The 121,458-nt window shown below is 38.9% G+C and overlaps 3 protein-coding genes and 4 long non-coding RNA genes across 9 annotated transcripts; 4 read left to right on the top strand and 3 right to left on the bottom strand.

Moving 5' to 3' along the window:
* Nucleotides 1-210: 210 nt before the first annotated feature.
* LOC5565019 (ATP-binding cassette sub-family A member 1) lies at nt 211-60,996 on the bottom strand. Of its 2 annotated transcripts, none has more exons than XM_021853017.1 (7): nt 60,313-60,996; nt 31,532-31,652; nt 29,417-31,463; nt 17,632-18,344; nt 10,630-11,565; nt 708-1,387; nt 211-644 (listed from the first exon to the last, which is right to left on the bottom strand). In XM_021853017.1, the coding sequence occupies exons 1-7, from the start codon at nt 60,517-60,519 to the stop codon at nt 441-443; spliced, it is 4,908 nt and encodes a 1,635-aa protein (XP_021708709.1). In that variant the 5' UTR covers nt 60,520-60,996; the 3' UTR covers nt 211-440. The 2 variants fall into 2 exon arrangements, with proteins under 2 accessions (XP_021708709.1, XP_021708710.1); XM_021853018.1 differs by lacking the exon at nt 60,313-60,996 and adding an exon at nt 41,313-41,342.
* Nucleotides 21,803-22,933, bottom strand: LOC110679075. The gene is made up of 2 exons (XR_002502192.1): nt 22,568-22,933; nt 21,803-22,512 (listed from the first exon to the last, which is right to left on the bottom strand). It is a non-coding gene; the product is annotated as an uncharacterized LOC110679075 (long non-coding RNA).
* LOC110679074 lies at nt 34,450-35,644 on the top strand. The gene is made up of 4 exons (XR_002502191.1): nt 34,450-34,968; nt 35,037-35,114; nt 35,173-35,245; nt 35,307-35,644. It is a non-coding gene; the product is annotated as an uncharacterized LOC110679074 (long non-coding RNA).
* Nucleotides 60,997-65,910: 4,914 nt separating the features above from the next.
* LOC110678965 lies at nt 65,911-66,314 on the top strand. Its single transcript, XR_002502095.1, has 3 exons — nt 65,911-66,065; nt 66,136-66,210; nt 66,277-66,314. It is a non-coding gene; the product is annotated as an uncharacterized LOC110678965 (long non-coding RNA).
* A 14,663-nt stretch (nt 66,315-80,977) lies between these two features.
* LOC5564558 lies at nt 80,978-82,566 on the top strand. The gene is made up of 2 exons (XM_001648859.2): nt 80,978-81,637; nt 81,964-82,566. The coding sequence occupies exons 1-2, from the start codon at nt 81,188-81,190 to the stop codon at nt 82,558-82,560; spliced, it is 1,047 nt and encodes a 348-aa protein (XP_001648909.1). The 5' UTR covers nt 80,978-81,187; the 3' UTR covers nt 82,561-82,566.
* An 8,343-nt stretch (nt 82,567-90,909) lies between these two features.
* On the top strand, nt 90,910-91,536 carry LOC110679145. The gene is made up of 2 exons (XR_002502252.1): nt 90,910-91,302; nt 91,364-91,536. It is a non-coding gene; the product is annotated as an uncharacterized LOC110679145 (long non-coding RNA).
* Nucleotides 91,537-102,098: 10,562 nt separating this feature from the next.
* LOC5564560 lies at nt 102,099-103,996 on the bottom strand. Of its 2 annotated transcripts, none has more exons than XM_001648857.2 (2): nt 103,534-103,996; nt 102,099-103,459 (listed from the first exon to the last, which is right to left on the bottom strand). In XM_001648857.2, exons 1-2 carry the CDS (start codon nt 103,586-103,588, stop codon nt 102,279-102,281), a joined length of 1,236 nt encoding a protein of 411 aa, XP_001648907.1. In that variant the 5' UTR covers nt 103,589-103,996; the 3' UTR covers nt 102,099-102,278. The 2 variants fall into 2 exon arrangements, with proteins under 2 accessions (XP_001648907.1, XP_001648906.1); XM_001648856.2 differs by having other exon boundaries at nt 102,099-103,462; nt 103,534-103,993.
* Nucleotides 103,997-121,458: the final 17,462 nt, after the last annotated feature.

Here is a 121,458-nt window from a genome sequence, read left to right as displayed (position 1 = left end):
TCTCACGTCACTCGCCGTGAGAGCGACTCGTTTCGACTCACACGCCGCGCAGAATAAGCACGATTGAAATGATATCGACACTGTTATGAATGGCGCCAGAACCTTCGAAATTAACGAGATAAATAAAACAAACGTGAAACATGGACCTTCCAGTGGCGGATTTACGAGCTTTTATGCAGGGTTTTTGGGATATGAAAATTGATACGGCACTTATTGTTTTTTGCGATACATTTACAACTTAAAAAATATACATACGTATCTGAAGCACTTAAGTTAGTTACAATCATCGTTTTTTATACTTTATCGATAAAACCGTTATAGAAAAATGAGATTCATTTACACATGTGCGGGTGCGCGTAGGAATGCTGCCAATTACACAAAACAAAACATTTGGTGCTGATGAAGGGCAACTATATCACACTTTGCGAACGAAAAATGCTTCACACTGTAACCACTCCATTGGACTGGCGACAGAGGGCGGAAGATGACAAAGCGGGCCTAAAGTTGAGGAATATATCCTCCAGTGATGTTTCGTTGATGGAAAAGCTGTTGATCAGCCCGTTAAACTCGACCTTGAGCGCATTCATCTGACCGAAAAGCTGAGAAAGTGGGACCTGCTCCGGCACAAGGAATTTCAGCATGCCCTGGAATGGGAGGATTAGTTTGAACTTCTGGAACTTTGAATCGATTAAGTTTCCAACACTTACATCATGCTCTTCCTTCAAATCGCACCCGAAGCGTTGTCTCACTTCCGCTACCAGTTCGCATCCTCGTTCGGTCTGGCCGTCGTTCAATTTGAGCAACAGGTTGAACCCTTTACCGTACTTCTCCTTCAGCCGCTGGATGAACCCTATGCACCTCAAACGACCATCCACCATTATCGATAGCCGATTGCACAGCTCTTCGCACTCGTCCATACTGTGCGAGGTCAGTATGATGGTTTGATCCGCCCGTTGCAACGCCTTTATCCGGCTCCACACGAAGTGGCGTGACTTGGGATCGACACCGGTTGTGGGTTCGTCCAGGAACACGATCGACGGGTTGCCCAGCATGGCCAGAATGGTGTTCACCTTCCGTTTGGTACCTCCGGAGCACTCGTTGATCCGGCTGTGGGCAAACGGCAGAATGTCCAGATCCGTTAGCCACAGATTGATGAGATCGTCGATGTGCTGCAGGTTTTTCACCATAGCGCAGTACCGGATCAGCTCGTGGGGTGTCATGAAATCGAGCAGCGCATCGCCCTGGGGACAGTAGCCGAACTGGGACCGGTATTCCCGCTCGCCGGATTGCCTCACGTCCCGTTCGTTCAGGTAGATGGTGCCATCCGTGATCGGAAGGTTGCGTGTGATCATCTGGAAGGTACTGGTTTTACCGGCGCCGTTCATTCCTGGAAAAAAGATTCAAATAAAGTTGTGATGAGGTACAGTCGGGGCTCCTATCTAACCCTTTTTTTTCAATTTTTTTATTAGTATCATTCCAAACATTACATTCATTTCTTATATCTAGGTGTTCTGTGTTATTAGACAACACTATCATCCTAATTTGGTAAAACAAATTTAAGATTTCATTAACATTTTGTTAACAACATATTACATTTCATTTGCCGTAGCAGTTCAGATTTTTTACAGGTGAGTTGATTTCACCTGCTTATAAGAGAAAAAAAACGCTTTGAATATACTTAACCTAACTTAACCTAAACATATAACGCATTAATCGTGGCAATAGAAGATTGTAACGATTTTTGCCTGAAATGTTTAATTATTTTATTTGACATATGTTCCAATGTTTCAACATTGGATATTCTATGTAACTCATTGGTACTATACCAGGGAGGAAGCCTCAGAATCATTTTCAAAATTTTCATTTTTAATTCTCTGCAGAGCTGGTATTACAACAGCTAGTCCATATTGATACAGCATACAATATGGCTGGCCTGAAAATTTGTTTGAATATCAAAAGCTTGTTCGTAAGACAAAGTTTTGATTTTCTATTAATAAGTGGATTGAGACATTTTACATATTTGTTACATTTGGCTTGAATGCCCTCAATGTGATTTTCGAAAGTTAAATTCTTATCTAGCATGAGCCCTAGATACTTTACTTCATCTGACCAATTTATTGGAACCCCTCTCATTGTGACAACTTGTCTACTTGAAGGTTTCAAATAAAGAGCTTTTGGTTTATGTGGGAATATTATAAGTTGAGTTTTGGAAGTATTAGGAGAAATCTTCCATTTCTGCAAGTATGAAGAAAAAATATCCAAGCAGATGACACGCAAGCTTCGTCCTTTGGCGGAGAGGCCTGTGTCATCCGCAAACAGGGATTTTTGACATCCCTGAGGTAACTCAGGTAAGTCAGATGGGAAAATATTGTATAATATTGGTCCCAAAATGCTGCCTTGGGGAAAACCAGCTCTTTCAGGAAGTCTTTCAGACCTGGAGTTCTGATAATTAACCTGAAGTGGGTCTACCCCGTTTGGCATAATGCCATTTGGCATACAGTCGTTTGGCATAAAGTCGTTTGGCATAATGGTCGTTTGGCATAATTTGAAAAAGGAAGATACTGCAGTGGTACAGTAATATGCCGTACCATAAAATTCCATGTTCCTTATTTTTTTCAAATGACATCGAATAACTTAGGCGTTGGATATATTTTTGTTAAAGATGCGCAATAATATCCTGGAGTTAATGACCCCGGAAGTCATGTATGATGCAATTCCAAAAGAGCTTTATTGGATATTGGTTTCCTTGAAAAATGATGATTAGAAGTATGTTCTATCCCTAACTGACAACGAAATGTACGATCGTGAGCAGTTAATACACACTCCTTTGCTTAATGGAAGGAATTTGATCAAATTGAATGTTTTTCACAATTATGCCAAACGACCGTTATGCCAAATGGCATTATGCCAAACAGCTATTATGCCAAACGGCATTATGCCATACGGCATTATGCCAAACGGGGTAGACCCCCTGAAGTGTACGATTTGACAGATAACTTTGAATTATTCTAACAATGTATGTTGGAAAATTAGTTTTTTAATTTTACAATCAAACCTTCATGCCAAACACTGTCAAATGCTTTTTCTATGTCTAGAAGAGCAAGACCAGTAGAATAGTCAGGGCTGTTACAACAGTCGCGATTTCGCGATTCTCGCGAATTTCGCGATTTTCGCGGATTTGTAGCGGATTTGGTGGGCCGGGCGCGAAAATCGCGAGTCAATATAATTCTGTCGCAATTTTCGCGGATTTCCCCAATCATGCCAGGAAAATCAACAACAAAATTATTTTGATACGAACAATTGTGCATTACATCATTAGGAAAATGTATATTCAAAAATGTAAACTCTCGCCTTCTCATTGAGTGCTGTAAAGTGCTCTTCATAGTATAGTCACTAGGTGCCCAGTTTTGCTGTTATCAGTTTTTGCAGGTATTTATTTGTTTTCCTTCAATAATTTGAAACATTTGGAATATTAAGGAAGCAGAATCCGTCATTGAGTTGAGAATTTTCTAAAGCAGTGTTTCCGTTAAAAGTCAAGAATTTTACATGAAATGTGTTCACTATATTCAATTCTCCAACTGAAACACAGTGAACACAATAGAATAAGTTTCAGCTTTCAGGAGAACTGCTTTTGAAGTTTAAATGATGACGTCTCATCTATGATTTGACATGATTTGATCTAGATACAATATCGAAAAAAATGTCTGTTTAACAATTTTGAATTCTACAATTCTCAATGTGCACAAACCGAGAGCTTATAATTTAATAGGGTGCCGGTACCAATGGTTGTAATGTACCAGTAGATTGGACTATGGAATAAAACGTACATTTTTCGATAAAAACGACTTGTGCTAATTTTGATGGATAGATCGCCTCTAGTTTAGTCGATTTGTCAAATTTCAGCTTTTTATCTTATTAAAAAGTCATATAAATAATTAAGTTTACGTAAAAAATTGGCTCCCTTGCACCAATAGTAGCCGTCGTGTTCCAGTAGTGGATCAACGGTTGGAAGCAGTTTTTAAAATGGATGTATAAAAATGAAGAAAAGCCCTAGAGATGATCTTTGTGCTTCATTCGAAAGATATTAATTGCTGTTCCGAGGGAAAAATGTTAAACCTATGTATAAATTTACCATTTTGTTTAAAATTCCTTGTATCATTCCCGAACGTCTACTACTGGAGCACTAGCGCAACTACTGGAACACGTGTACCAATAGTGGCTCAAGCGATTTTATGTTAAAAAATCAGTTTTATCACTCTTTATATATTTTTCCCATATAGTAAAGGTTGAAATCTTTCTGTTAACGCCAAAAGATCTCTGTTTGGGCTTTTCGTTATTTTGTTATGATTTTTTTATAGCTTAGGTAGTCCACTAATGGCACCGGCACCCTAGTTAATAATGGCGGAGGCCACGTCCTTGTCATCGGGGAAGGGAAAGAATGTTAGTTAGACAACTATTGTTACTAGAAACCGAGTATACCTCTGCATCTCAGTTGGAATGGTTATTGGGATGAATTGCTCAATTGCTTAGAAGGATTGCTCAGATCTGGACCTAGAAAGTTCGGCATCTTGTATGGAATTTCTAAATAGTTTTAAATGTATAATCTAATGTACTGTATTACTGACGGACTAAGGAAATATTACCGTAATCCAGGGTCAAATTGATTACTTGGCGAATTTGATTGGGGACGGACCTGGTGTAGTGGTTAGAACACACGCCTCTCACGCCGAGGACCTGGGATCGAATCCCATCCCCATCCAAATTTCAGTGACGACTTCCTTCGGAAGGGAAGTAAAGCCGTTGGTCCCGAGATGAACTAGCCCATGGCTAAAAATCTCGTTAATAAAGATAGAAAAAAAAAACAAGGGTACCAAAATGCAATAGCTTCCTAGGATGCTGGATGTTTAGACCCCAATTTAGTATATAAGGAAATTAATTATTCTTAACCCTCACCCAACGCCGCCTTTAGACAGGTACACTTTGGAATTTTGTATATATATATTCGTGGCTCGAAAATCAAAATGATTTTATTTTGGGATTAAACTTTAAACTGTAACGCGCATATGAGGAAAGTTTTTTATGACTTTTGAAACTTTTCCGTATTTTTGAAAAAAGTTTTAAAAATTGTATTTTTTATAACCTACAAATGCATGGAGCTTATTTAATGTATAATTCAAAAAAAAAAGTACTTTTTATATTTTTCTACAATCATCCTATCACAGAAGAAGAGCCATACCACCAGGCTTCTTCAAACCACCTTCAAACCTGTGTTTTTGTTAATTACACGTAAAATAAAAAATGTTTTAGAAAAAAAAATGTTTTAAAATGTACTGTTAAAAATTTAAATTTTTATTTTTGCCAAAAATCAGTAATCTTCAAGAAAAAATAAAAGGATAAAGAAGTTCAAAAGTTAAATTTATCAAAAACAAAAACCAAAATTCATAAATTCGCGAAAAAAAAATTATCATTATTTAAAACGTGTTTGAAACGATTTTAGAAAACGAACAATTTAGATCGAAAATTAAAAAAAAAACCTGAGTTAAATTTTTATTTTGTATTATGATCAATTTCGCCCTAGTGGGTCATTTTCAGTTTTTGACAAACAAGCTAGTTTTATGATACTTCTAATATTATTTCCTAAAAAATCAATTACATACACTGGCAGAGATCAACGAAGTACTGGTTTTGCCGAATTGAGGTTGACAATATCTCTGTTCCTAACGATAATGTAACAGCAAGTTATAAAATAGTGATTTTTTTCCCCTAGATTACGGTCCAAAGAAAAGTCCATCAATTATCATAAAACACAGAAATTTGTTAAAACACTTAAGTGTTCACAACAATGTTAAGATATTTTTTAGGAAAAATAATTGAGTATTGTGACATAAAGTTTTGTATATGTACATGTTTGTTTGAGACATGATTTAAGATTTCAGTGACAATCGAAAACAAAATTTTTTTTTGGCGCGTATTGGTGCTTTCAGGCGCGGATTAAATTTCAGAAGTCGCGATTTTCGCGGATACTATTTTGAAGTTTTTTTAACAGCCCTGGAATAGCCTTCAGATTTGTTGGAACGGATCAAATTTGTTACACGTAAAAGTTGATGAGTAGTCGAATGTCCATGGCGGAATCCGAACTGTTCATCGGCAAAAATTGAATTTTCGTTGATGTGGGCCATCATTCTGTTCAAAATGACCTTTTCAAAAAGTTTACTGATGGAGGAAAGCAAATTGATTGGACGATAGCTAGAAGCTTCTGCAGGATTTTTGTCTGGTTTTAAAATTGGAACAACCTTAGCATTTTTCCATTTGTCAGGAAAATATGCTAATTGAAAACATTTGTTAAATATATCAACTAAAAATGATAAGCTGAAGTTTCTGAAAGTTTCTTGATCAGGATGTAGAAAATTCCATCATCGCCAGGAGCTTTCATATTTTTGAATTTTTTAATAATAGTTCTCACTTCTTCCAAATCAGTCTCCCAGGCATTTTCGAAAACGTTCTCTTGATTGAGAATATTTTCGAAGTCCTGAGTAACTTGATTTTCAATTGGACTAGTAAGTACCATAGTAACATGTCCGAAAGAACTTGAAACTATTGAAAACCAGAGAACCAGGTTGTGATGGCTATGACCGTGGTCATGATGTAAGGAACAGACGGACAATGCTGTATCGTGTCAGCACCGAGGAGGCAGCTCCTCTAGCACGATGTAGGTAACGCAACCCTGGGTAGGTGGCCTATCGAAGACACTTCACCAACCAAGAAAGGCAAAAGTAGAGCAAACGGATTGATTGTACGGCAACAGACCCGGCAACGAATAAAGGACAATGATTGGAAAGTTGGATTTTGGAATGTGAGAACTTTGAATGAACCGACGCGTGTTGGGCTTCTGGCTCGTGAACTGTGGAATGTCGGCGTGAACGTGGCAGCTATCCAGAAAATACGCTGGCCAAGAACCGGAAAACGTGAATTCCGAGCGGTGGACCCCATCGCCAACACTCCATTCAAGTACCACATCTACTACAGCGGTGGTGACAGAGCAGAACGTGGAGTTGGCTTCATAGTGATTGGAAAGCAGATGGAGCGAATTATTCAGTGGAAAACGGTAAGCGACCGAATCTGTGTGTTGAGAACGAAGGGCAAGTTTTTCAAGCCTGATCAGCATATATGCGCCAACGAACAATAAGCCTGATCATCGGCGACGCAAATGCGCAGATCGGGAAAGAAGATTTCTTCCGACCCGTCATTGGAACGGAGAGCCTAAATTCCGTTACCAATGATAATGGGCTGCAGCTAGTAACCTTCGCTGCTGCTAGAGGGATGGCAATCAGCAGTACCTACTTCGCGCGAAAGAATATCCGCAAACACACCTACCGGAACCCGAGTGGCGATGCCTGCTCCCAAATAGACCACGTGCTGCTTGATGGGCGACATTTCTCAGATGTCATGGATGTCAGGACCTTCCGAGGCCCTAATATCCACTCGGATCATTATCTCGTTCGAGCGCGGTTATCCAGCGTTACGAGTTCCAGAACAAACAGAACGCTGCGCTTCAATCAACGTTGATGGAGATGTCGACAGCCTGTGGGACCCTATCCACGAAGCTGTGACAACAACGGCGCGGGAAGTGATTGGCACTGGTCAACGACGAAGACGAAACGACTGGTTTTATGAAGAGTGCCAGAGAGTGACAGACTTGAAGAATGTCGCCAGAAGCCGTATGCTTGTGGCCGATACCCGACATAATGGAGAGCGATACAGGGCAGCTAGAGCCGAAGAAAAGCGAATCCACCGCAGAAAGAAAAGGCAGCACGAAGAAAGTGTGGTAGCTGAAGCTCAAGAAAGCATGAACCGGAATGATATGCGAAGATTCTATGCAACGGTCACGTACCAGTGCCCGTCATGTGCAATGATCGAGAAGGGAATTTGCTGACTGATAAAACGACGGTGGCTGACAGGTGAAGGCAGCACTTTCAGCTATTGTTGAACAGTGAAAATCGAAATGTAGCGAGGAACAGGTTGAACATTGATGTTGACGATCAAACTGTGGACCCACCGACCATAGGAGAGGTTAAAAGGCTATCAGCGCGCTGATGAACTGTAAGGCTGCTGGGAAGGACGAGATCCCGGTCGAGCTTCTCAAACACGGAAGTGAGCAGCTTTATCAGTCGATCCACCGAGTATTTCTGAAGGTATGGGAGGACGAATAATTGCCCACCGGTTGGTTGGATGGCCTCATACGCCCTATCTACAAGAAAAGGCACAGATTGGAGTGTGTCAATTATAGAGGAATTACCCTGCTGAATTCGGCGTACAATTCTATCGCGCATCCTGTTCAACAGACTGAGACCGCTCGAGGAGTCCTTCGTCGGCAAATATCAAGTTGGTTTTCGTGAGGGCCGTTCGACAACGGACCAGATGTTTAGCTTGTGTATGATCCTAGATAAATTCCTGGAGTATAACTTGCAGACTCACCATCTGTTTATTGATTTCAAGGCGGCGTACGACTCAGTGAAAAGAAATGAGCTGTGGCAGATAATGTATGAACATGGTTTTCCGGCGAAACTAATTAGGCTGATACGTACTACGCTGGATGGTTCGAAATCAAGTGTTCGGATCTCAGACGAGATGTCAACCTCATTCGTGACGTTAGACGGGTTGAAGCAGGGAGATGCACTTTCGAATTTACTGTTCAACATTGCACTCGAGCGTGTAATTAGGAGATCTGGCGTGCAGAGAAATCTCGAAAACTTGTTCAAATAGTCTCAAGTCAAAAAAGTGAATAAACTTACTTTATTGATCCTACGTGTTTCACAGGCGAAATTCCACATGTTCCGCTCCTACCCGACTAGATTTTTCACTTTTAAAACGTTTAATTTCCGGATTTACAAAACGACGAAAGTAAGATTTTCAACTTTCGCAACCTAACCACTACTTTCGCCGCCCCGCTGTATAGAGAGACAAAGTGACTTAACCACGAATCAAAACAAAACACTACTTGAACCGATTTTACACTGGTAGAAAAACGTCGAAAGTAACTGTATGAAACGGCTTATCATTTTGTTATAATTATTTTTGTTGAAAATAATAGAAACTACCTAGTTTTTGAACGCGATCTGATTGTATGCAATATTTGTGCGATGTACACGGCGAAAAAATGTTAAAAAGTTGATTCATTTTAAAACAGTTTTAGAAGACAGGTTGTGATTCTTCTCAATTAGTTTTCTCAAAACTGTATGAAAGTTACTTACGTCGATTTGAAAAAGTAATCGAGAAATGGCACTATTATCACAAGATCGCACATGCTCCTTTGCTTTGCGGACGAAATAGACCTAATTGGAATCGATCGCAGATCAGTGGAAAAGGCCTTCGTGCCTCTAAAGAGGGAGACAGCGAGGATAGGCCTGACCATTAATTCTACCACAACGAAGTACATGGTTGCAGGTAGATAGAGCCAGGCTTGGTGGTGTAGGTGCTGAGGTAGTGTTTGATGGGGATATGTTTGAAGTTGTTGAAGAATTTGTTTACCTTGGAAAACTTGTAACATGTGACAACGACGTTTCCCGCGAAGTGAAAAGACGTGTCGCGACTGCGAATAGGGCCTTTTACGGACTACGTAACCAGCTTAGATCCCGCGGCTTACAAACGGAAACAAGATTCGCCCTGTATAAAACATTGATTCTTCCGGTGGCTCTCTACGGGCACGAAACGTGGACGTTGAAAGAGTCGGACCGGAAAGCTCTCGGTGTTTTCGAGCGTAAAGTGCTGCGGACAATACTTGGTGGGAAACTCGAAAATGGTGTGTGGCGCAGACGCATGAATCACGAGTTGTATCAAGTGTACAAAGATGCGAATATTACCAAGCGTGTAAGATACGGCATACTTCATTGGGCTGGTCACTTAGTGCGAATGTCGGAAGAAAGAATTGCGAAAATAATATTCAGCAGGGAACCAGGTAGAGGTCGGCTAGACCACGAATACGCTGGCTGTACGCAGTGGAAGAGGACTTGGCGACCCTAAACGTTCGGGGCAACTGGAGAAGTTTCGCCCAAGACCGACGAAGATGAAGTTCTACAATACGCCCGGCAATGGCGTGACGCTACGCTGTAGCCATCAAGGTATCATGGTACGCGCAGCGAACTGGACTATCGAAATTCATACATTTTGCCTTATGAAAGATGGAACGATTATCGCTATACGAACGCGTTATATATCGTTTTAGCATCACTCCACATCAAGGCTTCGATAGGCGCGGGGTGTACGTGCGAGCCTATCGATCGCAAGGTCCTTGGTTCGATTCCAGGTTGCCGCGAAAACTATTTTTGTTTTCAAATTTCGGTTTCATAAGGCAAATTTATGAATTTCAACCCGATTCCTTGTGGCGAATTTTCATAAGGGGTTCCTATGTTTATCGATAGCCGTAACGCTTTTTTGTATGAAAAGTTTTAAATTTTTGTATGAGCCGTAACGCTTGCGCCTATTTCCCCCCTCCCCTAGAGCGTTAGGTAATTTGTGGACGCCGCCTAAGACACGGTTGAGCATTATAGAAGACCCAGAGCTTATGGATTACATCATTTTGGTGGTGTTCTTGATTATTTTGTATAGGTACGTTAAGAAATAGAAACTTACCTAACAACCCGAAGCATTCGCCACGCTTCACCGCAAAGCTCACTCCTCTGACTGCCGGCAAGCTGAGGTAGCGCTTCCTCAAACCATGCACCGCAATGGTATGCGAGGCAAATTCCGGTGGATCCTTGGAAACCATCTCGTTCACCATTTTGGACTCGGCATCAACGTCGTCATCCACATCCGGATCCATCATTTCGTAGTTTGAATCGGGTTGATCGATCGCCAATGCTTTCCTTCGTTGCCGCTTCGTGCAACCGAGATGCTTCCGCAGTGTCATGCTTGTTCTTACCTTCTTGTCCGCTACCATATCCCTGCGGTACATGTTCTCCACCACTTCGTTGAGCATGAAAGTTAGGACGATCATGAGCAGTGGCATCATACAGTACTGGTAGTACAGTTCCAACCGCGGAATGGTCGTTGAAGCGCGAATCTCGATTGAATTATCCCTTAGCAATGCCTGAACCTTCGACAGCTTCTGATTCTCGTAGATTATTCGAAGCGAGTGCTTCAAACCGAACTCCGGAACCAGATGGAACAGAAATATCAAGGCGTCGTTTTCCCGAATGCGATCGTATCCGTCCGAAAGCAGAAACACGCCGCACACTCCGAAGATCATCAGATAGCTCATGACGGTGACGGCCGTGTCCATTTTGTCCACACTCTGGCTGATTATGTAGATCATCGGTAGGGCGGCAATCCCGTACAAGAGCAGCACCGTCAAGACCTGATAGTGCTCGGCGCTGCTGAAGAGTCGCTCTCGGTCCAAACCAAGAGCAAATCCGAACACCGCCAGGCAAATCACGATGTGGATCAGATAGTCCACCAGGAACGTCCCGGTCCAGTAGACGTACCGATTGACGTTCTGCAGCTGTTTGAAGCCCGTCGAAGCCTCCAGGTAGGGTAGTTGCAAGAATTGCAGGATGTACAGCATGAACACTGTAAATTTACAAGTTTTAGTTAGTTCAGGAACTCTATTAACCTTCCGTCAGTCGCTCAAAAAAAAGTTACACCAGCGGTCGCATCGTGTACTGAGTACACGCGGAGCAATTTTGATTGTACATCCAAAGCTAGGCAAGATAGAATATGGATGTCTTCAACAAATTTCTTCAGTCCAACCGTACCGATTGGTCAGTGGACAGAAAACACTTTGGAAACATCCTCATCTTCCTGTGGCCATCGGATTGTGCCCCGGGGGAACCGATGTAGTGGACATTTCGCAATGCAACATCTCGTACACAAATATCTCAGGATCTAGATTTTTAGCAAGATGGTGTCTTCGGCAAAGTTGTTCAGTAGGTCAAGAGCAAACATGTGATAGGCTGCTTGTTTCGAAATTCTGCCACCAGATGGTGCTAGTGAGCATTTAATTTTTCAAACACCGATATCTCAAGATCCTGATTACCTAGAAAGATGATGTCTTCGACAAAGTTGTTTAGTAGGTCAAGGACTAACATATGATAAGCTACCTAACAAGAAAAACTGCCACAAGATGGCGCTAGTGAGCATGCAATATTTCAATCACGAATATCTCAGGATCCCGATTTTTTAGAAAGATGGTGTTTTCAGCAAAGTTGTTCAGTAGTTCAATGGCTACCATGTGATGATCTTCTTGATTCGGAATTCTTTCAATAGATGGCGCTAGTGAGCATGATATTATGCGCAGTGCTGGAAAAATTCGCATCACGAAGCAGCTCACGAGTGTATACCAACGCATAACAAACATCACAGACTCGGGATCTGGCTAGGTGTGAGTAAGCCCGCACCCGTCTGCTCGGGAGAACATGTCAAACGAAGTAGCAACAAGCTCGCGAGCGTTTATTCGCGAGTAACCGAGCAAGGTGTGATTTATTATGGTTTTGACAGATAAATTAATTGTATAACCATCATATCGACGGTAAACTACTCGTTTGTAGTCAAAAGCCCTTGAAAACCATAAATCTCGGAGGGTAAGCAGCTTTTTTCCCAAAAGCACAATATGACTCTGAGCAGCTCCGAACACGTTCGCGAGTCACTTTTAGCTTCAGTTACTCGGGAGTCGACAGATGCGAGTAAGCCAGCGCTCTGACGCTCGGGAGCGTTTGGTTTTGTTTTTGTTCCAGTTCACATGAAGCGTTCGCCACTTTCCATCACTGATTATGCGAACACAGATATCTCAGGATCCAGGCTACCTATAAAGTTGACGTCTTCGACAAAAGTGTTGAATAGGTCAAGGTCTAGTATGTAATATGCCACCCAACTTGAAATTCTACCACCATATGGCACTAGTGATCATGCTGTATTTTGATCGCGAATATCTTAAGATAATGATATTTTAGCAAGATGGTGTTTTCAGCAAAGATGTTTAGTAGGTCAAGGACTATGCAGTTTGATTCAGAATTCTTCCACAAAACGTAATTTTCGAATTGAATTAGTTCAGGATCCTGGTTAGGAAAATAAAATTAGATTACAGAGATGGTGTCTTTGGTGAAGTTGTTTTGTATATCATGGAACAACGTGTTAAGTGTAAAATATACCTACTCAAAATTCTTCCACATTCAATTCAAAATGCAATGGGCCGTTAGATTTCAAATAATTCCATCAGGCTAGAGAAAGAGCTCCTGGTTTATTTTTTTTTTTTTCAAATACAGAATCTCAAGTTCCCGATTATTTTAAAACTTGACGTCTTCATCAAATTTATTAGGTAAAGAAAGTGCTCACATGTTATTGGCAATTATATTTTGAGTAACTCTGCGCCAGTGAGCATTTAATTTTCTGAACAACTTATGATACTGATCATTTGGGCTCATCAATACACGTTTTGTCAAATGTTAAAACATTTCGCTACCAGTAAATTAATAGATAAGCACAAAATAAAATTTAACATATAGGGTTCATTCTACTTCAAATTCTAGATTCAAATTGAACAATATTATTTTTATATTTAGTAGAAAAGTAGGACACCAACTTCTCATTGCTGGTGATTAGAGTGGTTCAAAAAATCGTTTTTGCTTCACACCGCTCATTCGATTCTAGATCAAATTCTGAGTGTCCTCCCAAAATTTGAGCTCATTTGGATGAAAACTGAGACTGCACAAGCTCTTTAAAGTTTATATGTGAATTACTATGAGAAAAGCAACCAATTCATTCAATCGGTCATAAGGTTTGCCCATGTGCTCTTGGGGATTAGAGCTACGTTGATACTGTGAGATAAATTCATCAGCTACAACTTTGCCGAAGACCGTTTTTAAATCGGACGCCCCAGTAGTTAGTTATTGATTTTTGAATGAGTTGAAAACTTTGACTATAATTATTCGGCTGTTCTGCAGGCATCACTGGGTATATGCAGTAAAACATAGTAGCCATGATTTGTGCGTGCTATCTTTCGCGCCAGGTGCAGCAATGTTGCCTGTTCAGAAGTTAAATGAGCACTGCTGAAGAATTTGTGACTGGATATAAATCAATAACTAATTACTGAGGCGTCCGATTTTAAAACGGTCTTCGGCAAAGTTGTAGCTGATAAATGTATCTCACAGTATCAACGTAGTTCTAATCTCCAAGAGCACATGGGCAAACACTATGACCGATTGAATGAATTGCTTGCTTTTCCCACACTAATTCCCATATAAACTTCAAAGGGCTTGTGCAGTCTCAGTATTCATCCAAATGAGCTCAAATTTTGGGAGGACACTCAGAATTTGATCTAGAATCGAATGAGCGGTGTGGAGCAAAAACGATTTTTGAACCACTCTACTGGTGATAATCTAAATTCGTTGCTTCACATCTCGTGAGAGCACACTCTCACAGTACTGGTCGGGATTGATATTACGGCACGTCTTTTTCCTCCGGAAAATCAGCTTGAGAGATAGGCTTATGATTATCGCCGTGACCGATAATTTCACTTACTGGTTGTTTACAAATGAATTCAAAGTGCTCTTTGTGCTAGTATAATCATAATATAGTTATACTAGCACAAAGAGCACTTAGAATTGATTTGTAAACAACACAGGCAATATCTATCACATTCGAGGTGATTCGAACAATGTTGTAGTGTGCGTGCCATCCCGTGAGTCGCCATGAGAGACCGGGTTTCTCATATCACTTTGCACTAACACATCCATCTTTGTTTTTGAGTAACAGCTTTCTGCCGCCCATGAGCCTCTGTACGTGCCATAAATTCTTTTGTTCTTTTAACTTGTACTGTGCGCCGTGTGTTGGAGCTGTCTTGCTCTCTCTCACGAGCAACTCGAAAACAGCGCGCACAGAAAAAGTCAAACATTTTATAGCATGCTTAGGCGTACAAAGGCTCATTAGATAGGCCTTTTAATTTTGTTTTTCCAAATGGAAGTAAAAATGAAAAGCATCGTGTACTAAGTCTAGCACCAGTTTTAAGGCTATTATTCGCATTATTTAAACCAATCAATGTGCTTGAAATATACTGTTTGATAGCAAAAAAAAATCACGTGCTACTGCAGTATGCTATTGACAATTTTATCAGAAAATTCAGTTGAATTCACAGAATAGATGTTTTCTAGAAAACCGATTACGCCTTCATAATTATTTGATCGTTATTTTGTATTATTGTTTACCTGTTAGAACCACCGACACGTTCGGCATTTGTATAGAAGAACTGTCAAAGACCTTCCGAATCAGCTGATTTGAGACGTCTCGTGAAAAGGCCTATTGCTCAATTGTAACCACCATTGACAGTTCTTTGATTTCAGCACAGACAAAATGGCGTCACACTCTCATAGGTGTCCATCGATCTTTTTTTTAACGACCGATTCGTATAAATGCGACCAACTGCAGGCTGCAATGATTTTGATCGTCATATTTTTAAATATAGTCAAACCTGTATTAGTCAATGTAAAAAAAAAATCATAATTACTATAGTGCTCCCTTTTATCAGCTTTCTAAAGAATATATGTTCCATGAGTCGATGATCTTTTGAGTATCGACTGGAAATTTGACTGTCCATGAAATTCTGAAGTACATTCTGATTGAATTTTCATGCTGAAGAGCACCGTTTTCGAATCACACGGTTTATTACATGGTAAACATGCATCAGTCTTAGACAGAATAAACAACTTAGTTGAAGACGTCATTTTCATGATTAAGCAATCACGATCCTAGATATTTGGGTTGAAAATTTAGCATACTCAGTGGCATCATCTAGTGGAAGAATTCCCAAACAAGTGTGGCCCATCACAAGTTTGTACTTGACTTACTGAACTTTTGAGCCGAGAAGATTATATTTGGATGTAATCGGGATCCTCAGATATTAGCAATCAAAATATGCATGCTGAATAGCGCCACTAGTTGAAAGAATTTTAAAACTTGAGGTTCCTTGCATTTAGGCCTTCATCTTAGAACAACCTTGCCGAAGGGGTAATATTTATTAGTAATGAAAATATCTCAGGATCATTTTTCTAAGCGATCAGGATCCAAATATATCTGCGTTCGAAAAATTGCATCTTCAGCGTCGTTTTGTGGAAGAAATCCGAATCAAACGGCATATCACATGTTTAGTCCTTAATCTACTAAACATCTTTGCCGAAAACACCATCTTGCTAAAATATCGTTATCCTGAGATATTCGCGATCAAAATACGCCATCTGTTGAAAGAATTTCAAGTTGGGTAGCTTATAACATGCTAGACCTTGACCTATTCAACACTTTTGTCGAAGACGTCAACTTTATAGGTAACCTGGATCCTGAGATATCTGTGTCCGCAAAATATCATGCTCACTAGCGCCATCTATTGAAAGAATTCCGAATCAAGAAGATCATCACATGGTAGCCATTGAACTACTGAACAACTTTGCTGAAAACACCATCTTTCTAAAAAATCGGGATCCTGAGATATTCGTGATTGAAATATTGCATGCTTACTAGCGCCATCTTGTGGCAGTTTATCTTGTTAGGTAGCTTATCATATGTTAGTCCTTGACCTACTAAACAAATTTGTCGAAGACATCATCTTTCTAGGTAATCAGGATCTTGAGATATCGGTGTTTGAAAAATTAAATGCTCACTAGCACCATCTGGTGGCAGAATTTCGAAACAAGCAGCCTATCACATGTTTGCTCTTGACCTACTGAACAACTTTGCCGAAGACACCATCTTGCTAAAAAATCTAGATCCTGAGATATTTGTGTACGAGATGTTGCATTGCGAAATGTCCACTACATCGGTTCCCCCGGGGCACAATCCGATGGCCACAGGAAGATGAGGATGTTTCCAAAGTGTTTTCTGTCCACTGACCAATCGGTACCGTTGGACTGAAGAAATTTGTCGAAGACATCCATATTCTATCTTGCCTAGCTTTGGATGTACAATCAAAATTGCTCCGCGTGTACTCAGTACACGATGCGACCGCTCGTGTGACGGGCCTGGTAAAAAAAAGTTACACGAGCGGTCGCACTGGTGTACTGAGTACACGCCTAAAAACTTAGGTTAAAAACACGATGTTTTCGAATACTTTTCGTTGATTTTTTCGAAAAATTTCTTCTCTACAAGCAAGAAGAAGAGTAGATCTTGGAATAGGACCAACACCCGGATCAATTTGAAGGAATTTTCAACGTGTTTTTCGACTTTTCGCTAAGTGCGTGTACTCAGTACACTAGGGCGACCGACGGTGGGTTAACACTCCGGACCCCGGGATCAAGTATGAGTTGTACCTAAAGATTCTATCAACCATATCTCAGCGATGGCTTCATTGATTTTTGATATTTTTTCACGTATCTTAAATCCGTAAGTAATAAAAAAAAGTTTGTTAAAATAAGTTGAACTACATTTTGATCTTTTTGGTTTTGCCCAAACTTTTTGAGTCGCGGGCCAAATCCCAGAAAGAAAGATGTGTGGTGGGTGAAACATTTTTAGAGGACTATGGATATACATAGACAAGAGATATGTGAAAGAATTTCGAAAACCGGTTGAGCCATTGCTGAGATATAGGTAGTAGACAATCAATGCAAATGTGTTTGATCCCGGGGCTCCTTGTGTTACTTTGAAGAACACACTCACCCAAAGCGATCGCCTCGGTGAATACGTAGGGCGTAATCGAATCCAGCTGCATCCGCCTCGTGGACGGACTGTTCTTCACCAGGACCTCAACCCCCGGATAGCCATAGTAATGCAGTAGCAAGTTGCTCCCGATGTTCGCGGCAATCCCGGCGCTGTGCAGCAAGTTGTTGTTATGCAGGATCTTCAGACTTCCCTCGGACACGTTGAACTCGATGGCCGCAACGAGCCGGTGCCGGTAGCGCATTATGTCCCGCTTGGCTTCCTGCAACAGGTAGTCCTCGATGTTCTGCTCTTCCAGCAGGACCAGATCCAAGTTCCGGAAGTAGGTTTCGTTTCGGATCGTGGCAAGTTCTATCGGTCGATCGTTTCCGTTCAGGATTATCACAGCGAAGGCTCCCTGAACGGTAGAGTGGTGCAGCTTCACGACGCCGTAATCGTTACTTGAATAACCACCACTCAACAGGAAACACAGCACTGTGGTCACGATCGGAAGGATGGACATGAAAAGGTAGACGTGGAGGTTTCGCCTGATGTGCAGATACTTCTTGTAGGCGATTGCCTTGTATTGGGAGAGCAGTTGCAGTTTTAGCAGCAGGGACTCGTGCGGTTTTGCTGAGTGTGGGGCGGAGGAGTCGATGCTTCCGGATCTACCAGGCGAGTCCACCACATCGAAGCTTCTCTCATTTTCCAGGGCTTTGTTGTCCGACGATGAGCTGTGGAATTGGAAAACAGATTGTTGAATGATTTCTTTGAGCTGGTATGTATAAATCTTATATGATATGTACTTGAGTAACGAACAAGAACATCTATTTCCAAATAAAAGTTAAAAAAGCTCTGATGATAATAAATCTTCGAGCTGTTTATTGGAATAGGTACCTATAAGTAGATGAAAAACCGAATTTAGTACTATACCATTCAATTCCGGTAGAGTTTGTATCCTTTGACAGATACGCGTATTTCGACCTCAACTGTAAGGTCACCAATTAGTTCATTTGCAAGGTTCTATAATAGGCTACCCCAACTTTCTTGAACCGCGGGCTATATCTCAGAAAAAATATTGCCCGGCGGGCCAAAGACACGTGCATTTTTTCAACGAATAACAAAAACAAAATCAACAAGATAATTGTTTTTGAGAGTTCTGCTAAGAATTTATCAAGATTCCAACACAGTATTATACAATGATCTTGCAAAGGAGTGTGAGATGTCAGAATTTGTTTAATGAATCGTTGAAAATTCTGCTCTAAATTCTGTATTAGAAAAATATCAAAGAGGTTATTAGAATCCTGCTCAGAATTTCGCCACAATCCCACCCACCATTATTTTAAAATCTTGCCTAGGGTTCTGTGAGAATATTGCGTAACATTTTGCCAAAATCCAACGCAGGTTCGTCTAATAATAGTTTTTAGAATATTCTCAGAATATCCATTGTTATCTACATTCCTGTTCTGGAATTTGTGAGGTACTTGTCCAGGATTTTATATGAATACTGCTAGGAATTGGGTCTGCAATCCACCCAGAAATATGTGGAAACTCTGCCCATAATTTTGTAAAAATTTGATTCTGAGAAATTCTGCTAAAGGTTTTGTGCGAATTTATCGTTAAGAATTTGTTAGAAATCAAGCCATTCCTCTGTTAGACTAATTGAGTCTTTTCTCATAATCTTTTATTTAACCCGCTAATACCCACATTTTTATTTTAGATTTAATTATATTTTTTTGTTATCTCACACCAAATTTTTATTGCTGTAAAGCAGAAATTTTTTGATTTTTCTTGTGTTGTAAAATCGATCCAGCAAAATAAAATTTTTCTATCTTTCAGCAATTCAAATTCTCACCAAAGTGACAGTTGGTTTACTGAACATCCAGCAAAGTACATTTCAATTTATTGATTATTCGGCACTGGGCTATATGTTACTCTCACTCACACCAAATTTTTGGCCAATCTTCCAGCAATTTCGTTTGCTGAAACCAATTCAGCAATATACCATTTTACTGTGGAACAGCAATTCTGTTTTTTTTTTACTGCAATCCAGCAATGTTCGATTGCTGAATACTTGTCAATGCTAACATATTTACTGATTATCAGTAATTCATATGACAGATGATTGATGACCAGCAATTGATTTGAAATTTTGCCGTAAACAAGTAAATATAATTGCTGTACTTGTATCAGCACTGTTTTTTTGCTAACAGTTTTACTTGTCAACCAATAAACTTGAAACGAGGAAAAAATTCTGCCGCTCGTTTCATTTGTCAATTAGTATGTTGGTTAGAACAAAATTCAACCGATCAATCACATTTTTGTCTCAAATTGGAATATCTGAGTAAGTACTATAATTGGAGAAATGATAAATATTCAGTAAATACCAAATATTAAGTGTTTATTTTCAGGATGGTAACAAAATCGGAATGGCAGACTATTGGCTAACACAATGAGGCACAGTGGGACTTAGATTTTAAACGTCTGTATTCAATGACTATCGGTAACAGAATGATCTAAAGATATTTGTTTCTTCTTCTTGGTTACATCTTCTTAGGCTGCTATGATCGGTTCCGTCTTATCTCCAACACTCCTCCTAGACGCGAGCGGTCAGTCCGGCCATTTCAGCTAACTTCCCAGGAAACAATTTGAAGCTGCTCAAACGCTTTTATAGCCAATTCAATACAGCCTTTGTTTGAACAAAAGCTGTTCATAGCCTGCATTCACTGTTGTTCAGCTGTTAAACATCTAATTCTGGCGATTTTATTCAGCCTTAAGCTTAATTGAAGCTATATGGAAGGCTGAATAAAGGTCTAGCATGCGCTTATTCAGGCCTCTTTCAATAACGATAATTCTATTTTTAGATCAGATGGCAACCTTCGAAAGCTTAACGATCGCTTATTCATCCATTATTCAACAATTAACCAAAAAAATTAAAAAGTATTTACAGGTTCATAGTTTTGGGTTTTATCAACGCAACTAATAATTTCAAACACATAGTGTAGAAAAGTGCTGGAATTTAAAGATGAAGATTAGTAAATATGTGCAATTGAGATTTGAACTGGGATTCGCTGATTTATAACCACTTACCTTGACATTCGCTCCACATGAGACTGTGTGAATATCATCAACAGAAAGGGACTAACATATTGACTTGTCTGAATAAGGGCTATTTTAAAGGCTGCATTGAGGCTGAAGAAGTGATAACAGCGCTATGCAAAAACACTTGAGTTAGCTGTCAAAGTGTGTTGTGATTTTTGTATCAAAATAGAATCCTCGGTAATTTTCAGTTACTGCTATTCAATTGTTGTCAACGCAAGTCGGTAATGATTTCGATTTCGTCCAGTTAATCAAAAATGTTACGAAGAAATCTGCGACTTCGAGTGTAGTGTTTTATCTTGTTGTAACACAAGGTCACCGATGCCGGATTCAGGAGTTTTTCGACAAATGATAGGCCCGTGTGCGTTTACAGCATGTCTACTTCGGTATGTGAAAATTTTATTGTTCGATGAATCAGTTTTATAATAATTAATTTAGTGTTCGACCCAATGTAGGTATATATTTCGGTATATATATTTTTGTCAACCTACAGGTGAACAATTTTCCGACAATGGCTGTTGATTTGATTAAAGCTTTAAATAACCTTTAATCAATATCATTCAGGTTGGCTAAACAAAAGTTAAAACTGTAGATGAAAAATAGTTTGTTCAACTCAATATTCAGCTTTGAGTATACTGCTGAATAAGAATGTTTAATAAGCTTTTCTTCAAATTATTGTTCAGCTGTCACGGTGTTCAGCCTTGTACACCATTAATCAGCCAATATTCAGCAAATACTCTTGCTGTTCAGCTTTCATTGTTACTTGGGTTCTTCATACGCAGTTTTGCCAACGGTTTTGTTAATAAGTCTGCAACCATACACTCTGAGAAAAATCTAAACTAAATATATTAAATGCCACACTAAATCTCTATTCGCCTGGTTGACCCCAAGCTTCGTCTACCTACCGAGAAAACGGACCTAGTATTGTAAATTTTGCACCCTATCGGACGCGACGGTTTGTAATCGTCGCCGGTGAAACCGTCGCCAAAATCGTCGCCAGCCAAGCAACCGCTGTGAATTTGACGTTACACCAGTCTTACCAACACAATGGCAAATCACCTCCTTTGATTTATTTTCTGGCATTTGACGTTTCCCCAGTCTTGCCAACACAAAAGCAAAGCACCTCCTTTGATTGGTTTGCTGGCGATGATTTTTTTCAGTCTGTTCGAAAGTTGGCGGCGCGTTTTGTTGTGAATGAAACAGACAATATAAGTTGAATATACATGAGGCTCAGTATAAGTCTAGAACATAAACAAAAAAAGTGAGGTTAAAATATCTGGCTGATAATCATATTATTTGGAAGCAACATGAAATTGACTTAACATTTCTTTATTTATATACTTTATATATAAAAATATGTTGACACATAAGTAATTAAGGTGATACATTAGGAATCACAGAGAATAAGCTTATTTCTAGAACTATCTGATGGGTGCAACGAGCTTTTACTATGATCGGCAGTGGAGGGGGAGCTGCTCCGTAGACGTACAACTTTGTTGCCACGAACACTTCCGACGTTAAACATTGCACGGCACGGCTTCCCGGGATGAATGTATCCGCAACACAGAGAGGAAGAGTCAAACCAAATTCGCGGGTGTTTTCTTCATGGAATTCGTTTTTTCTGGACCTCGTCCGTAAATAAGATTTGAAGTTGGCACTCTAATGCAGGAAATATCCGTCTTGCTTGCTGTCCACCGGAAACGAATGCGCTCCCCTGATCCAAGCTTGGCGTTGATAACCGTTTGGTTCAATTGCTCCTCTATTTTCTATCTCCGTATTGAACTGCAGCCGTGAATGAGTTTTCTGAAAACCTTAATGATTAATTTCTTTAAATATAATGGAGTTTAAGAATATTTACCTGAGAACACAGAAGAAAAACGAGAAAAACTAGCCGACGATCATTAGCAACAAAACTGAAGTTTTGACGTCTTCAATGAATACACCGAACAAAATTACCTCGCATTAATCGGGCTTAGTTTAGAATACTAATATGAAATTGTATACTTCGTAAACATGACCAAGTATACCTTTACATAATATCAAAAACGAGTGGATTTTAAACATTTCACGATTTATATTATTTCTGAGTGTAAGTTCAGTTGGACAATAGATGCAGCTTATCTCGGTTTGCTGAATTGGATCTCGTATAAAATGTAATCTTGTTGCTACGTGTTTTGTTCTATTGCTAAATTTTTCGCTGATCAACATTTTCAAGCAACTCTGATTATCAAAAATAGTAACTTCCTGTTCATCATTCAAATCCTTCAATAATAGCTTCAACCAGATTGCTTCTTGAACTGCTTCTGAAAGTGCGATGAACTCAGCTTCAGCAGTCGATAACGAAACACATGTTTGTTTACGGCATGCCCAGCTTACGGTACCACCATTAATCTTGAAAATGAAACCGCTATTGGACTTACGATCTTGCCTGTTCTCCGCCCAATCTGCGTCTGAATATGCAGTGAGCAATTCTCGATGAAACCAGTAGTTTTCGATAAAACTTAAGGGTGGTCCTTTCTGTTTTCTCAAATTGGTGGACCCTTCGTATGCCAGCTAGCTGAACAGTTAGCGAAAAAGCCCATTTTTTAATAAATCTTGGGTATTTCTTCACGGGATATGTCTCATATTTCGCTTGGAACACATATCAAACTTAGTGGCATCGTATAGAGAAAGGATATGGCTTTCAATTAAACTTGAAAAAAATTTGGCGGCCATTTTGAATTTGGCCGCCATTTTGAATTTTGTTAGAAAAATCGATTTTTCACCATTAGCGTACCGCTATTTTGAATTCTGAGATTACCATCAGAAAGCTGAGGAAAAATTGCGTAAGATAGGCTACAAAAACTTGGTGAGCAAAGGTATTTACCCTATGATATGAACGATTTTCTAAATCATGTTCTACTATTTTGACGTATATGGCAATCAATGCAAACATAATTTTTTGTACAACAAAGAAACAAGTTTTCAATCGTTGGTGTATTATTTGAGACAGATGAAGAATAGGAGTCTTATTTTGAGTGAAAAAATCTGGTGGCCATCTTGGATTTTGACGCCATCTTGGTTTTAAGTAGTTGAATGAGTTTTCATCTTTTTAGCACTCAACATGTTGAATTTCAATGCTACCGTTACACTTATTCTTCTTCTTGTTCTTCTTTTTCCTCACGTTACGTCCGTACTGGAACAGAGCCAGCCCTTCAGCTTAACTAGTTTTAAATCAAAAAATCAAATAGGATTTTTTAACGCTTATTTGCTACCTGAATGATTCTTCTGCATATCTTCGAGTTGTAAAATAGCATTATTTCTTTCATTTATTTGGTCTACACCATTGATACAAATGAACAATCAGTTGAACAGCTGAGATAAGATAAGAAAGATACAATCTGATTGTTTTTTTTTAACGGAGGTCTTATAATTCAACATGATGAGCACTGAGATGGTAAAAAATCATGCAACTGCTAAAAACCAAAATGGCGTCGAAAGCCAAGATGGCCGCCAGTTTTTCTAACCTCGAAATTATACACTTGCTTTTGGGCATTACTTCCACATTAGAACAAAACCTGCTTCTCATCATTCAATTTCGATATTTTTCACATGCATGTTGGGCGGTACTAAAAACGATACTTTATGACTTAGAAAATCAAGGATGTTTTTTGCTTCAAAATTTAAGACTTTCATTATAAATTAATGCACTTTTGTCAATGTTTTACGTTAGAGCTACAGATATTACCACAAGGCTTACTAATGTCTCGACACGCAATCTATAAAATTCATACAATGAACAACAATGCATAGGCTAAAAAAATGTTTGTTTAATAGAATCAATGTTTTTTGACGGTTTTCATTTATTGAATTTATTTATTCATTATTACTGAATCCAAAGATATGTCAAAGAATTATTCTGTTGTCAGAAATCGCATTAAAAAAGAAAATTCCTGTTTTATAACCTGGATTTATAACTAATAAAGCTGAGTATCAGGCTCGGTTCCAGTAGGGACGTAACGTCAGTAAAATGAAGAATAATAATAAGAAGAGTATAGTATCGACATGCTGAGTGCTATCAAGGTGAAAAATTAATTCTACTACCTAAAATCAAGATGGCGTCAAAATCCAAGATGGCCACCAGATTTTTTCACTAAAAATAATATTCTTATTCTTTACTCGACTTGAATAAAACACCAAAGGTTGAAAACTTGTTTCTTTGTTGTACAAAAAATGAAGTTTGTATTGATTGCGCTCGCCATATACGTCAAAATCGTATAACATGATTTAGAAAATAGTTCATTTGATAAGGTAAATACCATTGCTCACCTAGTTTCTGTAGCCTATCTTATGCATTTTTTCTCAGCTTTCTGATGGTGATCTCAGAATTCAAAACTAACGGTGCGCTAATGGTGAAAAATCGATTTTTCTAACAAAATTCAAAATGGCCGCCAACATTTTTTTAAGTTTAAATGAAAGCTATATCCTTTCTCTATACGATGCCACTAAGTTTGCTATGTGTTCCAAGCGAAATATGAGACATATCCCGTGAAGAAATACCCAAGATTTATCTAAAAATGGGCTTTTTTGCAAACTGTTCAGCTAGCTGGCGTACGAGGGGTCCACCAATTTGAGAAAACAGAAAGAACCACCCTTAAGTTTTATCGAAAACTAGCGATCAGTGACATAAAATTGGAATTCTAACGATGGGTGCCGATGGCGGCCTGGTTTCAGCGAGAATTGCTCAGTAATACCGTTTGCCTCACCATTTTTACTCAAACGTAGCTTGAAATATCGAGTTCCGTTGAGGTAACGCACTACTCGTTTCAGTTCTGTCCAATCTGCTTGTGATGGTTTGCTTGTTCTCCTGCTTAGTAATGAAACAGCGGTCGATATGTCTGGTCTCGTATTAACAGCAACGTATAGTAATTTTCCTATTAGTTTCTGGTATTCGATATTGTCCGGTAAATCATTATTGTCTTCTTCTGTTTTAATATAACCAGGTTCCAACGGAATGTTAGATGGCTTTGCTTCTTATAGACCAGTACTTTTTACAATCTCTGGCTTATAATCTCCAGCTTCATCTTTCTCCACCTTCATTCCTAAGTAATAATGAATTTCACCGAGACTGCTGAGCTCAAAACACTTACTCAATGAACCTGCAAGTTGTTCAATCATCCGGGGATCTTCACTCGCCACCACCAGGTCATCCACGTATACTAAAACGTAACACCAACGTCCGTTGAATTGCCTCCGATACAAGCATGGATCTGATTTACAGCACTCAAAACCATTTCGCTTCAATTCATCGTTCAGCTGGAGATTCATCGACAATCCTACTGGACATCGTGTACCGAAATTTGCCTTTCTCCTTTGTGGCACGTAGGGTAGAGGTTGGTAGTTCCACAAGCTTCAATCTGCATGGATCCCTTGTTAGCACAGCTTTCCAGATCGGTCCTGATTAGTTTGTACAGCAATCCGACTTCCCGTGTAAGGCCAGTTTTTTCAAACGCGTCGCATAGCTTCTTCCAAACTTCCCGTGCTGTAGCCGTTTCCAACAATTATCTTGATAAAGCCTCGCCAACAATATTTCGCCAATTCAACGGTTCATGGCCGCTTCTCTCCACCCTCGACTGTGACCCACGCTCTCCAGGTCCTGCTGCACCTGGTCAATCCACCTAACTCGCTGCGCCCCACGCCTTCTTGTTCCGACCGTATTAGTAGCGAACACCATCTTTACAGGGTTGTTGTCCGGCATTCTTGCAACAGGCGCTGCCCAGCGTATCCTTCCAGCTTTAGCTACCTTAACGATACTTGGTTCGCCGTAAAGTTGGGCGAGCTCGTGGTTCATCCTTCGCCGCCACACGCCGTTTTCCTGCACGCCGCCGAAGATCGTTTTTAGCACTCATGCCCATAGAGGACTACCAGTCTTATGAGCGTTTTGTACATCGTGCATTTGGTGCGGGGTTGAATCTTTCTTGACCGCAGTTTCTTTTGGAGCCCATAGTAGGCACGACTTCCGCTGATGATGCGCCTTCGTATTTCCCGACTAACATTGTTGTCAGCCGTCAACAAGGATCCGAGGTAGACGAACTCGTCCACCACCTCGAAGGTATCTCCGTCTATCGTAACACTGCTTCCTAGGCGGGTCCTGTTCTTTCGCCAACCAGCATGTACTTTATTTTCGACGCATTCACCATAAGCCCGACTACTGTAGCTTCGCGTTTTAGGCGGGTGAACAAATCTGCCACCGTTTCAAATTTTCTCCCAATAATATCCATGTCGTCCGCGAATCAAACAAATTGTCCTGATCTCGTGAAAATCGTGCCTCGACTGTTAAGTGCGACTCTCCGCATGGCACCTTCAAGCAAAATATTGAACAACAGGCACGAAAGTCCGTCGCCTTGTCGTAGTCCCCGCCGAGATTTGAAAGAACTGGAGTGTTCGCCCGAGATCTTCACGCAGTTTTGCACACCGTCCATCGTTGCTCTGATCAATCTTGTGAGCCTCCCGGGAAAGCTGTTCTCGTCCATGATTTTCCATAGCTCTACGCGGTCGATACTATCGTATGCCGCCTTGAAATCGATGAACAAATGGTGCGTAGGGACCTGGTACTCACGGCATTTCTGGAGGATTTGCCGCACGGAAAAGATCTGGTCCGTTGTCGAGCGGCCGTCGATGAAACCTGCTTGATAACTTCCCACGAACTCGTTTGCTATAGGTGATAGACGACGGAAGAGAATCTGGGATAGCACTTTGTAGGCGGCGTTTAGGATGGTTATTGCACGATAATTTCCACACTCCAGTTTGTCGCCCTTTTTGTAGATAGGGCATATAACGCCTTGCTTCCACTCCTCCGGTAGCTGTTCCGTTTCCAAGATTCTGACTATCAGTGGATGCAGACAAGCGGCGAACCTTTCAGGGCCCATCTTGATGAGCTCGGCTCCGATACCATCATTACCAGCGGCCTTGTTGTTCTTGAGCTGTTGAATGGCATCCTTATCTTCCCCCATCGTGGGAGCCTTTGTGCTTTTGTTCTCTGCGCCATTCAGGTGTTCATCGTAGTGCTGCGTCCACCTTTCGATCACCTCGCGTCTATCCGTCAGGATGCTCCCATCATTATCCCGGCACATTTCAGCTCGCGGCACGAAGCCTTTGTGGGATGTGTTGAGCTTGTGATAGAACTTCCGCGTGTCTTGAGAACGGTACAGCAACTCCATCTCTTGGCATTCCACCTCTTCCAGACGGCGTTTTTTGTTCCGGAATAGACGGGTTTACTCTTTCCGCTTCAGTCTGTATTGTTCCACGTTTTGCCGCGTACCATGCTGCAGCATTGCAGCCCGCGCTGCATTCTTCTCCTCTAAAACCTTCCCTGGCACTCTTCGTCGAACCAATCGTTTCTTGAGCTCCGTTCCACATATCCGACAATGCTTTCGGCAGTGTCGATAATGGCTGTTTTGACTGTCCTCCAGCAGTCCTCAAGAGGGGCCCTATCGAGCTCGCCCTCATCCGGCAACGCTGCCTCAAGATGCTGCACGTACGCATAGGCGACATCCGGTTGTTTCAGCCGCTCGAGATTTTACCGGGGCGGGCGTCGGTACCGTACACCGTTGATGACGGATAGTTTTGGGCGCAGTTTCACCATCACCAGGTAGTGGTCGGAGTCAATGTTAGCGCCACGATAGGTTCTGACGTCGGTTATGTCGGAGAAGTGCCGTCCATCGACCAAGACGTGGTCGATTTGCGATTCTGTCTGCTGAGGTGATCTCCAGGTGTACCGATGCGGGAGGCTGTGCTGGAAATAGGTGCTACGAATGGCCATGTTCTTGGAGGCGGCAAAATCTATCAGTCGTAGGCCGTTCTCGTTCGTCAGCCGGTGGGCGCTGAACTTTATAATCGTCGGTCTGAACTCCTCCTCCTGGCTAACCTGAGCGTTCAAATCTCCTATGATGATCTTGACGTCGTGGCTTGGGCAGCGGTCGTACTCGCGTTCGAGCTGCGCGTAAAATGCGTCCTTGCCATCATCAGTGCTTCCGGAGTGTGGGCTAGGCACGTTTATGAAGCTGAAGAGCCGGCCTTGAGCCTCAACTTGCACATTATTTCGTTGATCGGCCACCACCCGATTACGCGCCTTTGCATATCACCCATCACTATAATAGTTGTTCCCAGCTCACGTGTGTTGCCGCAGCTCTGGTAGATGGTATGGTTACCTCTAAACTTTCGCACCATCGAATCAGTCCAGCACACCTCCTGCAGCGCTACGATGCCGAAACCGCGGATCTTCTGTACAGTGGAGAGTATGCATGTGCTTCCGATGAAGTTGAGAGATTTACAGTTCCACGTACCGAGCTAGTCCCTTTACGTCGCTGTGGTCTTCGCTGATTGCCCCGGTTCGTATTCTCTCGTTGATTATTTGTTGCCTGATGTTTTACGGCTGACTTGCAGGGCCTGACACCAACCCCCTAGATTTCCGGAGGACCAATCCTCCTAAATGTTCGGAGGACCATAGTGCGCCGTTTAGCTTAGGGTCTTTCTCTGGCACTCAGACGATGATCAGCCGCCCCTGACAAGAACTTTTTAAGATATTGAGCATTTATAAAAACGATCGTCAATCAGAATTTCTGTCGTTAAAAAACGTCGTAAAAATAAGTGGTTGGACTGTAATACCTAAAGGAATAAGATGTGAATTTACAAGTTACACATTGTCCAAATATCAAACAATACTTACTTCAAAAACACCTCCTCCAAAGTCGCATTGGTCACACTGATCGACTCGATCCCATAGGCTTCCTTCTTGGTCTCCAATTCCTCCAGCAGCGCCGAGTACTGTTCCATACAAATGTACGGCAAAGTGACAGCAAACACCGGTTCCACGGCCGGTTTCTCAACCGCTCCACTGATATGTTCCCGAATTTTCGACATCACCCTGTCCCGATCAAAGGCGGACCCCTTCAACAGCTTCAGCGTGTACCCCTTGCCGTAATAGTGCTTCAGGAAGATCGACGTCCCGAACGCGATCAGTTCCCCGTTCTCCATGATGGCAATCCAATCACCTAGAACGTCTGCCTCCTCCATGAAGTGGGTGGTAATCAGGATGGTGTGGTCTTTCTTTAACCGCAGCAAAATGTCCCATATGTCCCGCCGCGACTCAGGATCCAATCCTGAGGTGGGCTCGTCAAGAATCAGTAGCTTGGTCCGGCCGATGATGGCATTGGCCAAGCACAATCTTCGCTTCATCCCGCCAGACAGGTTTGCGAGGACCTCATCGCTCTTATCCGCCAGGTTCACCTTCTCAAGAATGTCATCCGCTTCCCGTTCCGCTTCTGGGATGCTCATTCCACGTAGTGCTCCGAAGAACACTAGATGCTCACGACAGCTCATGTAGCCTAAAGCCACGTTATGCTGGGGACAGAATCCAATCTGCTGGCGATAGTTGCTGGCGTTGTCCTCGCCGTCCACCTCGATGCGGCCGGATGTTCGCGGAGTCATTCCGGTGATTATGTTCATGGTAGTAGTCTTCCCGGCGCCGTTATGTCCGAGCAACGCAGTGATCCGGTTCTTGTAGATCCTCAGCGATAAGTTGCGGACCGCGACTCGGGTTCCAGACGACGATTTGAATATCTTGTTCAGATTGGAAATTTTCACCACCTTTTCAAGGTGGTCACCATTCTCGATGGCAACTCCGGTTGATTCCCTACTGTCTTCCTGGATCATCTCTACATGCTGGTTTTGCTTGACCTTATTCTTGCCTTTCTGATAATACTGCTTGGAGAAGAGGAATGTCCATGGCTTGGGTGTGCCGTACTGACCAGGGCGCACATTCGAAACGTAGAACCATAGAAATGTCCACAGCAATGTTCCGAATGTTAACATGAACAAAGCGAAGAACAAGCTTATGTTCTTATTGCCTGGATACCCGGCTTTGAAGGCATCCGCCGCGCCGAAACTGTGCCAACTATTTTGATAATCATGCAGAATCGATACTGCCACTTTGAATCCGGCCATCGGGAAAACGGTCAGCAGACTCTCCCAACGCTTCTGAGCCGAAGCAAACACAACCGGTACAAAGTAGCAGATCGGTGCCACAATCGTCGAGATCGTTACCGATTCCAGCAGGGTGCTGATGAAGAACGTAAAGCTTATCGAACATATCACGAACAGAAATAGCAGAACACAGACGAACACCAGTTGCGCTGCGGTCGATTCCCAAATGTTGGCCAACACGGTAACTGCCAAGCACAGGACCACGATCAGAATCAGGTGAATGAAGTTCATCAGGAATATCGCCACCTCGTTCCAATAACTACAGGACGTCGCTATCTTCAGGTATTCCTTCATTCCAGAAGCCTTCTCCTCAACCAGCGGAACCAACAGAAGATAAGTACACGCAACGGAAACGAACACGGCCAGCATCATGCTGACCACGAAGATTTCCGACGACTCCTGTGGCCTTGCCCCGGCCACCGGAATGTGCTCGTAGTAGAACTCCGGCAGACTGCCCTCGGACAGCCCGGTGCTCATCTCCACGAAGGATTTCTCGATCCCGTACTGCAGTGCCAGAAAACCACTTTCGTAGTACTCGTTCCGATCCTTCAGGTAACTGCTGTACACATCCCGGGAGTATATTTCGTTCGTGCGGAAGTTGTTGTTCTTGCTGCGGATCGTGTACGACAGGTACCGCCTGGATGAGTTCCGGTCGAAGGCAATCGCGTAAAAGTCCTGGCTGAAGAGCAGCATCTGTTCCATCTCGGCCACCGTCGGAAACGATTCCACACCTGGGAATTGAAATTGGGAAGGGGTTTTCAGTTTTGGAGGGACTTTGTGGAGTTACACGCATACTCACGATCGATGGTGATGAACAGCTTGATCCGGAGGAGTTCGATGAGTTCCTTGGTGAAGTCATTTTCCGGGGCGAAGAACAGCTTGCTGTAGCTTCCGGAGGGAAACGCTTCGACGATATCATCCTGGAAGAAGATTTGATTTTAACATTTAATGCATGTATATAATTATATATCTAGTATGCTACTGGATAGAACAGCTGAATTACTGACGGAATGATGGAACACAATCCTCTATTTCTGTAATATTGGCTTGCTTCTAACTCCTATACAATTTTTATAGAATTGAAAATTGCTGAAAACACTTCAAAGTAGATTTTTTTTAAAACTAGATTTTTGAAACTTAGAATTCTTCGTTAAATTACGACAAGTATCACTACATGCGTTTTTTTTTTCATAGTGTTTTAGGGAATTTCGTTAGAAATTTATTCAGGTATTTGCCCAAATATTCAGATAATACTCTGGAAATTTCTAAAAGATTTCATTTAGCTATTATTTCCCAAGGAATTTCTCCACGATTATTCGCCGATAATTTCACCAATATCACTTTGCGGGTACGAGTAACTGGCACTGAAGAAGACTGCAAGTGGTAGTCGAAATACGCGTATCTGTCAAAAGTTAAGCATTTAGGGGCGGAATTCAAAGAAGGTACAAGCTACTCCATCTACTTTTAAGTTTCTCCAATATTTTTTTTCTAGGATTGAGGAATCCACAACTAGGTATAACACAATTTGGATGTCCTCAAGGAAAACCACAGAAATGGAATTTGCTTCGAAGATTTTTTTTAGAAATCATCTGAATTCCTCCAAACATACTTTGATAAATTTTTCATGAAAGTCCTAACTCCTCCACGATTTTATCCTGTTTATCTCCGGGGACATTCTCTAAGATCTCCGGACAAAACGCGTTCTAAATGCCAATCAATAACTTTTTCAGAAATTTCAAGGGATTTCCTTTGAAGTTGTATAATACGATTTATATGAGATTTTAGCTAGGGATTTCTCTTAAGATTTCTACAGAAATTCCTCCAGTATTTTATTGAGATTTTCTCAAGTAAGTTTTGATTTTTTTCAGGGATGTCTCTAGAAAAAAAAAGAAAATTTTTGTGAAAAATAAATCCCTGATGTATCCTACGATAAAACTCGGGTAAGTTTTAAAGTCACCCTTAGTGAACAAGGATCTATGAAATAACTCCTGGACTCTAAAGGACGTTTTAGAAGATTTTCTAGATATTTTGCTTAGATAATCGAAAAAAACAATCAAATCTCGGTATTTTCTGAAGAAATTTCTAGAAAAACATTGGACAACATCTCTCTTTGAAATTTGTGTAGGAATGATTGGACGAATTATTGAAATACAGCCGAAGCGCGTTATAACGACATCGGAAGGGACCGTCGCAATAGAGAAAAGTCGTTATAGAGAATAGTTATGATATCGAGATGGTTTTCATGGGACCGAAAAATGTCGCTATAGAGAGCTTTTGTCGTTATAAAAGTTGTCGTTATAACGAGCTTCGATTGTATGTATTATTGCTGTAGTATAAACTGATGTAAATATTAAAATGAACTTTTGAAGAATGAATAGGAATTTTTGCGAAACATTTTAAGAAATATTTGGTAAAACTTCAGGAGAAAATACTTGAAAAAATCTTTGAAAAGGATATAGGATATAAGGAATTTTGAATTTCTGGGAGGAAAGTTGGAAGAATTCTTGAAGTAATCCATATGCACAGGCGGAGGAATTCTCCTAGGGTTTCTTAAAAAAAAACCTTCATACTATTTATTTAAAACACTCTGGAATGAACCTTTCTCAATTTCTTCGAAAAAAAAATAATGCAGAAGTCTTTGGAAGAGCTCCTAGAGTAAAAACTGGAGAATTTAGTTGAAGAAATAATAATGAAAAAGTCTCTAGAGGCGATTCTAGGATAGTTTTAAAAAAAAATCAAGGCAATACCGTAAATTCGGGTGAAATTGATCAGTAGGGTGAAATTGATCACAGTGTCACACGATTTTATTTCCCTCTAATATAGCATAGAAATCAATGCAACCTATGGAAATGAACGTTGTTCGTCTTTACTATTGTCGAATTGCATGTTGTGAAGCTTTTTGTGTTAAGGAATGTTTATTTCTATGAAAATAATAGAAAATTCCATAATCGTGTTTTGTGTGGTATTACCAGACATCAATAAACTTGTTTTAAACAAGGATTTGAACATGGTGTAAACTTGAAAATTTGTAAGGATGCTGGAAATATATCCCCAAAACGAATTTTATCATCAAAATTCGTACCAATTTGTTCATTTTGTTGAAATAATTGAATTTTTTATGGATTTCAGAAGATTCCTTGGGTAATTGCCTACATTTAGGCGTTTTCTGCGATATTGTTGAAAGTTAATTGTTTATTATTTTCATAAATTTTGCATTGTTAGGAATTTGGCAAGCATATTTAGATTCAGGAGGCCCAAATTAATTAAGTTGTTTTCAAAACTAACAATAATTGTTTTGACAGGTGATCAATTTCACCCCGAAATGGAATTCCTTGGTTTTTTTATTTTAGAGACGATTTTCAGCACTTAAATCACAAGTGTATGAAAATTTGAGTATATAAACCAATGAAGCTCACCGTCGTACTTGTTTTCCTACATTAAGTTGTTTGAAATTGGCAACATCATAGAAAACAGACATGGAAAACAGTGAAAAGTAATCAATTTCACCCGAAATTACGGTACCTGAGGAAATTACAGCAGGTATTAGCTTTGGAGTTCTCAAGGATCTAGGGCAAATTCTGGAAAAAACTCTTCTGAGCATCCGTTAGAAAATCTCTGGAAAAAATTCTGGAAGTATTGGCAGAGAAATCTCTAGAAGAATGTCTGGAGAGATTCCTGTTGGGGACTCTGAAAGTATTCTAAATATATATTTAGAATTCCTGAAGCTTTTCCTTGGGGAATCTGAGACAAAATTTGTTACCAAAAATTTTGAAGTAATGCCGACAAAATGTAGCAATCATTTCCCGCAGTGCGTTTCCTATCAATAAATGCTATAAATCTTACGAAACAACAGCCGTAGCTCCTCTCTCGCACACTTCGGATACTAATCCGACAACTACAAAGCCATCCTACTTACGCGAACAGCAGCCCGAAAGCAATCAAGACAATAGCACTATAGCACAGTCATAGTGACTGAACAGAAGTTGGTGGTCGGTCGACGAGTCAAAGTCTCATGCAAAAAAGTGAATAAAAAGTGCATGCTAGTTTGCAAATATATTCGTTGTGCATATTGGCGAATCTCCAGAAGGTAAAAGGGAAAAGGCACTAAAGTATGTTCAGTTCAGAAGTAATTCCTTCTCATATTAAAGTGACGAATACGCCACGTGCAAGACAACTCTCGGTGCCAGTTGTACCCCACGTATTCTAAACTGCACGATACTTTGCATGATTGAGCAGGTAACATTAGGCGTATTTAGACCTTAAAACCCAAATGTACCAACAGCTTCTTTACCCGACTCCCCCAGACTGACCAGACCAGACCGAAAATACCGACCGGGACATTACCAGGCATCGCAACCACCCGCCACATGTTCGAACAATAGGTAACCATGTTCAATTAATGGTCCCACTTTGGCTAGGGTTCATAAAATGTGCTTTCAGTTCCACTCGCCCTTGAACGATCGGGATTTACGGGAGCTCAATCATCTGAAGCTGGGAAAAGGCCCTTCACCAGGTAAATGCTTTATAATCTGAAGAACGACGATGGAACTAATTTCCCCTCATCTCTCCTAAAGAGAGGGCCTTTTGTCCATTGCCTAAAGACTGTGCCGCCGATCACAACCGGCTAGCACACAGCGACACCGTCTCGGATAGTCCAATAAAGCCCATCACCTCATTGAGCCTTCGTCATTGGACGATTATTCCAACAAATGCACTCGTGATCTGTGTGGCAAGCAGAAGTGCAATATCGTCTCGCCGAAGAGAGACGTCGCGCTGGGACTCTGTCGCGCTGAGACTTTGTCGCGCTGGGACTTGTCGCGCAACATCTTCGGTGCGAGAGAGCAGGGATGGGAAATGTACTGTAGCAAACATTAACCACCTCGACATTCACATTTTTCTACACGACCATCAAAATCCGAAGCGAACCATGACCGTTCAAAACAAAAAAATGTCACGGCTCTTCAAAACTGTAATCTTCTGCTTCGCAACGTTTTTTCAAACCCGAATGCGAAATGACTCGAGCACAGTGGTGACGCGATTTTTCCGGTTTTCGGGGTTTTGCATTTTTGCTCGATAAAGGCAGCATGAAATTGAACTTGTTTATATGTATCACAACGGAATGATTGTGCTCTTGCTGTTAACGCTAATAGATATCAATTAGTTGAAAACACAAGCGAAATAGGGTAACGGTCGTATTTTGGACCCCCTAAGGATGTGATTTTAGTTTTTTGTCCCAATTAATTAATTGCACATCGTAACCAAGTCAAATAACATGCTTAAATGTGGAGAAAAACTTCCTCTACGAGATAAAAATGCCCAAACGGTCATGTAGGATCCAAAAAACATCGAAAATAATTGAATTGTGAAGCAGTTTTTTTCATTATTTTGGACACACCAATACATTTTGGACCCGCAAAGTATATATTTTGGACCCCCGGCATTTTTTATCATTTGGCGACAAAGCTCACGGCACTGGTTGTATTATACATTAGTCTAATCAATCGATTGACAATGGAAAACCGAAGGAACTCTACGCTTTTAGTTTAGAAACTTGAAAAAAGTTTTTGTTTACATTTGAAAAATGTCTGACGGCTTCAATTTCTGTCTGTAACGTGTTGTAATGGTTGCATGGATGAACCGATTAAATTAAATTAATTTCAGATAAAATAAACACATTTTCTATGTACAAACGGTTGATGCAAGTGCGGAATAGTCCAATCTTTTCAAATGGCATGCGAATTGAGTTGATCTTTCGACTTAAACTGGGAAATTTCCAGGAAAATGGCCCAGGGGGTCCAAAATATATAGAGGTCCAAAATATATTGGTTACCCTATTAGCGATTGAATTATTTTACATTTTTTCCAATCATTCACCTCGAGATGGCTGCCCGAAAACGGTCATAGTGGAGAGTCAAAAACAGTCAAGCAGTGTGTGAACCGTTGGCAGCGCAACACCTGATGGTATTGATGTTGCTTCTGCTTTGTGTTTTGGTTGACTGGCAGAATCGATGAACTGTGGCAAATTGTGATCACAGTTCTCAAGCCTGCGAGAGAGTGAGGGCGTGTCGCAGTGCAGCTCGCGACGCAACCGGTCGATCGCTTGTGACATCGAAGATGCAGTCAGCGCAACATCACGGGGCCCCCAACGAGTATTAACAGCGATGGATTATGTAGGGCAACTTCGAGCGTAGGAGATAACTGTATGTATACGGTAGATTAAGCATGATTAAAATATGATGATTTGAAGCAGCAAAACATTCTCGTTAGATGCTGTAAATCCTTATGGGATCATTATTGTGCCTGATAGTTTAGACAATACTTTATTGATGGTGCGTACTATTTAGTTCGTCATCACGTATTGGTTCAATCGTAGATTTAGAACATAGCCATTAGAGTGGTTCAAAAAATCGTTTTTGCTCCACACCGCTCATTCGATTCTAGATCAAATTCAGAGTGTCCTCCCAAAATTTGAGCTCATTTGGATGAAAACTGAGACTGCACAAGCCCTTTGAAGTTTATATGGGAATTACTATGGGAAAAGCAAACAATTCATTCAATCGGTCATGGTGTTTGCCCATGTGCTCTTGAGGATTAGAACTGTGTTGATACTGTGAGATACATTTATCAGTTACAACTTTGCCGAAGACCGTTTTTAAATCGGATGCCCCAGTAATTAGTTATTGATTTTTGAATGAGTTGTAATACTTTGACTATAATTATTGGGCTGTTCTGCAGGCATCACTGGGTATATGCAGTAAAACATAGTAGCCATGATTTGTGCGTGCTATCTTTCGCGCCAGGTGCAGCAATGTTGCCTGTTCAGAAGTTAAATGAGCACTGCTGAAGAATTTGTGACTGGATATAAATCAATAACTAATTACTGAGGCGTTGGATTTGAAAACGGTCTTCGGCAAAGTTGTAGCTGATAAATGTATCTCACAGTATCAACGTAGCTCTAATCCCCAAGAGCACATGGACAAAAACTATGACCGATTGAATAAATTGGTTGCTTTTCCCATAGTAATTCCCATATAAACTTCAAAGGGCTTGTGCAGTCACAGTTTTCATCCAAATGAGCTCAAATTTTGGGAGGACACTTAGAATTTTATCTAGAATCGAATGAGCGGTGTGGAGCAAAAACGATTTTTTGAACCACTCTAATAGCCATTGTTAGCGTTCAGAATTTCCATTTAGACAGTTTCCTTAGCCCAATAGGAAAACTGTCACATAGTCTTTGAAAGTTTCATTGGAGCCTGTACAACTTTGCATCAGAATTCAATGCAAGCAGAATAACGAATAAGAAACCTTGGATTCCGTGTTGGTTAAATTTGATACTTAAGAGACCTTCCATTGAAAATTGTTTGTTTAGAGACTTGCATTAAAATAGAGACCATGTCTTTGAAAAGGAAGTCATGGAATATGATCAAATCATTTTAAAGGAGTTAACTAAAAACTACTTCTAGAAATTTTGACGGCAATTCTAAAAAGCCAAGAACTTCTGGATAGTGTGCTGTTGGAGTTCTAAAGGAATTGCTTTGATTGTCGGCATGAGAATCAGAAATGTTTTGACATCTCGCGTAACAATTCAAAAGGGCCAATCCTCAGATCGTTGACTCTGAGAAAATTCGATTTGAATATTATTCACCACATTTTCAATTCCTATTTTTCAGTATTCAATTCAATCAATGTGATTTCTTGCTAGTTGAGTGACGAATTACTATTACTACACGCTAATAATTGATTTTATTCTGAAAACTGACAAAAAAGTGGAAAAAATGATAAGTTTAAATGCTTGGCCCATTTTCGATTTTCATCAAGGCATGGGCCTTTTTTATTGGCCAAAATAGAATTTTATTAGCGTGCTTGGCCCAAGGCTAGGCCTTTTCGGTTGTCAATGAATGAGCAAGAGAGAGTCATTGGCCTCTCACCATGCTAAGGCCAATGACAGTTTGCGAAATTTTCCGATTGTAGGCCCTCTTGATGGAGCGAGAACCAATCATTGGCCTTTTCGAGTGGGGGCCAATGAATGATTTGGAAAAAAGCGGTTATTGGCCGTTTTGAAAACCGAGTTTATAACGGTAAGTTTTATGATTATGTTGACAATGTTTGCATAGTTTGTGGGTGTTGGGAGATGCTATCGAATGGTACCAAAACCCGATTTGTTTACAATTTGATCATTGGCCCTTTAGAACTGTTACGCGAGACATGTTATGTTAAGCGTATTCGCACGTTCAGAAACCGCTAACACCATCACACTAGTGTTGTATATAATACGATACGACTGGTATTAGATCAATCCATTACTTCATCCATAGATTATTTAATGATCTTCTGATAATTCTCTATGGATATTCCAGACACTTCTCAAGAATTAATTCCAGAATGTTCACGGCAATTGATCCAAGAACATATTGAGGATTGACCGTGGATATTGTTAGGAACTATTTATTTACTCTTTCGAAAACGCCATAGAGGATTGTTCCATTTGTTTTTCTAACGGTTAAAGAAGTTTCATTACAGTTAGTATCCCAGGATTAACACTATACATATTCTCACGAGCCAGAATTTTTAGAGGTCATGCACAAACCATGTCACGCTTTACTAGGCATGAAATGACTATGGAAAACCTTATCGTGTCTTCCATCCTCCATAAGAATAAGTAAGTCGTTGATCGAGTTTGTGTGTATATTGAATAGATGATAAACAGTTTTGTTAGGGCAGGAAAAAATCGTTAGTTTGGCGCAGCTAAAAGCTGGAAAAAATCATTGATTATTTAATTGAATCGAAAGGAATAATACAGCGGTTCTTACATTTAGCTTTATTTAGGTTCAGAACCCTACCGATTGACGCTACTGTACCGTATGTAGTACTGTCTGTTTATAAGTAATTTTTATTAGTTAATTGGAACCTTCCATCAATATGAATTCGTACCTGGCACTACTTAATCGGAAAATCAATTATTCGTTATTTAAAGCCCAAATTAGCAATAATTATAAAACATTTATGTCTGAAAGTTAGATAGGACAATTTAGAATAATGACCTATTTTGTTCATCAGTTTCTTACCGATAATGTAGGGTAAGTGATCCATTAGTTGTGGGTGTTCCTATAGTTGCGGTAGTGCCATTTACCCTGATTTTATTTCACTAGTCACAAAACCGACACTGCCAATCGACGTATACACGGAATAGTTGAAAAGAGCGTTCAAATTGCCTTAAAACTGATGAAATAACACTAAAATTGCTAAAACTTTTCATACTTGCACTAATAGTTGCGGTAGAGTGTTCCTATAGTGGAGGATTTCATAAGAAAACAACGGATACCGCAACTATAGGAACACAAGTTTAAAATATACCGCAAATTAAAGGAACAGTGTATCAATAGTGGAGGTATTGTTTTTCACTGACATACTGCGATGAAATCATTTTTCTCATTACGTCAGTGGTCGTTACTAGTAATCCTTTATAAGAGAGATTCGCGGAAGCTCACATTTATGTCAAAGTGAGAGCCAATCGAGCAGCGAGAGCTGTCAAAGCGTGAGCCAAACGAACATGCGTTTTGTTTGTTATGAACTTTTCTTGAGGAGTAATGTAATCCGCTTGAAATTATTTCGGTGAAAGTTGTTTTGCATGATGCAAAAATTTTGAAATATTTTCCTTTTTAAAATTTTTGTCAATGCGATTTTTAGTTGTTGATTGTTTCTGCTGTTTTTAGTTTGGAAATGTAGCTCAAAGATCTATAACAAAATAAAATACACTTTTCAGCAATGAGGAAGTCATATCCGTGTTACAATATTATTCTCGACGCCGAGCAAAATCAGCACTGCTGGTATATTGCCAAATGATTCCATTTTACTTCCGCTTATCTCTCTATAAAAGATCACTAGTCGTTACTTCCCGTTACAATCTAAACATGTACATTAATTGCGCTTCTTGAATTCAGGCAGTTAAATGAAGTTCAATCGTGCTTAGTACCTCCACTATTGGTACATCTACCCTATAATATGTAATTCACTTGATTAGCAGCTTTGAGCATGAGCATGAGCATTGATGACCGTACAATTCGTAGTTGCTACTCCGTGATTGACAAGAATCATCGAAATTGTACAGGGAACCAACAGATGTAGCTTGGGAGTAGCATATCATCTTCAATGTACATTTTCGAGGACTCTGAAATTAGTAATGTCAATAACGGCGCCGGCCACGTCCTTACGGTCATCGGGGAAGGGAAGGAATGTTAGTGTGACATCCATTGTTACTAAAGACCGAGTATACCTCTGCATCTTCATGGTTGCCATGGGAAGGAGTTTTGTTAGTGGAAGGGCTTAAAAGCTACATGATCAGGATTCACCTTGGTAAGTGATGCGATTCATGTAACCTCTGTTTGAAAATTATCTATCAATGCGTCGACATCTTAAACATCGAACTATTCAAAGGTTTGAATCTCGAAAATTTATAAAACATGAATAAGCGCTTATGTCAACACTTAAAGTGACGAACTATTCATAGTTTGTTCAACAAATTCATAAAAAAATACATGTTATGATACAAATGTGTTATTAGAAGCATGAAACGAGCTCACCAATTGGTAATCCATCCTCGACTGAACAGTTACAATCGCAGCGTCAACACGTACAAGCTGGAATATAAAATAACCCCGATGGCGCGCGAAAATGAATCGGACTGCTCGGGTCTTCGCAAAGCATTAACCAAGCGAACGACGCCAGCAAAAAACACTCCGAGTGCGCGAAAATGAATCGGAATGCTTGGGTCTTCGCAAAGCACTAAGCAAGCGAACGAAGCCACCGAAAAAACACTCCGAGCGCGCGAAAATGAATCGGACTGCTTGGGTCTTCGCAAAGCACTAATCAAGCGAACGACGCCAGCAAAAAACACTCCGAGCGCGCGACAATGAATCGGACTGCTTGGGTCTTCGCAAAGCACTAACCAAGCGAACGACGCCAGCGAAAAACACTCCGAGCGCGCGAAAATGAATCGGACTGCTTGGGTCTTCGCAAAGCACTAAGCAAGCGCACGAAGCCACCGAAAAAACACTCCGAGCGCGCGAAAATGAATCGGACTGCTTGGGTCTTCGCAAAGCACTAACCAAGGGAACGACGCCAGCAAAAAACACTCCGAGCGCGCGACAATGAATCGGACTGCTTGGGTCTTCGCAAAGCACTAACCAAGCGAACGACGCCAGCGAAAAACACTCCGAGCGCGCGAAAATGAATCGGACTGCTTGGGTCTTCGCAAAGCACTCTGTAATTCACTTGATTAGCAGCTTTGAAGAAAAAGTTTACACTTGGAGCGATTAACAATCGAAATATAACTAATGAACGCAGAAATTATAAAAGCTAAACTATCGTGGCGCACATTCCATCAATCTTATGCCGCACGGTGTGCTGAAACACACATACTATTGAACTTGCATGAACCTCCTATCTTTTTTCACTAAAAGTTAGCCTTGATAGTCTAAAAAAGCTTGCGGAATATTAAAAAATCTGTCATCGGCAAAAAATTGAAAAAAGTCGATTTTTGTATTTTTATCCTTTTTTTTATATATGAGTTCATAGGATAATATTAGAGTTACACTAATATGATGACTTTTAACGGCCAATGACCAATTTGACATATCTTTAACATGAATGAATTCTCATATGTTTTAAATAAAGCATCATTTCCTAAATACGCTCACACAATATGACCAGCCCATGATGGTATGCCGTATTTTATATAATGGAAATTTCACTTTTCACTTCAGAAAAGCTCATACGAACGATTTGTATTCTTCTTTCTGAATCAAATCAGTAATATTTTACGTATGTGGCATAGTTTTCTAATCAGAATAGGAATTCCCAGAAATGGATACACATGGCAGTATAGGTTGTATTCATGTGTTTATACGCGCAAAAGTCTTGAAAGAGGGTTCACTATAACATGAAGTTTTATGCAGTCACTAATCTACTCATATGCAATGCGCACATGATATTTGGGGTTTGAAGTGCCTGATTTTTAATAAAGGAGCTGGATTACTTCGGATCGACATTATGTCATCACTCCAATTATTTGTCATGAGATGAATAATAAATGTGGCGAACGGGGACGGACCTGGTGTAGTGGTGCAACGGAAAACGGAACCGGTTTGCCAGTACGAACTAACACAGCTTGTCGATTCAGTGTTCGTTCACTTTCATTCGTTGACAGCTCAACCGAGATGGTGTAATTCATGCTGGCGAACCGGTTCCGCATTCCGTTGCCGTTCCGCTATCATTGCGTTTGGGCCTTCACTCTCGTTCGGATTCTGCAGTACGTATTCGCCCATGCTGCCAGAACAAGTTTAATTTATTTTTCAAGCTATCTGCTGATCTCTTTTTTTTGTTAAGTCGTGGGTAGGACAATCCTTTGACTGTCCTACCCAGCTGTTTTTTGTGCGTAGTACATGTCCTACCTGTCCTTGGATTCAATTATGTAGAAGTTTCATAAGGAATTCCCTGTATCTGGCAAAATATATCCAAGTCCCACTAAGAGTCTGATGAATTAGAAGGTGACGCTATTCTAGGATGGCGATAAGTGCATCCCTGTTGAAGTAACTAGTGATAAGATAAATCGCCACAATTATTCTGATTTGATAAGATTTTTGGCTATTCAAAGCACATGGAACTGTAAGCATTCATTTGAAATTGCAAAACTTTTACAGGATCGGGCTATAAGCCTTTCTAGTGCATACATCAGTAATTTCCAGATACCGCGTCCTTAATACTCTGCTGTTATTTGATTCTATTAGTAATTTTAAGTATTCTGTTGTTAAACCCCAGGATCTTTAGAAATACTACAGGGTACCTCTAGAAGTAATCGAAATCTTATTGAAAATTCCTCCATTTCACTGGAGCTTTGTAAAATTTCTTGAGACCAAAGTTTCGATAGAAATTCTTAGAAGTCTTATGACTGGAATAATTCTGGTTGTTTTCAGGAACCTTCGACTTATGCACAGAATCCTCGAAACAAAATTTCTCCGATAGGAATCCACAAGATTTAAGTTATGTTTATGTTTAAGTTTATGTTTTGCTTCAATTGTCCATGACAAGTTGACTAGCTTATTTCCAGCTTCAAATGTGTAAATATGGAGGGCGGGAACACAAAGAATTATTACATTACCTGTTCCAAAATTTCTGCTTCCAAGAATTTCTCTAAGATATTTTTCGAGAAATGTTATGATCTTCGGAATTTCTGGAGAATTTCCTTAGTATAGTCTTAGAAAAACAAACAGGACATATCAGTAAGTAAGCTCCTGATAAAAATCCTGAAGTAACGTTTGGACTCTAATTCACAACATTTTCATTTTTTTTTTTTTTTGAAAATTGAAATGGCTGGCAAAATAGACAAATATTAGTATAAGAGTAGAAAATCAACACTGAGCAAATAACTGGCAAAAGAACAAATATGCGAAGATTTATTCCATGAAATGTTTCGGTAGGCTAAGCCGGTAGAGCAAAATCCTAGTATATTCAAGTGAACAACATTTGCTGATGACATTTCCTCTTCAGATGGAGAAGTTTAAGGGAGTTTGTTAAACACACACTTTCCCGGTAATTTCTACTAATGCATTCGACACCCAGCATGTAAAACATATAATCAGCTCTTATAAAGTCCCACTGTAGTCTGCGAATTTAACGATAATCTTTAAATTTCGTGAAATTTTCCCCTTAATTAACAGTTTTATAGGCAAATGATTAAAACGTATTTGTTCCATATTTTGAAACGTCATAATGCTTCTAATAAATAAGCTGATAACCATGAGTAACGCACCATTCATACCACATCAAATAGATTCTGATACCTACTGAGTATGAAGTCACAGTTATAATGCGCTTAGTTTCGCCACATTATTTGTGTTATTCTATCTAGACATACACTGCACAACGACCGAGCTATACGATTCCATATACTGCCGTTCTACGCTTATTTGTCCCGCGGTCCATAAGGTTGACATAGAACATGGGACAAGTAGGCGTAGAAGGGCAGTAAAGGGTGCATAGCTACTTGGGCACTTCCATGATTCACTTTGGCATGGGTTTTTTTTCTCGGCCGAATCGTCTGAAACTTTGCAATAAGAAACACTTCAATATAACGCATATTTTATGAGCTCAGTAGCTTCCAAAAACCCCCATTGTCGAAGGGAATCAAAAGTGCCAAGAATAGAATCCGGCTCCCTAATTGTATATGAACCCAACCGATTGAAATGCACCAAGAGATACGTGCATCCATATACCTAAATGTATAAGCTCAACGGAAACGTGTCAACCGTTTCTACGCATCACATGTTACAGGAATTTCAATTGTTTTCATTATTAATCAGTTTGCTTGCACCGAAGCCAAAGTAAATCGTAGATAGGTAGGTACTTTTGCGACGAACCTTTTTTCTGATTTGTGAGTTCGTCCTTTATACGGAACGGAGAACAGTCAGCGGTGCGACGACAATGTATTGCATGCTTAAGCACCTCCGCTTATTGATTAACAGGTATGTACTACATAGAAAGGTTGCAAGGTGAAAACGAAAGTGGACCTAGGTGCTAACTGAACTGTGATGAGTCACAATGAGAGTCAATTTTTTTATAGTTCATACAAAGAGAAGTTCACCGCTCTTTTTGTTCGAAATCCACTTTTGGCTCTTGAATTGAATTCCGTATCAGATTAAGCTTTCCAATGCATTCAAACTGCCATGTACATTTGAACTTAGTGAATAATCATAGTTAGATATCTAATCGAGTACATATAAATAAACCGCATAACCGCAATTCTGAATGTGTGAGACCAAAACACGTAAATAAAACAGAAATCAGACTTGTTCTAACACTGCCCAATGCAGCGAGCAGGAAATAAAAAACGAGCTCAGCTGGTTTTATGAAAGCTAAACTTGTTGACTTTCGTTCACTGTGGTGGCCTCTCGCATAGACGGAGCGAAATGCAACGCTAGCAACAAAATCTACTAAACATTAGGGTGTCGCAGAAACAAAACAAAATCATTGCTCGAAACATCAAGGTGCTCAAATCTTGATCCGTTGTTTATAGCATTTTGTATTTTAATTTGATTCTTAATTGTTGTTTTGTATAAAAAATACATGAAAAGGTTTCCGCCATAATGAACGAAAATTTTCGAAAGTAGATTTTTTGTATCTTCTTTTATTCAACAGTCAAATTCATCATCCTATTTTTAATGATATGACATGAATATTGAGCGTTGTCTGGTAGCCGGCGCATTAGTAAACCTGTCTCCTTATGTTGTTATGCAGTTTTGCTATTATTTCTTAGTTATTATTTGTCTTCCAAATCGTAATAAGGACTGTTCATTTTATAAAGTGGACACCTTGTGCATGCTGTATCTTTTTAATTTATCAATGAAATTTCAATCGGTTTTCTGCACATCGTTTGACTAGTATTGTACAATGTTGTGATAATAAAAATTCTCCAAAATTAATTAAATTTCACACGAATATGGAACAACGATTAGAACGGTCGGTTTTTGGAGGTTATCAAAATCAATGATTGTTAGAAATTGGCTGGAAAATTCGACAATTTATATTTTTTATTTTCAAAAAGGGCTTGTTCTTCAAAAGTATCATCAACTAGAAGCCTGATGGAAAAAATCAAGTTATTTTTGGAACAACAATTTTACAGATATAATAACATCATTTTCCCCCTATATTTTTAGAGAAAACCATTTTAAAATTGAAGGGGATCGGTATGAGTAGAATTTTTTGGTTAAAAGTACGTCCTGACGGAAGTCCTAATATAGTATTAATATGAAAAATGACTTACGCATTCATAGAGTTACTTATTAAGTCCCCAGGTGACATTTAAAGCACAATAGATACACAATTGCTTTATTCTTAGAAGACCTTTCAAAGTACATTGACAATCATCAAAATTGGCAACACTGCTGTAATAAAATCGACTTCATTTTGCACCTATTATTTTTGTAATATGTTATTCTGAGATTACCAATTGAAATTTTTGGAGAAAACCATTTACAATTTGCTGCAGATCGATCGTGTACGCATACACGATTTTAAAAGTATGAGACTTTTTAGTAAAACTACCATAAACAGTAAAATTTGTACTTAGGACTGTGGTTTAAACGCACGATTTGGCTCTCGTTTGCACAAATATAGTTTATTTAGTAAACCAGACCAGTTTTGAACACGCTTTTTACTTTCCTCTTTTGCTGGGAGTGAAAGGATGGTGTATCAGCAAATTTGGCCATAAATGGGTGCATCACTAATGTTACTTAATGTCAGAGAATGGTGGAATATAGTTGATTTTTTTAAAAGCTATACCTTTTGTAGAATAGTAAAGGATACAAACATACAATTTGTTCATAAAAATTAGGATTTTTGTTTTGCGAAAAATAATGTTAAACTTTGACGAACAGCTTTTCTTAGGAGTTTTTGGAAAAATTATTTGGCTCTTCAACGAAAAGCATTTTCTAAGATCTTATATTTTAATAGTATTGTAGAATAATAGTTGAACGATGCACAGAAAACCGATTTCGATTTTATCAATAAATAAAAAAGATATAGCAAAAACAAAGTGTCCACTTTATAAAATGAACAGTCCTTATCGAATTTATTCGCACCTTATGATTTAGACTTTTTTTTTTGGAATGAGGGAAAGCCTGTAGGAGTGAAAAAAAAATCTCTTCTCCTATAGGCATAAAACCCTCAAACCTATCTTTATTTAGGCCCTTACCATAAAGTATTAGGGGCCGATTCAATAATGTTATATACAATGTTTGTATTAATTTTGTTTAGCTTCTACATCTTGTCATACTTTCACGACAAGTTAGAAGTTCTAAACTCGGGGCTTGGGATGCAACGTAGGACGATTCTCTTGTCACTCCATCTTCTCAATGGATTTGTGAAGTTGCTCAGATGAGATGGTGATGATCAGCTCAATGGTATTATTGGAGGCGTCGTGCAGTTCAAAATGGTGGCTTGAGGAAAATTTGAGGAAACGGAATCGGTTTGATATATGGCTTAAGACATCCGTCAATCACTCAAGTCGCAGGTAATAGTAATTCACTGTTAAAGACAAAAATTAGATAGGAAAGTCAATAGCTTTTAGAAATTTATATATAGGATTTAGGAAATTGGGATTGCGAGAAAACAGAGCATCGCGGACTGTTGCGTTGGGTGGTTTCCATAAAACAGGAAGGGAATCAATCAATTCTTGTCTTTTTACTTCATATTTAGAACAAACCCAAACGACGTGTTCTATATCTTCAAATCCCTCACCACAGTCACAATGATTAGTATCACTTAAACCAATACGCTTAAGGTGAGCCTTAGATCCATAATGATTCGACATTAGTCTAGAAATAACCTTAATAAAGTCCCTAGTCAGATTATAATCTTTAAACCATGATTTTTTTGATATTATTGGTGCAAGATCGTATAAGTAACGTCCCATAGATCCTTCATCCCAAGATCTTTGCCATTCAGCAATTGCTTTCCGACGACATGTTTGAAAAAACTCCCTAAAATCAATTTTTCTTTCAAAAATTTCACCTACTATGGCACCTTTTTTGGCTAAAATAGGCAATGCGATGGTATCCATATGAAAGTGATGCTGAAAGAGCGCATTGTTAATGTATTCAATAGTTTTCTTATTTCAATAATAAAATATGTTGCATTTTGTGGTTTTATTGATTTTAAAGCTTCAATAGAGCTAAGACTGTCGGAAAATATGTAATAGCTGCCAACCGATAAATTAAGGATGATAATTAAAGCATTATATATCGCTGCCAACTCCGCAACAAATACTGAACATGGATTCTTAAGCTGATGATATGTAGAAACGTTTTCATTGAAAACACCGTAACCTACACTATTATCTATGCTAGAGCCATCAGTGTAAAAACATTTGTCAGAAGAAAGTCTTCCATTTTTCGATGAAAATATTGAAGGTATTATTTTGGATCTCAAGTAATCTGGAATATTATTTATTTCTTGTTTCATAGGAATGTCATATGTAACTTTATCGTTGTTTAACTGAAGGAAATTTATATTGAGCTGTTCTGAATCTATTATAGCAGGTGAAATATCTTCAGATATGTGCCAATAATAAAGTGGCATTCGTCTGGACTTACCATTAATTGCAGAAGTTTGTCAAAATTTGCAATGATAATAGGATTCATGATTTCACTGCGAATTAGAAACCGACTCCCAAGCTCATAGAACCTAATCATTAAAGGAGGAACACCCGCTAGGACTTCCAAACTTTTAGTATGAGTAGAATTCATAGATCCCAATGCTAAACGAAGACATCGATACTGAATCCTTTCTAGAACAAGGATATGTGTACGTGCAGCTGGATAAAAGCAAAAACTTCCATACTCTATCACAGATCGTACCGTTGTCTTGTACAACCTAATTAAGTCTTCTGGATGAGCTCCCCACCAACTTCCAGTAATGGACCTGATAAAATTTATTCTTTGCTCACACTTAGATTTTATATATTGAACATGTTTTTTCCATGTACACTTGGAATCTAATCAAATACCCAAGTATTTGTAGGATAAAGATTGATTAATTTTTTTCCCTGATAGCTGTAGTTCAAATTTTGCTGGATGATGTTTTTTAGAAAAAACAACCATTTCAGTCTTTTCTGGTGAAAATTCGATTCCTAAATCAGTTGCCCATGAAGACAAACTATCTAATGTAGCTTGAAGCGGAGCTTGCATATCTTCTCTATCTTTACCTATTACAGAAATAACACAATCATCAGCTAATTGTCTGAGAGTACATCCTTCAGCCAAGCAATTATCAATCTCACTCACATATATGTTATACAGAAGTGGACTCAGGCAAGAGCCCTGAGGCAAACCCATATAACTTACTCGGTATTCTGAGATTGAGCCACTAGAAAAATACATGTGCTTTTCCCTTAATAAATTATTCACAAAATTATTGAGTTTTGGAGAAAGTCCTTTCCTATGCAATTTTTGAGTAAGAATGCCAAGGGAAACTGAATTAAAGGCCCCTTTTATATCTAGAAAGACAGAGGTCATTTGTTGTTTACTACCAAACGCTATATCAATTTCAGTTGTCAACAAACCAAGACAATCGGTAGTCCCTTTTCCTTTACGAAAACCAAATTGTGTTTCTGAAATCAACTTATTTGATTCAGCCCAATTGTCTAAACGGTTCAGAATCATTTTTTCCATTATTTTCGTATACATGACAACATAGAAATGGGACGATAAGAGTTATGATCAGAAGGTGGCTTACCCGGCTTTTGGACCGCAATTACCCTGACTTTTCTCCAATCATTTGGAATAACATTATGGTCTAGGAACCAATTAAATAAATTCAATAATCTTTTTTTAGCTACATCTGGAAGATGTTTTAATAGATCAAATTTTATACCATCTTTCCCTGGAGAATTGTTCCTTCCTGATAGAAGAGCTAATGAAAACTCAATCACTGTGAACATTGGTACACTATCCTCAGAAGTATCAAAACAAAACAAAACAAAACTTTTTGATCCATTCATGTGAATACTCTTTATCCTCATTAACTGAAGATTTATTTCTCATATTTTTAGCAGCTTTCCAAAGAGCAGTCATAGAGGTCTCATGTGATAATTCTCCAACAAACTTTCTCCTATATGATTTTTTCTTTGCTCTCACTAAATTTTTATACTTACGTTCAAGTGAAATATATTTCTCATAAGATTGTCTCGAACGCACTTTTCGATAAACTTTAAAAGCAGCAGATTTTTCTTTTACAACAGTATTGCATTCTTTATCCCACCATGGATTTGGTATGCGATTTACTATTTTTTTTATTTGGAATCGGTTTATTTTGAGCTTTAATAGCACTATCTTTTTTTTTTTTTTTTTTTTTTTTTTTTTTTTTTTTTTTTTTTTTTTTTTTTTTTTTTTTTTTGTGTGGTATTCAGTTGGAGCTGCCTGACAGCTTAAATTGTCATGGCTGAACCCTCGGTCTGGCTTTTGCCAAGTTTCCCCTCTACCAGGACCAATACTCAGACGGACTAGGCAATGGCGCCCACATGAACACTGTTTTTTATTAGTATTGTGACGTGGTAGTTTTTGAAAAGTACCCATATTCCCTTGCTTCTGAGAAAAGGAAGCATTATGAAAATCAGCAGCTCCATTAGAATTTGTTTGAAATAGTAGTGTAGAATTTGTTTGAAATAATAGTGCATTACTAATACTGTCTAGTCGAAATGGTTTTGAATAATTTGTCATTCAAGTGCTATTCTGATTACTATTGTCTTTTACGTAAGATTAGAGTCTTAAATGTCAAGTGTCGTCAAGTCTTAACAAAATTAGGCTGTTTAGTAGTAGTTCTAGTTAATTTCATTTTTTGTTGTTAAAAGTATTTATTGGTCATTACGTTCATATAGGGCAAATGTACCATTAGTGGTGCACCTAAGGGAAAACTGCTAAAACGCAGTGTTAAAATCATCAAATATATGATTTTAACGTATCAGTCGATAGATTTCAAATCCTTCTATCATTCAAATGTATAAAAATCACGATTCATTTAAAATTTCCCTGTAAAAAGCCTTGCACCAATAATAGGAACACTGTTCCTTTAGTGGAGGTATGTTTTAAGAATGGTTCCTTTAGTGGCGCAATCCATTGATTTCTTATGGGACCCTCCACTATGGGTACTGATGCACCACTATAGGTGCAAAGGAGCAAAAATGTTAAGCAAAATAATTGTTTTAAATACTTTAACGGTTAAATTTCATGAATATTTTTCGATAACTTATATCATTTTCGCATCGTACATCATAGAAAAATATCACATAGCCATAAATTAGTGCGAAACATGTCAAAACACACTACCTCCACTATTGGAGCTACCTCCACTAAGGGAGCGTTTGCCCTATCCTTAAAGAAAAAAGTCGCTTTCCTTGTCTGTTCAACAATTTTTCGAAACTAGCAAGTGTATCCTAATGATCGATCTCAGCGTCTTACTTACCATAGTCATTTTTATAGTGAATATTGAAGAGTAAAGTTACCTTAGGCTTCTATTACAGTCTCCTAAAAGATTCACTTATCGGTGGCAAATGCAATGCTTCACAACGCCTACTTTCTACTTGTAAATTTTGCGAAAATGAAGCTGGAATTAGTTTATTTATACCGCTGTTACAAAAGAGGTATTTCTTATTATGGCAATGTAAAAACCATATTAAAATAAGATTGTCGCCACTTATTTCTACTCAGTGAATCTACTAGTCATTACTCATTTTCCTAAGAGTTCCTAAGTAGTCCCTACGATAACGATGTATTTAGCTAGCTAATAGTAAGAGTGGCTACGGATCATTCTGGTTAGCAAAAGGCAAACTGAACGTCACCAATAGTATTAATGTCCACTTCGAATAGATTAGTTATTTGAAATGGGCATCAATTCTATCAATGACGCAGAATGTCCGTTGGATCACATCCGAGATATTATTGCGTCTATGCCATATGAATTATGACGCGGCTTTAAGCAAAAAATGCCAAAATGTGATACCACCACTACAGGTTACGCCTTTGGTTTCCATCATATGGGCTAATGGATTATGCCCTCCCATCGCGGCAAGGTCGCATAACCAAGGGGAGGGCATTTTGAGCTTTAATAGCACTATCTATAATCAAATTCACAATAAAATCATATTCATCCTCTAAACATAAATCTGTCAGATTGTCAAGAGCCTCTGAAATTATCGAACTATATTTTTTCCAGTCAATATTTTTAGTTAAATCATATTCAATGTTCACATATTCCCTCATTCTTTGATTATCATTATGAATTGAAATAACGATTGGTAGATGATCACTTCCATGCGGATTGTCAATTACTATCCATGAACAATCATAAACCATTGAAGATGAACAGAATGATAAATCTAAAACAGCATCCTTTTTTTGTGGACCTGCAATTCTTGTTACATTTCCTGTATTCAGAATACATAAATTGTAACAATCTAACATGTCATGGATTGGCATCGCTCTTTTCTCATCGTGGTCAGAACCCCATGCAGTACTATGACAATTAAAATCACCAACGATTACCCAAGGCGCAGGAATGGTATCAAGTATTGTTTCAAGACCATTGTAGCTAAAAGTTACTTTTGGAGGTATATAAAAGGAAACTAGAGAAAATTCCTTACCTTTCATATTCACATGACATGCTATAACTTCTATTTTGGATTTATTAGAAACACCAATTCTATAAAAGGAATGACATTTCTTAATACCAATTAAAACCCCTCCGTAGCCATCGCTTCGGTCCTGTCTAAGAATATTGAAATCAATCAAATCCACCGTCAATTCAGGAATCAACCATGTTTCACATAACGCAAAAATATCACAGTTAGTTTCTGATATTAATAAATTCAATGAGTTGATATTAGCCATAACACTCCTACAATTCCATTGTAGTACTGAAACGTGATCAGTCAATTGATTTGCGTATCTAGCCATCGAAATCAATTAAAGATAAAATGGGCCACTCAACAGTCATCTGTTTACCAAAGTTAGCTATCATCGGTATACAAACTTTTTTTGCGAAAAATGGTGACATAATGGTTCAGAAGTTTTAGGATACACTGTATCGGGCTTTAGGACATTTGGTCGTATGACTTCAGAAAATTTCGTCGAAAGATTATTTTGTAATGGTTGAACAAAACATCGTTTTTGCACAATGAATGATTTTAATTTCATTTTTGGCAAACATACTTTTCATCAGAAGTCAATATCTATCTACATGATAATTATTACCAGTGCGCATAAAACCTTCGTGCTGTGCGTTTGTGTCTTCTCTTGGAAGTTAGCGAAAGCTAGCATTGATAATACTTCTTGGACAACGTCTTGGGAAAAAAAAACTTTCTGAGAAGTTCTCTTCTTCTTTCGTTTATTTACTAAACATGGTTGCAACCACGAACAAAAGGAAGGGCGAATCTCTGAATTCACAAACAACTCCCTTCCAAAAAAGTGGGATTTAAGCCTGTCACTAAACGTGGCAAAAATGGAAGAGAGGACGTTTCTCCGGAATGTACGCTTTATTCCAAGGGTGAAATGGTTAATGTTGATAATTGATTCGAAATGAGCAATCAGTTTGATACTCTAGACAAATTTTCCGAATACCAAATCGAAGAAGTCTCTAGCACAGGCTCTTTGAGTCAAGTGCGGAAACAAAGAGTGCCGCCTTGATGGAGATCTTGAACTCCATTAGGGAAATCAAGGTTTCCTTCCAAATCGCAAATAAAGGAGACTTTCGCGTATTGCCGGAAACTCTTGAAGGTCGCGAATTTCTTCTTAAACACTTTGAAGAGAAGAAGCACATTTTTTTTACTTATGACGACAAAACTGAAGTCGACTTGAAAGGTCTCTCGAGTTACTAGGGTTTCAATGCTAGTAATGGATCCCTTAGTAGCTGAAATTCACTCTCGACGCTTTTCCGCAATGATATCTCAGGCGGATATACGATTTGCGGAGTCTAACAACAAGTTCAATGTCTTTACTTCATACGCTTATGAAACACACAAAAACATTCGATTTTTGCAGCGAAATATACCTTTGGAATTAAAGACCCTCCCTTTGATTCCCATGTAATCCGGCTCGCTGCCGACGTGCCTATTATGGACCCACCTGGAAATGCGTATTATGGACCCCATTGTGTGGTTTCATTTACAAAACTGGTCAAATATCTGTATTTATGCGTCTAAAACCAAATATTTTGTCTGAAACTGCTGACTAACAATGCGATCGAAGTTCTCCCGGTGAATTTTCATAGGAATAAGGTTGCTTTGAGTGTTAATTTTACGTTTTTCTGTAGGGGGTCAATAATACGCAAAGGGTCCATAACCGGCATCGACTCTCTATAAGTCACCTGAAGAAATCAAAAATGGAATGAATGATTCACTGGGATTACTCCCCAGTCCAAGTAATCATTATGAAAAAGAGAACCCAATCTGTCATTCGTTTCCCAAGAATATTATTTAGTTCACTTTAACAAAAAGAACTAAATAATATTAAAGCTTTAGAAAAAGCAAAACTTATGTTCGATGTTCGTGTGACGTGGGAACATTTCCAGAAACCTGGAGGAAATTACCAGAACTCCACTCAGTGCCGTCGGTGCCAAAAGTGGGGTCATGATACAAAAAATTGTCGCGTGGATGCTAAATGCATGATTTGCGGAGGTTGTTCTCACGCCAAGGATGTCTGTCCAGTGAAGGAAGATACCGATAAGTTCTTATGCGCCAGTTGCAAGGGCAATCATAAGTCAAATTATTGGTCTTGCCCTTCGCGCAAGAGAGTCTTTGAGGCTCGTGCCAGGCAGATGAAAGATAATATCCGTTACGATAACGGTCGTTTTCGGAATTTGCCTGGTAGAGTATCGAACAATGCTCATTTTTCAGTTAAAATCGCTTGATCATGGATCATACCGTAATTCGGGGTGTAGTTGATCAGTGGGGAGAAGTTGATCATTCACGTACCCACATGTACAAACTGACAAGAGAGCTATGATTCGAATTCAATTAGCACAATTTCTTTGACGTCGTATTACCTGATGGCTGCTATTGATGTTCCTATGTTCGGTATGACATTCAAGATAATTATACCATGGAAAAACAGATTTTTTATGAAATGTTTGATGAACTGTTGAAGGGTTCTTCTCCAAACAATCGACTATTGACAAGGCAATATAAAGACACCATTTAAATAAACTGTTTCATACATTCCAGATATGTTCTGTGAATCCAGTTTTGATTTTGCATTGTGAATAAACAATCATTTTCTGAGTAAAAAATGTATTTTTTTGCGCACGAGTTGTTAATCTCAAAGAAAATTGCATACATTTAGGCGTTTAATATGGTGTGTTTTGTAATTTACAATATTCGAATTTAAAATTGACCGATATATCATTGAGTTGTAAGATTTTTGAGAGTTGATCCAGATTCAGCAACCCCAAATTTAGTGAATAGCATATCTATTTATTTTAGGAAACTTATCGCAATAATTGATCAACTTCACCCCGGAATCAAAAACTCCACTTTTTGATTTTTAAAATATATTTTTGTAGTTAAATGAACATTTCGTCGAAATTTTGTTTGTATGATTCAATAGATATCCAACCAGTACATGTTTTAAAAATATATGGATAATAATGCATGCATGCTACTAGGAGTTACAGAACAGAATCGCTCGAAAGTGATCAACTTTACCCCATTTTACGGTACCCATCAGGAAGATCATACTCATGCTCATTCACAAACTAATTTTAATCCGTCGGGGAGCCGTTCGAATCATTCAATTTCGAATGTATCTACCCACGGAAAATCCTTTGCCGATATCGTAGCAGGTAATTTAAACTCCTCCCCTATTCGTACTACGAGTACCCATTCTACTTGTTTCAAATCAAATGAAAAAAAAAAAAACCCTATCGCCACAGGTAACTCCTACTCCGCTTTTTCGTCTACCGAAAATTCTAATGGGAAATCATCAGATAATGTACCCACTTCAAGTGATATGTCTGCCTCTGATTTTAATTTTCTAACTGAACAATTGAATCTAATGATTGATGCAATGTTCAAAGCCACCACTATGACTGAAGCAGTCCAAGTTGGTGTAAAATTTACTAAACAAATTGTTATTCGATTACTTTTTTCTAATGGATCCAAATAATAATTTAAATATTTTAAATTGGAATGCTCGTTCTTTGAATGGTAAAGAGGACGAGCTGTTTAATTTCCTTACAGTTAATAACGTGCATATAGCAGTTATTACCTAAACGTATTGAAAACCTGGATCTAAACTCAAAAGGAATCCTAACTTTTTTGTTTATCGTAATGATCGACTTGATGGTGCATGTGGGGGTGTAGCAATCATCATTCATAGGCGTATAAAACATCAACTGTTTTCGTCATTTGAAACTAATGTTTTTGAAACTTTTCTGTTGAAACACAGCTTGGTAAATATACTTTTATACCTGCCTATTTGCTTTTTCAATGATCTGGACAGCAAGTTAATTTGCTCCAAACTGACTTGCGAAAATTGACTCGCAATAAGTCAAATTTTTTTGTCATTGGTGACTTTAATGCCAAACATCGGTCATGGCAGAATTTTATTTGATGAGTGCTCTCCAGGATATTTCTCAATTGAATATCCTGATAGCCCTACATGTTTTTCCTCTTCTAGAAATCCGTCTACGATTGACTTGGTCTTAATCGACTAGTCATCTTTGTAGCCAATTAGTTACACGGAGAAAAATCAGCAGAATTTGAAACAACCAATTTGTTGGTTGAATTTCAAACTAGAATATTGTTTGTTCTTAGGTCTGCGTGTGATTGTTTCAAACTAATGATTGCATTGAAAATGAAACAATAAAACAGTTGTTTCTAACTTGGGATTTTGTTAAATCTAACAATAATTCTGGTAGTTACAAACCAATTTATTTGTTTATGTCAATTAAGCTTTAGTTTGTTCGTACCATTTATTAGATTGTTTACTCTTGTTTATATATCTGAAATTCAAACTAAAACTTCAGGTAGATTCAAGTAATTTTCAATATTAAATTAAACTGATATTTTGTTTGAAAAACGAAACTACGAAAGGCCACTCCATCTTGCTTGTTCTAGTTTTGGAATTATGTTGATTGTGGGAAATATAAAGACTGTGCTAGTGGAGATTATTTGACCTGACAACTCTTCCAAGAGGTTTTGTACGGTAAGTGATGCATATTAATCTTTTTTTTTCATTTGATTTGATTTGAATTTATTGGGTGGCCCAACTCTAGTTCATTAATTTATCTATTTTCAGATAATAGACAACCATCTTCTTCTCCTTGCAGGCTTTACGTTTTCACTTGGACAAAGCTTGCATCTCAGCTCAGTGTGCAGTGAGCACTTCCACAGTTAATTAACCGAGAGCTTTCTTTGCCAAAGTTGTCATTTTCACATTCGTATTCGTGGCAAGTACGATGTACTCCATGCCCAAGGTAGTCAAGGAAATTTCCACTACGAAAAGATCCTGGACCGCCCGGAAATCGAACCCAGACACCTTCAGCATGGCTTTACTTTGTAGCCGTGTACTCTAACCACTCGGCTAATGAAGGCTCCTGACAAACAATGCTTCGCAACAAGGTTCAATTGAACAATAATGATCATTTGTAATTGTACATCATTTTTCTAAAAATACACATCATGTACTTGTACTACTGTACTACTATTTATGAAACAAAAAAAAAACAGAAAAACCAAACCTCATTTACAACAAAACGATTGTTTGATTTAAACAACAAATTTGTTTGTTGCGATCTAAGAAATGTTATATTCAAACTAAAGTTTCTAGTTTGAAACAACCTAAAGAGTTGGTTGTTTCGTGAACTGTCAAACGGAACAACCAAAATGTTGGTTGTTGCAAACAAGAAATTGTTGAATTTAATTTATTTCTCGCAAAAAAATCAACCTAATAATTTAAATTGTTTCAACCAAGTGACAATGTTATCGCAAACTAATATTTTGTTTGTGCAATATTCAAAGTTGAATTTTGTTTGAAATTAACTAGATTTTGTTTGATTTTAACAAACTTTTTTCTCCGTGTACTCATGCTGATTTTGATTCTGATCATGTCCCTGTTACATTTCAAACATCCCATGAAGCGGTTCTCAATCCTATCAGCTCCACTTTCAATTATTTTCGAGCCGACTGGAATATATATGAAACGCATATTGACTCTAATCTTGATGTTAACATTTCATTCCAAACTAAACTTGATATTGACAATGGTCTTGAAACTTTAACAAATCCCATTGTTGAAGCCAGAAGGATTGCAATTCCAAAATGTGAAGTAAAATTTGAATCCGTGATTATAGACGATGATCTTAAACTCTTGATCCGTCTTAAAAACGTGAGGAGAAGGCAATTTCAACGAACTCGCGATCCTGCTATGAAAATTAGGATTTGCAGAAAAAAAATAAAAAAAATCCACAATTAAGAAAGAAAATAAAATTTTTAAATTGGACCCTGGCTCTAAGCCCTTTTGGAAATTATCTAAAATTTTGAAAAAAAAAACCTCAAAAGGCAATACCGGAATTACAAGAGGAAAACAAATTATTATTAATTGTGAAAAAGCTCAAAAACTTGCTATGCAGTTTGAAAGCGCACACAATTTTTATTTAGAACTTACTAGTCCAATAGAAAATCAAGTTACTCAGGACTTCGAAAACATTCTCAATCAAGAGAACGTTTTCGAAAATGCCTGGGAGACTGATTTGGAAGAAGTGATAACTATTATTAAAAAAATCAAAAATATGAAAGCTCCTGGCGATGATGGAATTTTCAACATCCTCATCAAGAAATTTCCAGAATGTATTTTTTCATTCCTAGTTGATATATTTAACAAATGTTTTCAGTTGGCATATTTTCCTGACAAATGGAAAAATGCCAAGGTTGTACCAATTTTCAAAACAGGCAAAAGTTCTGCAGAAGCTTCTAGCTATCATCCAATCAGAAGCTATCATCCAATTCAGAAGATTCTAGCTATCATCCAAATGCTTTCCTCCATCAGTAAACTTTTTGAATAGGTCATTTTGAACAGAATGATGGTCCACATCAACGAAAATTCCAAACAACAACGTTCCAACAAATCTGAAGGCTATTCTACTGGTCTTGCTCTTCTAGACATAGAAAAAGCATTCGACAGTGTTTGGTATGAAGGTTTGATCGTAAAATTAAAAAAAAATGATTTTCCAACATACTTTGTTAGAATAATTCAAAGTTATCTGTCAAATCGTACACTTCAGGTTAATTATCAGAACTCCAGGTCTGAAAGACTTCCTGTAAGAGCTGGTGTTCCTCAAGGCAGCATTTTGGGACCAATATTATACTATATTTTCACATCTGACTTACCTGAGTTACCTCAGGGATGTCAAAAATCGTTGTTTGCAGATGACACAGGCCTCTTCGCCAAAGGACGAAGTCTGCGTGTCATCTGTAGTCGATTGCAAAAAAGTTAGGATATTTTTTCTTCATACTTGCAAAAATGTAAGATGTCACCTAATTCTTCTAAAACTCAAATTATAATGTTCCCACATAAACCGAAAGCTCTTTTTTTGAAACATTCAACTAGACATATTGTCACAATGAGAGGGGCTCCAATAAATTGGTCTGATCAAGTTAAGTAACTAGGGCTAATGCTTGATAAAGATTTAACATTCAGAAATCACATTGCAGGCATTCAAGCCAAATGTAACAAATATATTAAATGTCTCTATATTCACTTATTAACAGGAAATCAAAATTTTGTCGTAAGAACAAGCTTTTGATCTTCAATAAAATTATCAAGCCAGTCATGTTCTATGCTGTACCATTATGGACTAGCTGTTCTAATACCAGAAAGAATGCTCTGCAGAAGATTCAAAATTTAAGTTTCGAAAATGATTCTGAAGCTTCTTATATTTTATTTTTTGTTCTAGGATCGAGCACGAAGATATTTCGTTTTCGTACATTGATTTTTTCGAGGACACCCTAATTCTCGCAATGCAATAAACAAACCTTACCTGCGACGAAACCCGGGACAGCTGCACTGGTGTATTATCGGCACTCCCTTGAATCGCACCGCCCCGTTGAAATCCGGACCGACTGAAGGCGTACAGTGCGATGACCACCACCGGAAACAGCGTATTCAGCACATTCCGCACCGGGTGCCGTTGCTTTTCCTTCCAGGCTTTCGACAGGAAAATCCTAATCAAGCCGCCGGTCATCATCAAGTGGTCATCAATCGAGTTCCGCTTAGTCCATCGCCAGTTTCGGGCAGCAAACCAATAATAACAACACACACACACACAAAATCACGCCCTCACTCCCGGTCTGTTTATTATTGACCACTAGGAAAAGCGTGAGCGGAAAGGGGAAAAATCGCACACGCGAGAGGAGAGCCACTCACTATGTCGCACTACACACTTCTGCGTCGCTTTCTCCCTATTTTAGAAAGGGGCAGCTTTTGTTCCCCCTCAAAAGAAGAGCACTTAAATTTCGCGGTTAGACCTTCAATGTCGTTCCGAGGACTCCATTGCGAGTTGAGATTAGATAGCGACCGCGATTTATCGATTAGTACGTGCCTGTTATCGCACCCGTTGCACTGTTTTCGTTTCGGTACTGATTACGAAGAAAAAGTCGAATCAACGACGTCTACCCCGCCACGAACGCGAACCACGAATGGAAGTCACTCATTCGCATCTGGCGACGACGCGGAGCTTTGTTGCGATGAAGTAGGATTGGGCGAACACTCCGTGGTTATTCGATTTTTACTCTGTCCATACTCATTAGTGTGGGACAAAATTTAGATTCTCGCTCCAGTCCACTTTTTGGATTGCATTTAGGACCCATAACAACTGTGCAAAATTTCAGCTCGATCGGAGAAACTATATTTTAACGCCAGCCGTTCAAAGTTTCTATGGGATTTACTATGGGAAAACTTACTTTTGCATAGAAAAATCGCCAGAGGTCGCTCATTGACCTCTATAAAAATTCTGAATACAGACCTCGATAGGTATTTTTATGATGAAGAATATTGCCGAAGACCGCGAAACAATCCGACACTTGTGAAAAAAGTTATTGAATGAAAACCTGTTGGCAAGGCGACGTTGATTTACACGTAAAAGAATAACAATAATAACAAAATCAGCCAAAATTTCCGAAAAGTCTATGCTCAATAACTTTTTTTACAAGCATCGGATTGATTTGCGGTCTTCGGCAATGTTGTTCATCGTAGAAATACCTATCGAGATCTGTATTCGGAATTTTTATAGAGGTCAATGGGCAACCTCCGGCGATTTTTCTTTGCAAAAGTAAGTTCTCCCATAGTAAATCCCATACAAACTTTGAACGGCTGGCGCTAAAATATAGTTTCTCCGATCGAGCTGAAATTTTGCACAGTTGTTATGGGACCTAAATGCAATCTAAAAAGTGAACTGGAGCGAGAATCTAAATTTTTCATGTAACCGTGTCCCAGGCTAATACTCATACCCATAAAAAATTACGTCAAACGCGAACCAAAAAAAACAGTTGACGTCTGTTTGTCTGTGTCAAGCTACACACTCGGTTACCAACGGCTTTTAAGACGAGATTTGATAACAATATCTTTAATATGAACTTAAATAGTATATTCATGTGTATTCAAAATTTTAGCATTTTAGCTCATAATGAGAAAAATCAATGTAGTCATAATCTTAAATATCGATTTTATTTCATGATAAGCCCAATGCTAGTATAAATTTCTCCTCAGCAAGACACGTCACGTGAGAAGTCATGACGCGAATGTGCGACTGTTTTGTTACGTTGCACTCACCACTACTGCGGTAAAGGGCTTAGTTATACATTTTGTTTGCCACACGGAGAAATATTTTTACCTAATTTTTGAGTTTAGTTTACCCAAAATTAGGTATAGTTTCAACCCAAAATCTCTCGGTTTTCTCTTTCTCCCACACGAATGTTGTTAAAAATAGAGAGAGCTGCATCTATCCAATGGGGGTACTTTGGCCCAATAAGCCAAATTTGGGTAAATGCAACTTTTCTTATGTTTGGGTCGAAAGAACTCAAATTTGCGTTAAATCAACCCAAAATTGAGTATATTTTTCTAATGGAATTAAAGCCAAACTACCTAGTGGGGACCTTGGAAATTTAGCCAAAATTGAGTTATTGGGCTCAACTACGGAATTGCGTTGAAACAACCCAAAATTGAGTTGAATTCCGTCTCCGTGCACTGTTCTCACTGGGTCGACACTCTCAAAGCTCGATTGATGACAAAAGCTACACGCAAACAAATTTTGTTGTATAGGGTAAGCGTTCCCTTAGTTGTGGGTGTTCCTATAGTTGCGGTAGTACCGTTTTCATTGATTTTATTACACTATTCACAGAACCGACACTGCCAATCGACGTATTAGCTTGTTGATACACGAAATAGCTGAAAACACCGTTCAAATTGCTTTAAAACTGATGAAATATCACTAAAATTGTCAAAACTCTTTTCTTACTTGTACCAATAGTTGCGGTAAAGTGTTCCTATAGTGGAGGATCCCATAAGAAAACAACGGATACCGCAACTATAGGAACACAAATTAAATATATACCGCAACTAAAGGAACAGTGTACCAATGGACCGATGCACGAGTTCACTAATTTGACGTTTGAGCGGTGCCGAATTCACTTGTTGCTATGGTTACGTAAATAACACGGCACCGCTCAAACGTCAAATAGTGAACTCGTGCATTGGTCCATAGTGGAGGTATTATTTTTCACTGACATGCCGTGGATTACTGCGATGGAATCATTTTTCTCATTAAGTCAATGCTCGTTACTTTCCGTTACAACAGTACTTCCCAAACTGTGCGCCGCGGCGCCCTGGTGCGCCGTAGCACTTCTTCAGGGGCGCCGCAAGTTAACTCATGATTAAATTTGATATCTTCCCATTATCTTAGAAAACCTCTCAAATTTTCGAGAAAATAAGTACTGGTCAGACTCGTTTAAAGAAAACCGTTCTTCGACGACTTTTAAACAAATTATATCTGTTTTCATCGACTGTCATTGGAACATTCATTGTTGAGAACTTTTGAACTCGTTTTTAGAATTTAAGGCCTACCGCACAGTGTCGTCAAGCATTGTGCTGAGCAATGATACTTCGATTCCCACTTCATCCGGAAAACTTTTCATAAGGAATGTTTTCCGATTGTGTCAACAGAGCGTTGAGTGCTGGTCCGTTGTCTAAAGTGGTGCTTCTTGCAAGAGACAAAATGGTCCACTGGAAGCATTAAACTGTTGGATGCAATTAGGTTGACTATATTTATTTGATTGACTCAAAACACAGCAATTAAGACTAGTTTTGCTCAGATTGTTAGGTTTGTCATCGTAATTGTTGATAAAATGTATACGTATGTATATGTAAAATGTTATATGTATTATATTTATATTAATGTAATATGTAAAATGCTACAAAGGAATAAAAAAACAGAGATGTTACCAAGAGGAGCAAAAAAATGAAAATTTAATTAAACATTTACAGCTCAGAAAATACTAATTTTTGAAGACTTGCTTTCCAATTTATTATACGTTAAATGTCCAATCTTATTTTTTATTTGAGTTTTGAGAACTGAAGCTTCTCTATCACGTTTTTTTTATCCCATTCCTCTCCTCGCACAATTTATAAGTTTCTAAAAAATTTTTGGCGTTTAGGCATTGATTGTAATTTGTTTGTAAAAATTCCATTTATCCCTAAGGATTAATGTAGCAAAATACTCACTTACTAGAACAGAAGTTTCACGAGTTCACATTTTATTTGCAACAGCATATTTGTGTGAGTAAATGTGCGAAGAAATTGGAGTATTCCAATCAGAGTCAAAAAATGTCAAAGAAAATTTATGTTTACACTTTCTATTGGAGATTTTACTTTGGAAAGCATTGGCAACTACAGTAATCGAACATCAAAATGATAAAGTCAGGTCCACTTTTTTTTCAAAGGGCGATGAAATTTACAAATTACGAATATCATTTGAATTGATATTCATTGACATTTGAAGGCCCTGATCCCAATATCGTTTGAAAATTGGCATTAAAAACTAAACACATTTTTGGTTTCAAAGATAACTTTGGAAGTTGTGCTTAGAAAAGGACACAAAATGTCTATAAATTGCAGCGAACATCACTTTGTGTTTATAGTTTTAATTAAGGTGATCAAAGTATTTTAGAAAGATCGTTATGCGAATATAATTTGGCCATCCACGGCAAAATCAAATGGAAGTGGCCAAATTATATACGCGTAACGCACTGTCCAAAATACATAAAACACCCGAATAATCCTCCATCCAATTATTTTAGTGTTGTTCTGTCTATATTGAAAGTATTATACTTCTGGTATAGATAAATACAAAAAAGGTATCTCATGTATAAGAATGTCCTCAGCCTTCAGATTTTAGCTCCGGTGCGCCGCGCCGTTTCCAGAGAATTGCCAAGGGCGCCATGATCTAAGAAAGTTTGGGAACCTCTGCGTTACAACATTAACATGTACATTAATTGCGCTTCATGAATTTAGGCGGTTATATGAAGTTCAATCGTGCTTAATAGCTCCACTATTGGTACATCTACCCTAATGTACCGAATCCATGGTACACTCAGGTAAATTAATTAACGAATTTCATAAATTTTCCCTTATGAAGCATTGAAAAATCTATAAAAGCCGATTTCAGAAGGCTAATATGGATTTCATACCATTGCTATGATAACCATAATCGAGAAAATAGGAGAACATAATGAGGGTATACAAATGTCATTGCGCGCCTTATGATCTCCATTGTTCTAATGAATAATTCCATTAATGATACCATATTTCATAAGGCTGTTATGTATTTCATATTAGCTCAATGGAAACCACAATTGCGAAGTAAGTTATACACAATTAATGTATATCAATCCCATTAAGCCGCCTTATGATTCACATAGATGTACCTAGTGTGAAAAACGCATAAGATTGTTATTATGAAAATTTGCAGCATGAAAACACTGCCGTCGTTGGCATCCAACATATTTACTGCGTCAACTTTTTCCGTTATGGAAAGTCCAGTTATGGGAAAGCAATGGACGATTGTCGATAAAACGGAAATGTGGATTCAAATACAATTCACGGAGAAAAATCAGTCCAGTTTGAAACAACCAATTTTTTGGTAGAATTTCAAACTAAAAATTTGGTTGTTTTCAGGTCCAAGTATGATTGTTTCAAACTGGAGAATGCATTGGAAATTAACTAATAAAATGGTTGTTCCAATCTTAGGTTTTAGTAAAAACTAACAGTGATTTTGGTAGTTTCAAACCAATTTATTAGTTTATGTCAAATAAGTTATAGTTTATTTCTTCCATTATTTAGGTTGTTTGTTTTTGTTCAGATATCTGAGAATCAAATTAAAACATTAGGTAGATTCAAACAATATTCAATATCAAACTGAAGGCCCAAACGCAATGATAGCGGAACGGCAACGGAATGCGGAACCGGTTCGCCAGCAAGAATCACACCATCTCGACTGAGCTGTCAATGGATGAAAGTGAGCCAACACTGAATCGACAAGCAAATTATAGTTCATGCTGGCGAACCGGTTCCGCTTTCCGTTGCCGTTCCGCTATCATTGCATTTGGGCCTTGAATTGCTGTGCGGTGGACAACTCCATTTTACTTTTTCTTGTTGGAAGTTATAGTTAAATTGGAAAATTTACAGTGCTACTAGTAGTAATTATTTTGATCTGTTACTCTTTTCATGAGGTTTTGTACGGTAAGTGATGCATATTATTATTTTTTTATTGAGTGATCCAGCTTTAGTTGATTGTATAATCTGTTTTCAGATAATGGACAATGGATGCCAGCCTCCACAATGGTTTTGTGACTTCGCTTGATATATGCGACTTACGTCTAAAAAAGTAGGTTATAAATTATAATGAAATTCTTTATCAAACCAAGCTACAACAACATTGTTTTCCACACAGGTTTTGATGTTTTCCACCCATTATCTTGCATGAAATGCTATGCAAAGATCGCTGCGCATTTTGGACGGTCTGACGATAAAATGCATTGTAATTCTGGATATTTGAACAAAAATAAACATTTGAAACTTCTCCTTCCTTTGATTATTTCATTCATGAAACAAAAGAAAAATGAAAAAGCAACCCACATTATACAACTAAAAGATTGCTAGATTCAACCAATAAATTTGTTTGTTTCTATACACTTAAGAAAACCGTCCCCTTAAAAACAGGTGCATTTGCACATACGTTGCTTAATTTTGCCCTTTCATTAATTTTATTTGTACCATTTATTTATCACATTTTAATCAAATACCTTTAATTTGTGTAATGCATACATGTCATTTGAGTCACATTTATAGTATGTGAAGCCTTTGAACTCGTTCGCATCTCGAATCACACAGTGGAAACAAAGATGGCTACCGAAAAAAGTTTCCAGCCAGCGAAAACATTGCTTGGAACATCGATGAAATTTTCCGGTGAATTGTCGAGTGGCGCTAGGAATCTGTAAGTAACTGTGTCCATTTTTCCAATTCATTTATTCTTATTGTTTTTTTTTTCTTCATAGGGTTTGAAGACGTCGAAATAATAGAAGATTGGTTGGCCTGTGAAAACTCAGAAGAGACCGAAACAAATATGGTTGAGCCAAGGGATTCATCTGCAGTTGAAGCTATCAGTTCAAGAGGACCGAGCGAGCAGAAGCCTACCGAGCAAATCACAGCCGATACTGAAGTGTGTCGTGAGACTGAACCAAGCCCAAAGATCCCAGATCCGTCGATCGATTCCAGCAGCAGCAGTACCAGTACCAACACTCCATGGGAAAACAACAACATCGGATGATTTGCCCAGTTCCTTACCTTACCTTACTGCTTCGCGACTAAAAATGGGTGAACCAACGTGCGAAGTTTGATTTTTGACCAACTTTGCCGCGTCGCGAGTCACTTCGCTATATTGCGCATCTTTGTCCTCCGCCGTGTGCATTATGCGCACTATTGAGAATCGAGTTGTGACGCGGCGAAGTTGATCAAAAATCAAACTTCGCACGTTGGTTCATCTATTTTTAGTCGCGAAGCAGTATACATAAATCTGTATAATAAACATTTTGTATCTAACTATTCACCATTGGATTTCCCTTGAAACATCTGGTAAACAATATTTTGTTTTCTGGTGATGTTTCATTAAATTCATAAACTGTTTCCATCCTTCGTCAATACTCCATTGGTAAATAGTTTGGAAATTGTTCGTAAACTTAATCAAAATATTTCTGATTCAGAAAACAAAAATGTTTACCGTGTACTTTCAATGAAAAGAAACATTTCAAACCACTTCCTAAATTGATATGAAACGTCAATAAATACGATTGATGCGACCCTTAAAAAGTATGTGCGTGAAGTATGGAGTCAATTTGAATTCATCATGATTTTAATGAAAACAGTGATTAGAAATAATCCATTGATTTCGCACATACTATGCATATGCGAACCCCCATTGCAAAAATCCATGTGGGTTTGCACATGCATCAAATGAGGACATTATCTTGAGTGTACGAGGATTGTTAGATCCAAACTAATGTTTCCAGTTTGAAATAACCTAACGCGTTGGTTGTTTCAAGAAACGTCAAATGAAACAACCAAAATTTTGGTTGTTGCTAACAAAAATATGTTTGAATTTAATTGAATTCTTGCAAAACCATCAACACAAGATTTTAGTTTGTTTCAATAAAGTGACATTGTTAAATTAAACTAATATTTTGTTTGTGCAATATTCAATGTAGAATTTAGGTTGAAATTAACTAGATTTTGTTTGGTTTTAACAAACTTTTTTCTCCGTGAAGGACAATAATGGTTGCGGTTACGTCATCAATATATTGTACTCCGGATATTTTTTTCAATATCTGCGTTAGAAAATGGCTTGACCAACGTGTAAATATCGGATGTTCATTCTTTACCGCGTCCTCGATGAGGAATAGTAATAAGGCTATCCATGAGGACTTCCGTGAAGCTATTTTATCAGAAAAATCATATAAGATCAAATCATCAATCGACATATATGTTTCAAATTACGTCTTATGCATTTGACATGCTAAACAGTTGAAGTGTTACTGCCACCTAATAAACATTACGCACCCGGATAAAAAATACAATACAAAAACAATATAACGTATTGTAACAGTATCATTCAATATATTGGAAATACAATACAGTATATTGAAAAATGACAATACAATTACAGTACAATATATTGTTTTGAACAGTTCACAGAATGGTATATGAGATTTTTGAAATATAATGTATGGGTGGTTAAGTATCGTAACAATACAAATATAGATATTTTCTCATACAAACATTTTGAAAATATAATACGATGTATTGTTCATGTATTATCTGGATTAGCAATTCGTGTATTGTTTTACAATACAAAAACAATTCAATATCATGGTTGCATTCGTCGTTACAGCTAATGTCAAGTGACTTCTAAAAAACTACTTATTTTTACTTTTTGAATATTTTTCACCCAACATTTCTTGCTTTCTGAACTTGTTTTGTTTATTTCTTTCAGCAAAGCTACATAGAAAATAGCAACAGTTGTTTTACGCGAAAATAGGAATTTGACCAAAATTGTAAGGTATAAAACCAATTAAAAACAATACAATGTTCTGTTACAATATATTATATTGTTTTTGAATTGTATATCCAAACAAGATTAATATTGCTTCGACATTCAATTACAATACGCTGTATTGTATCCAATACGTTATATTGTACATTAATGGTTTATTCCATTCACTGAATGATACGTTTTTATCCGGGCAGCTACGATCTGGTTTAAGTTATATATATGTACATCATATATGTACATATATGTACATCTTGTATGCAGTACATATCGAGTTATCAGCAGAGCATACAACTTATACTGTACCATAGGACGAGGTCAAGAGGCGCAATCGCTGTTGTCAAACTGAAGAAGACGAAAAACCGAGGGGCGCAACAGCTCTAAATTTTGTTGAATGGCGCATGATGGATTTTTATTTATTTTCTAGGGGTACGACACTCGCAGGTTATCTCCATTTTAGGCCAAAAGTGAGCCGAAATGCAAAAAATGTTCATATGAGTCAAACTTCCAACGAAATAAATAAAATGAATAATAATTCACTAAAAATCGATAAAATTCGAAAAAATCGGATAAAATCTGAAATAATTCATCGAATCGACTAAAGTCGATGGGCACCCCTAAAACTCGAATGTCAAATTTTAGTGTTTATTTTATTTCGGTTTCACTTTTCGCGACTACGAAGCAAAAAAAGATTCTACAAAGCACTCGCACCAATAGATCGTTGCATGCTTGACCTAACCTCGAAACTCCATATAAATAAAATGTCAACAATTCCAGCAGTGAATGTCAACTCCATATAAAAAAAATCTAAACAATTCCAGCAGTGAGTGTCAAAGAGCAGGACAGTCAATTGAGCGTGATGAAAGAGGGACAGAGAAGGAGAATTTTTCGTGACGTCACCATGCACTCTTCTATGGAAAACCTCGTAAGGAACTGCCATCGTGTGCGTGAAAAAAAAAAAAAACAAAAAATATCTTTTTCCTTGTTTTTCTCACAGAAAACTGAATCAGCAGCTTCGTAGTCGGAATTTGCCCGCTGTGGACGTTACTTGGCACTGCACTGTGTTTTATTTTCTCATGTCTTCTACAAAGTTGTTAAACATCTTAAAACGCGTGGTTTTGCTGAACATCGCACCTCTCTATCTCTTAAAGTAAAAGAATTATCAGTCGAATTCGTTTTAATAAGGCTTATTTGTTTGATAGTAAAAACCAATGCAAAGACGCTTATAGACAAAAGTTTTTATCAACTACCGAAAGGGGAGATATAGTACTTTCATGATTTGTAAGAGTTGTTTGCGCCATTTTGCGCCGAAGCCAGTTATAGAGGCCTAAACTACCCTTTAAAAAAAGAACTATTTATGAATAACTTTGTTACTTCAAAAGATAGGGTCATGTTCAGCAAAAACACAGGTTTTTCCATGACAAACAACTTTGTAGAAAACACAAAAAATGTTAAAAATCGTGGAAAAAAGTTACACATACAACGGTATATATCTCAAAAAGTATAAGAGATAGAAAAATCGTGTCTTCGACAAAGTTGTTTCAAATAGCCAATTCTACAACTTTGCAGAAGACACCATATGTCTATTTAAATGTTTTGAAAAAATAGTTTTTCTATCTCACTGCTAGGTGGATTGATCACAAAACTTTTTGCTTCAAAAGATGCGCTTTAATACACCAAGAAGCTTCTCCGAACAAACTATATCGCTAAAATCAATGGTTTGGGCGCTATTAGAAAAGCGCATGAAATCAAGAAAACAAAACACAGTGCAACGAAGGATTTTCGTGATACGCAGCGACTGCAGCGGCCACTGGCAGTTGTTTACTATCGTGGTGAAGAAACGTCAGTTTTCATGACTGATGCGAAGACACAGACACAGGCAAAGCAAAGATTTCGATATGTATTTGGCGATTTTCAATAGGATATGTGGGATAAAGCTCATTAAATGAGATTTTTGGGATAATTCAGGATTTTGTCGATTATTATCATTTTAAAGCTGGTTTGCTACTGACAAGAAAAGGAATCGCCTATCTTGATGCGTGGAAAATTTCTTCTCAGAAATGGTCCAGGAATTCACATTTTTCTGATCACAGTACACTGCTGAGAAGAAATGTCATTTTAAATGAGATTCTCTAGGAAATTTCTTGACCCATTCAGTCAAGGAATTCCTTTACTTTTCTTGAGCAAAACAAAATACTTAGCTTTAAGCTAAGTATGCTGTTTCGCTCAAGAAAAGTAAAGAAATTCCTTGATTGAAAGAGTCAAGAAATTTCCTACAGAGAGTCCCCTTTGAAGTGACATTTCTTCTCAACTGCGTACTGCGATCAGAAAAATGTGACTTTCTTGACCATTTCTTGGGAGAAATTTTCCACGCATCGAGATAGGCGATTCCTTTTCTTGTCAGTAGCAAACCGGCCTTTACTGTGAAAATTACTCAGCAGAAAACACAAAATTAGTAAAAACTATAAAAAAAACCTTGATAATCGATCAAATGTGCAAAATCCGATAAAATGAATTTAGTCTGAGATAACTTAGAAAATCAAATGAAATAGGGTCGTATCGCACGAAAATTAAAACGAAATTGATTAGTGTCGTTCCCCTATACACTCAAGAAAATAGCTTCCTTCAATTCATGAGAATTTGCACATACATTGCTCAAATTTCCAAAATAATTAGTTTTATTTGTATCATATATATAGCATTTGAAACATATTCAAAGTATGTGCAAGTAATACGTTCTTCTGAAGCACATTGTGCAAAAAATATGGCGTCCGTGTGAAGGTTTCGCGGTAGTGATTTCGTTGAGCTGTATTTATCCAGCGATATTTTGGCTGCATCGGAAAGTATATTTACTGAAGTTCAATACTTTGATATTGTTTTAACTTATGTTTACTTTTATGCAGATGGAGAAATCAAATTTCATCTGAAAGATGTAATAGCAAAAAAAGAGTCTAGTACACGACACTGAAGACGGCCTTACAGTTGAGGTCGAAATACGCGTATCTGTCAAAGGATACAAACTCTAGTGGAATTAAATGGTATAGTACTAAATTCGGTTTTTTTTCATCTACTTAAAAAAAGATTACCGACAGATGAACTCGCTGCCCACAGAGATTGTGTACACTCAAGAAAATAGCTTCCTTCAATTCATGAGAATTTGCACATACATTGCTCAAATTTCCAAAATAATTAGTTTTATTTGTATCATATATATAGCATTTGAAACATATTCAAAGTATGTGCAAGTAATACGTTCTTCTGAAGCACATTGTGCAAAAAATATGGCGTCCGTGTGAAGGTTTCGCGGTAGTGATTTCGTTGAGCTGTATTTATCCAGCGATATTTTGGCTGCATCGGAAAGTATATTTACTGAAGTTCAATACTTTGATATTGTTTTAACTTATGTTTACTTTTATGCAGATGGAGAAATCAAATTTCATCTGAAAGATGTAATAGCAAAAAAAGAGTCTAGTACACGACACTGAAGACGGCCTTACAGTTGAGGTCGAAATACGCGTATCTGTCAAAGGATACAAACTCTAGTGGAATTAAATGGTATAGTACTAAATTCGGTTTTTTTTTCATCTACTTAAAAAAAGATTACCGACAGATGAACTCGCTGCCCACAGAGATTGTGTAGAAGACCAATACGAGTCGCTCCAAAAAGTTGGTAATTTTTGGTTTGTTTTCTTCTGCTGCTCATTCTAATTCATTGTTTCATCGTACTACACATATTGAAACTGTTCTAATATGTTTATCAGACTATATAATAAACTTTATTTATATTCACTTATTTGTTTTGCTCATTATTGGATTTAACAAGAAAAAACAAAAAAAAACCTTCATTGAAATGATTTGGTCGGTCAATATACTCCATTGAGGCCACCCATGTAAAGTATGTGCCTGGATTATGGATGGATATGAAATAATCATGCTTTCAATGGAAATTAAGATTGGCGACAATCTATTCATTACGCACATGCTTTCCATATGCAAACCCCCATTGCAAAAATCCATATGGGTTGGCACATGAATCAAATGAGGACATTATCTTGAGTGTGATGATTTGACAGCTGCGGTAGCTTTTCGTTGCACCGTAAAACGGAAAGTTTTCCCTGAAATTGCAATATTTAATCAATGGATCATTGAAGGTTGTTTTTGTCAGTGCTCATCGCATCAAAACAAAGGCGTCACTGTATATGGGATTTAACATTGTGACAGCATTGCAGTTCTGTCAAACACACAAGGCTACGGTGGCGCTATCTATGCTTTCCATAGCGGCCGTTTTGGTTATTTTAATGATCCATTACCTTTGTTGAATTGGGTCCTAAAGCCCTGTCCCAATTTTAGTATCAAACGCTCAAGTATAGGGCAAAAACACATGTTTACTCAATTTTTAAATGATTTTCAGTCCAAAAAACATTTTTTTATGATTTTTGAGATTTTGTCCCACCCTTTGGTTTAAACTCAAATTTTGGGTATATTTTGTTTTCCGTGTCCCTGCTGAAATGTCAGATAGGAACAACCCCAGTGTTAAAACTATATGCCCTGTGGCATTTTTGTCGAAACTGTGAATGTCAAACATGATCACAAGTGTCAAGGTTCATATTTGGAATCATTTTTAAAATTGAAGTTTAAAAATGTTATAGTCGTTATTTGAGTTAGAAAAAATGCTAAAGTAGTTGCAAGAACATGCTCTTTCGTATTATTAAATAAAAACAAGAATTCATTAAACATTTTAGGACCCAATTCAACACTTTCACACTATTTACCGGCTTAAACACAAGTTCAATAATTATGTCCGCCCCAACTTTTCTGACACTAAACGCGCAGCAGTTACTTTTTTCACTCTTTTTTTTGGATTTGGATTTGGATTGGATTTGAATTGGATTTGGATTGGATTTGGATTGGATTTGGATTGGATTTGGATTGGATTTGGATTGGATTTGGATTGGATTTGGATTTGGATTTGGATTGGATTTGGATTTGGATTTGGATTGGATTTGGATTGGATTTGGATTGGATTTGGATTGGATTTGGATTGGATTTGGATTGGATTTGGATTGGATTTGGATTGGATTTGGATTGGATTTGGATTGGATTTGGATTGGATTTGGATTGGATTTGGATTGGATTTGGATTGGATTTGGATTTGGATTGGATTTGGATTGGATTTGGATTGGATTTGGATTGGATTTGGATTGGATTTGGATTGGATTTGGATTGGATTTGGATTGGATTTGGATTGGATTTGGATTGGATTTGGATTGGATTTGGATTGGATTTGGATTGGATTTGGATTGGATTTGGATTGGATTTGGATTGGATTTGGATTGGATTTGGATTGGATTTGGATTGGATTTGGATTGGATTTGGATTGGATTTGGATTGGATTTGGATTGGATTGGATTTGGATTGGATTTGGATTGGATTTGGATTGGATTTGGATTGGATTTGGATTGGATTTGGATTGGATTTGGATTGGATTTGGATTGGATTTGGATTGGATTTGGATTGGATTTGGATTGGATTTGGATTGGATTTGGATTGGATTTGGATTGGATTTGGATTGGATTTGGATTGGATTTGGATTGGATTTGGATTGGATTTGGATTGGATTTGGATTGGATTTGGATTGGATTTGGATTGGATTTGGATTGGATTTGGATTGGATTTGGATTGGATTTGGATTGGATTTGGATTGGATTTGGATTGGATTTGGATTGGATTGGATTGGATTGATATTGTATGAGATTATGTGAGAATTAAATTAAAATAGGATTTAATTTAGTTTGGATTTATATGAGAATTCGGATTGAAATTGATTTTTTTTAAATTGCAATTATGTTTTATTTTGCGAATAAACTGCCCAATATGATTCAACACATCTAGCAGAGATTTGAGGATGTGATTGTATTCGGATCAGGGTGGGTGTACGGCTGTCAACTACAAACAAAGCTCGCCTAACAATCATCTCTCGGGCGGGCCGTCCCAAACAGCATCATCTCTCACGCGGGCCGACCCAAACAGTACAGGTCGAAACGTGGGCCATGCCAGACAGCAAATGCTGATGCATTTCAACACTCAAACAGCGTTATGCCTAGCAGCGTTGTGAGCCAAACGAATACACCCACAAAACATGAACGATAGGCGAACCTCGTTGCGTATACCCCCCCTGATTCGGATCGAGTGGGATATTTCGGCATGACGAGTGAAAAGCGAGAGAATAGGCGCGAAATTATCTAGGATTTCGGCTTCTGATGATCGGCAACGTCGAAATGTCTATGTATTGCGGCGCTTATATTGTGCTCTGCAAGATAAATCCACGTAATGCGATTATCTGAAATTGTCGATATACTGTCGTAGTGATAATGAAAATCACCAAATGTTTCAGATTTAGCAAATTTTAAACATTTGTGTCCTTGAAGGACGAAAAAATCCAAGCCTACTTGAATTTTGACGTTGCGTTTGAATTGCGCGCATATCTTCTGCGCGTTACCGCCGCCGCTGGATGTGGATTTAATATAAGCGCCGCTTATATCCGCTGCTCACTACTAAGCAGCGAGAGAGATTCAACGACGCCACGTCATCGTCGTTCTTTCCCTCGGTTCGTAGCACGCTTACTCAGTACCGATCTTGGGGAAAGGTTCGAAGTCATCATGAAGACACGGGAAGACCATTCTGTTGGCATATGTTTGCGCGATCGGACGTACATATTTGAATCCGATTGACGTAAAAAGTGAGGTGCAGAAACGAAGGTAGAATCAGGTGAATTTTGGTTTTCGGTGAATTAAAACAAAAATAAGATTTCATTACGACAATGGGTAAAGACTTCACGCAAAAAAATTGTGCGGTATAAACTACCATTTTAGGGGGTTAACTTAAGCGTTCGCACCGGCAATTTTCAGCAGACCAGAAATGCGCTTGATTTTACCATGTCTGTAGTCGAAATCAGATTGTTGTAAATTATTTCTGTCAAACGTACCAGTAATGTGGTGGGAAGTACCGTAAACATAGTAAATTGGGCTGAAATTCCATGATAGTTTCAAGAATGGGCGTAGTCAGGTAAAATAGTAAGTTTAACCACGGAATTTTTTTCCGTGTTGGAATTTAGAAATGGGCAATATTCACCCATTATGCAAAACTGCCAAGTACCCATTATTTTGACAGCTCATATATCCGCAAAAAATGGGCATTTTTTAAGCTTTAAAGGGTATTGAAGAGTTTACAGTGTACTCTTTTTATGAGTTAAACTATAGGCCTTTTCATGTGACAGATCTGTCTATGCATTTGTTTACATCGGTGGAGGACCGGTGCATACACGAGGCTGTCATTTTCATAGAAGAACTGTCAAAGAGCTTCCCGATCAGCTGTTTTAGAACGTCATGTGAATAGGCCTATAAGCCATTTTACGAGACGTTCGAATGACGTTTTCTGGCGGGCCGCTCAATGTTGTTGTTCAAAAAACTAGCCTGATATCTGAATGGCGCTGGTCACATTTTTGTTGGCGATGACGTCCCCGTCTCTTTCAGCGCATGGTTCTACTCGGTTTACATGTATTATTATGGATCCGACAGAAATAAGGACAAACAATTTTTTGACGTTGGATAACGTCTTACGGCAACATATGGGGGTACAATTCAGAAAAACGAAAAATTGAGCATGTAACGAAAAATGGTCAGGTTTTGACCGCTAATAACTCAGTCATTTATCGATAGATTTTCAATATTTATCCATGAATCGATTGGAAATTTATCTACGCGTCGATCCAAATGGAGGACACTATTGATTATTAGCAACAAACTATTGAAATATCGTAAAACGTTGACCCCTTTCTTATCTAACCAATCACGTTCAAGCACATTTTTCGGTTCCGCTTCCCACTATAAAAGCGCACCGCACCCTGCTTCTTCCCTCATTCTTCTTTTTGCCGTCAGACTGTGAACACGGTCGGCGAGCAAATTTCGAGAGTCATTCGCGTCCTCAGTTCAGTTTTCAATAGGACGCGAATACAACACGCATTAGAACCGAAGAACCACGCATTTCGGAGCCGCAGCAACTGAAGCCGCTCATTTGAGTGCACCAGCCAGCATAATCGTTTTCGGCCAGAAATCGTCGCTACCAGCCAGTGCTCCGCTGTCATTGCCATGCGGGAGGCTAGCGCGGTCATTCTGGTTCATTAGATCGAGCGGCACAGCCGTCACCGTCCGTGTAATATTCCCTAATTTGTACGATATGGCTGAAGAAAATCGACCAAAGCCGCTTGTTGAAGCGCACATCGTCATCCGCACCGCAAATCTCATCGGGCGAGGCAGATTGAAACCAGTGCGCCGTCAAAATGTGTCCGTGTTACGCAAATTCAACAACTCAATCGGCACTTTTCAGAGCCAACAAATGTGTTTTAAAGAGTTATTTGTATAATATTCCCTAATGTGTTTACCACATACTTGCTATAATCTCTTAATTCATCTCATAGCATCATACAATAATTGATTTATTACGAATAATTGACAATACGGCAATTTGAAGCTGTTTCCGAGGATGCTGCTGCAGTGCCGTCGGGTTGCAATAACAGCATAATGCTAATCTGTACATCCCTTACACAGACATCAGTTTCATATAGCCTATTTCCCAGATAAGAAAACGAAGAATATGAAAGGAGGAGCATCATCTGCTAATCTAAGGGTATAAAGCATCCCTCCTTCGTTGAATCTGGTCTCATTCTGTTTTCGCTTTCGAGCTGGTAAGAGCTCCTCCAAACCTGCTCAGCTCCTCGCCACCAGAGGCAAGCTGTTGTACGAGATGGCTGAAGAAAATCGACCAAAGCCGCTTGTTGAAGCGCACATCGTCATCCGCACCGCAAATCTCATCGGGCGAGGAGGATTGAAACCAGTGCGCCGTCAAAATGTGTCCGTGTTACGCAAATTCAACAACTCAATCGGCCCTTTTGAGAGCCAGCAAATGTGTTTTAAAGAGTTATTTGTATAATATTCCCTAATGTGTTTACCACATACTTGCTATAATCTCTTAATTCATCTCATAGCATCATACAATAATTGATTTATTACGAATAATTGACAATACGGCAATTTGAAGCTGTTTCCGAGGATGCTGCTGCAGTGCCGTCGGGTTGCAATAACAGCATAATGCTAATCTGTACATCCCTTACCCAGACATCAGTTTCATATAGCCTATTTCCCAGATAAGAAAACGAAGAATATGAAAGGAGGAGCATCATCTGCTATTCTAAGGGTATAAAGCATCCCTCCTTCGTTGAATCTGGTTTCATTCTGTTTTCGCTTTCGAGCTGGTAAGAGCTCCTCCAAACCTGCTCAGCTCCTCGCCACCAGAGGCAAGCTGTTGTACGAGATGGCTGAAGAAAATCGACCAAAGCCGCTTGTTGAAGCGCACATCGTCATCCGCACCGCAAATCTCATCGGGCAAGGAGGATTGAAACCAGTGCGCCGTCAAAATGTGTCCGTGTTACGCAAATTCAATCGGCCCTTTTGAGAGCCTACAAATGTGTTTTAAAGAGTTGATTGTGTAATATTCCCTAATTTGTTCGAGATGGCTGAAGAAAATCGACCAAAGCCGCTTGTTGAAGCGCACATCGTCATCCGCACCGCAAATCTCATCGGGCGAGGAGGATTGAAACCAGTGCGCCGTCAAAATGTGTCCGTGTTACGCAAATTCAACAATTCAATCGGCCCTTTTGAGAGCCAACAAATGTGTTTTAAAGAGTTATTTGTATAATATTCCCTAATGTGTTTACCACATACTTGCTACAATCTCTTAATTCATCTCATAGCATCATACAATAATTGATTTATTACGAATAATTGACAATACGGCAATTTGAAGCTGTTTCCGAGGATGCTGCTGCAGTGCCGTTGGGTTGCAATAACAGCATAATGCTAATCTGTACATCCCTTACCCAGACATCAGTTTCATATAGCCTATTTCCCAGATAAGAAAACGAAGAATATGAAAGGAGGAGCATCATCTGCTATTCTAAGGGTATAAAGCGTCCCTCCTTTATTGAATCTGGTTTCATTCTGTTTTCGCTTTCGAGCTGGTAAGAGCTCCTCGCTACCAGAGGCAAGCTGTTGTACGAGATGGCTGAAGAAAATCGACCAAAGCCGCTTGTTGAAGCGCACATCGTCATGCGCATCGCAAATCTCATCGGGCGAGGATTGAAACCAGTGCGCCGTCAAAATGTGTCCGTGTTACGCAAATTCAACAATTCATTCGGCCCTTTTTCAGAGCCAACAAATGTGTGTTAAAGAGTTGTTTGTGTAATATTCCTTAATTTGTTCGAGATGGCTGAAGAAAATCGACCAAAGCCGCCAAAATGTGTCCGTGTTACGCAAATTCAACAATTCAATCGGCCCTTTTGAGAGCCAACAAATGTGTTTTAAAGAGTTATTTGTATAATATTCCCTAATGTGTTTACCACATACTTGCTACAATCTCTTAATTCATCTCATAGCATCATACAATAATTGATTTATTACGAATAATTGACAATACGGCAATTTGAAGCTGTTTCCGAGGATGCTGCTGCAGTGCCGTCGGGTTGCAATAACAGCATAATGCTAATCTGTACATCCCTTACCCAGACATCAGTTTCATATAGCCTATTTCCCAGATAAGAAAACGAAGAATATGAAAGGAGGAGCATCATCTGCTATTCTAAGGGTATAAAGCGTCCCTCCTTTATTGAATCTGGTTTCATTCTGTTTTCGCTTTCGAGCTGGTAAGAGCTCCTCGCTACCAGAGGCAAGCTGTTGTACGAGATGGCTGAAGAAAATCGACCAAAGCCGCTTGTTGAAGCGCACATCGTCATGCGCATCGCAAATCTCATCGGGCGAGGAGGATTGAAACCAGTGCGCCGTCAAAATGTGTCCGTGTTACGCAAATTCAACAATTCATTCGGCCCTTTTTCAGAGCCAACAAATGTGTGTTAAAGAGTTGTTTGTGTAATATTCCTTAATTTGTTCGAGATGGCTGAAGAAAATCGACCAAAGCCGCCAAAATGTGTCCGTGTTACGCAAATTCAACAATTCAATCGGCCCTTTCCAGAGCCAACAAATGTGTTTTAAAGAGTTAATTGTGTAATATTCCCTAATGTGTTTACCACATACTTGCTATAATTTCTTAATTCATCTCATAGCAGCATACAACAATTGATTTATTACGAATAATTGACAATACGGCAATTTGAGGATGTTTCCGAGGACGCTGCTGCTGTGCCGTTGGGATGCAATATATTTTCTATTGTTAAGGAATGATTCAAATATTACCTAACGCAAAATTTTATTTTAAACATATATCTTTTCTTAATTCACAAACCATTACATTCTGGATGATAACTAAAAGAAGATTGCAATTATGACATTTGACTATAATACAAATGCAGCAAATTAAATGGCGTAGTTAACGTCATGCGGTCGTGTCTTGTACACAACCCCACTGATTTTTTGTCAGTACCTAGAAATCTTTCATAAGTTCGTGACGGTCCTATATCAGGAAATAGAAGAAGCTAACGTTATCCAACGTCAACTTGGCGGTCGTATCTCGGAAACAACCTCTTACTTTTTTAAATATATTTTGTCTCAATCTCCAAGCGTCGTGACTAATATATGAATAGTGCGCTGTGTTCATAAACATCGTAAGAATGCAGCGCCACACATGTCATTATGACAGTTATGTCGGGAACGAGTCACACGTCGCGTGTCCCACACGCGCGTTCCGATTTGGTGGGCGCGCGACAATATATTACCTGTAAATGAAAAATATCTTCTCTGCCTGCTGATTTCAATTTTACATGCGAAAATTAAAAACTTTGTTACACTGCCACCAGCGCCATTGTTGAATAAGCTCCTTCCAAATGTAGCGCTAGAAGAAACGTAAATAAATCGGCCCGCCAGAAACTTTCAAAGCTGGTAAACAAACGGAAACCATATGATTCGAAACGTCTCATAAAATGGCTTATTTAGTTTTTCTCAAAGAGGGTACTTTTTTACCCTTTAAAAGGTACTTTCATCTTACAGTGTGGCGTCGAGGTGTTTGTTATTATTTTCCGACGCTTTCGTTTGATTTGTTTGCTGTTTTGAAATGCCTCACATTTTGAAATTCTAAAAAGTTAATGATTTTTTCGAGGTTTTATTACTTTCTACAACGTGTAAAATACAATTAAAAACATTTTCGTTTCTGCCACCGGTGGCTAGTTTTGTCTAAGCTGCGTGCCTTATAAGAAATGGTAGTGATTCTGAGTAACGAAGCAGACAACTTCGAAGAAGAGCCGGATTTCACCTGTCCAGACGCTCCCGAACGCTGCAGCCAAACGATAACGGACCGGGTGCCGCACAAAAACGTCGAGTATGTCGTACTGTCCCGTGCATACACCCAGGGGGATCTCACTCCGGTGCTGAAAGACACGGCTTGCAATCCGGAATGGCCCCTGGCGGCTTACTGGCCGGTGTACGTGGCCAATTTTCGGGCGACCAGTTCGGCCGAGCAGACGGTCTTCAAGGAGGTTTCCCACTTTTTCGCCTACAATGGCCTGCTCACAAGAATGATCCTCCTTGGGAAACATTATGGTGGGGAAGCGTTCCAAAAATACCAGGAAGATTCGATGCTGTTCGACATGCTGGTGTACTTTGTGAGCAAAGAGGATGCAGACCGGGCCATTGCCACATGTCATCAGGTGCGTTACAATACAACAAGTACAAGTATTTCGGGCCCCACAATAATTTCAGCTATTTCTCTAATAATTCCTTCGTCAATTCATCTACGGATTATCACTAAAATTTTCTGGAAATCTAATGAGAATTGTTCCAGAAATTCCTCAATAAATTCGTGATTTATCATTAAGTTCCTCCAGAGAGTTATCTAGTAACTGCACCAACCCCTGCAGTTCTTCCGATCAATTCCCGAGTAATTCTTTAAAAAAAACAATGGTTTATTTAAAATTTAAGTATTGAATAAAATGTACATTACTAAACATTCAACAATTAACACTAATTGTAACAGGTGTCGTATTACGGGTACAAGCTGACCGTGCTTCCGGGAAGGATTCCGATCTATTACGATGAAAAGCGAAGCGTTCGGATCGTTGATGTAGAAGCTCCGTATCCACAGGAGCGCCAGATTGAGGAGGATCTCTCGAAACATGTGCCCGTACAATTCATCGGCAGGTACTCAAATTGCTCCGTGGGAGTTGAATTCCTCTCCGCCGCGGACATGCTCACGGCAATCGAAGGCCAACGACGATGGGCACCGCATCGGATGCCATGCGACACCATGAAGCAGCGATTCATTGAGGGCCAGGTGACCAAAATTATCAAATACACCATAATGGCGACACCCTCATTCTTGGACATGAAACCGGGGGCAGTCGTGCTGCGATGGTTGCTGGAAGGTTATCGGCCTTTTGTGAACCTGGACTGGAGGGGTCACACTTTCCCCGTCATGACCGACGCGAATCGCGATTCTCTACAGCTGGAGGAGGTGTTGGAGAAATTGCAGGATCCGGATCAACGTAGAACCAAGGCGGAGAAGGAGGCAAAGACGGTGCTGGGGCAAATACAAAAGTTTAAGGCGCATAAACCGAATTCGGGATCGGTTTAACTTGTACGAAATGTGTATGTTCGTTTACAGAAAAGAAATTCCCTGTTATTTACAGGTTCTACGAAATAGATACAAGTCCAAGAAATACTCAATTATCAATCTTTGAAAGATCAAACATAGTTTTTCGCTTCCAAATTCCGTTGGAATGTGACTAGGGTCACGTTGCGTAAGCTAGTTTAGTAATAATTCAGTAAAATGCTCGACTTACATTGCAGTTCATTGTTATAATTCGATTACATTTTCAGTCTACTGAAAGTAAAAAATAAAACAGAAAATCAATTCACCTCCGTAAATGAGCCTATCGAAACATGCTCTTGCAAACCGGTTCTGCTCCATAGTGGCGCAGCATCCGATTAATCGCCACAATGTTGTCCGCTTCCTTTTCCCGTTTGCTTTTTCGCCCCGAGGGTACTCGCGGCGTATCTCGGGACACGATTTCCGTTTTCGGTTTCTTCGCCTCGTTGCGGCGCTTCTCCATCATATATTTGGTCCGACGTCTTTGCTTGGCGCGATTCTTCCGGAAGAGCGGTGCCCTGGCAAACTTGGCGTGACCTTGCCACGCGGTGGACACATTTGGTCGGGCACCTTCGAAAAGCCGTTGCAACACATCGGCTGTAGGTTTTTGTTCCATGAAGGCTGGATTCGAATGCATTGCCCACTCGATGGCCATAGTTACGTCTGCTTCCAGGAATCGCTGCTTCATGGTTTGCTCCCTTAGTGGAACCGGTTTCCATTTCATTTGGCTGCCAATCCCGGCTACCATTGCTTCAATGGTTCCAAATTCCACGATGACGTCGTTGTCCGGGTATCTGCCCACGAACGAAACCGGTCCCTGTTCTGAGAAATGGTTCTCCATGAGCCACTCGACCGGATAGTGGTAAGGTAGTTCAACGAATCGTACGCTTCTGGAGTTATCGAAGAATTCCGCAGCTCGTCCCGGTAGAACATTGATGTTGTATCCGTAGTATGAATCGTGGTGACAAATTTCAATTGCCCGCTCGGCATCTTCCCGGGAGGTAAAATACACCAACATGTCCAGCAGTTCGCAATTCCTTCGGTACTTCGAAAAATACTCCGAAGTCTGATCCCGGTTGAAGAAAATCATTCTGGTCAGCAATCCGTAGTAAGCGAAATAGTTGGAAACCTGATCGTACAAGGGTTCATCCTTCCACTGTTCCACTTTGAAGTTACCGACGTAGACCGGCCAGTACGCTGCCAGTGGCCAGTTTTGATCACAGGACGGATCTTTCTGCACAGGGACCAGGTCTTCCTCCGCGTATCGCCATCCCAGCCGAACATCTTTACTAACTTGTTGCTCCACTTGCATGGACTGATTTGCTGCTGACTCATGAACCGGCTTTGTATCCTTCGGATAAGTGAAATCCGGTTCCACGTCACTGCTTTCCGGATCGTTGAACATTGTTACGAGCACTGCTAAACTTTGTTGCTAAGTCCTTACCGGAGGACAATATGCCGGAGAAATCAAGGAATCGACCACGTGAACTGCATATAGGCTTATTCACATGACGTTCCGAAACAGCTGATCGGGAAGCTCTTTGACAGTTCTTCTATGAAAATGACAGCCTCGTGTATAGGCCTTTTCATGTGACAGATCCGTCTATGCATTTGTTTACATCGGTGGAGGACCGGTGCTAATACGAGCCTGTCATTTTCATAGAAGAACTGTCAAAATGCTTCCCGATCAGCTGATTTGAGACGTCATGTGAATAGGCCTATGCACCGGTCCTCCACCGATGTAAACTAATGCATAGACGGACCTGTCACATGAAAAGGCCTTATAAGGCCTTTTCATGTGACAGGTCCGTCTATGCATTAGTTTACATTGGTGGAGGACCGGTGCATACACTGTAAGCTCAAAGTACCCTTTAAAGGGTAAAAAAGTACCCTCTTTGAGAGAAACTAGTTTAACTCATAAAAAGAGTAAAGGGCCTGTACTCATTAAAGAGTAAACCGCCTGTACGTCAAATCAACGAGTAAAATTTACCCTTTATCCTAAAGGAATTCAAGATGGAAAATGGGTAAAATATACTCTATTTCTGTTATTTTGAGATATGATGATTTAAAACCAATTCATGAAAATAAACAAGAGAAATAATAAACATTTGGCTATCACATACTTTATTAGAACTTAATTTAATCTATAAACACAATTATCATGCTGATTTGCACATTTCACCAAGGTCAATGTTTGAAGCGCTTCTTGTAGCATTGGTATGCCGGTTTTTACTAAACAATTACTGCATTCCGTGAGGGTATTTTTATGTAGCTCATCCGTTCTGCAAATATAAAGTCACTTAGTTCGTAACGTAATAGATAGTATTATTTACCTTTAAACTTACCAATATTTGGATGTTTGTTCCCTTGGCATTAGGAGATAGAACGGACAAAATAACAGCGTCCGCCAAAAACCCCTAAGACATTCTTCACCCATTAAAGAGTAAACCTCCGAAACTAATAAATGGATAAAATGTACCCTTTATCCAAAATTTGAAACTACCCCTTATTTTGACAGCTTCATATATAGGAAAATAATGGGTATTCTTTACTCCTTAAAGGGTAATGCCGGGTTTACAGTGTACACGAGGCTGTCATTTTCATAGAAGAACTGTCAAAGAGCTTCCCGATCAGCTGTGTTTGAACGTCATGTGAATAGGCCTATAGGCTACCCCATTAAACATTTGACAGTTCTAGCGTAACATTTGAAAAGGGCCTAACTGCAAAATGTAAACAAACTTGATTATTCATTATTCGTATCATTTTTTACGTAAATTATTCCTACATACTCTTACGGGCATGCAAAATGCATTATTAATGGTAATTTTATTCAAACTTAAAAGGGCCTATCTGAAAATGATAAAACTAAGAGGGCCTAACTGGTCATAAAAGGGCCTAACTGAAAATTTCCATCAAAATCAGATTGGCCCTTCCGTGCATTTTTAATTCTCCTCCATATTTTTCAATGTTTAGCCCTTGTATAGTGATCAGCATAACGTTAAAATTGAGAAATGCTCGATTGAAGATTCTGTAACATATTGATTGTTACTATTTTAAACTCATTGCTATCTAATAGTTTTAAACTTTTGTTCGACACTCAAAGTCTATTACTGGGCCACGTAACGTTTTAAATCTAACATAACATAAAAACTAGTAAAAAATGTTGAATTCAAACATCATCGGCAGATAGGCCCTTTTACGAGTCTTCAAACCAGTTAGGCCCTTTCAATTAGGCCCTTTAATTGACCATGGTTTCAGTTAGGCCCCTCCAGTTAGGCCCTTTTATTTAACATATTTCCAGTTAGGCCCTTTTGGAATTTGTTAATTTTATTAATTATTGAATAGATTTTCAAAGTTTTAGAACAAAATCAATCGTTTATGTGAGAAAATCAACATTGAATATTGAAAATTCTGTACTATATTGATTATTCATATTTCAAACCCTTTCTCCTATTTACTAGTTTTATACTTGTGTTCGACACTCAAAATAGTCTACTAGGTATCCCATAACGTTTTAAATCTTAAATAACAAAACAACTCGTGAAAATGGTTGAATTCAAACATCATCGGCAGATAGGCCCTTTTACGAGTCTGCAAACCAGTTAGGCCCTTTCAGTTAGGCCCTTTCAGTTAGGCCCTTTGATTGAACATGGTTTCAGTTAGGCCCCTCCAGTTAGGCCCTTTTATTAAACTTAGTTCCAGTTAGGCCCTTTTGGAATTTGTTAATTTTATTGATTAATGGAGTGATTTTCAAAGTTTTAGATCAAAATCAATCGATTAGGTATGTGAGAAAATCAGGCCCATGGCACGGGACGAGTTTTAGCGTAGTCAACATCTCCATGTGTTTACTCATTTTCTGGTAATTTGAATCGAGAGTGCAATCAGAATGCGAAGTTTTGTTTAATGTTTATGATCCATAATTGAGCAAGTGTCGCAATCAAATCACTGATTGCTTGCTTGGAGGCTTGCAGGGTGCCTTTTAATGTTTGCTCTCCATCCAAAATCATCGAAATGTTGAATATGCTTCAACTTTTTGGCACATTATTAGCTGATTTAACAATATCAAAAATTGATAATCAAACCATAACAAACAATTAAACAAAACAATGGTCTTTATTTTCACAGTTCTTACAACTGACAGTGGGCGATATTCACTTATCGCCCGGGACATCCTGGCTACGAAGAACACTGTGTATCGATATACAGTGAGAGGCAAAATAAAGTGCCCACCTTACCAGTTTTCGAATTTCTCTCATTGATTTGGTTCAAATTAAAGTTAACACACCTAAATCTTTTGTGATATTTTATTTTTGATGTTCTTTTAAAGTTGCACTTACGAAATTTTGATAAAAAAAAGAATTTTACTTAAAGAAAAAGAAAATCAATTTGTATTGAAAAAAAAGTAGTGACAAAAATAAGTGCCCACTTCCTTCTTGGCCCCAGAAAAGATGATTTAAGAAAAATAAAAAGCAATTTAATAGTTAATGTGTCCTCCTTTGGCCTTAAGGACTTGCTGGAGGCTCTTCGGCATGCTTTTCACCAGGTTTTGTAGGTGTTGTGGATCTAGTTCTTCCCAGGCGCGCTCCAAGGCTTCAAAATAATTATTTTTGTTGGTAACACCAGTTTTTTCAACCCTGGCATCGAGAATCGCCCACAAATTCTCGATGGGGTTGAGGTCTGGGCTTTGTGGAGGCCATTCCAGCGGTTTAATCCGACAAGACCGGAAAAAAGACTTGGTCTTCTTTCCAGTATGCTTCGGGTCGTTGTTCTAGAGAAATATGAATTTCTCTTCAAGGCCCGTCTGGATCAGCGAAACCTCCAGATTTTCCAGCAAGATGTTAATGTAGGAATCTGCCATCATTATTCCGTCGATTTTCACGAGGTTTTCTACTCCACTCCATGAAAAACACCCCCAGACCATCACATTTCCTCCTCCATGCTTCACCGTTCCTTGGATGTGGTGCTCTGCATCACACACGAGCCCGCCGCTCTCGGTTAGACAGCTCGAGCTTCAGGAGCGCCACATCCAAGGAACGGTGACGCATGGAAGTGTGATGTGATGAAATGTGATGGTCTGGGGGTGTTTTTCATGGAGTGGAGTAGGAAGCGTCGTGAAAATCGACGGAATAATGACGGCAGATTCCTACATTAACATCTTGCTGGAAAATCTGGAGGTTTCGCTGATCCAGACGGGCCTTGAAGAGAAATTCATATTTCTCTAGAACAACGACCCGAAGCATACTGGAAAGAAGACCAAGTCTTTCTTCCGGTCTTGTCGGATTAAACCGCTGGAATGGCCTCCACAAAGCCCAGACCTCAACCCCATCGAGAATTTGTGGGCGATTCTCGATGCTAGGGTTGAAAAAACTGGTGTTACCAACAAAAATAATTATTTTGAAGCCTTGGAGCGCGCCTGGGAAGAACTAGATCCACAACACCTACAAAACCTGGTGAAAAGCATGCCGAAGAGCCTCCAGCAAGTCCTTAAGGCCAAAGGAGGACACATTAACTATTAAATTGCTTTTTATTTTTCTTAAATCATCTTTTCTGGGGCCAAGAAGGAAGTGGGCACTTATTTTTGTCACTACTTTTTTTTCAATACAAATTGATTTTCTTTTTCTTTAAGTAAAATTCTTTTTTTAATCAAAATTTCGTAAGTGCAACTTTAAAAGAACATCAAAAATAAAATATCACAAAAGATTTAGGTGTGTTAACTTTAATTTGAACCAAATCAATGAGAGAAATTCGAAAACTGGTAAGGTGGGCACTTTATTTTGCCTCTCACTGTATGGTTGTCATGGGCCTGGAGAAAATCAACATTGATTAATAAAAATTCTTTATTGAAGATTCAGTACTATTTTGATTCCTATTTCAAGCCCATTCTCTTTTTTACTAGTTTTATCATAATCTCAATGCGAAGTTAGTTGAAAAACTGATTTTTTATCCTGAAAAAAAAATCAATTACATTAAAAATTTTGAATAATTTTTTTTTGTTAATTTTTATTTGTTGCCTCTAGTTGTGGATCGAGTTCCAAAAGTCGCGATTTTCACAAAAACAAATTCGTTTGTTTTTGTAACAGCCCTGCAAGAATTCTTCTTATACTTCTTCTTGGCATTACGTCCTCACTGGGACAGAGCCTGCTTCTAAGCTTTGTGTTCAATGAGTACTTCCACAGTTATAAACTGAGAGCTTTCTTTGACAAGTTGCCATTTTCGCATTCATATATCGTGTGACAAGTACGAAGGTGCTCTATATTCAGGAAAGTAAAGGAAATTTCCATTACGAAAAAAAACCTGGACCGACCGGGAATGGAACTCAGATACCTTCAGAATAGCTTTGCTTTGTAGCCGCGGACTTAAACTGCTCGGCTAAGGAAGGCCCTCAAGTATAAAACAAGTAAAAAAGTGAATGGGTTTGAAATAGATATAATCAATAAGGTACTGAACCTTCAACCGAGAATATCCAACATTTAGCTATTACATTGTTTTTTCTCTCGCTTTATTTTATTTAAAAACTATGAAAATCACTTCAATAAGCAATAAAATCAACAAATTCCAAAAGGGCCTAACTGGAACTATGTTTAATAAAAGGGCCTAACTGGAGGGGCTTAACTGAAACCATGTCCAATCGAAGGGCCTAACTGGTTTGAAGATTCATTGAAGGGCCTAACTGCTGATGATATTTGAATGCAACCATTTTCACGAGTCGTTATGCTATTTGAGATTACTAACGTTCTGGGCCACGTAATAAACCATAATGAGTGTCTAACACAAGTATAAAACTAGTAAAAATAAGTGAATGGGTTTGAAATATCAATAATCAATATGTTGCTGATTTTGTATAGAATAGTTTCCAATATTTAGCTTGTATGATATAGTGTTGTTTTCTCACATAATCATTAAATGTTGTTTAAGAATTATGCAAATCACTTCAATAATCAATAAAATTAGCAAATTCAAAAAGGGCCTAACTGGTTTAAAAATTCGTTAAAGGGCCTATCTGCGGATGATGTTTGAATTGAACTATTTTTACAAGTTCTGTGCTATTTCAAATTCAAATCGTTGTGAGCCACGTAATAGACCATTATAAGTGTCGAACACAAGGGGTTATCCGAAAATGACGTCCATCAATTGGGGCCTCCTCCAATGGGGGGATGTACGAAAATGTGACAGTGCATGGATTGGGTATTAGAAAAAGCGTGACAGAGGTGGTAGAAGGGTTCTAGAAATCCCGAAAAACGATGGACGTCATTTTTGGATCTTCTCCAAGTATGAAACTAGTAAAAATCGAATGGGTTTGAAATAGGAATAATCAATATGGTACTGAATCTTCAACCGAAAATTTCCAATATTTAGCTATTATATAGTGTTCACATAATCGCTAAATTTTGTTCAAGATTTATGCAAACCAATTCAAAAATCAATAAAATTAGCAAATTATAAAAGGGCCTAACTGAAACCATGTTCAATCAAAGGGCCTAACTGGTTTGAAGATTCATAATAGGGCCTATCTGCCGATGATGTTTGAATTCAACAATTTTGACGAGTTGTTGTGTTATTTGAGATTAGAAACATAATGGGCCACGCAACAGACTTTAATGGGTGTCGAACACAGGTATGAAACTAGTAAAAATGCGAATGGGTTTAAAATAGGAATTATAAATATGGTACGGAATCTTCAATTGAGAATTTCTCAATGTTTACGTTTTGCAGATAGGCCCTTTTCAAATGTTACGCTAGAGTTCAACAGCCGACTAAATTGGTTGCAAAATCGGTCGATTGTTGCACCGACGCTTATGGCAGGTTAACACAGGGATCAACCGAATATCACCCGATTTAATAGGGTGGGCCGACATAATCCTACTAAATAGGTGGATAACCCGCATAGAAAATTACAGTTCGTCATACATTTCAAACAATAAACATCTTGTAGCGGTAAAGGTTAACGTTTCATGCAGTGTTGTTCAGACTCATTTCCCCGAAAATTACATTTTCCGAATTACGAAGCCACGAACTACTACAACCATGCTCTATCCTCCTAAGATAGAAAAGCAGATGGTTAAGTTTGAGTACTGCACACAAAATCGATCAATTTTGATCCCAGAGAGCCACAATTCAAGTTTCGGTGAAATGAAATGAGTGAGTGAGTGAGTGCGAATCATTTCACCGAAACTTGAATTGCGGCCCACCGAGATCGAAACTGTCGGATCCCATGTGCAACACTCAAGCCCAACTACCTCCCCCTCCATCTCAGGAATACAACGCACAGTTATAACAGTTCATGGCTCCACAATTCGAATTTCGGGGAAATGAGTCTGGTCAACACTGGTTTCATGAACAGTTTTCAATATGTCGAACAATATGAGAGTTACATACTTATACTATATAGAATGGTATGAATAACCTATAGCAAACTGTAACAATAAATTGAAGTGTTCAGATATTGTGCAACGTTTTGGGGAGATAATTGGTATCACAATACCACTGACGATGAAGGTGCTGAACGAGAATGGTAACGGTTTCTCGGTGGGTAAACGATAACGAGCAACAACAACCATCCGGACAGTGCCGATGTTACAAGGATCGAGTATCCTTGTGGAAAAAAAATGCTCCTTGCTCCTCGAAAAACATTCCTCAATGTTCCCTGCGCAGCTGTGTCCAGCACCTATGGAAATTTTACCGGAGATGTTCAATAGGATGCAGGAATTGCCGTCGTGTACGTGATCGGTAAGTGTTTTTAACTATACGATATTCTCGTATTCTGTATTTGTTTCGTTACTTCCAATAGAACCTATCATTATGGACGACACTTTCAAGGATCCACAGAGGAACGATGTCTAATAGAGCAGCCGGGTGAAACGATGTGCCCATTTAAGAAGAAAATCAGTGTTCTGAACTTAGCTTTGATAGAATAAATTCATAGCATCTAAAATCACTACGCTATGCAATAAAAGAAAAAAAAAATATAACATGGTGTTAATTTTCTATTGAGAAATATTTGCAAGAAGTGCGTTTAGAATACATAAAGTACAAGCACATCATTACAGTATAGTAAAGGGTTGAAAAAACCATAACACACCGTTTATGAGTCATTATACATACATTACAAGTTTTATGTCATCTTTATTGGTCAACAATTTCACTACAGTTTGCAATACGGTGAATTGGGTAAAACATGGATAATATATCGACCGTTTCACATACTATCATTGAAAAATTTTGTTCGCAAAACTCGGCATTTTTAAATGGTGACATAACTTAACCGCCTATTCCCCACATTGTTATTTGTTCAATTACAATTTGCCAAACTGTCAAAATTGTTTACGGTACGGTTGGTTTATTGTTGCTTTGGGTGTTATACGAAACTGTTTACAAATTGTTGTTAACAGTTACGGAGAGTTTCTGAAACAGTGGCTGTATTGTTCCGGTTTATGCGGGAAGTCGGTATTTTAAGTAAAATCCAAGCAAGTTGACCTACCAAACATGAGATTTCCTCGGTCACCCGATTTAATCTAGCGATTAGTCAGTTGATCGCTGTGTTAAACTTCCATAAGCGTCGGTGCAACAATCGACCGATTTTTCAACCAATTTAGTCGGCTGTTGAACTGTCAAATGTTTAATGGGGTAGTAATCCTTTATAGAGCTTAGTGACATTTGAACACACGTAGACTAGCATACGCTCGTCATACACAGTTTGTTTTTGTTTTCCTCAAAGAAACTTGCACACGCTTTCCAGACTCATCAAAATGCATATGGAAATATTACCCAATTTGAAAAATTTAAACCTGGTTTCTGGGTGTTTTTCGAGACTGAGTGCATATTGTTTTCCTCTAAGGTTCACAACTACATCTACACTAGGGCACCCATACTATGAACTAATCTACGATGACGTCACGCTGCAATTTCCAGCGGGAAGAAAACCTTTACTGCGGGCCGTGTTTACAAAAAATGAATGATTTCGTTGTGCATTCATCCACTTCGTGTTCATCCGGTGAACAATCATTGTCCGGATGTTGGTCCGGATGTCATTTAATGTAAACATTGCCCGCATTTAGAGCAGAAAAGAAAAAGAAAGTCGAGGATAAAAGAAGACCGTGGATAAGTCCATTGGGCGTGATAACCACTATGGGGCGATCCATTAATTACGTAAGACAATTTTCGGGGTTTTTCAACCCCCCCTCCCCCCATGATAAGATTTTAAGTATGAAAATTAAAAATAAATAGACCATTTCCGTGAAAAATTTTTATTAGCCTATATGCTTTCTGTCAATTTACTGAACAAACTTTCCTAAGGAACCGATATGTTTTGGAGCCTTTAACTGTCAGAAAACAATAAAAAACTTGCGGCACGTTAGTTCACCCCTCGGTCCCCTACAATTTGTTTCACCTCAAAAAAAAGCAGACCCCTTTTTCCCCTATGGTTTTGCCACCACGTTGTGGTGAATTTACGATCAGCTGGCATGACCAGATGATTTTTGTTTATGTTTTCATTCATCATAATGGGCTCTGTTGCGGTTTCGCTCCCTCCTTCCTTCACGGCTCCTGAAGTCTACGTAATCACCGCGCCGGCCGGTTATGACCGCACCCGGCGAACACTACACGGTTCTGTAACGCAAGGATTGTAGTTGACAGATGCCAGAACTCTCTGCTTTGTGCCGACGAGGATTGAAGGGATTGAATATGCCGGAAGATTCCCGCCTAGAGGCAGCAACAGCCGCTCAAAATTTCCTTGCGCGGCTGTTGCTGCCTCAGCGCGGAAATCTTCCGGATCAACAGCCAACAGATAGATTAAGGCATTTGTCGGCATGGATAGTAAAAAATAGCCTCTAATAGAACTAGCGGTACCGTAACTGCTGGGTGGATGAGAGATTTGTTGTTAGGGGGTAGTTTTGAGTTTTGAATCTGTGGAGGAAAATATATTTTCATAAAGGAAGCCTTGAACCGGGTTGGAGTTGGAACTGTGATTCAGAACAGGTTGCGCCAGTTCCAACCTGGTTTAAAAACGTTTGTTTGAGTAGTTTCGGTGGCGCTCCTGTTTGGGGCGCCCTGACCGGGATCACGGTCAGTTTGAGCGCGCACCTGATTTGACGTTTGCAAATGTAAACAAGCATCCCAATGCAGGGGTGGAATCGAAAAACTGTTGCAAAATCACCACGCTGATACCCATAGGGTTGAACAAACTGTGCCGCATCTCAAATTATTTTTCAAAATGTGGTGAGTATCCAGGTTTTCAAAAATTTGCAAGAAAATCAGGAGTGCATATAAACAAAATCTGAAAGCGTTAATATTCATTAAAAATGATTGTCTTTCGAAGAAAAATACAAAAACTGGGGGTTAGATCTGACGGAAATGGTCTATTGTATGGCGCGTAAGAAATTTCAAACCCCCCCTCCCCCCATAAACCCTTACATAATTAATGGATAGCCCCTATAAGAGAGATTCGCGGAAGCTGACATTTCTGTCAAAGTGTGAGCCAATCGAGCAGCGAGAGCTGTCAAAGTGTGAGCCAAACCTAAGATATCCCCATTAAACATTTCTCGAAAACTTATTCATACAGACTCAAGTCCAAAAAAGTATACAAACTTACTTTATCGATCCTACGTGTTAAGCAGGCGGAATTCTACACGTACCGCTCTGTACCAACTCAACTTTTTTTTTTTTTTTTTTTTTTTTTAAATAGAAACTACCTAGTTTATGAACGCGATATGATTGTATGCAAAATTTGAGCGATGTACACGGCGAAAAAATGTTAAAAAGGTGATTCATTTTAAAACAGTTTTAGAAGACAGGTTATGATTCTTCTCAATTAGTTTTCTCAAAACCGTATGAAAGTCAGTGCTGGAAAAGTTCGCATCACGAAGCAGCTCACGAGTGTATACCAACGCATAACAAACATCACAGACTCGGGAACTGGCTAGGTGTGAGTAAGTCCGCATCCGTCTGCTCGGGAGAACACGTCAAAAGAAGTAGCAACAAACTCGGGAGCGTTTACTCGCGAGTAACCGAACAAGGTGTGATTTATTATGGTTTTGACAGACAAATTAATTGTATAACCATCATATCGACAGTAAACTACTAGTATGTAGTCAAATGCCCTTGAAAACCATAAATCTCGGAGGGGAAGAACCTTTTTTTTTTTTTTTCCAAAAGCACAATATGACTCTGAACAGCTCCGAACCGGTTCGCGAATCACTTTTAGTTTCAGTTACTCGGGAGCCGACAGATGCGAGTAAACCAGCGCTCTGACGCTCGGGAGCGTTTGGTTTTGTTTTTGTTCCAGTTCAGAAGAAGTGTTCGCCACTTTCCATCACTGCTTATTTTTAGGTACTTTTTATCTCATCTTTGAGTTGTTTCGCCTCTCCGTGATGGTCTTGCCAGCTGATCATAAATAATTCACCACAACGTGGTGGCAAAACCATAGGGGAAAAAGAGGTCTGCATTTGTTCGAGGTGAAACAAATTGTAGGGGACCGAGGGGTGAACTAACGTGCCGCAAGTTTTTTATTGTTTTCTACTAGTTAAAGGCTCTAAAACATATCATTTTCATTTTCATTTTGCAGCGTTTGGTGGGGCAATGAGAGCGCAAGTCAGTCCAAAGCCGGGGGAAGGGATAGGTAATAGCCGTAATAGTCTATGCGGACCACTTGAACACCATCGGAAAGGATAAGAAGGGTTGGGGTAGGGTATAGGGAATGGAGAAGACTTGACACAGTAATGCAATTAATGCTGCAAAATGTAAATGTGCTGAAAGCAATTTAATTTGAGTTTTGAAGTTTGATTTGACTTAATGAAATTCCAAATAGACCGGCCATTGTACAAGTAAGTAAGAATAAGCTGATCGCTTTCTAAAAATTTTAAAAACAACAAAATAATAACAATATGAGATTGATGCTAAGGGCTGCTGATGGCACGATGCGACGCTTTAGGAGATTTTGATACTGATTGAACATTACTATAAAGAGCGCAATTCAATTGATGATGATAACTTTACAAACTTTATCTGTTTTTGCACTGATTGACGATGCTGATTTATATAAAAATATTTGATATTATTAGTTCATTTGTTTGTGTGATCTATGAGTTAATGAAGGAGAAATTTTACATACCCTTGATGATTATACTTCCCTGACCAGAAATATTCTATTTTGAGCACTCTTTTCGAAGCTATTCTATCCAGGTATCCATGTACTGCTTTTAATCCTGAAATTATTCTTATTGTGCATGCTCATGCATTATATTAGTGATGCTCATAATCATGCAACAGATAAGAAGGAGAGAAAGAGAGAATATAGGAAAAGTGATTAGTAATGAGTTAATTATGTAGTTTTGTTAGAATCATAAACAATTAAACAGTAGTAATGAATAGCTTATAAAATGATTTTGCAGCACAGCTGAGCCTTTCGGATCTTAAGACCGATGTATAAAAATAATTGGTTTCGAAATTGTCCGCGTGGTCTTCTAGTGCCCCTATTAGATAAGAATCAGTCATAGCACGGTGTCTCTGGTAGAAAACATTAATATAAAAAAATCAGTATCGATGAAACACCCACCAAATGAAAGCTTAGGCTTTCCCCTTTCATTTGAGACCGGTTTGAAAATGTTCTATCGGGGGGCCCTGAACATTTTTTTTTTATTTTAGTAAGAGATACGTACCATAGGTGATCTTCTTCCACCAATAGTATGATACAATTAATCGCTTGTACCATATGATGACAACTCAATAGAACCGTAGAAGGCCATGACAAATATTTCTGGACAAATATTTGAAAAGGGCCGGAGAGGTCTTGAGCCATTTTTCAGAAACGTTGCTGTTGAGCCCTTTTTAGCTCGCCCATGCAAACTAACACCACTATCAGAAAGATTAGTGTTAGCTCTTCCTGATAGTAGTATTGGCAAGCGTGATCGAGTTGAATTGGGCTCAACAGCGTCTTACAAAGACATTGTTTACCTATGTCGATGTGCCCTTTTTAAATGTTTGTTCAGATTTCCATAAAACAAGCTTGTTTTTGTGTTGGCAGTATTGCTGTTCAGTTGATTATAAATTCAGTAAATAGTAAAATTGTATATCTTTAATCAAAATTTATTAATTTATACAAAACTAAAATGATTGTAAATAGTATTTAAAATTTTGAATAAAAAAATATGTTTAGAGATTTGAAAGATTTTCAATAAATAACCATTATTTAGCTACGGTCTTAAAATTCAAATATATTTTCATAAGATATTGCTTTTTACGATTACTAATAACCAAAGCGTTTGAAAACATTTACTCATGGATCATTACATTACCAATGGTTTCACAGATTGCAAAAAACATCTAAATTGGCATCAATGGTAGGGAAATCGGCGCTGCGTTATAACGCTTCATTGCTTAAGTTGTCGCATTCTAAGGTGGTATAGCGAAAAATTGGTGTTTGTGTCGCGTGATAAGTTTATAAATGCATTGTTTTGGGTCAACAATGGGTGTGGGCTTCGTAGCCGTGCGGTTAGTGTCACCAGGCATTTAGCCGCATCGTGTTAAGGAGTGTGGGTTCGATTCCCGCTGCAGGCCGGAAAACTTTTCGTGAGGAATGTTTTCCGACTGTGCCACTGGGCGTTGCATGCTAGTCCGTTGTCTAGTGTGGTGCTTCCTTCAAAGGACTAAAGTCCACTGGAAGCATGAACGTGTCGGTGTCTATTTAAAAAGAATAAAACATTTTGGTTTGCTGATTAGAGGTATGCCTGTTAATAATTACAATTACAATATATATATATATATATATATATATATATATATATATATATATATATATATATATATATATATATATATATATATATATATATATATATATATATATATTCCAATTTCACACCTAATTATAAATATATATATATATATATATATATATATATATATATATATATATATATATATATATATATATATATATATATATATATATATATATATATATATATATATATATATATATATATATATTTACACTACACTCTGTCAGGAGACCTGAAACATAAAACCGAAAAGCCATGAAGACAATCGTTCGAAGATTTGCGTATTGTGTTCAAAGAATTTGTGTCTGCAACCGTTATCAGCAATAGTGGTTGATATTATTGAACAGCACATTCTTCACGACATCAGGATTACAGTCTGGTATTGTCCTACAAAAATATGTCGAGCTTGCACGTTTATTCGTTCAGTAACCAGTTCAAACTTTTGAATATAGCACTGTATGAATATAAATACAATTTGAAACCTACCACTCGAAGCATGTAATGATTGAGAACAACAATCTTACCTAAACTAAAGGGAAAACGTGGTAGACACAGTACTGCAAAAAGTAAGTGCCAATTGAATTGGTTGGTTGTCGAATCTACACGGTTTACCACCCAACTGAGAATCTTATTCAACATCTGTGCAACCTAAAAAAAACTCATTTGTTCACTGATGACTTGTTTTTGATTAAAAAAAATTGATTTGAGCACCAGATGAGCGTTGCAGTTGAGCAGCTGTCTAAGGGGTTTGGATGTTGCAATCGCCCCAAACATCGTTTTCAAAATCAGCAGTCCTAACCAATCAGTTCAGGGGTTTTTAGAGGTAACACATTTGCACTTTGATTTGAATGATAATGCAGAAACTGTAATAACGTTAATGTAAATGCATATAAATGCGTTCAGGAGCCTTCCTTAGCCGAGTGGTTAGAGTCCGCGGCTACAAAGCAAAGCCGTTCTGCAGGTGTCTGGGTTCGATTCCCGATCGGTCCAGGATCTTTTTGTAAAGGAAAGTTCCTTGACTTCCCTGGGCATAGAGCATCATCGTACCTGCCACACGAGATACGAATGCGAAAATGGCAACATTGGCAAAGAAAGCTCTCAGTTAATAACTGTAGAAGTGCTCATAAGAACACTAAGCTGAGAAACAGGCTCTGTCCCAGTGAGGACGTTAATGCCAAGAAGAAGAACGTTCAGGGGTTATTTGATTATATGTGACGTCCAAAAAGGGGGGTTGGCCTGGGCAGTTCGATCTGCAAGCGATTGAGAAGGGTCCTTTAATCATTTACCCTGTTGATTATCGTACATTATTCCGACGTCATCGGGACTCAAGGCCGATGTAAGGATGCTGGCGTAAAAATACTGTTGCTGTTTGCTGTTGCTTCTGGCGTTCCAGAAAAATATGGCAATATTGAGAAAATGTGGAAGACACTGTTGCTTTTGAATAATTTTAGGTGCTCCATTGCTGGAGATTTGAAAATCGTCAATCTGTTTTTCGTAATAATGGGAGGTAGTTCAACATTTCCTTGCCCATACTGTACCACACGGATAAAAATCTGATCCCCACACCATGATTTACAAATCATGAAATTCATAAATTGGTTAGGTCATAATATCAGGATCACAAATCATGGTTTCTGGAGTCATAATCATGATTCCTCATAAGCGTAACATCCAGTGTGAAAACGCTAAGCGGCGCACTTTGCTTCATCTCATTCGTATCGATCACCCTTAAGTGGTAGAGTGCGTGGCTTACAATCGGAAAGTTCTTGGCTCGAATCTCAATGTATGCTACTTTTAACTTTTTTTTTATATTTTGTCGATCATAAACGGATGCGCGACTCTGCATTTTTGGCATTTGAATCATGATTCCGAGCAATCAGCTACAAAAAACCTAACGCGTGTGTTGCGTTACGGCATTCTGACTCATGATATCATGAGTCCAAATCATGGTGTATTTTCATAAGACGAAAACACGCTGGAATCATGATATCATGAGTCATAATCTTGTTTTTGGATTCTGATTTCTACCCATGCACACAAAAAAGATTCATCCAATTTAGGTGGTCATCCACGAATACTTTGTCACATACGCGTCCGCGAAATTGAAAAGTCTCGGCTCGGACCATAAACTGGCGGAGCAGTTCTTTAATTGTATTTACTATCCACTGCTCCAAATTGATCTAAATAATGTCGCGGAATGGGTAAGCATCAGCAGTTTGATTGTGTGATTCATAAAGATGACCTTAAAATAATTCTTTTACCACAGGTGAGGATCATCAGTTGCCAACGCCACAACAAAAGTGGATTCACCAGATGAAACTGTCAGAAGCTTTTGAAAAATCGGCATGTTTTGGAAGTGTAATGGGATCTAAGTTTGCTAGCAATTGTAATTAATCGTACTGTTCTGTAAATTATCTCTTTTAAATGAAAAAATGTATTTCAGGCGCTTGATCATTCTGATCAAGGTACATAAAAGTTATTTTCAAACGAGTCTGGATGATGAGTTGAGAACTTTTCAAAAACGTGGATTGCTTACCCAATAACTCGAAGTTCCATATTTCCGCTATCATATCCCGGAGTTTTGTGAAATCACAGGAAGTGGTTTGAGCAAATACGGGAAACAAGCCAGTGAAACCGTGCATTTCGATTTTCAAGTTGCTTGGAATCATGTTAAGGTTCCGGAGAACTCCGAAGCATATGATCGACAGCTTCTTTGAGCTGTAGTGATGTACAATAGTGAGCATTTGTAAGCCGTATTATCCGTACTTACTTTATCGATATGTCGTGTATATAATTGGTTTAAATAGAATGGTATAATGCTAAATCTAAATCCTTTTTATTAATTGGTTAACTATTCGTAGTACAATTTCTCATGGCTACCTAGATAAGCATGAAAGAAAATGACTGTGTGAACCATAATTAAGAAATCAGTACTGAAAAAACGGCATTGTACTGTTTTGAAAAAAAATGTTCAGGACCCCCCGATAGAACATTTTCAAACAGGTCTCAAATGAAAGGGGAAAGCCTAAGCTTTCATTTGGTGGATGTTTTAGCGATACTGATTTTTTTATATTAATGTTGTTCTACCAGAGACACCGTGATAGACATACAGTGCTGTTCTGAATAATAGCAGCGCATGTCGATTTTCATACAAAATGCTCAACTTTGACATGCTGTAGTTTTGTTCCCTTTCAAGCAATCGAGCTGAAATTTTCTCCACAGAACTACAAGTATGATCAATTTTGAAACTACAAAATTTCAATTTTTTCTGAGTCCCTGCCGAAAAGTGAGACACTAGGTGAAATTTTTCAAAAAAATAGCAGTTTTTTCATTTTAAAATTTTTCTTCTACAAATATTTTAAACATTTTCGGTTTAGGTGTAGGTTTGATAAGTAGGAGGAGATTGTTCCAATGGTAAGTGATATACAATTTAAAACTATAATGTCAAGTCGAAATTCAAATTTTTAAAACTGCTATTTTTTCGAAAAATTTCACCTAGTGTCTCACTTTTCGGCAGGGACTCAGAAAAAACTGAAATTTTGTAGTTACAAAATTGATCATATTTGTAGTTCTGTGGAGAAAATTTCGAATCGATTGCTTGAAAGGGAACAAAACTACAGCAAGTCAAAGTTGAGCATTTTGTATGAAAATCGACATGCGCTGCTATTATTCAGAACAGCACTGTACATACCGAATGCTCGCCATGACCCTATGACCAACATTTGTATATGTATAGCCTTAGCTGATGTGGCTTTTCTAATAGGTAATTCTTTCACTCATTGATTGTCTTCAAAACCTTGTCATGTATAGAAAATTGATTTTATTTTATTTATTACTACATTGAAGCTAAATTGTACTTATTAAGTATTAGGTATTATTTTGTTTTTTTATCACTATTGATATTATCAAGGCCAGAATTCCCAGTGAGTGAAGAATTTTATAGTACTAGAACACCATAGAAGATCGCTAAACATTACCTAATCATGGAACGGCTTTTTGCTCTATTATTTTAGGTAGATGCTATTGATCTCCCTTTGCTCCTATCCGCAACCCGGTGCACGCGCCCTGTTGGTTTTCGAAAACCTCGTAGAAGATTACAAACCGTCAATGGCATTCCCAATTACTACCCCACATTGCACATTCAAGGGTCTGATTGTGCTCCTAACTCACCCTCAGTTCGTAATCTTCTCGTCAGTTTGAAATTATATTTTCCCGAAGTGAAAGTTATTTTGATGAGTGATAGCCTAGTGCAGCTCAACTGCATAGTACAGTAGTTTAACCAGAATGTTAAGGTCATAAGATAAAATCTAAATTTTGTAATAAAAAGGTTGCCATTGCTTTGAAATTCACCCGACATCTAATCAAAACTACTAACAACAGCGATCAATTATCAAAATTCATCGCTCCCTGGAAAATATAATCCCAAGCCCAGGGAGTTAAAGGCTCTAAAACATATCATATAAATAAGACAATAAAAATTTTTCACGGAAATAATCTATTCCTTGAATCATACCTAGTGAAATCGATCGAGAAATTTATTGAGGTATTGACTGTTTAACGATAAACTTGCGACGATCGACGCGCCACCATATTTCATATAACGGAGGGTATTAATACTAACTTGGAGGTGATTGGAGGTTATTTGGCAATTTGGAGTTTAAAATCCCCTCCAAACACTAGCGATTTTGCGGTGGGATGTTGACGTTTGATGACGAATACTGTTCAAGATTTCATGTTTCACAGTTTCTCTTATTATATTCTGAGAAAAAAGTAATAAATTTATTCAACGAATTCACATGTTAAAACAAAATTTTCTCTTTGTTCAGTTCTAATTCAATGAACGTTACCATTTCCGAAAGTAAAACAAAGCCTTCAAATGAAATACTAATACTCACTCCACATCATCCGGAGAACCATTTCGGAACATGTTCAGACAATTTCCCCTCTCGCGAAGCGATTCTGCACCTTGCGGACCAGTCGCTTAAAGCGCTTTTTGTTCCTGTTGTTGTTGCAAATGGGTTCACTTCCCTGGACCAGACTCTTGACGATGCGGCGCTCCTGTCGCTTCAGCCATTGCCTCAGCATGGGATCCATCGGTTGTTTTTTCCTCGGAATGACGGTGCTGCTGGGTTGCGGGACGATTTTGAGGCACGGACGATTCCCTTTCAAAAGCATGCGTAAATATCGATCATTCGGATTCGGTTGGAGGACATTCGCATTGGAGGCCAACTGAAGTTCGATTTCCCCCAGCAGATCATCCTCTAGAAAGCGTTGCTTTTGCTGCTGCACCCTAATCGGCTTGCACCGGAACTGGTTCACCTTTTCCACGGCACTCGTCATGTCCGAGCGTCTTTTAAACTCCATGGCCCCGCGTTTGGTATCGAATTTGACGACACTAGTTATCGTCGCCTGCGGAACGACGGATTTTACGTGATTCTCGTAGAACTGCTCGCTGTAAACCATGTCCTTCGCTTTCTTCATGATCTCTACGCTGCGCAGCGGTTCGAAATAGACCGGAACCCGTCCCGGGAACACGTTCAACGTGTACCCGTTGTAGGAATCCCGATGGCACATCCGGATGGCCAGATACGTGTCATACTCCGAGACGAAGTACACCAACATGTCGTAGATTCCACTCACCCTCTGAAATTCGTAAAAGTACCTTCCCTTCTGGCGGAACCACCATCTCACGTGAAGTCCCTTGGAAGCAAAGTATTCCCGGACGCTGTCCAGCTCGTCGTTCCGATTAGCGCACCGGAAGTTGCTCACGTAGACCGGCCAAAAGTAAGCCAAATCCGAGTCGGTGCTGCACAGAGGATCCCGCACGATGGGATTCATGTCCTCCCACTTGTAGCCCGGATGGACGAGAAGACCTTTTCGCGGATTCGACCCTCGAGGAGCGGGCAAATTGTTCCGCTTTTCCGCCGGAACCTGATGAGAGTTCCCGTTGCCGTAATTAGTGTCCTGCACTCTACGCCCATCCTCGTCGTAGTATACGTCCGTTTTGTTATGTTCCGACTCATCATCATCAGCTGGTTCCTGCTTGATTCCCATTTCGGACAACTGGAAATTGGTGAAATCCGGCTCATACATGGTGCTGTGTTGTTGCTCTACTGGTGAAGACAAAAGGAAGGGGATTATGATCAAAATTGTGGATTACTTTCAGGTTGCAGTGTACACTTACCAGATGCTCTGCTGCTCAGCTCTTCGGAGAAATGGGAATAAGTGGAATTATTCATGGAACCTAACTACTACGGAAAGGAAATCTGTCCAGCCAGGATGAAAATCGCACATCAATGCAGCCGCACTTTTGCCAGAAAAAAAAAACGAAAAAACAGGAGCGAAAACCAGAGGACTGACACGACTGTCATCCTGCATATATTTCGGCTCTCCCTCACATCGTTTTTGGTACTTCACGATTTGGTACCCACTTTCTGGTCGGTTTGCCCTAACTTGCTCCTGATGTTCGAGTATACGGCTCATGTGCTGCTAGTGCTAGTTTTTGGAAATTAAATACATTGCCTTGAATCGTCGTATCGGATGACGCTTTTCCTTTTTTCGACATTTTGTTGATTGTTTTACACATCAGTGAGGTATCGTTGATGTCTCCTATCCAAAAAATCACATGTTTTGTCAGTCCTAAAAGAATCAAAACAAAGACGCTGGACGCCATGTTGAACCAATGTTGGGTAGCTAATTATTGGCTCATTTCACCCCCCCTGGCGAAAACAGAAAAGGAAACGTAAACCGTAAACGTCACCCATCATGTCAGGGGTGTAGAAAACGGCAGTGAAACGCGTGAACAAAAATTAGCCGCCCGTTACACGACACGCTCGTTTAAATCTACTCAAAAGAGAGTAACTTTGACTCACTTTTGAAGTTTCAAGTTAGCTGTCAAAAGTGAGTAACTTTATTTTTTCAAAGTGAGTAACTTTTTACTCAACCATGAAAGAAAACGACCTTACTCACTTTTGAGTAAACACAAACATATTTGACTCACTTTGTAAACGTCAAAGACTTGTGAAAATTTCGCGCGCTCGAACTGACAAATCCTCCGTTGTGGTGAAATTTCTTCCGTCGACGTGATGTCGGACTGTTTTCAAAAACAGTCGAGACAAAAGCCGAGCCGGCAAAGCAATAACAGTTAGTTTGCTTGAAACTTCGCTTCGGAAGTCCAACCGGCGAATTCCAGATTAGTGCTGTGAAGTCAATAATCCTGATATCAAGTGAAGCGAGATCGGAGTGAAAATGACCAAGTCCTGGTTTTGATCGCACAACCGCAAGAAAAAAAAAATATAAACAGTAAGTTTTACCGTCGTACTTTTTTATTGGACTAATTATCATTTATTTACAGTCTAAAGCTAAGTATGCTGTTTCGCTCAAGAAAAGTAAAGAAATTCCTTGACTGAAAGGGTCAAGAAATTTCCTACAGAGAGCCCCCTTTGAAGTGACATTTCTTCTCAACTGCATACTGCGATCGGAAAAAAGTGATTTTCTTGACCATTTCTTGGGAGAAATTTTCCACGCATCGAGATAGGCGATTCCTTTTCTTGTCAGTAGCAAACCGGCCTTAACTCGGAAGGCTACTGGCTCTGCCAAACTACATCCTCCATGACTTTCATCAATCCCCCAGAGATTTATAGCATCCGGGGATCCATTCCAAAGCAGCGAAAATTTCTACATAAATATCAATTTGTTTTACTTGTTATCATGTATTATTCATGTAGTTATGTAAGAGATAATGAATAAATGTTATTCTCTTTGTATATTCCTTCTGATTTTATGAATAACATAATACATTTATTTCCAAAAATATTATTTCCCGAAGTGAGTGACATCTACTCACTTTCGCAAATTTCAGATTAAAAGAAGTGAGTAAATGTTACTCCCATATTGACATTTGACAATGTTACTCTAAAGTGAGTAACGATGGTGTTACTCACTTTTGAGCAGTTCCACTTTGTTCCGAAGTGAGTCGAAATCTACTCACTTTTGAGTAGATTTGAACGAGCGTGCGAGGTACACTGTATACACTGTAAACTCGTCCTTACTCTTTAATGTGTGAAATATACCCATTATTTTCTGGTGTATGAAACGTCAAAATAACGGGTATTTTATTTTTTCACATAATGGGTATTTTGTGCCCTTTTATTTGTTTCAGTCATGTACTCTATAATGGGTGAAAAATCCCTTGTGTTCGGATCAGGCAAAGAAACGTCCTTGAATCGACTGGTTGGTGATAAGCCGATCAAAGAATAGTTGTTTCCGTAGCGTACTTGCCCGCTTCTGTTATAAACTCTCAACTCGGGTCTAACCTTAACAACTGTGCCAAGAGAAGTTCAATCGCTTCCTTAGCTTTACAATAGTATTTTTGGCCTCACGGTCTACGTTGGTCCGTATTAGCGAATCTAAATTTAACTCCCAACTGGTTCTCTCACGTTGTGGTTTACCCAACTTGATGTAAACTGTAATGTCAGCAGAGGCTGAGTAAACTGCCACCGAATAATAGTTAATTCACTTTAATCTTCAATTCGCTTAACTAATCCACAATAGACCATTTCCGTCAGATCGAACCCCCCGTTTTTGTATTTTTCTTCGAAAGACAATCATTTTTAATGAATATTAACGCTTTCAGATTTTGTTTATATGCACTCCTGATTTTCTTACAAATTTTTGAAAACATGGATACTCACCACATTTTGAAATATAATTCGAGATGCGGCACAGTGTGTTCAACCCTATGGGTATCAGCGTGGTGATTTTGCAACAGTTTTTCGATTCCACCCCTGCATTGGGATGCTTGTTTACATTTTCAAACGTCAAATCAGGTGCGCGCTCAAACTGACCGTGATCCCAGTCAGGGCGCCCCAGCGCAACCGCAACGGAGCCCATTATGATGAATGAAAACATAAACAAAAATCATCTGGTAATGCCAGCTGATCGTAATTTCACCACAACGTGGTGGCAAAACCGTAGGGGAAAAAGGGGTCTGCATTTTTTCGAGGTGAAACAAATTGTAGGGGACCGAGGGGTGCACTAACGTGCCGCAAGTTTTTCATTGTTTTCTTACAGTTAAAGGCTCCAAAACATATCGGTTCCTTAGGAAAGTTTGTTCAGCAAATTGACAGAAAGCATATAAGCCAATAAAAAATTTTCACGGAAATGGTCTATTTAATTCCTTTGTAGCTTCTCGCTAGTCATCTAAACAATTTCTATAGCTGTCATATTCTATTGACCATCTCTTCAAGTTAAGGTTGACGTTTGGCATTGTTGCCCTTCCAGGGGTTCCCAACATTCCCCGGCCCGTAACCTGCTCCGGAGTTCTCCTGTGGATCAGCGTTACCAGCTTCAATCTCCAGTACTGCCAAACTAGATACGGCCCTTTTATATCGTTTTGTGCGGGTGCGCACCCAAGCCTGACGAATGCGGCCATCACTGGAAACAATGGTCTCCTCTACTATTCCTCGAACCCAGCATTTCCTGTTATTGCCTTCCACAATGTACACTAAGTCGCCAACTTTCAATGGTCTAGTTTCACCAAACCACTTTGTTCTTTGGTTCAAAGTCGGAACATATTCATTTATCCAACGTTTCCAAAGTTCGTTCGCTATCTGTTGAGAACGTTTGAAACTATCCCGTAGAGCTTCCGCTGGATTCGGCGGAGGACAAGTAACCTGATGTCGATATGATGGTATGCCTCTCAAGAAATGATTAGGAGTCAGCGCTTCTGGTTCATCTGATTCTTGAGCTACGTACGTTAGCGGTCGTGAATTTATCATGTCTTCTGCTTCCACGATGACTGTTTGCAAAATCTCGTCTGTCAAACGCTTTCCGTCGTCCAATGCCTTCAAGGCCTCTTTCACAGAGCGTACTAGGCGCTCCCATACTCCTCCCATATGGGGAGCCGCCGGAGGATTTAATGTCCACTTTGTCCTCGCATTCGTGAATTCGTCGGCGCAGTCCAGATCGATGCTCCGAAAGAGTGCTTTGCTCGCCCCTTGAAAATTTGTTCCATTATCGGAAATAAATTTTATCGGCCAGTCCCGCCGACCTATAAAGCGGTAGATCGCCATTAGACACGATTGTGTAGTGAGACCATACGTTACTTCTAGGTGAACCGCCCGAGTTGCCAGACAAGTAAAAAGGGCAACCCAGCGTTTTTCTCTGTGTCGTCCTACGGTTACTTCAAATGGCCCCATGTAGTCAACCCCGACGAAACTGAATGGGCGAAGATTTGGTGTTAATCGCTGCACCGGTAATGGAGCTTCGCGAGGAACCCGAGGACGGTTACGTCGAACTTTACACCACATACAAGAGGACACTACCTTCTTCACCACAGAATCTACGTGAACAATGTGATACAACTGCCTCAATTGATTCTTTACTGTGAGTCTGTATCCATGACCGCACTTGTCATGGAAGTGTTGGACGATCATTCTCGTGATTCTACTGTTCGCTGGCAGGATGATTGGAAATCTTAAATCAAATGGTAGAATATCAAATTTTACAGGATGCTTTAACTGCCGACTAAATACAATGCATGATGCGTTGTCCCACCAATAACAGAAGCCCCATTTTCCAGACCACCTAATCCTCGAGCAAATTAGCAAATTAATTAATGATTCGCCAGCATCGGAACATTGTTGATATGGTATTTAGGGTTCATTCATTTATTTCATAACGCTTTTTGTACGGATAATCTAAAAATTTTGTATGAGCCGTAACATCATGAGGATACCCACCAAGGGGTGTATCACTTGTTCAATGTGCATCAAATGTACATTCATTTTCATCAAATGCATTTTTTCGACATTTGCATCAACTTAGCATTGGTGTTAGCAACACCACCTTATCAACGAAGTCTTCTATAGCAACGCGTATTTGTTTGTTGTGCATGTTTCAAAAGGTTTGTTCTTCATTATGATGATCCATTGCTAATAATTATTTATTTCAGATAATTGAGCAAGTATTTTTATCGGATCTTTGAGGCATTGCATCAGAAGTATTCTAATTACATGTCTTCTCCTGCGTGTATATAGAAATGGAGCAGGAGTTGTTAGAAACTCTTTTGTGGTAAACCCGTTTTCAGTAATGGAGGTGGGCCGGATTTATCTCGATGAACTACCAACACCTTTATTCGATTGGGCGGATCGGGTTGTTAATCTCACATTCAGGTGGAAAGAAAGACTAAGACTAAAATATAGATTTTTTTGACCAAATATATAACTTATTTTATTTTCTATAACGGTAGTAATCTCTCCGGATCGAGCCATGCCTTGAACTTGCCACATATATGTCACGCAGTTATTGTACTACTGTCAGTGTATTAGTGTATGGTCATCCAGATGACGATACTGGCCAGCCTTCAGGGTCACTATCTATGAAGGGTGTTACTTTTTAACCTGATAACGAAAACTCTTGAAGCAAGAGAACTCATTCCACTGTTCTGGACAATTATTCTTCCTCTTTGAGCACGCAGACAGCCCACAATCACGGTGACTATCTTAAGCTTCATCTTGTTACAGAAATCTTCCTTGTCCAATTTCGTACCTACAGTAATCCCGAGAGGATGACAAACCAGAACAACATGGCTGATGACTCTGAAACAAAGCATCTGCGCTAACGAAAGAAATACTGGAAATTAGACTAAAAGGGTAAAAGTAGTTTGCATATCACCTTAGAAACTCGCTCCCTAGTTCAATATGTTCTTAGGGTTAACTGTCCACGAAAAGGTTTGGAACATGGTTATCTAAGTATTCAACATGTTTTGGATGAGGTAGCAATCGTCTCAAGTTTGTGGAATGACATGACAAAGACAAACGTTTGAGTAAGCCATGATTTGCAAATTTGCTAGAAGTGTACATTTAAATGCATTTGAATGCATCAAATTTTCTCTGAATATCAGATGCATCAGAAGTGATCCACCCCTTGATACCCACCCACCCCCTCTAGCGTTATGAAATTTGTGAATGAGCCCTTCATAAAATGTTTTTATGTATACAAGAGTCTAATGTTGCTTATTCTGTGAAAATAAATATTAAAATTAAATATAATTTCCATATTTGAAAAAGAGTAAATTTACTCTGTTTCTCAATTTATTAGTTTAGCATAGTGGGTAGAATTCACTCGTCGATCTGACGTACAAGCCGTTTACTCTTTAATGAGTAAAGGCCCTTTACTCTTCTTATGAGTTAAACTAGTTTCTCTCAAAGAGGGTACTTTTTTACCCTTTAAAGAGTACTTTGGTCTTACATGTACGCTCTGGGCAAACATTTATTGTAAGTTCGGTCAATCGTTAGAAAATGCATTTCGACGAAGTTGGATTTTTCTCGGAATCCATACAAGATAACCTACTTCGGAAGTAGGGCGCATTCCTGCGCACCCAGATGCGAATCGAATGCACCACTTCCGAAGTTAGGTATCTCCCATAGGTTCTGAGAAAAATCCAACTTCGGCGAGGAACCATTTCTAACTTTTTACCGCGCCGACAATATTTAAAACTAGTGGTCCCGGCAAACTTCGTCTTGAAATCAAGTAGGCTGTTGAAAAATGTCATGGAACCTCCCGTACAAAATGACATGTAAGTACTCTCCCGTTATACCAAATTTTCCGAGAACTTCCTTTAATTTTTTCATCACACAAACACGTCGGAACTCTTCAAGAACACAACAGTGAACAAATTGTACAAATATGTTGTCCCGTTCTCAAGCCATTTCGTGACATACAAACACCACTCTATTTTTATTTATATAGATATGATGGGTAGTATCCACTTCGTAAGTACTGTGCAAAAGGATAGGACAAGTAATGGCCAAAAAATACTTCAGCTGTCCAAATTACTTGAGCTGTATCCAGTTGACAAGTAGAGATGATTTTGTAACACTGGTACCGCCTGCCGCTAGGTATATAGGTCTATCCACATAAAAAAGATTCTATTTACGTTATTGAAGGATTCCATTTGATTTCTCCCGAAGAGTTATCCGACGTCATATCCGACTTTCTCAAAAACAAATAACGAGCGGTGGAAATTCTACAGAGCAGAAATACAATTGCTGTCCTATAATGTAAATACTAGCATTGGAAATGTTGCAGTTATAATGGTGTCGAATCATTTCAACTAACATAACTGAACAGAAGAAAATTCAAGTGAAAAGAATAACATTTTCTTTATTTACATGTTACTTAGAGCAGCCGTAACGGTGCGCGACTAAACTAAATTACATAGCGCAGTATCATTACGCTGATCCGTATCGGGCGCTGCTAACCGGGGTAGCAAAATGACAGCGCTGCCTTCGGAAAGCATCGGGTGAGCAAATTTAGCAGCGCGATAGTTGCGCTGCTATTCGATTTGAATTCAAGCATACGGTGTGGGATATGAAATTCTGGTTGAAGTTTTGGAAATCTGATGCATGATGCGCATGAAGTAGAAATTTCAAAATTTTGGGAATTCGGGTAAACCTTCAAGCACAGACAAACAGACGTAACACTTAGAACAAATCGCGATAAAAATCATAGTCACGAGGACATGTACGCCCGATGCTAAAATCGGTGTGTTTGGCCGATGAACCAACAGATGGCGGTAGTGTGCAAACGTCAAAAGCGAACAAAAACGATGTGAGCGCTGCGAGTGGTGGATTGGCCACCTACCATATATTTGAATCGGCCGTTAAAAAGTTGGTCGATCAACACCGATGAGAGTGTGACGTCTGTTTGTCTGTGCTTCAAGATTTTGATAAGAATACTAGGAATCTGATGCAATTATTGGAAATCCGATAGAAGTTTATGAAATATTCGAAAATCCTCGTAAGAATTTATCAATTTCGGAGTATTATGGGATTTTGGGATTCCGACTGGAATCCTTAGAATTCCGACTGGAATCCACGGGATTACGCCTGGAATCCTCGGGATTTCGACTGGAATCCTCGGGATTTCGGCTGGAATCCTCGGGATTCTGACTGGAATGGAAAGAGATTTTGATAAAAATACCGACTGGAATCCTTGGGATTCCGACTGGAATCCTCCGAATTCCGACTGGAATCCTCCGAATTCCGACTGGAATCCTTTGAATTCCGACTGGAATCCTTATAATTCCGACTAGAAACCTCCGAATTCCGACTAGAATCCTTGGGATTCCGACTGGAATCCTTGGAAGTCCGACTGGAATCCTCGGGATTCCGGCTGGAATCCTTGGGATATCGTCTGGAATCCTCGGGATTCTGACTGGAATTGGAAAGAGATTTTGATAAGAATACCGTCTGGAATCCTCCGAATTTCGACTGGAATCCTCCGAATTCCGACTGGAATCCTTGGGAATCCGACTGAAATCCTTGGAAGTCCGACTGGAATCCTCGGGATTCCGGCTGGAATCCTTGGGATATCGTCTGGAATCCTCGGGATTTCGGCTGGAATCTTAGGGATTCCGGCTGGAATCCTCGGGATTCAGATTAGAGTCCTCGGGATTCTGACTGGAATTCCAGTCGGAATCCCAAGGATTCCAGTCAGATTCATAATAATTACGGTCAAATTTGCAATATTTCTTGTAGGATTTACAAGGATTCCGGTAGAATTGGCAAGGGTTCCAATCAAATTAGCATCCAGTTGGATTCATAAACAATCTCAAAAATTTCCGATGGAATTCTAATAATTCCGCACCAGAATATAATAGATATTCCAGCAGAGTTACAAAAATTCCCAACCTGAATTGATCACCATTATTTTCACAACTCATATGTTAACCCAAAAAGCAACGACCGGTACGGTAACGAGTTACTAAATATGGTAGCCACCGGTGTGAGAATGAGTGACTAAACTAAAATGACAACTCTGGGGGTGATCATTTTAATCACCCAAATAGTCGCCCCCGTTAAAGATGCTCTTATGTTATTGTTCATTGGGAAGCCTCAACAAATGTTAAAGCTAATATAAATCGTGAAAATAACTGTTTGTTTTTGAATTCATTGTTCAAAACAGTAAACTTTTCACTTGCCCCACTTTTGGGGCAAGTGAAAAGTAAAGAGACATTTTTCAAAAAACTTTTTCTGTATTTTTTTCTTCAATTTTTCATAAAAATCAATTTCAGCATGCTGCTTATATTTGGCGGGAGTCAAGTTAAAAAATATACACGACCTCATTTGTTTCAATTTAAAGTCTCTAGAATTTGAAGAATCTAAACTATGTGAATTCCATTACCCACTTGCCCCACGGTACCTTAACGTTGAACCACAGACAAAATGATGAGAGTGTGACGTCTGTTTGTCTGTGTTTGCACTAAATGTTATTTGGGAAGTGCTCTGAAAACACCAACATGATTCGATGCAATCCCACACTTATATTCGCATTTTCGCACTTATGAAGCCGCACTTCGCAGTCCACACTCAGGCAAATGGACTATCGATAAACATAGAAACCCCTTATGAAAATTCGCCACAAGGAATCGGGTTGAAATTCGAGAGGGATTCGCGATAAGGGCCTATCTGACAAATCAATAACAATGAGAAAATAATCAATGAAATTCTCATGTGCAATTTTTAATCCTGATTGGAGAAAATATACTCAAACTTTAACCTTTCCACTTTAATACACATTTCATAAACCTACCCAAGTAACCATGGAGCATTATATCATTGCTAATATAAAGCAGTTGCATTGCCGTAAGCCTACCATTAAAGTAGTTTAAAAGTGGAAAAAGGCCCTGATATAGTCGAACTAATGTAATAATGTTTATAAAGCAACCAAGCAATTCATAAAGTAATATTAGTACATTGATACATTTGTAATGTAGCGTTAATGCTCTTTTGCTTGACAGCTCTTATAATTTGTCGAATAAAAGCAACGTCGCATCAGTATTGTTGAAATGCAGTAGAATACGTGCAATGTTATAATGCTTGGTGTTACTTGGGTTTTAAAATCCTCATCAATACCACACACATCTCCTACAATTTCCCTAGCTATTTCGTACTAAAAAAATATTATAAGCACAGACAAACAGACGTAACACTTAGAACAAATCTCGATCCAAATCATAGTCACGAGGACATGTACGCCCAATGCTGAAATTAGTGTATTTGGCTGACGGGCCAACAGATGGCGGTAGTGTGTAAACGTCAAACGCGAACAAAAACGATGCGAGCGCTACGGGCGGCGAATTGGCCACCTACCATATTTTTGAATTGACCGTTAAAAAGGTGGTCGATAGACAATGATGAGAGTGTGACGTCTGTTTGTCTGTGTTATAAGGTTTCGCCCGTTTCGCCTTAAACGCACTCAAGGATGCCAGTATCGCCCAATGTTATGAGCCTTTAATCGATATTATTTTCAGTGTCGCCTATTACTTTTGCGCCGTTTTTACATTCTGGTTTCAATTAAGCCCGCCATGTACGTCTTGTTTATTTTTTGTTTGCAGTGTCGCCGTTTACTCTCGCCGTGTTTTGATTTCGATTTCAGGTGCGCCCATCACTTTGATAAACAAAAATCCAGGCGTAATCAATAAAGTGTGTGGTTTGGCATGAGGTGAAGTTTCGTCTTCTACAAATTTGCGTTTTTTGAATAGTTAAATGGATCATTAAAATAACCAAAACGGCCGCTTTGAAAAGCATAGATAGCGCCACCGTAGCCTTGTGTGTTTGACAGAACAGCAATGCTGTCACAATGTTAAATCCCATGTACAGTGGCGCCTTAGTTTGATGCGGTGAGCACTGTCAAAAACTACCTTCGATGATCCATTATCGATAGGGGAAAAGTTCAAGTGCAATGAATAGACAATCGAGCTACAATTTCAATGCTATATTTTCTTAAATTGTGTACATTTTGTGAGTTTCGCCTGATTCGCGAATCTTTCTAGAATTCATAAATTTGCCTTATGAAACCGAAATTTGAAAACAAAAATAGTTTTCGCGGCAACCTGGATTCGAACCAAGGACCTTGCGATCGATAGGCTCGTGCGTACACCCCGCGCATCTATCGACGTCTTGGTGTGGAGTGATGCTAAAACGATACATAAAGCGTTAGTTAGTATTGCGATAATCGTTCCAACTTTCATAGGGCAAAATGTATGAATTTCGATAGTCCAGTTCGCTGCGTGCAGTACACGGGAAAAAATCTGTGGTAAAAATTACTATTTTAGCTGACTACGCCCATTCTTGAAACTACCATACAATTTCAGGCCAATTTACCATGTTTACGGTACATTCCACCACTTTACTGGTACATTTGACAGAAATAATTTACAACAATCTGATTTCGACTACAAACATGGTAAAATCAAGTGCATTTGGTCTGCTGAAAATTGCCGGTGCGAGCGCTTAAGTTAACCCCCTAAAATGGTAGTTTTTACCGCACAATTTTTTTGCGTGTAGTGAAAGACATACACAATACAAGCTTAGCAACAAAAGTGTGTCGAATCAACCCAAAATTTGGTTGAACCGCATCTCCGTGAAGCAGGGGACTGACACGACCGTCATCCTGCATACATTTCGGCTCTTCCTCACATCGTTTTGGTACTTCGCGTTTTGGTACCCATTTTCTGGTCGGTTTGCTCTAAATTTGCTCCTGATTTTCGAGTGTACGGCTCAAACGCTGCTAGTACTAGATTTCGGCAATTAAACATATCGCATTGAATCGTTGTATTTGATGACGCTTTTCATTAGTTCATCATTTTGTTTAATGTTTTACACATCACCGAGGTATCATTTATGTGTCCTACCCAAAAAAACATATGTTTTGTCCCTCCCAAAATAATCAAAACAAAAACACTGGACGGCATGTTGAAATTATGTTGGGTTGGTAAATATTGGCTCATGCCACCCCTCTGCCGTGAACACGGTTGTTTGAGAATACCCTTCAATGGGTAAAAAATACCCATTTCCGCTAGAAGTGCCTCTCCCCATTTAATGAGTAAACCCTGTTTACTCATTAACGGGTAAACGCAGTTTATGTCAAAGAATGGGTAAATTTTTACCCGTTTTGTAAATCGCGCTCGCGCATAAAAAGGGTAAAAATTTACCCATTTTGTGAATGATAAATATGTATAATTATAACCTCAATATGAATCTGAACATAATAATGAAATTAACAAACTCAAAATGTCAAAATGTTTTTATTCAAGGAATTCATTGTTTTTTAAACATAGTTAAAATAATGATACGTTTATATTTCAGCAGCAATCTCTTCTTTTTTCTGGTTGCTGGTCATAGAAGATGTCTGCGGCAAAAACAACGAGACTACCTGGAAGTTTCGAATTTTTGTTAGCAATCAGTTTATCTGAATAATAGCATGTGCGTTCAAAACTTACCGCTTCTCTAAATCCTTCAACCTGAATACATGGTGTACACAAAGGTTATACCAATGGATATATTAAAAATTATTTAAAAAATCCGAAATTGCATGCAGCTGAGGCCAACGACTATGAAATGAATCCCAACAGTTTTGATCGAAACGTCAAACCGATCACATCGTCTCTCCTATACGACGGTAACTTTTGATTAGCTTTCACAAAAAGTACATCGTTAATACGAAATCCTGGGTAAGCACGCTTCGAGTAGTGCTCCAGATGCCGCGAATCCGAAAAGTGGCTCGAATGGCCCGTCCGCCATAGTAATCCGCAGGAACTACGATAAAAACAAAATTCGCATAACCTCCACGCAATCGGAGATAAATGCAATGGTCGATAAACAACTGTTGGTCCCGAACCAGCATCCGGAACGTCAGCGTAGCAGCTCACTAAACAGCGGTGATCACTCCAGTGCTCAGTGTACCGGACAACATAGTGCCGAAAGTCCGCCCCAATCGCAATCGAATGGCAACGTAAACATCCACTATGAAGTGCATCCAAATGTGTCGACTGAAAACATCTTCGACGCCCTTATGCACGACGATGGGAATCGACCTCAACAAAGTGAACAATTTCGGTCACAGAGTGTGGCCAAGATTCGGTGCCCGTCGATATTTGTGTACAATTGGACTGTAACACAAATCAACAACCTGATGTCTTCTCCAGCAATGGGTGTGAAATCATTTACACAGAAAATCATCAAGTCAGGCATCCGACTTCTGATCAAGGATAAAGCGGACTTCGACAAGACGATTGAAGCTCTCAAAACGAGGAACGCCAGGTTCTATACACATGGAACCAGTGACGAAACGCCAGTCAGAGTCATATTGGGTGGTCTCCCGGTTTTTGACCTGGATGAGCTAAAAATTGAATTGCAGAACAACAACATTTTGTCATCAGAAGTGAAAATTCTCTACTCGTCAAAAGACGGAGAAATCGCTCTGTACGTTCTTCATTTCCCCAAGGGGTCAGTCAAGCTGCGCGATCTACAAAAAACTCGGACACTTTTTAATGTTGTTGTGAACTGGCGCTACTTCACCAAAAAGGTAAACGATGCAGTCCAGTGTTTTAGATGCCAACAATTTGGTCATGGAATGCGTTACTGCAACATGGAGGCAAAATGTGTGAAGTGCGGGGAGCTTCATCTCTCCAAGGAATGCACCCTGCCACCGCCAGGTGAAGGCAACAATCCACCCTCTCACTCGAGAATTCGTTGCGCCAATTGCAGCCAAAATCATACAGCGAACTTCAAGGGCTGCCCTACCAGGAAGAACTACATTCAGTTAAGCGAAGAAAAAAAGAAGCGCTCTACATCACACCGTGCAGGTGTTTCCATTAGTGCACCAATATCTAGTGGTTTCAGTGGTTCGCATCGACCTACATATGTGAGCCACAACAGGATGTTTGCAGATGTCGTCAAGGAAAACCCTTCTGTAGGAGATTCTGGTGCTGCTGTTGGAGCTGTTGGGCGTGTTGCTGCTGTTGTGAATCTCGCGGGCTCCGATAAAGAACGTGATGCAAATAACAACTCGGATCTCTTCTCCCTCTCGGAGTTTTTGAATCTTGCCAACGATCTTTTTACACGTCTAGCTTCGTGTAAGACAAAGGCATCGCAATTTCTCGCTCTTTCCGAGCTGATGTTCAAGTATGTGTTCAATGGACAACACTTATAGTATACGCGTCATGAACTGGAACAGTCGTTCCATTCGCAATAAAGAAGGTGAATTCTTCGAGTTCATTGAAAAACACGAAATCGATGTTGCGGTAGTAACAGAAACATGGCTCCAACCGAATATATCAATCTACCATCCAAATTATTCATGTGTCCGTTTGGATCGTCCAAGTCATGTAGCAAACCGTGGAGGAGGCGTTGCGATTTTTGTTAGGAACGGAATTGCTTTCAAGCAAGCTGATGGATTGAACACTTCTTCCATTGAGGCTGTTGAAATAGTGCTAAACTTCGAGTCTACTGTTGTGCGTATCATCGCAGCATACTTCCCTGGATCTTCGAATCGCGCGATCCTTAACAACTTCAAACGTGACCTCAGAAAGCTCACTGATTCTACGGAACCATTTTTCGTGGTGGGCGATTTCAATTCCAAGCATCGACACTGGCACTGTTCTAAAAGCAATAAAGCAGGAGAAATGCTGTTACAGGAGAGCGAAAATGGAAATTTACACTACCCCGAAAGTTACACTCGCATTTCACCGGGTGGAAAGTACTGCTCAACTTTGGACCTAGTGCTATCAAATAATTACGTGAACATGACAGTACCCCACACACTCCAAGAACTTTGTTCAGACCATTATCCCGTAGTTTTTTCCATCAACACGGATAGTCCAGTGGTAACCCAAGTGCGCAAATACAAAAACTTTGATCGTGCTGATTGGAATCGCTTTGCCAACTCCGTAAATAGAAGACTCGATTTGACGTCAAGCTTGCTTAATAATTTGGATACTACACAAAAAATCGACGACAGTATCCATGCATTTGTTGCAGCTTTGAAGGCTGCTGAAGTCGAATCTGTTCCTGTTGTTAATATCACCAAGACGAATCACGAACTTCCCAATCATACTAAGCTGTTGATTCGACTTAGGAATGTCCGACGAAGGCAATTCTATCGTACGAGGGATCCTGTCTTGAAGAGGATTGTTGATGCACTCACTCAAGAGATTCGTGAACAGTGCGCAGCACACAAATACAAAAATTTTGGCAAAACATTACGCGACCTGACCCAAGGAAGCAAAAAGTTTTGGAAAATCAGTAGGAGCCTTCGTTCTTCAACTAAATATCAACCACCCCTGCGAGTTGGAAATCGTTTGATGGTTTCAAACAAGGAGAAAGCTGATGCACTGGCGGCTAACTTCGCACAGGCCCACAACAACACACTCGCGAGCGACCCTAGGACAGTCCAAGAGGTCAACCAAACAATAGAGGAACTCTCCAATTTCATCGAGATGAACATCGACCCATCGACTCTCACAAAACCAAAAGAAATCAGGGAGATAATCAAGCGACTCAAAAGTAAAAAATCTCCACACGCAAAAAAATTGTGCGGTAAAAACTACCATTTTAGGGGGTTAACTTAAGCGCTCGCACCGGCAATTTTCAGCAGACCAGAAATGCGCTTGATTTTACCATGTCTGTAGTTGGAATCAGATTGTTGTAAATTATTTCTGTCAAATGTACCAGTAATGCGGTGGGGTGTACCGTAAACATAGTAAATTGGTCTGAATTTTCATGGTAGTTTTAAGAATGGGCGTAGTCAGCTAAAATAGTTATTTTTACCACAGAATTTTTTCCCGTGCAGGTCAGGACGGGGTCCGCAACGTGATGCTCAAACATTTACCTCGAAAAGGCCTGGTTTATCTGACCAAAATTTTCAACGGCTGCATAAAACTGATGCATTTTCCCACCACGTGGAAGCATGCAACTGTAGTAGCCATCCCCAAGTCCAAAAAAGACGTAACGCTGCCTACAAACTACCGCCCCATCAGTCTGCTAAGTAGCCTGAGCAAAGTGTTTGAACGAATCATCCTAAATCGGTTGAATCGACATTTAGATTCTAACGAGGTGATTCCAAACGAGCAATTTGGATTCAAAGCCGGTCACTCCACCAACCACCAGTTAGCACGGATAACCAAAATCGTGAAGGACGGTTTCTCTGCAAGAAAATCGACTGGTATGATCATGCTTGACGTCGAAAAGGCATATGATTCCGTCTGGCAGGACGCGATCATCTACAAACTACGCAAATGTAACTGTCCTCTCTACATTGTGAAGCTGGTGCAATCATTCCTAATCGAAAGATCATTCCAAGTATCTGTTAACGACTCCGTATCTGGGAAATTCGACATCCCTTGTGGCGTCCCACAGGGATCTGTGTTGAGCCCAACACTCTACAATGTTTTCACTAGCGACGTCCTGATGGTTGATGGAATCACCTACGCCTTCTTCGCCGATGATACAGCATTCCTCGTTTCGGATGAAGATCCAAAAAAAATCACCTGCAAACTTCAGCAAGCGCAGAACAAGCTCGAAGAATACCAGCAGAAATGGCGGATCAAGACAAACACTGCAAAAACTCAGGCCATTTTCTTTACACGAAGAAGAGCCCCAAGACACCTACCATCTTCAAAAGTCAACGTCAATGGAGTTGACATTCCGTGGAAAAATGAAGCATGTTACTTGGGATTGACAATGGATGGAAAGCTGCTATTTGACAAACATATTAACAATAGTATCAACAAAGTTAAAGGTTTAACTCGTTCATTGTATTCAATGATTAACCGAAGATCTTCTCTACAACTGGCGAACAAACTGCTGCTCTACAAAAGTGTCTTCAGAACGGTCCTCACCTATGGTTGTCCAGTTTGGCATGCCGGATAAAAACGTATCATTCAGTGAATGGAATAAACCTGGGAGGGAGGCACCGATACTACACACGAAAAATGAAATAAAACTTTTCCAAACTGCAAGATAACTCCAGCTCCCTAACGACAATCAAGGCAGGCTTGGGGAAAATCGCTAGTTTTTATTTGTTGTGCACCTTCGATCTTTCTGGACAAACATGGGAAAAGGGCCATAGTTTTCTGTGTTTTTAATTTTCATTTTTATTTGTAAAGAGTAAAAAGATGCGTGTTTCAATACTTACGCTCTATCAAAATAAAAGATGCTATCGTGACATTGCTTTTGGACTTGCAGGAATTGAATTTCAACCGATTGTTGTCAACTTGGATAAAATGCAAAAATATGTTTTGATAAATTACGCGCTTTTTCATGTTTGTCCACTCTTTAAGATCCGGGCTCACAGTGACAGTTCGTGACAGCAGAAATCTCGGCTCACCTTGACGTACAGAAATTTTGTATCGGTTTCTCCCTCCCAGGAATAAACCATTAATGTACAATATAACGTATTGGATACAATACAGCGTATTGTAATTGAATGTCGAAGCAATATTAATCTTGTTTGGATATACAATTCAAAAACAATATAATATATTGTAACAGAACATTGTATTGTTTTTAATTGGTTTTATACCTTACAATTTTGGTCAAATTCCTATTTTCGCGTAATACAACTGTTGCTATTTTCTATGTAGCTTTGCTGAAAGAAATAAACAAAACAAGTTCAGAAAGCAAGAAATGTTGGGTGAAAAATATTCAAAAAGTAAAAATAAGTAGTTTTTTAGAAGTCACTTGACATTAGCTGTAACGACGAATGCAACCATGATATTGAATTGTTTTTGTATTGTAAAACAATACACGAATTGCTAATCAAGACAATACATGAACAATACATCGTATTATATTTTCAAAATGTTTGTATGAGAAAATATCTATATTTGTATTGTTACGATACTTAACCACCCATACATTATATTTCAAAAATCTCATATACCATTCTGTGAACTGTTCAAAACAATATATTGTACTGTAATTGTATTGTCATTTTTCAATATACTGTATTGTATTTCCAATATATTGAATGATACTGTTACAATACGTTATATTGTTTTTGTATTGTATTTTTTATCCGGGCAATGTTGTGCTATGTCTCATCTGAGACGTCTCCAAGTCAAACAGAACAAGCTTCTAAAGATGATTTTTAATTTGGATCCCTGGTTCCCAACAGATGAGCTTCATGATATCGCAGAAACGGAAACGTTACTCGAGTTTTTCAATAAACTAACGAACAAATTCAAATTATCGTGCGAAATCTCAACAAATCCACTCGTTGTGAGTCTTTTTCAATAAAACACTGTGATATATTAGTTTAG

The sequence above is a fragment of the Aedes aegypti genome, chromosome 3 (genome assembly GCF_002204515.2).
Source record: "Aedes aegypti strain LVP_AGWG chromosome 3, AaegL5.0 Primary Assembly, whole genome shotgun sequence".
Lineage (NCBI taxonomy): Eukaryota > Metazoa > Arthropoda > Insecta > Diptera > Culicidae > Aedes > Aedes aegypti.
This window is presented reverse-complemented; position numbering and strand designations above follow the sequence as displayed.

Excerpts from the sequence above, each read along its gene's own strand:
- LOC5565019 (XM_021853017.1), bottom strand. The coding sequence starts at position 60,519 with ATGATGACCGGCGGCTTGATTAGGATTTTCCTGTCGAAAGCCTGGAAG. Across the intron at positions 31,653-60,312 it reads TGTCCCGGGTTTCGTCGCAG|GATGATATCGTCGAAGCGTT; the intron begins GTAAGGTTTGTT and ends ATCTTCTTCCAG. Across the intron at positions 645-707 it reads ATTTGAAGGAAGAGCATGAT|GGCATGCTGAAATTCCTTGT; the intron begins GTAAGTGTTGGA and ends CTCCCATTCCAG.
- LOC5564558 (XM_001648859.2), top strand. The coding sequence starts at position 81,188 with ATGGTAGTGATTCTGAGTAACGAAGCAGACAACTTCGAAGAAGAGCCG. Across the intron at positions 81,638-81,963 it reads CCATTGCCACATGTCATCAG|GTGTCGTATTACGGGTACAA; the intron begins GTGCGTTACAAT and ends TAATTGTAACAG.
- LOC5564560 (XM_001648856.2), bottom strand. The coding sequence starts at position 103,588 with ATGAATAATTCCACTTATTCCCATTTCTCCGAAGAGCTGAGCAGCAGA. Across the intron at positions 103,463-103,533 it reads GCTGAGCAGCAGAGCATCTG|TAGAGCAACAACACAGCACC; the intron begins GTAAGTGTACAC and ends TGTCTTCACCAG.